Genomic DNA, 144,179 nt, shown 5'->3' on the forward strand with positions numbered 1-144,179 from the left:
CTATTAAGACAAACAAGAAGGATTTCCCCATCACAATTGGTTCTTGTACTATCATAAATATGAAATCTCTAAGGACATTCCCCATAGAGTAGGACCAATATCCTCTTGAGGATTATAATTCAATTCAACTTATGTTTGATCTAATGGTGTTTTCCAAAAAGTTGAAGGGAAATGCTTATATACATGATCTACACATCACAAATCATAGGATAAATTGTGTTGATGACTATGAAGTCCGCATAAGGGACTACTACCACATAATTCTAGATTTTCTAGAGTGCACACTCAACCTTGACATACTTGTAAAGGCATGGGATAGGGATTTAGGAGATCTTTTGGGTCCAATATTAAACAAGGATAAGATCTATGAATGCCCGAGACTTCAACCAAAACATAAATTTTCACTTGGTTGGAAAAAGGTTGTTCAAATGAGAAAAAGAACATACATCACTAAGGAGGATGTGGACATGTCCATGGTTGATTAGTCTTTTTAGCTTCCAATAGTTATAGAAGAGCCACAAAGGGTGTCCCATGTAACATCAAATTAGTCAGGTTGTTAGAGAACACAAGTTGAAATCCCACCTCCACCAGGTATAAAAGACCAACTAGCACCAAAAGATTATATAATTGTAGAAATAGATTGGGGTCATCCCATAAGGGAAGGAGGAAAGCCATTAACTACTATGGGTTGAAACATAATTTTGATTGTATGGACTCAGATGAAACTGAGATCCAACACTTATAGTAGAAAAATTGGGATCTCAAATATTGTGTTACTAAGATTGTGGGTCCCATTGACCCTACCAAAAAAGAAGCATCACTCAAAGTTGTGCTCAAAAAGTAGGTTGAGGATATAGAAGAAATTCATTTAGATTCTTTCATGAGCGTGTGTATACAATGGTGAGAGAATTTCTTCAATTTTTGTAAGGAATACATTCAAGAGGTGGTGGGATTATTACATTCCATTTTTTATAGTGTACAGATAATTTTATTGTGTTGGTCGAAGGGAAAGATAACATTGTTGACTTGATCCATGATTGAGATATGATGAGGAAAAGACTCAAGATCATCAAGAAACAAAGCTTCAAAATGATGCTTCAGCTATGCAATGGAGAAGAGCTTGATAATTTTTATGGATGGATAAGGTCCATGGGTGCTAGAATAGAGGATATTATTGCTATGTTCTCTAAAATCCAAGATATAAGGGAATAAGCTAAATAGGAAGTGCTGAGATTGGGAAAAAAAAAAAAAGAGTGTAAGCTTCGAGATCATTGTGGATGAGATACGAAGATACTTGTATTCAATAAGCATGGTGTGACATCGTTTGAAACTATCTCAAAAGAGGAGGATCTAAAATGTGTAATAAAAAAAGAAGGGAAATTTATAAAGGTTATCATAAAGATATAGGCACTTGAATAAGATGAAAAGAAAGTTAGAAAGATTCAAAAAAGTTCAAGAGTTTCCATAACAAAATGAAGTGTTAGCAATCATGAAAAAATTTAGAACTAGACATCCACAAGTGCTCCCAAACCTAGTCAAAGAAAAACCCATAAAGGGTTTGGAATTTTAAAGACTTTCATATTTGGCCTATATTTTAGATTTTTGTACTCCACTACCTCTGAAAATTTTGGACTCCAACAACTGCTCTAAAAAGGGAACTCTAAGTTTCAAACACATAACCAAATGATGATTTTGTTCATCAATGCATTTTGGTCGATGCTAAATTTAGAGGTCTTGCATGCATAATTTTTAGCCAGATAAGATGACCTGCAGTTAATTACACTATGGCTATGGAAGGATAAGAAATTATATTTTTGGAGGTCATATATTGAGAATTGGAGTTTAAAGGACAACTCAAAGTATGAATTTAGGTGGAGCTCCAACTTCTTCTCTATTTTTTTTTTTAGTTTGCATACCATGTAAGAGCCCGTGCATGAAAATAACTAAATAAGAGTGCAGGCCTAGTTAACTTCAAGATAGGTATTATTTTTGCATAGAATTAGTATAAAGTTCATTGTCTAGCACTTTTTATGCATGATAGAAACCCTAGCCCCAAAATCCATAACTTTGAGGAGGGTTTTCTATATAAACAACATTGTATAATGTACAAACGGTCAATGTTTTATGTAATAAAGTAGACAATTAACACTCTTATTCATTGTGTCATATAGCCTACTTGAATTTGTGTCTTCATGAATTCTATTTATTAATGATGATTGATTTGATTGTTTATTGTATTTGAATAATTCTCAATGTTAGTATAATTGGAGTTCGTCATGCAAAGCCACAAAATACATCTGTTGTGACAAATTGGATAGAGATATTTCTATTAGCATATTCTTAGCAATTTATCTTGTATGTGTGTTTGTACAACTAAAGTAGTTGCACGATTTGATGAGATGTCAAATATCATTTGACCTTATAGAAGATTCATTGACAATTGAATCGGGTAGATTAAGGTTGTGTTGCTCCTAATTTTGTGGGTTTCCCATTGTTTCTCTTGAAGATTTAATTTGTAGAAGTAATATCGTTGTGGCTTATATTTGTTAGGTTATTTTCTTTATATTTATCGATACCCTACTCCTATTTTCAATTTATTTATTGAATTCTGGTTAAATTAAGAAATCATATTTAGTTATACCTTAGAATTAAATTCATTAAAAATTACAAAATTACAAAAGTATTGCTTTACATGTTATTTCTATAGTTTTGTAGGAGTTTAGATTATATCAAATACGAACCAACAAAGGCCTCCTTGTGAACAATCACATCAATTTTCAATTGATGTGTCTAGGTGGTTAAAAAATAGCCTACCAAAACCTTGGGGTTGATATCAATTATATTTTCAAGATAGAGAGTCATTAGAATTTTTGTCATTGTTGCCATGCAAAAATGATGCCCAACAAACACCAAATTTTCTAAGATGTTCAAGAGGATTTGTACCCCTACTAGTAAAATTCTTTTTTGAATTTTTGACAAGTTATATACACCTTTGTCATTTTTTTAAAAGGAGATGAAGCATGGGATAAAATTTTGTGGATTAATATAGGAGATTGTATACCGATTATTACAAGTAAGAAGTAATAAGAATAGTATGATAAGGGGAAATAAGGAGAGTTGCATTTTGGGTCAGTAACTCATTTTGTTAGTTTTAATTACTTAGTCATATTTTTTCTAAGTGTTTTCATTAACATCAAAGGGGGCATGATAATGATGATGTTTAATAGGTTCATATAGAAGTTTTGATGATATCATCATTTGTGTGTGATCATTTCTAGAAACCAAGTGATCTATAAGTAACAAATTAGTTAAATTGGTGATAGGAATATTGATCAAAGAGCTATGAACTAGGGAAAGATAGACAACTAAAGAAATTTGGAGGTATGATGATTACATTGATGAATTACGAGAAATGACTTACATGATACATCTATAATAGGTACTTGAAGGTGATTGTGAAATAATATCTATCGAGCATGTACATGAAGAAAAGATTCTTAAGTTTTATATGTGGTAGATTGAAGATTAGAAAACTAATATATTTTACTTGGAAAGATTTGGTTGAAATGGTACAATTTATGATTACAATTGATACAGTGAGTGGATAGTTGTGAAGAACCTAAAATGAAGGCACAAAGTTTGAGGAATTAGTTATCTCTGATTAGATTTGAATTGATTTTGAGGTCAACTTGTGGAAACATATTTATGGTTTCTCGTCACCTTAAGAACAAGTTAAAGGTGGTTTTAGATCGATGTATGATGAGATTTGATGTTATGATATGCAAAGTTTGTAAAGTAAAATTGCAGTAGAGTGTGTTTACATTGATCTAGAGTAGAGAATTGATCATAAGCATAAAGGTTTTGTCATGAAATAGGTCCAACTTTCATATCAAGCAATATTTTTTTATTCTAATAGGTTGACAAGAAAAACCCTCTAACAATGTCGCTCTTAATAGGGTGCATGTAGGATCCTAACAAGTATGAAGAAGAAATATTTTAACCAAGTGACTCTCAAAAGGAGTTCTAAAACCCTTAAAAAATCTTATTTGTAAAGCTTCTAAGAAATCTTAACACTCTTAATTGGATGAAACCCTAACCTGGTGGGTGTAAAAACTCATAATAGGTAACTTGATTACTAGAGTAATGAAGATTTGTGAGTGACAATTTCTACCATAGTTTTTCCCACTAACCAAGGGTTTCCACATGAAAAATACTTGTGTCAAATATTACATGTATAAGTATTTGAATTTCTTTGCTATTAATTGGTTATTTCATTTTCATGTTTATATTAACCAAGATGGTGGTGAAATTGTTTAAATCTGTAAACTCCCCCTAGTTGTATTTTTTTGTGTATTTCTCTTTTCTTATTTTTTTTGTTTTTTCATTCAATTTATTTTCATTGTTTTTACTGTGCATATATTATTGGTGATTTTTATAATCCTTTTTGCATATATTTATTTAATTCATTTTTATTCATTTTTTGGGTTCTATGCATTTGTTTGTATAGTTATTTTGTTTCTCCCACCTTCTTAATTGTTCACTATTTCCTCTGGTAGACTTTTATAGTCCTTTTTATTATGTTATTTTTTCCTCTCTCTCTCTCTCTCTCTCTCTCTCTCTCTCTCTCTCTCTCTCTCTCTCTCTCTCTCTCATATTGTGATCCAAAATGTTGATGCTAAAATATACACACAATTGAATACATAAATGAATATCTTATTTGTATATGGTTACCTTCCTTTCTTCTAGCCCTGATAACTTGCATGCAACACCGCAATTATTGTTGCAAACATGGAACGTCGAATCACATGTCCTCCTATCTATGAGACTTCATGTTTTACATGTCAATGGTTACCATTGGGAACCACCATTTTACTAAATTTTCATAGGCGAACTAAATTTAGTGATGATGTAGGTGCATCATTTCACGTGGACTAAATTTAGCAACTTTATATTAGTGCACATTATTTCTTGTGGTCCAAATTTCCCTCAAATAAATTTAATGAAAGATGAGAAGTGTATATTTATTATTTATTTTTAATGTGTTTGAATTATTTTGAATTATTGTTCTTAATGGTTAGCTGCTTTAGTTTGTAAATGATAGATTTTCATTTGAAAGTTGAATTTTTTAAGAGAATTATTTATTTTTTAAGGTTTTGAGCTTTTAAATTAATTTTCAAGTATGTGATTATGATCTTTACATCTTTTATGGCATGTGTTATCATTGCATTTGTGATCTTGAGCTTCATTTAGGACCCTAAATGTATTATTGAATCCTAAATTCTAAAGTTCAATTTAATTCTAGGCTTAAGTCAACTTACATTGAACTAGTTCCTATATGTTGACTCAAGTGCAAAACATCTAACAGTTGGTTTTCATGAGAACCTCTATAAAACAACATTCTCCTCATTTGAACCCTAATCATAAAGTGACATTATGAATTTGTGATCTCTTGCATACTTGTGATCCTTGAGGTCCCTTGCTATAACTATTATCATCTTACTATTACCACTGGCATCTTTCTATACTCATTATTTTGTACCAATCAACCACACTACATTCCTTTATATGTCTTTTAGTGTTTGTGCTTGATAATTTGAGAGCAACTCATCTATATATAATTTCTTAAAGGATGGGAGAATAATATAATCAAGTGTTTCTTGATTGTATATAGGCATTTCTTTGTTTACTTTTATTGGTGTGTGTTCATGACAAACTTATCCATTGATATGATGTTGATTAGTTTTGTATATCTAGAGTTTGTGATTGGGCTTGAGACTAGTTCTACAAATAGTTAGTCAGTTTTCATCATCATCAATGACAACTCATTTATCTCTCTTATTAATCCTAAATAAGTTCTTGACATTATGTAATATTAGTGTTTATAAAATATAAAAATATCTTTCTTAGCCTACTACGAATAATTTCATCTAATTTTGTGGGATGTATAGGTTTGGAATTCTCTATATGACCAAGAAGAAGAAATATGGAGTCTAAAGTTGATAGGTGTCTTAACTTTTTTGTGCTATATAAGCATATGCATAAAATAAAACTATTTATACTAAAAACCTAGATTGTAATGATAAAATAAATGAATTAGTTTTTTTCCTTTAACAATTGGCCTACTAAAAATCTAGAAAGAAAAAAAATGGAATGAATAAGTTGTCTTAGATCTTTTATATTATTTTTAAGTGAAAATTACTCTTACAAGTTATGATTAGTTATCAATATTATCATTTAATACACATATTGAATATATGTTGGCTTTTTTTTTATTGATTTTGTTTGTCCAATGATTCAAAGTTGATTCATTTTCTATTTATTACTTATTATTTAATTTACTCTATAAGTTTTCTAACAAAATGAAGTTGTTTAGAAAATAATATTTGCAAAATCAAGGCTAATATAATTAATATAATGAAATAGAATTCTAATATATGCTACATTTGTATTTTAAATAACCAATTTACTCTCCCAAAAATAAACTAATCTAATATGGACAACAAATCTAGCTATAATGTCCACACTATGATATGGAAGACCCAAAAAGTGAAGAGAAGTTAGTATGGGAATATTATCCCAATGACTAATTATTGCCTCATATTTTCTTCCAACTAAGAATTCTCCTTTGTTGATGGAGAAAATAAATGAAAGGGTTTACAAAGTGGTGCAATATGTTGAGAATTATTTTTTCAAATTATTGCAAATCAAGATAATTGGATGTTCAGCAGCCTACTAGTTATATGATAAATTATGGACAAAGATATGAGTAATAGATATAGTGGTTAAACTAAACTTTTAAGTTGATCAAAATTTAGAAACAATTGAATCTAAGGAATTTTACAAAGCAAAAAGATCAACATAATTTTTTTTTAAAATTAATAATAAAGTGAGATTGATAATTAAGAGATATGGCTAAAATTATAACATAATAACAATGTTGACCTTATGGTCAAACTATTTGTCTATTAGTGACTTTTAACACATAGTCAATTGGCTTCATTACTACTAAGCTCTACAGTTGCTACTGATCTTACCTTTCTTTTAGTAGTATTAACCACGTGTTTCAATTTCTACTGAGCTAAAAAGACAAATTATAATTCATGTCAAGCTTCATAATATCTACCAAGCATCTGAGACAGATTACAGTGCTTGTCAAGTTCTACAATACATACCAAGCTTCAGAGGCAATGTACAGTGTAAGTCGAGTGTAGCAGAGTCTACCGAGATTCCCAGTAGAAGTGATGAAGATTGTAGTGTTAACCGAACTCTTTAGTGTTAACCAAGTATATCAGTGTCTATCGAGCTTTCAGTGTTAACAAAGTGAACCCAGTGTTGATCGAGCCATGTTGTGTCAACCAAGTGATTCAGTATCTACCAAATTTCTCAGTGTTCACCAAGTCACACAGTGCTGACCAAATTCCTACTACTCAAAATGATCAGTATGGACCAAGCTTCAACGTCAACTGAGTGCTAGAGTTTTTTGAGTGTCGATAGTATTTTTCGAGTGTTAGAACATCATCAAGTTATCTTCAGAACTTGAGTTGTAGCAATTGGCCAACTTTGTGAATTATTGTAAATTTGGTAGTGTAGTCAACTCTTGAATGTACCTAAGTAGATTGGTATATTGTAACATGTATTAAATCATATCCAAAGAAGTACATGTGATGTATTACAAGAAGATGAGAGAAAATTGAAGAAGGCTACAAGTAGTATACGGTATAGCAGAGACTTATCTATCACATCAAGGTAATCCTTGCAATTCAATGAATCTCAACCTACAAATCAAAATTGCAGATCAGAGATAAGCCACTAATTCATCCTAATAGGTGCATCAGTCAAATCTTCTAACAAGGTGGACTCAACAGTCTTTTGATAAATCTCCTATATGAGTGCATACTTCATTTTATGTTTGTAAAATCCTTTCACAAGGTGGACTAATAGTCATTATTGCTCCTAACATGGTAGATTGCTAGAACTGATTAATTGTAAGCTTACAGGCCAACTTTATACCACAGTACTAAAGCTTGTGGGTATTATCCCCACCCTAGTTTTACTTTCTATTTGGAAGGTTTTTGGGTCACCATATCTTGTGTCAAAAGTGTTATGAATGTTTTATTTCTTTCATTCTTTCATGCATGCAATTAGATTAGAATAATATATGAAGGATTAATTGGTGAAGTAAGTTAAAAGTTTTATTGGTTCCTGATTCACCCCTCCCCTCCCAGTAACCTAGCCTACCTTATATTTCCAACAATTGGTATCAGAGCTTTTGGTTCTCACATCAGAAGTCTAATAGCTTGAGAAAAGATTAGAGGAAATAGAGGTATATAGGATAGAAAAGGTTATTGAGAATGAGAAGTTGGATCTAGAATTGGCCATTGGACAACTCAAGAAAGAAAAGGAGAATCTCTCTCAATCCGTTCAAAGAAGAAAGGAACTAGTAGTACAATTGAATGACAATATCTATATTGATGAAAGGATTGAAGACTTATGCCAAAAGAAAAGTTTAGATGAAGTTGATGTAGCAATCAAATACCTACTTGAGAAGAATCTCAATCTTCAAGAAGAAGTCAGAAAGCTAAAAGGAGAGAAAGAAATCCAATCAGTCAAGATGTGTGAAAACTTGGAACAAATGGACAAAGTCAAAGAAGAGAAGAGATTGCTTATTGAAAAGTTAGAAGAAAAGGACAATGAAATCCATCAACTATCCCTTCAGCAAGAAGATTTCATTGATCAACTAAATGATGCAAATGAGGAACTTGTGAACCAAAGATCAGAGAATGAAAGACTGCAAAATGATCTAAACATTGAAAAGCAAACAAATGAGGGGATGATGAAATCTGAAGAAAGTATGAATGAATTGAATGAGAAAAATAAGTATAGACACAAAGGTAAAGCTCGATTAGGATACATAGAAGAAGATGAATCATCTCAGCAAGGAGCTCAAAATAATCAAAGACCTACTTGCAATTGTTGTAGTAAGATAGGTCATACATCAAATAAGTGTTGGAGCAATGGTAAATCAAAGTTCAGTGGAAAGTGCTACAATTGCAACAAGCTAGGACATAGAGAAAATGAATGTAAAGAGAAATCTAAATTTGCACAAAAGTATTTCAACTGTAACAAACAAGGACATAAATCTTCAAAATGATAGACCAAGAAATTGAACTCAGCAAATAAAATTATAAAAGCAATATTTCGTTGGGATTACAATGCATACTATAGATGTCACTACTGTGGTGAGTATGGGCACATTGGAGAAAGTTATATTAGACATCACATGAGAAAGAGAGACACTACAAAGAGATCTTTTGTTTGTATATAACTTGGACATCTTGCCAAGAACTGTATGAATAGATGAAGAGTTGAAGACGAAAAGAAAGAAAAATTTGATAATATTAGAAGACAAATGAGGTAGCAATGGGTACAGAAATCTCAAGAGAATGCAAGCCAAAGTCCTAAAATTGTTGAAACCCAAGTCAATGAGTTGGGTGACTCAACTATTTCAACTTAGACATCCATGGCGATTACTAGAACTGAGATTCGGAAGAAGACATCCAACACCAGTTCTAGTCAGCAAGCAGAAGATCCATATCAACATTCAAGATGCACAAGGATCATCAAGTGAAGGTGGAAATTGAAGACCTTATCAAGCAAGGTCGATTTGCAAGACCTTATCAAGCAAGGTTAGGATACACTAGACTTATCAAGTTCTAGATGCAGATGCCAAGTTTGTAGTGCTTGCCCCTAGTTCACATTTTTTGTTATCATTGCCAAACTCTTTTAGGCCAGTTTTATGCTTATGATTAGTGGCATTGTTTTGAGATTATTAGACATTGTTTTACATTCAGTTGATTATATGTTGAGATTACTTGATACTCCATACTTCATGTATGTATGATGATTATTATAGTGTTTTCAGTTATTGATGATGATTAGTTAGATGGATTATATGTGTTTTCTTATGGATACTTACCCCATATTGCATGTGTATGGTGTGCGTGTGTGTTTTCTTTATGTATGGCATTTTTGATGTGGTTAAGAGAGTCATAGCCACCTGCTAGTTGGGATCTACACGATGCACCACTTCCCACCATTGCCTGTTTAGCTTAGAATATTGTGTTTGTACATGTGTGGAATTTATGCAGGTTGCAGATACCAAGTGTATATGAGCAATGTTAGTATGCTAATAGAAACCAAATTTAAATAAATCTTCTACAAACTAAAAAAAATTCATAAACTTCAAGATAGACTAAGATGAACTCTCAATTGAGAATATGAGCCATTAATGGACTCTCTCAATGAGAAGCTCTCTTGTTGAGTGGCTTTGTCTAAATAGATAGGATGTATGCTCAAGCTTATGCTTCAAAAAGGGCTTCAAATGGAGTTGGAATTTGGGTGTGAGTGTATGGTTTTGATGTAAAATGGCTTCTTAAAATGGCATTATGACTTTACTTCATGGATTGTGTTATTTTGCAAAGGGGAAGGATCCAATTTATAGGCAAGAGGCTTGAGGGATTGAGGGCTAAGATGCAAGGATGGGAAAAAGCTCATGGAGGGCTCAGATTGCATGAGAGGAGAGCACATGGATTGTGCTTCCTTACAGCCAATCAAGGAGTGACACATGTCACAGGGTGAGAGGATGGAGGAAAGGGGAAGGATGAGTCAACAAAGGAGGCTCAAGGGATAAAATCTTCATAAAGACCCTCATAATGGCTTGTAAGAGCAATAAAAGGGCTTGGAAGAGTCATTTATGGCCTAGTGGACTTCATAAAGTTTTATGGTTGGGATATTTTGAAGGAGATGAGAGGAATTTTGACTTGGGCTTGATTAGGAAGGTTTTAAGCTTGCTTAGGATTGTGCAAATGATTAGAGGATGGATTAGGATGGTTTAGGATTAGCTTAGGGATAGGCAAGTGGATGGCATTTAATGAGGGTGGGTGAAGGAGGAGATATTTGTTAACTTTGGCTTGGGTTAGTAAGTTTTAACCCATGTTTAGGGAATGTGACAAGGTTAGGAGGGGATTAGGATTAGGTTTAAAGACATCTTCTAGAAGAGTCTAGACTTTGGATGAGGATAAAGACTTTCTAGAATAGTCTAGAATTTCCTAGGATGAGAATGAAGACTTTCTAGAAGAGTCTAGAACTTCTTAGGATGAGGATAAATTAGATTTTTAGGAAATAAATAAAGTTTTATTTATTTCAAGGGTTTGGGTTGAGGAGATATTTATTAAAACTTTTTTAATAAACATGAGGATTAATATTAAATCTTAATTAAATATTTTGAGTTGGGATTAGGGGTAGGAAATGATGGGATTAGCCTTTAATCAAAATTAAAGAAGGATTAGAAGATTTTGGAAGAGGTTAGTGGTCTTAAGGAAATTGGCCAAGTTTTGGGCAAAAAATAAATTTTTTATTTATTTTGGGTTTTTTGGTCAATTTATTAATTAAATAATTAATAAATAAGGAAATAATGTTTAAATAAGATTTAAACATTTTTGGGAGGGATTCCTTAATTAAATATTTTTAATTAAGATAAAGAGATTTAATGGCATAAAAATAAATAAATTAATTAATAAATGATGATGTCATCAGGAATTTTTTAGAAAATAAAAATACTTTATTTTCTAAAGGTGTTTAGGTGTCTACACCAAGTATCGACTTCCCTGAATTGCCAGGATGAGCGTAGCCTATCGCATTATCTCAATGGTAAGAGAGGGGAGATAAACTCTTAAGTCCAAATCCTAAACCCTTAAGCCATTTGTCCTAATTGACAATTAGGACAAGTATCTAAGTCGTGTACCCTCTGAATGCGTCGGATGACATTAATTTGTGATTATAACCCTTTAGTTTGATTTTTGTATCTGTTTTTCTTTGATGAGTTTTTGTATGTTGCTTTATGAGTCCTTGGTGTATTTTCTATTAATTAAGTCTAATTAAAAGATTAAATTAATGATTTAATTTAATAAAAAATTATTATGATATTTTAGTATTTAATTATATTTAATTAATTGAGAAATTAATTAAAGAAAAAGAATTTAAAAATTGAAGATAAAAGTTATAGTATAAATTTGGAATGTGATAATATTTATTTAATTTAATAATAATATATTTAGAGTTCATTTTTAAATAAATACTAAATATTATCATTATTTAAGTTAATAAATATTTTGAAAGTGAAGTCAAGTGAAAATTAAATAAAGCTATTTAATAATTCAATTTAACGTTCATGGAAAAGATTAAAAAAAGATAAAGGAAGATTAATAAAAGTAATTTAGAGTTGAAGTCAGGTGAGCACGAAGTTCTCCTGAGTGAATGCACAATTAGTGCCCCGATTTAAGGAGAGAACTCTTTATCACAATGGGAGGTGTTCAATTTCAAAAGAGAGGGAATTTGGATGCGAATTTTGGGAGCAAAATTTGGAAGGGAATTTTTGGGGAACCTCACAAAGAGAAGTTCTTGGATAGGAGCGAATTCTCTCGCAAAAATTTTGGGCATTGCGATCTTAGCATCAGAACTAGGTAGGTTCTTGACTTTTGTTCACCTAGTTAGAATTTAGTTATTTAGATAATCCTATCTTCTTTGTGCTTGTAGAGATTGTCTTCTCAAATTTTGTTGCATGAATCTTGCCACCCTTCATTCTGAATCTTTTGCTATTCGATTTCATCTGTAAATCCAAATTGAAAAACTATTTAGAAAACCTCATTCAACAATTGAAAGAAATTAGAATTAAATCGAAATTTGGGTTTGAATTAAAAAGGAATTGAGAAATTTAAATTTGGAAAGGGTTTGATTTTGGAAATGAAAATCCTAGATTGAAAATTCGAATGATTCAACTTATTTTTCCTATCAGATTAAAATTGCAATCATTTATAAAAATATTTATTTATTTAAATTTTTAATGTTCTTAGGAGGGGGAAATTGTTTAAAACATTTTTTATAAAATTAAATGTATTTAAAAGATATATATATATATATATATATATATATATATATATATATATATATATATATATATATATATATATATATATATATATATATATAATTTTTTTTTAAAAAATTATGGGGATGGGGTTACCACACCCCCACCGCCCACTTTATGATTGTGGTTGCAGCTACTATAAGCAGACCGTGAGCCTGCCAATGGCAGACCGCGACTGCGAATGCAGACCGTAGCTGCCTTTGACAACCCACAGGCCTGTTAAAGTAGACCGCGTACTTATATTATGGGATGCTTTTTTTAAAAAAAATATTTTCATTATAATTTTATTAAATATTAATTATATTAAAATTTTAAATTATTAAAATTTAATTATATTAAATTTTTAAAATTATTAAATTTTAATTATATTAAATTTTTAAATGATTAAATTTAAATTATTAGTTTTAAATCATATTGAATTTATATTATTATTTATTAATAATTTTATCATTAAATTATATTAAAGTTTAATAATTAAATAAATTATTAATAAATGTAATATAGATTTTTTATTGATTAATAATTAATTTAATTAAAATTTAATATAATTAAGATTAATTAATAATGAGATGTAATTAATGATGTTGTAAATTTAATTGCGGTTGGTAAAAATTAATAATATCAATTTTAATAAAATTGTAATTATTTTATTTGAAATCAATAATGGTTACCTTTATAACCTAGATAAATAAATGATTACCCTAAGATTATTCTTTCAGGAGATTGACTTTTATCATGAGGGTAACTTTATATATTTGAGTCGAATAAATGAATGGATTATTTAAAGGAATAAATTGAGAATCTTATACACCTAAAATGAACATTGAAATGCAAATTGAAACTTAAGTTTTATTGATCTATTGAATTGTGTACTTTCAAATCAAACCAACTATGAGACTATGATGTTTTCTATATATTGTTTATGTTTTGGGGTGTTGGGGTTGACCTAGTTTTGACCAGTTTTAGGATGTTACTAGAGGCTCGGGGGTTATGTGATTGTGATGTTATGCTGATTTGATCTCGATCTTTTTATCCCAACCATGGTAATGTGATTAAGTATGCTCTATGGCATGTTTGTATTTACTATTTGTTATTGGTTTCCAGTCTTCTTGTGTGAAGTCGAGGTGTATGTTTATGAGATACCTGACTTAACCATTTTTTAGTCCTCAATCAGTTATACTTGGATTACTTTCCAGTTGCCTTGATGGGACTAAAGTGTTTGCTTGTTCTTAATGATGTCATTTTGTGACATGTTTGACTTGACCATTTTGGAGTCTTTGATCAGTATTATTGGGATGCTTTAAGTTGCTCATAGAGAACTATTGTGATTATTATGATTATCTTTTGATGCTTTTCAGTCGCTTGTATAGAGCTGAGGTGATTTTTATATGATTCTTTGATTTGTGATTTTATTGAGCCTAGGGTAGGTAATCTACATGTAGTGTCGGGAAGTGGCTTGCAATGGGGGCTGGGGACCCTAAGTGGTCCTAGGGGTAACCCATTGTAAGTTGTTTTAATAAGTTAAAACATTACACTAAATGGGGATTAAAATGAACCTAATAAGATAATTGTATGCTCTCACCCATGCCTTGAGTGCTAGTACAAACTAGGATGGGAGTAGAAAGAACACTCGGTTGTGACTTTGCATTTCATAGTATGCCTTGTCAGTATGAAAGGATACTAGTGGCCGCATGGGGATCACTAGGGACCATGGATTCCTAAGAAACTACCAAGGTAACTCCTACGTGATTCATGCAATAACACTTGCCCGCTTACATAGTAGGTTTCCTATGTGTCTTGTGTGCCTCTAGGATTAGATGTCATTATTTATTAGAACCTTTGAGTTAGGGTACTTTTAGGGTTTCCTGGACCTAGAGATTATTTTGATGTTTGGATTGATATCCTATTTGGGACTTGAGACTATCTCCTTAGCGCGGTGGGAGTGGGCCATTTAGGTTTCACGCGGTCGGGTGGTAGTGCTTTTTCACTCTTACCATTGAGATCCATCCATAGTCACCCTAGTTGAAGCTTCTTGGGATGCTTGTTTATCATGTTTAGATGATGTTATTTACTGACACATTTCCTTATATTGATGATTAGCATGTGATAGGTGATGTTATCTACTTTCTAGGATCATCTTATGCTTTATTCTTGTATGTTAGATTTCTTTATGCATATGTTGTAGCATCTTTTAGTAGTAATGTCCCTATTATGATAGTACCGACGATCTGATCGGTTGCTTAGGATGTTATGCACAGAGGATGGCTAGGGCCCACAATGGTTTAATGATGCTATTGACAGTTGAGAGGAACCACACACTTAGTTAATTGTGTTTTATGATGGATAGTTGTATTTCATGTTGGATGTTTATATCTTTTATGATGGATGGATGTATCATGTATGGTGGATGGTTTCATTTATTTTATTGTACTTGTATCATGGATCTGAGGAGGATGTTGTAATTATATTTCTTCATATGTATATTCTTTTAGCCTTTCATACCCTGTGACATGTACAGTGGATGATTGAGCATTCTGAATTAATTTACCAAGAGGCATTTGGAACAAATGTATATGATGGACATTGGACTTTATACTTATTCTTTCATGTGGATGTGGTAGTTGTTAGACTTAGTATTAGATTAAATTTATATGTAATTCAACCTCATGGGATCCTTAAGAAATGTAACCTATTATGTATGCTTTTAGTTGATTGTATGTTATTGCTTCTGCTACTATGTGTTTGATGTGTATGTTATTCTTTCTGACTTCAAAAAAAAAATGTTATCAAACTTAGTAAAACTTTAGGTTAATTCTTTTGGATCCCTTGGTGGGGCGTTACATTTGGTATGAGAGCCTGAGTTTTTACATTGGGAGCTCTAGGTATATAGGAACGCCACTAGTGTTAACTAGTTGAACAAAAACAAAATTTTTAAAATATTTATGTACCTATATCAAATTGAAACTTGAACTAGTTGAACTGAAATAGAACTTAAACTCTTAGTTGTATATTTTTCATACTTCAACACTTATACTTCAAAACTGAAACTGTACTTAAACCTAAATATAGGAAAATTGAAAATTGAAACTTATTTTGTTTTCAGAACATGTATCTTTCATCTATGCTTAATTAGTATGCCTTTGATTGTCTTTATGAGCATTATGTTGTTCTTGTTTAGAGAGTTTAGGGGATCTATTTCAGTATTTGTTAAAAGAATGAATGTTGGATCAATATGGTTTTCGATTTAATATTAAACTAGAATCATATTGCTGTAAGTGTGTTGTAGTGTTCTTAGTAGAGTCATATCCTCCTATAGGGGAAAAGGGTCTAATGGGACCCGCATAGTGAGTTCTTTAGTGTGGGATTTGGATGTAGTGCCTACCCCTAGTTCACATTTTTGTTATCATTGTTAGACTCTTTTAGGCTAGTTTTATGCTTATGATTAGTGGCATTGTTTTGAGATTATTAGACATTGTTTTACATTCAGTTGATTATATGTTGAGATTACTTGATACTCCTTACTTCATGTATGTATGATGATTATTACAATGTTTTTAGTTATTGATGATGATTAGTTAGATGGATTATATGTGTTTTCTTATGGATACTTACCCCATACTTCATTTGTATGGTATGCGTGTTTGTTTTCTTTATGTATGGCATTTCTAATTTGGTTAACGAAGGGATTCATAGTCACCTGCTAGTCGGGATCTACACAATGCACCACTTCCTGCCATTTCCTGTTCAACTTAGAATATTGTGTCTGTACATGTGTGGAATTTATGCAGGTTACAGGTACCAAGTATCGACTTCCTTGAATTGCCAGGATGAGCGTACCTTATCGCATTATCTCAATGGTAAGAGAGGGAAGATAAATTCTTAAGTCCAAATCCTAAACCCTTAAGCCATTTGTCCTAATTGAATTTATATTATTATTTATTAATAATTTTATTATTAAAGTATATTAAAGTTTAATAATTAAATAAATTATTAGTAAATGTAATATAGATTTTTATTGATTACTAATTTTTTTAAATTTAATTAAGATTAATTAATAATGAGATGTAATTAATGATGGTGTAAATTTAATTGCGATTGGTAAAAATTAATAATATCAATTTTAATAAAATTGCAATTATTTTATTTGAAATCAATAATGGTTACCTTTATAACCTAGATAAATAAATGATTACCCTCAGATTATTCTTTTAGGAGTTTGACTCTTATCATGAGGGTAACTTTATATATTTGAGTCAAATAAATGAATGGGTTATTTCGAGGAATAAACTAAGAATCTTATACACTTGAAACGAACATTGAAATGCAAATTGAAACTTAAGCTTTATTGATCTACTCAACTCTGTACTTTCAAATCAAACCAACTATGAGACTGTTGTTTTCTATGTATTGTTTATGTTTTGGGGTGTTGGGGTTGACCTAGTTTTGACCAATTTTAGGATGTTACCAGAGGTTCAAGGGTTATGTGATTGTGATGTCATGTTGATTTGATCTCGATCTTTTTATCCGAGCCATGGTAATGTGATTAAGTATGCTCTATGACATTTTTGTATTTACTGTTTGTTATTGTTTTCTAGTATTCTTGTGTGAAGTTGAGGTGTATGTTTATGAGATACCTACTTAACCATTTTTGAGTCCTCGATTAGTTATACTTGGATTACTTTCCAGTTGCCTTGATGGGACTGAAGTGTTTTCTTGTTCTTGATGATGTCATGTTGTGACATGTTTGACTTGACCATTTTGGAGGCTTTGATTAGTATTATTGGGATGCTTTCAGTTGCTCGTGGAGAACTATTGTGATTATTATGATTATCTTTTGATGCTTTTCAGTCACTTGTATAGGGTTGAGGTGATTTTTATATGATTCTTTGATTTGTGATTTTATTGAGCCTAGGGTAGGTAATATACTTGTAGTGTCAGGAAGTGGCTTGCAATGGGAGTCGGGGACCATAAGTGGTCCTAGGGGTAACCCATTGTAAGTTGTTTTAATAAGTGAAAACATTACACTACATAGGGATTAAAATGAACCTAATAAGATAATTTTATGGTCTCACCTATGCCTTGAGTGCTAGTATAGACTAGGATGGGAGTAGAGAGAATGCTTGGTTGTGACCATGCATTCTATTGTATGCCTTGTTAGCACGAGAGGATACTAGTGGCCACATGAGGATCACTAGGGACCCTAGAGTCCTAAGAAAATGCCAGGGTAACTCCTACGTGATTCATGCGATGACACTTGCATGCTTACATAGTAGTTTCCTACGTGTCTTGTATGCCTCTGGGAGTAGATGCCATTCTTTATTAGAACCTTTGAGTTAGAATACGTTTAAGATTTCTTGGACCTAGAGAGTATTTTGATGTTTGGATTGATATCATGTTTGGGACTTGAGACTATCTCCTCAGTGTTGTAGGAGCGGGCTATTTAGGTTTCACGTGTTCAGGTGGTAGTGCTTTTTCACTCTTACCATTGAGATCCGTCTATAGTCACCATGGCTAAAGCTTCTTGGGATGCTTGTTTATCATGTTTAGATGATGTTATTTACTGACGCATTTTCTTATATTGATGATTAGCATGTGATAGGTGATGTTATCTACTTTCTAGGATCATCTTATGCTTTATTCTAGTATGTTAGATTTCCTTATGCATATGTTGTAGCATGTTTTAGTAGTGATGTCCCTATTATGATAGTACTGAAAATTTGATTGGTTTCTTGGGATGTTACGTACAGGGGATGGCTAGGGCCCACAATGGTTTAATGATGCTATTCATGGTTGGGAGGAACCACACAATTAGTTGTGTTTTATGATGGATAGTTGTATTTCATGTTGGATGTTTATATCTTTTATGATGGATGGATGTATCATGTATGGTGGATGGTTTCATTTATTTTATTGTACTTGTATCATGGATTTGAGGAGGATGTTGTAATTATATTCTTCATATGTATTTTTATTTTAGCCTTTCATACCCTGTGACATGTACAATGGATGATTGAATGTTTCGAATTAATTTGCCAAGATGCATTTGGAACAAATGTATATTATGGACATTGGACTTTATACTTATTCTTTCATGTGGATGTGGTAGTTGTTAGACTTAGTATTAGATTAAATTTATATGTAATTCAACCTCATGGGATCCTTAAGAAATGTAGCCTATTATGTATGCTTTTAGTTGATTGTATGTTATTGCTTCTGCTACTATGTGTTTGATGTGTCTGTTATTCTTTCTGACTTCAAAAAAAAAATTTTTTTATCAAACTTAGCAAAACTTTAGGTTAATTCTTTTGGATCCCTTGGTAGGGCATTAAAAATTTGGTGACTCTACCGAGTATCAAGTTTAGGCCGATTGATGGAGACCTTACCGAGTTGAAGATGTCTTCCAAGCATTTAAGTTCAAACTGAGTGGAGGATAGTCTTTCACCAAGTGAATGTTTGTAAAAAGCATTTATGGTGATCGTAAAGACTAGTTTTCATTAAAAGAAGGAGATCAAATGTATTATTCACCATAAATTATTAGAGCATTAGAGCGAAGAGCAATTTTAGAGCCCCCAAGCAATTTAAGAAGTTGTTGTTGAACATTTCTCCCATGTTCAAAACCCTACCGAGTGATGGCATCTTAGAGTAGCATGATTAAGAAAGGTTCTAAGATGCTGGTTCATGGAGTTGATTGCAAGGCTCTTGCATTCAAATTGAGTCCAAAAATTGCAGAGGCACTAACTATGTGTGGATGGTGTTATGAAACCTAAGGATAAACATTTAGAGACAAAGGGTTTGACATATATTTTACATATGCCAAGGAACTTCCACGTGAAGTGGATCATATTCATCTTGAGCTATGTTCATGACATGCAGTTATGGTTGGATCACCCTATTTTAATAACAAAGGAGATGATACACATGATTACTGGATTTCCCATGTTGAACAAAGCAAAAACTACAAAACACCTAGGTTAGGTTGAATTGGCAAAAAGGACTCTTGTGGAGTGGCATGGAAGAGTCATGAAACTAAGTGGAGTGACTGACATGGAATTGAATTCTGGCATCCATGTGATAGCGCATAAAATCTACAACTCAAATCGGTTGAACAACGTGTCATGTGAAGTAGTTGACCTAGCGTACAAGGTGGTAAAGAATAAGTTACCCTTTGACCTTGCCAAGTTATTGCTAAACCAATTGAGCAAGAACATGGACAACATTCAAGTCTCAAAGAATAATCCATGTAAGTTTGGTTCTTTTTTGACATGTTTATTCTTCTATGTTCAAAAGTTTTTCCCTTCAAAAGGAACTATAGTATGGAAGAAAGATACACCTATATTATATTAAATCAATGAATTTATAACAGAGATGGGAGAAAAATTTGATAGTATTATGTATAATTACTTTGAAACCTTCAAAAAAAAAAATGCGGAGAAAATATAGGATACCAAGGAAATTGGTAGAAGATTATGACCAGGGCTTTTTTTTTTTTTGGTTAACTATGACAAGGTCTACATCCAAGAAGTCAAGCCTAGAGCGGCATGGGTTAAATCTCTAGAATATGAGGTTAACATAGATGACACCAAGGATATCATTGAGGCTCTACTGAATGAACCAGTAGATCCCAAGGCTCCATACATTGAAACCTATGAGGAAGATAAGGCCAGAATTGAACTTGAGATTAAGTTACCCCAAGTAGTAAACAGAGGAAGAAAGAGGATAGAAAAAATGATGAAGAATTCCAAATCATCTAGCTCCCCTCTCATGCTAATACTCTTAGAGTGTAAAGGAGATGATATAGAAGAAGAAGAAGAGGATGAGGTAGAGGAAGCAAAACTTGAAGCAGAGGAACCTCCTAACAAGAAAGGGAAGGTAATTATTACAAAACCTGCCAAGTCTTCCCTTGTTGTCTTAACAAGGAGATCCACCAAATTAAGGAAGAAACTAAAGTTGGGTGATGAGGATGAAGAAGAGAAAATCATATTTCAAAAGATTTCTCCTACTTTTGAAGAAAAATTGAAAATATTAGAACGATGAGGCATGGCATCCTTCAAATCACTCAAGTATGACACTAGGACTACAGTAGTGAAGAAGTAGATTGAAGATGCCCTAGTGGAAAAGATGGCAAAATGGAAATATTCCCTTGATGAACCGGTAAAACAAGTCCCTGAAAACATCCTAAAGGTGGTTACACTAGTATGGGAAAATGCTCTTAATGTTGCAATGGACATTAGAGAATAGACCTTGAGACAACTCATGCCAAATATGTCTGACAACTAAGTGAGGGAATCATTAAAGGAAAATGATCAGAAGCTTACTCCTAAGTTCAATGCATTTCTGATCTTATCTAAGGACATAGAGTGAAGTCCAACACTATAGCTTGGAAAAACATCTATGGATTGCACAAACTAGTGATTTTGTTGCGCAAATTGATGATAAGGATAGTGAAGAAAATGTGGAAAAAGAAAATGAAGATGTAGAAATAGATGATGATGAAATAGATAATATTGATGATGCTAATGAAGATGAAGATCAAGAAGCTACAAGAAGTCTACCTGAAATTCAAAGCATTCAAGAAACTAATGCAGAGAAGATAGTAGTTAAGGTGATAGCATCTCTACCTCACTCTTCAAGAAAATCCTTACTGCAGTCTTGCTCTAAAAAGGCTTCTACTGAGTTGGTTGTGGTTAATTCTACAACACCTAGCACTCAACCAAGCTCTCGAGCAGCATTATTGAGCAGTTCAAAGAATGAAGTGTCCAACACTTCATCTACTAAGGAACAGGCTCAAATCATGGCAGCGTCAAACTCTATCAACCAACATCAAGGTATTCCTGTTGTTAGTATTATTTCTTCTATTCCTACATTTATTTTTGTTTCTACTATTTCAATTATTGTTTCCACCATAGCTAGTGCAATGACAGTTGAGACTTAATCTCAATCGAGCACTAAAGTTTTGAATAATGGAAAAGAAATTGTTTCATCTACTAGTCCTAAGGATAAGGGTAAAGAGGTTGATACCTCTAAGGGTGAGATTAATCTAGACGAAGACATTGTAATACCATATTGGAATCTTTTTAATCTAACTCTTGATCAGATGGATACCCTTGGAGAACTTTGGAAGAAGAGGGCTAAGCAACAAAAGCTTAGAGAAGAGAGGAAAAAGAATAATCAATTCCTTGAGGACATAAAGAGCATATTTGTTGATGCTCTAAGCATTGAAGTTGATGAGAATCAGCCCATTATGGATTAGTTACTTGAAATTGTCCACAAATATAATAAAGACTTAAATGGACAAGAAAAATTTTTGTGGAGAGTAAAGAGAAAATTTGAGGATAAAGTTTTGGAGCAAGTAGCACAGAAGATTGTTATCAATCAAGTAGAGTTATCTACTATTCTTGCTACACTGGAAACATAAGTAAATAATTTTGTTTCTTTGTTTGTTAATTTGAGTGACACATTTATCTTTACAAAGGAGATAAAGGATAAATTATCCAAGATAGATGAGGATACGAAGGCAAGTGTACATCAACTATCACTTGATCCCAACTATAGTTCTACGAAGTTTACAAAGATCAGATACTTAAGAGATCTACAAGAAGATTTGTTAAGGGAAGAAGATAGAATAAATGCTACACTTGTAGATATTCAAGGCATGATCCTTCCCAACATGGATGCACTACAAAAACATATTACACATGCAAAGGCATTGGTTTATTACAATAACTTCTCCATTGTAGACCACATGATGGAACTTTCAATAGAAGTTCAGATAGCCTTGCATGCATCCAAGGTATTGCAAGAGAATTGGAACAAAACCATGGAAATCATTTTGGAGGTACACATTGATTTCTTGTCACATTTTGGAATTAACTTATAAATTTATTTTTTGCACCTTTGGCATTTATGTCAAAAAAGGAGAGAAGATAAATTTATTGGAAAAGGGGAGAAGATTATATTATACTCCAAATATATGTATGGAGGAGAGATATATGTATGGGGGAGTAGTAATAAGAAAGGTAACTCATCTACATATAGCAGAAAATAAGTTTACAAAAATAATTTTGGAAAATAAAAAAAATAGAGTAAGTGGTTATCATGCTACAACAGTAGACAGCATTCAAACCAAAGTTAAGGACACAAATTGTTGATGAAGGGAGTTTTGAATTGTAATTTTGAAAATTCAAATTTTTGATATGTTAAGTGTTTTTGTCACTAATGCCAAAGGAGGAGATTTTTGATCTTATGGTCAAATCATTTGTCTATTAATGACTTTTATAAATTAGTCAATTGGTTTTATTGCTATCGAGCTTATCATTCTTTTAGCAGTATTAACCAAGTATTTTTGTTGCTACCGAGCTAGACATTCAAATTGTAGTTCATACCAAGCATTTGAGACATATTATAGTACTTGTCAAGATCTACAATGCATACCGAGATTTAAAGGAAATGTACAGTGTAAACTAAGTGTAGCAGAGTCTACCAAGATTCCTAGTAGAATTGATGAAGATCGTAGTGTTCATCAAGCTTTGTAGTGTTAACCAAGTATTTAGTGGCTACTAAGCTTGCAGTGTTAATGAAGTGAATCTAGTGTTGACCAAGCCATGCAGTGTCAATCGAGTGATTCAATATCTATCGAGTTTCTTAGTGTTCACCAAGTCACACAATGCTAATTGAGTTCTAGCTACTCAAATTGATTAGTATGGAATGAGCTTCAATGTCAACCAAGTGCCAGATTTTTTTGAGTGTTGATAGTGTTTTTTGAGTGTTAGAACATCACCAAGTTGTCTTTAGAACTCAAATTGTAGCAATTGGTCGACTTTGTGAATTATGGTAAATTTGGTAGTGTAGCCGACTCCTGAAGGTAATTAAGTGGATTGGTATATATGTAATGTATTATACCATATCCAAAGAAGTATATAATGTATTAACAAGTAGATGAGAGTGAATTGAAGAAGGCTACAAGTAGTATATGGTATGATAGAGACTTATCTATCACATCAAGGTGATCATTACAATTCAAGGAATCTCAACCAACAAATCAAAGTTGCAGATCAAAGATCAACCACTGATTCATCCTAGCAGATGTATTAGTCAAATCCTCTAACAAGGAGCACTTAACAGTCTTTTGATAAATCTCCTAACTGAGTGCATACTTCATTATATGTTTGTAAAATCCTTTTACAAGGTGGACTAATAGTCCTTATTGCTCCTAAAAGGGAAGATGACCATAAGTGATCAATTATAAACCTTAATGGGCCAACATTATACTACGGTACTAAAGATTGTGGGTATTATCCCCACCCTAGTTTTACTTTCTATTTGGAAGGTTTCTGGATCACCATATCTTGTGTCAAAAGTGTTATGAATGTTTTATTGTTTTCATTCTCACATGCATGCAATTAGATTGGAATAATATATGAAGGATTAATTGGTGAAGTAAGTTAAAAGTTTTATTGGTTCCTAATTCACCCCTCCCCTCTTATTTTCCTAGCATGCCTTATATTTCCAACAAGCACATCTAATTGAAACTAGCAAAACAAATAAAAAATAAGAATATCACAATGATTCTAACAATAGAAAATTGTTAAATATGTGTATTATTTATCTACATTTACAAATAAACATCCATCCAACCCCTCAAATACTAATTTGTACACCAATGTTGGTACATTTGTGCATGATTAGTGGGACATTTGTACATAGGTACTTGTTGTCACAAAATTTTGCACCCTTATCCAAAGTTTTTACCTAAGGAAAACCTTGTGAAATATGGAAACAACCTCCAAGCTGTGGGACTTGAATTGTGAAGTTGAGTCTCTAAACAAGGCCGACTTCCTTTACTATCAGGATGCACCTAGCTACACTTGTAGAAGAAAAGGGAGAAAGAATGCATGAAAGAAAATATACCTACACTAACCTAAGGGGGTGATACACCAAAATAGAGTGTTTGACCTTATCTATGCCCATAAATGCATAGTTAACCAGTTATAATCTCAAAGAATATAGATTTAGACTTTGCTTAACTCAACAACCACATGTAGATTAGACAACAAAAGAATACTATAGGAAGAGTCTTCACTTAATATCATTCAAATGTCAAAAGTAGATACAATCATGCAAGTTGCAGAATATAGACAAAAACATTAACCAGAGGCAAAGAAATCTTGCACAGTGTGTTAATCACTAAAAGAGATTTGGTAGAGGATTACAATGGCTCAGAGGCATGAGAAATTATAGTAGTACGCATAGGGTCAATGCTAAAGAATTATAGGAAGATCCACCCTTACAAAGATTACAACATCTGCCTTTATAGCTCAGACATAACTGAGATATTTCTAATTGAAGTTACTCCACAACTACTGCCATAAATACTTAGAGAACAATTAGGATGATCCAAACAATATATTTGATTTGGTACACTTGAAAAGGCATGAAAATCATGGAAGCCATGAATGGAAAAAACCCTGAAGTGATGGAAACGATGTCAATCAATGTGAAAACTCCTAAAACAGATTATCAAACAATGGGAAAAGTGCCCATTGCATCATATAAAACTAGCATTAACTTGGAGTGGTGGGGATCGATTAGAAAGATCAAATTGTGCAAGAGAACCCAATTTCCCCTCATCTTTGGCTTACAAATCAACAAGGTCAATCAGTTCAACTGGGTCCTGCAACCGAGATGAGCCATGTGGACCAATAACATTATTTCCTTTTGCCACCTCGCAAGGTCTTCGTAAGTCTAACTATCCATTGGCCAACCAACCACGCCACCTTCCTAACTCAACCACGAAGGCTTCTAAAACTGGTAACTTAACCACCATGACTGTAATGTTACCACCTAGGACTGCAAGCACATGTGTCCTTTTGGCACCTGCCTGCATCATCTAAAATCCCCCCAACTTCACAAAGTGGGGAAGCGTCAAATGTAGATCCTCCCACATCCGATGGAAAAAAATAGAACTGGCCCATCGACTACATAGTCAACATTTCAACCAATGAAATGTATCCAAACTACCAACATGTGCCAACGTGTTCTAACAACTGCTTGGTTGTTCTGACAAATTTAACTTTGTAGCCCTGATAGGAAAAGGGGCCACAAAATCCATGTGGCAGCAAAGCACTTGCCTACATTCGCAAAAAACCTTACATCTTGATCAAGCAGGAAAGCGCCCACCATCGATCATCTTCGATTTGACGGTGGATGAAACAAAACGATCCTACTAACAACCTATGCCAATACCTTAGCCAATCAAGAGCCTTCGTATGCCAACTTGACTGACAAGTTACCTTGCCTGTGGCCCACAAGGAAATAGGACCCACATGCCACATGGTAATGAGGCACTTGCCCACTTTATTTAAAGGTTGTTCATTTTGAGGAAGCGAGAAAGCGCCTATCGTGGATCTATGCAAGATTTGACGGTTCAAAAAGTTGCAAGAGCCCAAATGTAAACTTAGGAGAATATAGAAATACATGAGGTTTTAGTTCATTTACTTCGTATTTCCATTGGCATTTAAATATTTTTAAAAATGAAAGTGACTGTTTAACATTTAAATTCAAATGTGGCAATTTGGTGGGAAGGCAAATTTGGCCAACAATACTTATAATTTTGAGTGCATGATTATCAAAGCATCTTTAAGTAGGTATTGTATAACACTTTGAAATAACCAAATTGTAGGGGGGCTCCTAATCAACTAGCCCCCCACCCTTTCTTTAGAATAGTAATCTATCAAGGGTGAGTTTTTATTTAATAGGTGACCCCTACTATTCTAAAGGGTAAAGTTGGGCACCCAATTATATATGGAGCACTCAAGAATGGCAGGAAAATAGATTCTGGACTAAAATAGGTGAGCATATTACATATGTAATCTAATTGACTATGGTATTGTCCCCAGATAACTATAACTATAGCCCTTTCACTTCTCTATCATAGTTCCTTTAGTCAACAAAACCAAGTCAGTAATGAGTGCTTAAAACTTTTAAATCTTTCAATAGAAATCTACAATGAGTTTCATTATTACCCAAAAATATTTTTCAAATAACTAAGTTGCATACAAACACATCCATAGACAAATAATCAAACCTCAATATATAAATATATAAATAATCAAAACCAGATATATAATTGTAACTCTACAAATGCAAAAACTTAATTATAACCACTATTGGTATTAGTGCAATTCCCATGTATTCCTTATTTTTACATCAAAAGTGGTTTCTTATTTGGAGGCGGGGAACTAAAATTAGAATGCAATGATGGAAAATTATGTAGATAGCATGACAGTGATTGAAGAAAATGTGAAGCATCGATCAATTTTTTCCTTTTCATCATTCATAGTGCATGACATAGACTGACTATGAACTTAGCTCATTAAACAATAAACAACAACAAAATTGGGTGTGAAAAAGTCAAGGTGGAAAGAGGAGTAGGAAGATGTAGGTTTATGAAAGTCGTGGCATAGGAAAATTGAATGTGAACAAACTCGATGACACAACATGGGGGAGGGGGAAAGGGAAGGGAAAAATGGAAGGATGAGATCAAAGGAGAAAGAGAGGTGTAAACATGACATTCAATTTTCACCTTTTCACCTTGAAATGTGAAGCTTCTAAGGAGTATAGTGTTATGAGTTTTGTTGTGACTGCTTATACCCGTACATTGCCAAGGGTCAGAAATGAGCTTTGGATGTGTCAAAGGACAAAGTAGAGGAGGAGGATCAAGAACAGGGAGTCTACTAAACACTCACGAGAGGGAAAACAAGCTCATCATTTAACTCTTCGCTTCTTGCTTTTACTTCAGAAGTGTCTCATAGCTAGAGGATTAAAATGAAATATTTTTCGTATAAAATAAGCATCACATATATAACTATAACATTAAGTCCATAAACAAAAACAATCAACAAACAAGAATTAGAAGACAAAGACATCAACCCTTTAATCCTCAAACTCTGCCAAATACATTACAAGCTATTAAGAATCTACTATTTTTGAGAGCATGATGGGGCTTTTCAACCAGAATAGTAAATGTAAGAAGGTTGGGCATATTAATTACCCTTTTCCTAGCAAAAATAAATCATTGGTCTTGTTTGTGTTTGTTAATTGCAAAATATCCATGATTGTATTGCTTTTGAGTACTCCTATTTTTTTTTCTTTGCAAGATGGACAAATCTAGGAGACATTTCTCAAGCTCTTTTCTAATTGTTTTTTGTGTGTAAATGTGGCATATTGGATGAGTCTCAAGAGTTTTATTGGCAAAAACAAAATAAACAGTAGGTAGGGAAACTAAATAATAGTGATATGAGATTTTTACCTAATATGTTTCATTTTAAATGATGAACTTTTAAATTTAATCATTTCAAGCTTTTTGACATTAGAGTTTTAGATTTTAGTTATTATTATACTATATTGTATACTTATAGTTTTACTTATTATCGAGTATTGATGTTCTTAATATTTTTTTTTTTCGTTCAAAATTTTAGAAAAAAAATTAAGAATTAGGCTTTTAATTTTTAAACTATGATATATGATAGCTATATATTTTATATTTTTTATATTTTTTATTATTTTACAATTTTTTTAAAATAATTATATTATAAATATATTATAACTAATAAATTATGTGATAGAAATTTTATATTTTTTGATAATAAATTTGTTTATTTTATCTTCATTTTCGTCTCTATTTTTTTCTCTATCTCTACTTACCTTTACTCTCTATATATGTCATTCACTGGCACTCTCGTGTGTGTGTGTGTGTGTGTGTGTGTGTGTGTGTGTGAGAGAGAGAGAGAGAGAGAGAGAGAGAGAGAGAGAGAGAGAGAGAGTTCATATTCATTTTATAACTACTACTTACAAAAAAAAAAGTTCTCTCTTACATTAATAGACTTGCACCTCCTTCAAACCATTTTCAAAAAAAATATCCCCTTTCACATATCTTCAATTAATTGTAAAGAGAGGTTAAAACATCATAGGAGCATGCAAGATGATTGGACAATCAACTATTCATATGATAAGTACATTGAAGATTTTCATTATAATTGACAAAAACCTGCATCAAATTAGTATACATTCATCACACTCACATAATTGAATAGTGGACCATTGTCGAAAGATAGGATCTTGGCAAAGAATTTTCACTAATTCATGAAATTCACTTCTCATGATTGGAACTCCATATTAGATAATTTGAACTCATGTGAGTGTTCAAACATAGTCAAAAGATTTCCATTAAAACTTCCATTGAAGAAAGACACTAGCACATACAAATCTAATGAAATCCCTGAAAATTTTAACTCCCCAGATGACTTACCCTCATTTCTACGTCAAATCCCTAAACATTCTCATGTAGACACATAGAAACAACAAATAGATGAACAACAATTGACCAAAATTAGCATAAAAATTGATCAAGATCATCCTTTGTAAAATAATACGACTAATTAGATGAATCTTTGCCTCCTCTCTCGTCAAATATCTTATACTAATGTTGACATTGGATCACATCAATATCTCTGAAATAAATGATGATAAATTTATATTGAGAGATATAAATATAAGGAAGATAAATGTAGAAAAAGATATAGATAGAAGGAAATATAGAGAGTAGTACAAGGAAGATACAAAGAGAAATAGATATACATATACAAAGTAGTAGAGATGGAGTGAATGAGAAAGGAGGGAGCAAATGACATCAAATAAATAGAGATATAAAGAGATGGAGACACATAGAGAGTGAGAGAAATGGGTAGAGAGGTAGATAAAGCTAGAGAGATGGATAGAAAAAGATCCAGAGATATAACTAGAGATAGAAGGAGAGAAAGAACTAGAGAAGTAAATAAATCTACATAAAGATAAAGTCAAATAAAAGTATACAGAGTAATTAATTTTAAAAAAAAATCATTATTTTCAATCTATATAATTTTTTTCATAATTGTTCAATATATCTTCAACATATTGCATACAAAGGTGAGATTCCTTGCCCTTCCAAACTCATTCCTCATTCCAATATATCAACGCCATTAAGGCCCCATTTGGTTGCTGGCATAGGAATAGAAAATTAGAATAGAAAAATGGAATGGGAATGGAAATGAGGAATGGGAATATAAATAGGCAATTCCAATCATGTTTGGTGCACTTGGAATTCGACTGGGAATATGTTAATCTATTGTTTGGTTGTACAAAAATAGAATAGGAATAAGGTTAAGTTTTGTATTTTTAAAAACATTTTTCCTAAAAAAAATTTAATTTATTATTTTTTTAGTTAATTCATTTTCATTTTCATTTTTTTAAACAAATAGATATAATTTTAAAAAATGTTATTAAAAAAAAATTAACAAAAAAATTTCAAAAAGTAAAAGTAAAAAAAAAAAAAATTTTTTTAAAAAGAAAAATTTTAAAAAAATATATTTTTTTTAATGGAAAATCAGAATGGGAATGGAAATGGCCTATTCCAATAACAAATATTTTTTAGCATAGACATATGCTCATTTGAGGGGCAAAATTGGAATATGTCTTCCTATACCCAATTTCGATTGAGCTTACCAAACAGCGAATATAAAACATATTCTAATTTCGTTTTCCTATTCCACTCATATTCCAGCAACCAAACGGAGCCTAAAGAAAGCACGAAGAAGGGCACTTTTAAAACAAATTTCCTAGTTCTTACTCACCCAATTTAGACGACGTTGAAACAACGTGACAATTATGGGTGCACAAGAAGAGCGACGGGCCCACTCGTCATCTCACACAAATGCCAGGTCATCCTCCACATGTCCAAGTTGGGCCGCTGGGCCCCACCCCCAGACTAGGGATAGACTCCTTCAGAATTCTCTAAATTTAGCGGCATAATCCCCAGTGCACTAAATTTAGTGACGATGTAGATAGCATTATTTCATGGGGACTAGATTAAGCGACATTATTTATTTTTTTCGGTGGGCGTTATTTCCTGTGGACTAAATTGGCAGCTTACCAGTCGTCTGAAGTAAACCACGTGACCGTCGCTTACCACCGCACAAATAGAAGGTATCTTTAGAGGAATCTCAGCTAGATTCCATGTGGGTGGGGACATGACACCTGTCATCATACGTCATCAGAGGTTTCCTTCCTCGTGGTGGGTAATTGCGTGTCACGTACGCAGTTGTATGCTGACAAGGCAAACCCATGAGGCATCATCTATGTTACAAATGGCCACATGCATTCATATTATTTTTTTGCCCATGCATGTGGATGACAATTTCAAGGTAATGAATGCCACGCATAATTTTTCCAAGATCTTTGTTAGCTTGGTGTGTGGGGCACGTCTTGACCGCTGACATATATAATTTGAATTTTGAGAGAACAATAGTATAGCTTTTAACTTGTTATTACTCGGTTATTTTTAATAAGTTAGAATTAGAAAAGTTATTTTTAAGAAGTTAGAATTGGAAAAGTTTAAGAAAGGGAAAATACTTGCCTAAATGTGTCGAATATTAGTTAATAGATAAATGTGCCCGAAATGTAAATATGGACCTTGAAGAAGGCATTCCTTCTTAATTCATCATATATGAATAAAGATTCACTTTCTTTATTACAATATCATATTACATTGAGGGTCATGCCCATTTACAAAGCTCCTTCATTGCTAATATTCTTTAGAGTAAAAGATGCAAATATTTTAACCAAAACTACTCAAAATGTATTTTTTCTTATATTGAATTAGTTGTTAAGTGTTCTTTGATTTGGGGGATTAATAGAGGAATGAAATCAAATATGATGAGCTTGCAACTTTTTAAGTCAATGCATTGATTCGCATGTTGATGAGTATCCATTTACTTATCCATGATTTTGACAAGTTATGGTGATTATTATTCGAGAAGTTGGATGGTAACAATCTATTTTTAGTATACAGTATTTTTTATCAATTTGATGACAACATTCTTTTTCATTTCCATTTAACTCATCTTAAATTTACATCACATATAAATACAAAAATAATAGACTTGTATTTGATATTTTTTTACAAGATTGTTATGATAGAGTACAAAGATTTGGTGGAACAATGTAGTCCTCTAGAGCACATGAAATGTATCTACAATTACAAGAAAAACATGTGTACGACCTAATAATTCACTTAAGTTATTTTAAGAGGGATTAATTCAATACACATTTTTGCTTCATGTGTCTATAGATCGGTAGCAAAACAAAGAAACTAGAAATTGTAGTTCAAGTTGAAAGAAACTATGAATAATCTAGAAAAGTAAAAGGATAAAGAACAATAAGTTAGCCTCTTGATAATTGCTCGATTTAGAGTAGTTTATTTTTAGCTAGGTATTCTGGCCCTATACGTCTGAGTGATTTTTAGAGCATTTGCCAAACAATATTTTACTTGAATTCAATTGCCTTGTCATGGCTCCTTTGAATGATAGATCAACTAAAGGAAACTCTTATGCCTAAATTTGATCTTAGATTATGGTTGTAATAAGTGATTAGAATTATCATGCTTTATGCTTGAGGCCTTATCAAGACGATCAAGATAACTCCAACCTCTTTGCCTTGTTATTCTATTTTAAGTTCCCTTAGTGACTTTTTAAGATTAAAAAGGTCCTTTGTATGTAGAATAGTTTTTTATATTTGAGATTGTGGTACACATCCAAAATCATAACGCTACAAATCATAATTGATTCCTCAATGAATTTTGATTGGACACCATATGTTGCATAAATTATAATGTTCCTTAGAACTAGATCTTTATATGAGTCCTTGAAGTTAACATAGCCTAAGAATCAAGTGTGTGTAGTTAGTATATATAACTATTTTTTATTGTACATTTTTTTGGAGTCCATAAAGATACATTTGATCTTGTGTGCTATGGCTTGCGATGAATCAAATTGGTAGATAACCAAATATAAATGAATGATAAAATGCATGAAGTCTTTAGCATTATCAAGTTGTATTTTAAATTATTAAGATCCATGTCACACCTCCATTTCATTTGCAAAGAGTTCTTAGAGCATGCTACTTTATGTATTACTAGTGTGAGTATAATAGTTAGATTTTAAATTTAAAGTACATTGTAGTTCTCAACATATTATTTATATTCATCTTTGTCAAATACTAGAAATGTTCGAGCATGTCATGTTAGTGACTTTATTGTCCCATCATTTGTTTCCTATTACCCATGGATATTAGTACATTTTGTTTACTCTTAAACTCTAAGAGATCAATGTGATGTTTTCTTCTATGCATTGATTGAATAGAGATAGAGAGAAATGTTTCCATTTAGTGTAAATTCAAATGGGTTTGTCTTTGAAATCATGTTGTAAGGGCTTTATTAATGTAGCTATAACAACTACATGCAGGGTATAGGTTGAGTGTTGTCAATATAAATCCCTTTTGAGCTTGTAGTTCCATAGATTTTGATAGTGAGAATTGTGACGACTTATTAATTTTGACCAAAAATGGATTATCATTTCCAAACTTTTATTAGTTCCTTTTATGCACTTTTATATTATACTCTAGAGAATGTTCTCATTACTTATGTAGATTAAACGATTAATGGATGTCATGTTATCCAAGACATAACTAACCTACAATTCCTTCAATAATAGATTAAATTACATTGTAGGATTTTAGGAATTTCTATATATTTATGACATCTTTTCATGGAAAGTTGCGGTTCTCACTTGTATACGATCAATTTCATTTATTTTATCTATGATAAATTGAAAAATAATTTGACAAGTACATCATTTTCATTTTGAAGCCATCCACCTAATCATCATATCTTGACTATATTGGGAAAATGGGTGTTGTACACCGTGCATAATAATGTGTATTATTCTAATATATTTTTTGTTATGCAAATGTTGTCTAGGAGCACCTAGATGGACATGCAACATGTCAAGATTCTTGAGAATATTCTTGGGATCATTGATGAGTTCTGTTGTAAAAGTATAATATTATTTGATGTAACTAAAATTAGCTTCAATGCAACCCCTAGGTGATAGTAGTATTTGTAATGTAAGAGTTGTCATCATCAAATAACCTAAAATCATGGTCATTTTATTCACAAAGCTCCAATTCTTCGATGGATTTTTGTCAACTAAAGATGCTACACACATACAAGTCTACGAGATAAGAAGAAAAAGTTCATCCAAATAGATTTTTTTTCTGCTTTTATGTGCAAAAATGCCTAAATTAGGCACTTAAAAACCCCTATGCCATGATTTGTGAAGGAACACCAATTTAAATTGAGAACTTGGTCACACTTTGTAGTTGAAAATCAACTTGGTATTTTGCATGTCTCCTGAAGATGCTCTATAAAATGCCAAAACTTCAATTACTTTTAAGAGGGTCCCATGCACCCACTTGTATTGACATCACTAAAAATCTAATGAGTTTGATATTTATTTTTTAAGAATGTGAATTATACCCTATCAATATAAATATCCAAAAATAATATTCTTCAATGTGTTTGGATACCTTTGAATTACTATTTTGAATAATGGAAATCGAGTATTTTAATAAATGTTATTATTTGAAATTAAAGACGTGACTAATGAGCACATAACTTATTTGTCTCTATCTACACTCTTTCTTAAGGATTAATCTTCGTTCTCATCTTATTCATTTCTCACCTTAAACTAGATTTGGAGTTTATAAGTGATTTGAATCCACTCTAGACTTGTTAAAATGACCCATATCCTTCAAAAAATAAAAATAAAAATAGTTTGAGGACTAATTGAACCTATTTTTATGACTATTATGTGTCAACCAAAGTCAGGAAACCATTTAATTTTTGACTATTGGTGTTATATTTAATGGTGATACTCCATTTCAATTTAGCTTATTAGGATACATCTAGTCTCCTTAGATTATAGAGTTGTCATCTACGACTTGTGCTCATCATGGATATCTTATCAAAATATTTACATTGGGCAAGCATTTAGGACATTTGTGCAAGTTTGAGTGTTGTCCTTTATCTTTTATCTAATTATTAGATCAAATATTCCTACATGTGGTTTGACAAAAATGAAGCAATTATCCCACCACATGCAAATGAGTAGTGCGCACTAATTCTAATATAGAAATAAACAAAAAAATATTTGAATGAGAATTAAAACTAGAACTTTCAAAATTAGTGGAGATTGCATTTGTAGGCACAAATCAAGCCAACACATTACATCATATTCATACTTGTGAGATTAAATCCATAAGTATGAAACTATTATAAAACAACAACCTTTTCATTCCCTAATTCTAAAACTTAAATCTCACTCACTACTATTACTCCATTACTAATAAACCAATAAGTAAAATCTATTCAACTTTTCTAACAAATATATTTTAATAATTATATATTTTTCCAAAATATCATTACCTTAGATTTCAAATTTGATGTTTTTTATTTATTTATTTGTAAGAGGAAAAGTTGAATGGTTCTAAACAAACCTACAAGGATCAAGTCTCATTAGGTGCAAGGTCAATCACGATCTTACTTTGTACAAATGCGTCAAAATGGATACTTCTCAAGAGTTGACAGTTAGTTGACAAATGTGTTGAAATTGATACTTCTCAATATTCAAGTCTTAGCCTAAAGAACCAATTGATAAGTAGGAGATATTTTTTCTACAAGTCAAATTGTGATATTATAAAAAGTAACCATGCAATTTTTGAGTCAAACTCATTAACCCATATTTCATGAATAGTGGTTACAAACACCTATCTCTCATGAGAGTGAAGGGAACACTTAGCACTCATTAAATGTTGGTGATGCTGACATAGGTGAAGCACTGTGACTTCCTAAGAGGTCCCACATCCCAGTACTACTCCAGCTTAAGCACAATTAACTACAAAGTTTCCTCCATGGATAAACTCATTTTACTTGCAACTCAATTTGCAAAACCTTAATTAAGTGTTGTGCCCCAAAGAATCTACTTAAAGAGTAAGTAGTAACCATAACCTTCATCATTCACAAGAATGTTCATTAGGAATCTACTTAAAGAGTAAGTAATATTGATAACAGTATCACCATCAAAGCAAAGGAAAGTTTCTTTTATAGTATACGATACAAACCATTTATTTTTACACCTACATATGATGACACTTACCTCGTATTACATATGATAGGTACCTTTGCACTAAAAACGTTGTACATACAAATTCTTTATATATTTATATGTAAACTCAAAAACAAATGACTCATATCATAGACTATAAAAAAACCTTTCCTTTTCTTCTACCCAAGCCAGGACACAAAACACCCACTCTTTTTCCTTTTTCTTTCTCTTGCCGCCAAATGTAAGGGTAGGAATACCTAAACCACTCTCTTTGTTGGCGTGCCGCCAAATGTAGAGGCAAGATTATCTAAATTCTTTGTAAAAAGCTGCCGAATAAGACATGAGTTAGGAATATCTTTACAAATGACGCGCCGCTATTTTTAACCAACGGATGGAATCTGCACTTTTCACGTTTGAAAATCAGAAAATTAGAGCCACTTTAGTATATTTAAACCATTCGCGGGTTCCACAATGTTTTTTGTGTGTGGGGCCTACTTAAAACAAAACAATACAAAAGATTCTCACGTGCCAATTCTAAGGGAATCTCATGCGTGCTACTAAATTAACACATCCTTGTAAGTAATGAAATGGAGTAGGATAATTTTGAGTTCATTGCAATGGGACACAAATAATTCGTGGGTCTTTATTGGGATGTTAAGAGCCCAAGCTTGTTTAAAATGGTGGAACTTCTGATTTGGACATGTTAAGAGTTTTCACTTTGTGAATGTGTTTGTCATGCTCCTCTTGTACAGGTGTATATTGTTCATTGAGTACAAGGATGTTTGATGATAATGTGAAAGTAACATCAATTTTAGACCTCATTATTTCTCAAACACAAAGGGTGGTCATTTAAAAATGTACAAATAAGAATTATTGAAGTGTCACACCTTTAAAGATTAGAGTGTAAAGTTTGAAGGGTTTAAGATATGTGAATTATTAGTTTATATTGGAATAATTTTCACATCTGTTTTGTGTGGATGATTTTTTAAGTGTAAGTTGTTGATAAGTATTGATGTCTATCTATTCTTTATAAATTATTGATAAGTATGATGTCTATTCATTCTTGTATGTATATTTTGTTTACATAGATACTATTGTATGTGATATTTATTCATCAAGCTTCTTTTATCTTAACACGTTATTTGCCTAAACATATTAAACTATATTGTATAGTTTGAAAGACTTAAAATATGTCAATTATTTTCTTACATTTAGATTTTTTTAAAGATGAATTTTGTGTCTATAATTCTTTTTAAGTATAAGTTATTGATAAATATTAGTATAAGTATAATTTTTGTGTCTATAATTCTGTAGAAGGGTAATGTCACTACTTATCTGGAGTGCCTTTATGGTTGTAAACCACATGTTACTGAGGCGTTCTTCAAAAACTGGATTGAAGATAGGGTTTCCTTGCATGGAGTGACGATGCATTTGACTGAAGATTTAATTGATGAGGTGACAGGTTTGCCTAAGGAAGACATAAAGTTCAGTAAGGAAACAAGTATTTCAAATGTTGTGTTCAAGAAATTTCTGAAAATAGACGAGGAGGAAAAGAAGCTGGAGAAGAATGGCGACTTTTATGAATTGGGTCAAATTAAGGTTATTTAGCAAGATGCGCTCTCTTGCATCCGTGAGTATTTTATTTTAGATGGTAGAGCCAAGCGTGTTCATAAATTTCATTTTGTGTTCCTAAATCACTTTAGGCACAAGGATAGGCTCTCATTTCCTTTTTATCTAAGATTTTCTTTACTCCTAAGTTTGCAAGCTCATAGAAAAAAGAGTCTCGCTCGATATTACATGAAGGGTTAATTTTACTAATTGAGGATTACTGTAAAAACAAGGCTATTGTGTCTTCCCCTCCCTCTGAAAAAAAAAGAAGGGCTCTATTAGCGAAACCTACTCTAGGAAGAGTAAGGGTGAGGAAGGGGTTAGTGGGAAAAGGAGGAGTCTAGAGCATGATACCCCTCAGAAAAATGTGGAAGAGATTACTGAGTTTGATAACTCAGATAAAAATGATGAGAAAGATATGGAGGAGGAGAATACTGATGTGGGAGATTTCAATTCCAATTTGGAAGGCTACCCGGATAGTAAGGGAGAGACTAGTAAGGATGAGGCAAATGAAAGCAATGATAAAAATACTGGGTTGGGAAATGTTGGTGAAGAGGAAATTAATCAGAGTGAGCATTCCCAGGGAGTAAGGGATGAAAAAGAATTAATGATGAAGGAAAAGGAGGACCTTACTAACAAGGATGTTATGAATTGAAGGACGATGCTAGGAAAGAAAAGAATGAGTCTACTGGTAAGGAAGATATGAGGAAGAAGATTGAGTCTACTGGTAGGGATACTATGCTTTCCTTCCTGCATAGTGCAAAGCTCAAAGTTGATACCTCTCTACAAGCCGACTCCTGGATGTATAATGAATTAATGCAGTTGAAAAGAAAAGTGGGAAAGATGCAGAAGGACCAAGAAATTGGCAGCACTAAGATCACTCAGATGGAAGTTCGGGTGGGTAATATACCAAATAAACTAAAGGAATATGAACACAAGCTTCGATTATTGATCAAAGAGAGTGGCAATAAGATGGAGCAGGTTACTTCAATCATTTGTGCTACATCTGCAAGCCTAGGGAAGAGAACAAATGAAGAAAGCATGTCTCCAGGTGGACCAAGTAAAAGAACCAAACAGAGCGCATGGAAAAAGGCAGCTGAGCTAACTAGTGGATCCACTACTGATACCATCCAAAGCACTACAGAGGTAGGCAAAGAGGTGTTGAAAATGATTAAAGAGATGCAATAATTGTTACTTGTGTCCCTGGTTTATGGTCTCTATTTTGGTTGTGGTATTGGTAACTGGTTGTTGGTCTTAGTTTATTTATTGGTTTTTGTTCATTGTTAAAACTAGGTTCTAGGTCCTTGTAAAACCTAGTTTCATTTTATGGTCTTTTTTGTGGTTTTAGGTCCTTGTAAAATCTAATTTTGTAACTGTTAAACTGTAGGTTTTAGGTCCTTGTAAAATTTGGTAGTGCTTCATGGTTTTTCTTTTTCTTTTCTGTTAAGGGTTTTGGGTCCCCTTCAAAACCTATTTTTACCTTAATCTAAAACTATTAGGTCTATTTATTTTTGTACATATATCATGCTTACATTATATTATTGAATGTGACATTTATTTTCAAGGTCTCCTTTCTCTTAACCCAAATCTAACCTAGACATATGAGATGATTATTTTGAACATGATCTAAAAAAGCACAATCTCAAATTAGTTATTTTATGTCTAAGATGGAAAATTTTATAGACAAATAAATTCAAACATTTATACTTCTTATAATAAAACAAAATAAAAAACTTTAATGAACCATAAGAACATCTTTTGAAATAAACAAAAATATCTCCAACAAAAATAAAAGTAAATAAGGCCTTTAAACTAAATGATGCTTAAGTTTAGGTTTATAAAGACAAAACATACTAGTACATTTTTCTTGGAAAAAGTGGTCATTTAATTTATGAAAAATATCATATTATTCAAAGAAACTCTTAGGAAAGAATGAATTATATTTAATTGGAGTACATTATAACATGCATACTACCATCTTTGAGATACAAGTAAAAAGTACTCTAATGCAACCAAATTATAATGCTTGTCCTCCACTGTAATTTAAGCAAGATAAATATAAACATAAAAATATTTTTATTTTTGTAAAAATATTTTTTTGCTGATGTGCACCATTTACAACACACGAAGATGTTGAAATGTCTAAGAAATGCTCAAATATCTTGCAATAAAACAAGCTACATACTTGAAGATTTATGGGTCCAAGCCTAAGACAAAGGAAGATTATAAGGAAGTATTCCAGTCCCTGAAAGAAAAGTGGTCTTCCACACTACTATTGAAATGGTTGGGAAGCAATTAAGTTTTTTGTCTTATATTTTTTAACTATTTTTTTTATTAAGAGCCAAGATGGCTTAGAACTTTTACTCGCCCTGTGAGGCATAGACACTATGTTTTTATGATTATGTTGCAAGACTCTACTTTTAGTATTCTTGATATTGTGCACTTTTTGTTTTTTGTTTTTGATAGAGACAAACTAAGGCTTGTTGTTTGTGTGTTGAAAAGGTTCTAGTGCTTTTAATACACTAGTGTTGTTACATGGGTCAACACCCTCTTGCTACTTTTAATGATAAAAAACAAACTACAAGGCAAAACAATAAAGAACTTGTTAAAATATTATAGATCTTGTAGCTCCAACATAACCTCTAGATGATATTAATATTTACAATCTATGAGTTCTCATCCTCAAATCATGACTCACACATGAAATATCTTCACTTTGTGAATATTTTATCGTATTACTTATTTGTTTGGCACGATCATTTAGACTATTTGGTCGTATACATGTGTATGTTGTTCATGTAGTACATATAAGTTTAACAAAAGTGTAAAAGTAATATCTTGATTGACCTATTTCTAAAATACAAAGGATGGATTGAGTGATTGGTTAAAAATATAAAAATGAGAATTGATTGAAGTGTAAAAATTTTGAGACTAGATTGTAAAGTTCAAAGGGCATAAGATATGTCAAGTATTTACTTATATATGGATGTTTTTGAGATGTATATTGTGTGGATGATTTTTTAAGTATAAGTTATTGATAAGTGTTGAGGTCTATTTATACTTAATAAATTATTGATGGGTATGATGTCTATTCATTATTGTATCGTATTTTGTTTACATAGACACTATTATGTGGAACATTTATTAAAAGCTTATTTTATCTTAACATATTACTTGTCTAAACATATGAGGCTAGGTTGTAGAGTTTGAAGGGTTAAAAATGTGTCAATTATTTGCTACATTCAAATGTTTTTAAAATTAATATTATGTCAATAATTTTTTTAAGTGCAATTGACTAATAACTATGAGGTTTATTTAATCCTTAACATGTATTGGGTTTATATGTACATTATTGAATGTGAAATTTATTTACTAGGTTTTTTTTTTCTCTTAACCCACCACTAATCTAAATGTATGAGATGATAATTTTGAGCCTCCTCTAATACCATAATTTCAAATTAATAGCTTTATTGGCAACTCTACAACTTCTCATCCAACCCTAAATTTGAACTCTAACTTGGCTTCTATGGTTGGGGAGGGTAGGCCACTATTCTATCTATTTATATCTTCTCCTGGTGTTGACTTCTAATTAGTAGGTGGACTTTGAGGCTTTTGGGCCCATTTGTTCCATTAGTGGGGTTGACTCTGCTCACTCTAATACTGTTGTCAATTTTTTTAAAGATGACTTGGTCTTTTTGGGCGCTTCTTCCAAGACTATTGAGGCTCTAAAGGACTAGACAAAGGTTGTGTCAGCTAGTAGCAGTGATGATTGGAAGGAGGTCTTGGTGGGCAAGGTAGGTCTTTCTTCCTAGCTTGATGAACCAAAATTATGTCATTCTTCATATGGATGAGAGATTTTCCTCTTGGATGGTGTGATGGATAGTATATTGTCATCCCTTCAACTATATCTTGTAGGGCATTTAATCACCTTCAGACCGTTGATCGACGTCATCAAAAAGTGGTGTTCTTGAAAGGAAGTGTATGTGTCTTGCCTATGCCCAATGGGTTATTTCTTTTCAAATTCATTGTGTTAGAAGATTTAGCTCTGGTCTTCTCAGGTTATTGGTCTTATGGGAACCATAGCCCAGCTATTGTTAAATGAATCCTAGTTTTGATCCTACCATTGAACTTTGTAGGTTTTCTCCAATTTAGGTAAGATCAATAGGAATTATATTGGGATTTTGGGATGAGAAAGTGTTTAGGTGGATAGGAAACTCCTCTGGGTATTATGTGTCTACTAATACTATTAGTTTATAGAAATTCAGGCTCATTTATGCTAGATTTTGTGTTAATGTGGCGATTAGCAAAGCCTTACCCAACTTTTTTACTCTTAACACTAAATGGGGGAAGAATTCTCAAGATATTGTTAATGATAATGTTGGGTTACATTGCCAAAAATGTTTTCAATTTAGCCATGTGATCACGGAGTGCAAAGTCCCTTAGCCAAAAGATGAAGAGAAGAGGGTTCCTCAAGGATTGTGAAGGAGAATATTATGGAGGGTGGTTCCTTGTCTTCACCTCCTGCAAAGTCTCTAGTTGTGGTGAGTAGAGATCCCAATGTCCATGTGAACTTCAAATGCAAGGAGGATGGTCCAGAAAAAAATGAATCTAATGATAATTTTATTGGTGGCTATCATTTTATACAAGGCCTAAACGACTTGTAGAAAACCCCATACAATGCTCTCAAAGCTGGAGTTTTGATGGAAGAGAACACCCTAGAAGAGGATGAGATTCAAGGTACATGGTGTGCTCTTATGGAGGTACAAGGCAAAGATAGCAATAGGACTACTATAGTCACCATAGAAGATTTAGATGTTCGAAAGAGGTTGTGTTAAGGTAATAGCTCTTAACCTTCCACCCCTAGAATGGGGTTGTTATAGATTGTGTTGCTAGCTTCACCCCTTAGGGAGAAAACCAATGTGATGGTGGTGGTATTGTGGGGAGCCTCTGAGCCCCCTCCTCCCTGATAGGAAGCGATAATGTAGAATAGTAGATGCCAAAGACGAGAACAAGAGGATGTAAGATAGTGGATGTTGGGAATGAGGTTAAAAGAGAAGAGCCTCAAGTAGAAGCATGAGTACAAATCATATTGCAAGGGAGATTTCCAATGGTAGATAATTGACTTTAGACAACTCTATTAAAGGTAAGAAATGAAGTTCCTCTTCCAGAACATGAGAGGGTTAAATAGCCCTCAAATATAGTATGCTCTTGAACAACTAATATTTTCTATAAATATTGATGCTATGTTGATTCAAGAAGTCAAAATTTATTCCACTACTTTTTCCATGATTGTGGTAAAGATTTTGCTCGTTGTTGGATATAGTTAAAGAAAGGCAGATGAAGCTTCTAGGGGTGTTACTACTTTTTGGAACCCTAGTGTTATATCAAGGAGGTTTTTTATTATGAACATACACTTCCTATCTATTGAACATACTTATGGGGCTCACTATTTGTACCTCTTTAACATTTATGCTCCCAATACAAGAGCAGGAAGACTGGTGATCTAGAATGAAACTCCAACTTCATGAAAACTAATAGGGAAATGTTGCATATGTGTATGGGGGACTCTAAATCCCCACTCTATCCTCTAAAAAATAGTGTAGAGTAGTTTACTTTACATATAGCATGCAAGATTTGACTGATTTTATCACTAGGAATGACCTTCAAGAAGTGAACCTTCAGGGAACCCCTTTACCTGGTCAAAGAATAGGAAAGGTTGGGATATTATCTAGGTTAAAGTGGATAAAATTCTTGTCTAATTTGACTAGAAGCAACTATTAATCTCTACTTTCTCAACTCTTCCTTGGACTATTTGTGATCATCCCCTAATTCTATTCAACTGGATGGATCATCTTTCTTGTGGTCCTAGGCCTTTTTTCTATATAATGTGGCATTATCGCCTATAATTTGGAGAATGTATCTCTGAATGATGGAATAAATTTATAGAGAACTGATATCTACAAATTGGCCAAGAAATTGGAAAATTTTAGAAGGAATACAATAAATTAGATAAAGTGGTCTTTTGGTGATATTTTTAAGAAAAAAAGGGAACTTGAGGCAAAAAAAAAATAGCTTTAGCATATGATGGATAATGGTGACAATACTGTTGAAACTCTTAGAGAGGAAGAAGAGTGTCGTAAAAACATGGAGGAAATTAATGCTAGAGAAGAGGTGTACTAGAATCAATAGTCTAGGATCTAGTGGCTTACAGAGGGTGAGAGGAATACCTCCTTCTTTCACCATTCTACCTCCAAGTACAAGAAAAGGAATACCATCCCATTTATTGAACATAATAACAACAACACTATAGGTGAACATGGGGCTATAGGGATATGGGTTGTGCAATTTTTTCTTGAGACCTATGCTAGATCTAATAGGAGGATTAATCTAGAGATAAGGGACTAACTCTCATTCATTTTTTACCAAGTGTTTTGAATGATGAAGACAATGATAGTATAGCTATCCCAGTCATTGAGGAAGAGGTTAGGAAGGTGATGTTCTCCACGAAATCTTTTGAGGCCCTATGCCTAGACAGTTTCCCCTTGGCCTTCTTCTAGCACTTTTGGGAAACCGTCAAGGTAGATTTGACCAGACCTACCAAAGATTTCTTCTAGAACAGTAAGTTGCTGAGAAAGTTAACAAAAACTTGTAGTGTTCATGTCTCCAAGGTGTCTGATCCTAAGGCTCTAACTAACTTTAGATTGGTTAGTTATTCTAACACTACTTATAAAGTCTTTTCTAAAGTCCTTGTTAATAGAATAAGACTCTTCCTTGGTAACTTTATTAGAACTCACCAGAACGGATTTATCCTAGGCATATTTTTTTTGGATATTGTAATAACTAATCATGAAGTTATACATTCTATGGAAAAAAGTAGAAACCCAAGTATGACCTTGAATCTAGATATATAAGGCTTGTGATCAAGTTGATTGGTCCTTCTTGTATGAGGTTTCGGACATAATTGGATTCAATGAAAAACTTATTGGAATGACTAGGGCAATGGTTAAACTTTCCAACTTTTGTGTCCTTGTGAATGGTACCCCATCAGGATCGTTTGGTGTAGCTCATGGGTTGAGATAGGGAGATCCCTTATCTCCTTATTTATTCATAATGGTGGCAGAGGTTTCAAGTAGGTCCTTCACAAATTAACCAAAAAAAGGAATTTAAGGGAGTGAAAGAGGCTACCTCCTTGTCCCCAGAGGTCATACAAAAATTTGTTGATGATACTTTCCTCTTTGGCTACTCCTCAGTTGTTGAAATAAGAGTTTGATGTAGGCTTTTAGATGATTATGTTATCATATCTGGGTAATAGATAAAATATAGCAAGAGAAAGATGTACTTCTTTAACATTAATCCTCATCTACAAACTCAAATTGCTAATATTATGGGATGTCATTTTTTTGTTCTTTTGGATACTTAATTTGGCATTCCCCTCATGTTGAAGGAAGTTCTATATTAATTTTTGAATAGTATTATAGATAGAATGCAAAAAAAGATTGCAAGATGGAAGGGAAAGGTATTACGTAGCATGGGTAAACTCTAGTTATTGGTTTCTTATCTTTAGGGAATACATGTGCACTTTCTCTCCTTATTCAAGATCTCTCATGGTATAACAGATAAACTTGAAAAAATATAGAGAATTTTTCTTTGGACTGACAATGAGGAAAGAAATAGAATAAGTCTGGTGAACTAGGATTTTGTGTGCAAACCAAAGCAAAAAGGAGGGTTGGGAGTCAGAAAGATTTTTTTATCTTAACAAATCTCTAATGATCAAAATGAGTTGGCATCTAGCACTTCACCAATCTAGTTAGGGAGACATAATGAGGCCAAATATCTCAATAACACTCCCTTTTTTTATTTCCTTTTGGATAATGATTGGTCATCCAACTCTAAGATCTGGAACAATATAGTTAAAAATAAAAAACCCTCTCTAAGAGGGACTTTGATGGCTAGTTGCAAGAGGGAATGTAGTCAAATTATCGAAGGATAACTAGCTTGGAGGAAAGCCACTAGCTATGAGTAAGTTTTTCCAGTTGAAATATTAGTTTAAGTTAAACTAAGAGAAAGAGTTAGTGACTATATAACTAAAGACAAAAAATGGAAAAAGATACCGAAGGATGGGATACCTAGCAATATCAGATCCCTAGTGGTTGAACTAATGGAAACCATGGAGACTAATAGAATAATAAAATTCTTGGAAGAAGAAAAATTCATATGGGAGAGAACTACAACTTGGAAAATTCTCAATTAAATTTGATTACCTCATTCATTTCAAAACTAACCAAGCACCCTAGTACTAGAGGAATGTTTGGAATCACTAGTCGCTCTTTGAATCAATTTCTTATGGTGGAAAACTATCCGTGGGAAGATTCTAACCTTAGACAATTTGAAGAAAAGAGATTTTCAAACCCCTAATAGGTGTTATCTTTGTAAAGATGAGGAGGAAAGTATTCTTCATATCTTGCTTGTTTGTTCTTCACCATGGATATCTAGTCTAGAATATTCCAAAAGTTTCCTTAGGAATGGGTTCTCATGGGTGATTTACAACAAATTATTATAAACTAGGAATGCCTTTTTATTAATTCATTGATCAAATTGTTATGGAAAATGATCCCCACACCCCAAAACATTTGTTGGGGTACATGGAAAGAAAGGAACAAACAAAATTTTAAGGAGGAGGAGAGATCGGTGGAAGTGATTACCAAGATCATTTTCAACCTCTTAAAGGAAAAAATTAATTGTAGCAAATGGAGGACTTCACCTAATCCCCCTACCATTAGTGACCATAAATTGGATTTGAACTAGAACCTTCCAGAGGCATTCAAGATTTACAACACTCTTATAGCTACTATAAGAAGGAATACTAGATAGCCATCTCCGTCCCCAGCCAATGTTGAAGTTAAATTTTGATGGGGTGGATAGATGTGGCTAGGCTATTGGTGGAGAAGTGGTTAGAGACTTAGCTGGTCACCAACTGATGATTTTTGTGGGGAATTTTGGTAACACTTCTAACAACATGGAATAGGTTGTGTCATTATACTAGGGATTAAGATTTGTTGTTAGTCTAGGGTGGAAACACCTACACATTGAGGGTAACTCAAATATAATTGTGGAAATTGTCAAAGGGAATATGAAACCATGTTGGCCCATCTCTAGCATCATTAGAGACATATGGTCCCTTCTAACTGGTATGGGGAATTATAGGTTACAACACATCAATAGGGAGTGAAATATCATGGTAGACTCTTTGGCTAGCTTGGAGGTGGATGGCCTCTTTACCTATGGAAGTTCAATACATCATGGAGAGGGAAAAATTAGCATACAAAGAATGTGATGGATGATTTCCATGTGACATTTCATTATTGGGCACTTATAGCGGTGGTCCCCTTTAAGGGAGATATCAATTTGAGCTTGAATTTATATCAAAACATGGAAACGTACTTGGAACTTTTATTTCAAAGTCATTATGGAAATTAATGGGAATACTATGGAAAGGGTTATTATAAATTGTGTTAGAAGAAGATCAAATGAAAATATTTATTACCTTTACACTCCCTTGGCTTGAATTAAAGAGCACATTTTTTGAAGGAAAGTTAATTGTATGATTGATTGTAGGAAAGGATGTACACATGTGTTACCACATCAATGATGGGATAGATAATTCTCTACCACTTTGAGTTATAATTATGACATTTAAAACCATTCTTTTTATTGTAATTTTAAGCTTCCTATGTGGTCTTTTTTACTAAGTCTATATCACTAGTATAAGGGTTTAACCAAAATTCTTAATTTGGAGTTATCAGAGTATTCTAGTTAGGGATCTGAAATGGGTGGTGATATGGTAAGAACTGATCCATCCAAAATTAAGGACTCTATGAGAAAGCCATGTACTTGGATGCTATTAAAAGGAGGCCTAGTTCAATTCATGGAAGCCATGTTGAGACATGATGACAACTACTCTACCCAAATTTTTAACTCTTGGATAGACAAAACGGTTAGCATCAATGGTATGTCTTTCCAATTTAACGAGAAGATTATTGCTATGGCTACAAGGTTGTCTATGGAAGGAAGGAAATGGTAGAACACCACTAAAGTTTATGATGAGACAAGCCTCAAAATATTTTTTAAGGTGGATGAAGAACTTGTAATGTTCAGAAGTGGGTTTAACCATGAGGATCTCCTAGGGCCTTGGGATAAGGTATGTCTTACTCTGGAAGGAAGATTTGGTATCTGTTATTTTTACCATTTTCCTCTTTCAAACCATTTTAGGCACCATGATGAAGTTTCTATTCCTTTTTTTCTTCTACATGATTCTTAAGCCGTGATAATGGAGGTTAGGGATAGGAGGAAGAAGGGTAACAAGTATACCATCCTCCACCAAGGGCTTATCCTTTGTCTCTATAATTTCCACCTTGCCCTTTGTCCGCCCTAGAAAATTGCTCTAGTCGATAACCAAGGCTTGCAGAATTCACCCAAAAATGGGGGTAGGCGTTGCTCTATAGCACCACTCCTCAGTCATCCCCATCATCCACTCCTTCTAGACATTCCAAAAAATAAAAGAAAAATTCAGATGGCTCCCATGATACTACTAAAAATCCTAAAAATGGAACACTGTTGAAAAATATTTGGTTGACACTGAAGAAGCAAATGAATGTGGTCATAGGAGGTTGGGTAGATTGGCCAAGACTCATGCAAGAGAAAAACAAATGGATAATGGGCAGATGGGTACTAGTGAGGATGAGTCAGGGTCAGGAGCTAGTGAGAAGAAGAAGCCAACAAGAAAGGAGAAGGTGGTTAGGAATAATTATGTTGTTAAGGAGGAGGATGAGAATAATGAGGAGACATAGGGGGAGACCTCAAACTTAGAGGTGGATAAAGACAAAAAGATGAAGGAGGATAGTCATGACTCCATTCATGTGTCTGGTAGTTTCATGATGAATACCTTTGACTTCACCTCCACTGCCCATCCCCCTACCCATACTACCAAAGATACCTCCTTAATGACTTCCACCTCTGTTGTAAGGACTGAGAAGAAAGAAAAAGATAGGGTTTATGCTAACCCTAATGTGATGTAGGTTCATGAGATGGTGATACCTAAAGGGAATTATGTTGGCTTCTAGAAGATGAGTGGGACGATGAGAGATACCAAGAGGGAGATTGAAGCTCTGAAGGTCCAATTCACTTCTCTAGATGATAGCTTCGAGACACTTTCTAGGTTTGTTGTCAAAGTGACTCATGGCTACCATGCTCTAGTTGGTTCACCAAAATCAATAGGATGAGGGTCTTGGCTTGGGGAACTCAAGAAATTTTTATGATTTTCTAGTTGATGATTGGGCCAAAGTCTTGCTAAAAAAAAGGAAAGGAGAAGGTTAGAGTTTAAGACTTTGTTGATTTTTTTTAAAACCATTATGTTGTGGTTATGTTGAATTTTTCTAGCTAGGTAATCTTGTTAGAAATAGACAATACTGAGAGGGGGGGAATCAGTATTCTACAAAATTTTTCCCACAGCTGAATATTGTTAATTACTTTATAACATGCACATGAAAGTGAACCAACAATGTTGAATAGTAAAAAAATGCATACAAAAAGAGAACCCATAACACTATATTTTGTTAACTAGGGAAACCCTGGCCAAGGGAAAACCCCGATGGGGATGGTACCCACAAAATTATCCACTAAAGAAAAGCATCATGTTAAGGATGTTGACCCTGTTAGGAGTCTATGAAGTACATATAGATTCTTGGTCCTTGTTAGAGGACTAGGCCTTGTTAAAAGCCTCAACCCTGTTAGGAGTAGCTTTAACCCTGTTAGGAGTTGGAATTACAAAATGTATGCAAGATAAGGCCATTGCCCAAACATGAAATTATACAATGTAGTTCTTATATACAAAAGAGACAGATACAAAAACCTCTTTACAATTAACTGTTGTACTTTGCAATCTTCTGATCATACATCAAATCTCATATGACATATACCTCACATAAACTTCACATAAGTTTGTATATCATATTCAACATATTCACATATTGCTTACATTACCACACAACTTCACATAATTCGCTCTTTTACTTATACCTTTACTTTTTACAAAACTTTCCTTGTCGTCCTTCAAGCATTCACATGCTTGTTATAATACTAAATCAATTCTTGATAACATAGGGTTAACATCTAGGATGTCATTCCTAATTAGTTAAGCAATTATTTTGTAACCAAAATAATTCCTTAACCTTTAATTCACCTTTTACTATTGTGCTATGTTATGTTTTGTTACTATCTTTACTGATAAAACTAATATATATGATGTCATACTAACCATACCATATTGCACACTTAGCCACATCATTAGGAGTCAGGACACTTTGTACTACATGTCCTTAACTATGCATTTGCCAAATAGTAGTTTGTCATCTATACTTAGCAAAACTGCCTCAATACTATTGCCAGTAAAACTATCTAACACTAAAACAATTTTTTGCATCCAACTGTGAGGCCTTTATTTGTATATTATGCCTTCTCATCTGAGATATATGTTTTCATAAATGACAACTCCAACTTCTCCTACTTAGCCATATTGCTAACAACTCTTTGGAGTAGCCAATGGTGACCCTTATAAACTTCAATAACTTTTTAAGTAGATATAATAAGCTTTCTTTAAGTAGGCATAGTTGGTATGTGCTTATTTTTGTTATTTGGATGAACAATACTCTCTAGCTAGTGATTTTTCTACTATGTTAGATGTGAACTTGTTTTGGTTGTACAAGTTCTGAGGGATTGTAGTTTTTATATTAAGGGATGAGGTTGTAAATGTGTTGATAGTTTAGATTCTAGTTATCTATTGTGAATGGTTTATCCACCTTTTTGTTCTACAGGGCCAACCCCCTTGTTTTAGGCTACTTTAATATTAAAAACATAATCTCAAATTACATCTTTTATGACTAAGATGGAAAATCTTATGGATAGATAAAGCCAAACATTTATAATAAATTAAAAGGCTTTGATGCACCATGAGAACACCTTAATGGATAGTCACTAATATCTCAAGCAAAAATAATAGTAAATAAGGTTCTTAAGAAAAGAATGATCCTTAATTTTAGGCTTATAAAGACATGACACGCTAATACATTTTCTTAGAAAATGTGGTCATATAATTTATGAAATTTTGGTATTATTCAAGGAGTCTCATATGAAAGAATGAAGCAAATTTATTTGGAATACTCTATAACATGTATCCAACAATTTGAAGACACGTAAAAAAGACTCTATAGCATGTATGCAACTGAATTATAATACTTGTCCTCCACCATAATTTAAGCAAAACATATACAAACACTAATAACAAATTATTGTTATACAATTATTAATTTATTGTTGTACAACATTTACAACAACAATCAAGAACAACAAAAAATCAAAATGTGCAAGAAATGCCCAAAATTCTTGCAACAAAACAACCTACAAGCCAAACATTGAAGAATTTGTTAAAATATCCTAAAATTGTAGCTTCAATGCAACCTCTAGATGATATTAATCTTTATAATTTAAGGTCTTTCATCCTCACGTCACTTAAAACTTATGGGAATTCCACCCACAAGATCTATTTCTTTTATGACTTTTCATCCAATAAAGAGGCCACACACATACATTTCTATGAAATAAAAAGAAAAGAACTCAAGATGATCCCAAATGAAAGAAGTTTTTCTTTTATATTCAGCATGCCTAAATTGGGCACCCAAAGATCCTCATACCATGTTTTGTGAAGCAAAACCATTCTAAATTGAGAAGTTAGTCCCACTTTCTAATTGATGATCAAACTTGGTTATTTGCCCATTTCTTGAAGATTCTCTATAAAATGCCAAATCAACTCCAATTAACTTGAAGACAATCCCACGCTATGCTTGTATTAACATCAATAAATATAATAAAATTTATAGTTGTTTATGCAAAGAACATTAATTGTCCTTAATGATATAAATATTAAACAAATATTTTTTCAACGTGTCTTGTTACCTATAACTTATTATATTGGACAATGGCAACTTAGTATATTCATAAATCTCATTAGAGACATGACAAGTGAGCACATAACATACACCTTATTAGTACTTGTTGGTAGGCTAAGTACTATTGTGATACTTTTTGAATTTTATGTTTTAACTAGTGATTAAAACATTTGGTTTTCACGAGTTAGAATTAATCATTTTGAAATTTTCTTATCAAACTAATACATTGTGCATAACATAGATGCAAGATTTTTAACTTTACAATTTTTAGAAAATATTTTTCTAAGATTTAACTAGGTGAATTCATTTAGCTCTTATATTGGCTGGATTTGATGGATCACAAAACTAATACTTTTTAAGAGTTGTTTTTTATTAAGCTAAATATGATTAATTAATGTTTAATATTTTTTTGAATGTAAGTGCGTTGTTTAGATTTTTATATTGTAATATTGTATTTTTTATAATATAATTTGTGTCATTCAATTAAAAACATTATATAATCATTTAAGAAATATTATTATTTTCATATTATAATTTACTTGTAATATAATAGTAGCATATGATATATATGCCATAGAACATATATATTACTAATTATATTTATAAATAAAATTTAAATTAATATCATTATAGAAAATTATAAATATATAATGTTTCTATTAATTAAAATATTTTGCATACTATAATAAATTTATTAAATTAAAACTAGATTTATATAAAAACTAAAGACAAATACTAAAGCATTATGTGGCACTTATTTTTTCCATTTAAAATTTTAATTTTAAATCTTTATGACTCTAAAGCCAAGAAACCATTAAAAAAATTGGCTTCTAGTGTTGTATTAATGGTGATGCTCCATTCCAATTTAGATTATTGGGACACATATAGTCTATATACATTATAGAGTTGTCATCTACAACTTAATTACAATGCAAATATGTTATTGAAATATTTATATTGAACTTTCTTTGTAAAAAGCTGCGGAATAACACGTGAAGCAGGACTCCCTTTACAAATGAGGCGCCGCTATTTTTAATGTAGAAAGATGCACTCGTGTCATTTGGGAGGACTGTATTCTTACACGTGTGAATAAATGACTTAGCTTTTAAGTAATGATATGTAACCCAAGTAACTCGTGGGCTCTTTAGGGGTCACTATAGCCTCATCTTAATTGGGATGTTAACAGCCCAAGCTTCTTTAAAATGGGGAACTTTTTATTTGGACATGGAAAAGAGTCTTTATTTTGTAAATAATTGTTTTTCTATGTCCTTTTATATTAGTGGAGAGGAGTTATCATATGGTGCTTTTCAAAATATCATATAGAAATTTTAAATTACTCTTTTACTTGTCAAGTTTCTTATTTAAAAATAAAATTTCAAGTTCATATGATTCGTGTCACATCAGCATGCTTTCTTGTGATAAGATCTATAAGTAGATTCCTAAGTTATGTTTGATGGTACATTCATGTGGCACTATGTGAATGGTTGTTTTTTGAAGTTTTGATGCATCTTTTTTTTTTTCTTCTTTTTTGATGGAGTTCAGCGTTTTTCGTCTAGCCTCTTTGGTTAAGAACCAAGGACCGAGGGGTACATCCATTCTGCCAAATTCGTCTGGGGCACGATCCCGGCCTCATCCCTTTTTTATGCATCTTTTTAAAGAAATACATTGACGGGACATTTTTGGTACACTATTATAGGTCTATTTTGTTCACCTATATCACCTTCTATAACCTCTAATAGACCTCTGCCATGTATTGGCTCATCTTCCCTATTTGATTTTGTGCATATATCTACTGTTCATATAGTACAAATATGTTTAATGAAAGTGTAAAATTAACATCAATTTTAGATCTTAATATTTATGAAACACAAAGCATGATCATTGTGTGATTGATTAAAAATGTAAAAATAAGAATAGATTGTAGAGTTTGAAGGTATGTCAATGAGTCTCTTATATTTGGATTTTTTTGAGATATATATTATATGATGTCTATTTATTCTCTTTTAAATTGTTGGTGAGTTTGATGTCTATTCATTCTTGTACATTATTTTGTTTATATAAACATTATTGTGTGTGACATTTATTTATTAAGTTACTTTTATCTTAAATCTTCACTTTCCTAAATATATGAGACTAGGTTGTAGAGGTTTCAAACTATGTCAATTATTTGCTTATATTTGGATGTTTTAAAGATGTATATTGTATCGATGATTTTTTAAGTGTAAGTTATTGATAAGTATGATGTCTATATATTCTATATAAATTATTGATAAGTTTGATGTCTATTCATTCATGTCAGCGTATGTTTTTTAGCTTGACACTATTGTTTGTGGCATTTATTCACCAAGCTTCTTTTATCTTAATACATTACTTGCCTAAACATATGAAATTACTTTGAAGGCTTTAAAATATATCAAATATTTTCTTACATTTCTAGATGTTTTAAACATTTATTACTTTAGTCATGTCAATTCTAAGGCTAGATTATTATGGAAGTTTATATGCAATTGAATGTTTGCACTTGACATGACATTTTATCTAACATGTTTAATACTTATTAAATAAATTAAAATTTCAACCAATAGTTCTATGATTTTTAATCTAATTGATAAATGTTAAAAATGGTCACATTAGGTGTAAAATTTTAATTACATAATCATTTATGATTCTTATACATGTTAGTAAATGTCTTGGCTTTTAAGTAACAAAATGTAGTGGGATAATATTTTTTGATTTAGTAAAATGTAACACAAGTAGATCCTGGTCTCTTTAGGTACCATGTTTGGGGAAAGGGTTCTTATGGTTTGGTCTTTATTGAGATGTTAACAACTCAAGCTTGTTTAAGATGGTGGGAATTTTGATTTGGGCATGAGAAACAATGATATCAAGTATCACATTTTTGGGTGAAGGGCCTTCACTTTGCAAATATTACATCTTAGTTATTTGATTGTCATCTTCTTTTAGGGTCCGTTTGGTTCCTGGAAGATGATAGGAATTGGATTTTTCAAAATCTAGATTTGAAATTTTTTGCGTTTGTTTCAAAATTGGCAAAATGGAATTAGCATACCAAACTTCCAATTTTGCCTCAAAAACCAGGTTTTCCAACTTCCTACTAGCAAGTAGGAATTGAAATTCAAAACCTAGTTATGTTTTTTAAGGAGTGTAAAAATAATAGAATGGACTATTTTTTGAAATTTGCCTTCAACTCCAAGCTTAAGTATAAAAATATGTCTTTACACGCATCTTCCGAGTGAAACAAACAGTTCAAGTAAAATCCCCAAAATCGGAATAAAGATTTACAAAACCTTGATTTGGCTAAACCAAGGTTTGTAGATATCTAGGTTTTTAAAATTCCATGAACCAAACGGACCCTTATACTATTTGGTCTCGTACTTATATATATCATTAACTTATTAGGTGTATGTTTAATGAAACTATAAAAGTCACATTATTTTTAGATCTTAATGTCTATGTCTAAATCCCAAAGACAATCATTTAGTGAATTGTTAAAACATGTAAGAATAAGATTACATTCAAGTATAAAAAAATTGAGACTTAAACCATAGGGTTTTAATGGTTTAATATATGTCAATTATTCATTTATGTTTGGATGTGTTTTAAAATGTATTTATGTGGATTTTTTTTAAGTGTAAGTTACGACAATCATGATGTCTATTTATTCTCTTGTGAATTCTTGATAAGTTTGATTTCTATTCATTTTTGTACATTATTTTGTTTATTGTGTGTGACATTTATTTGCTAAAATTATTTTATGATAAATCATCACTTGCCTAAATATATGAGACTAGGTTGTAGAGTTTTCGAACATGTCAATTATTCGCTTGTATTTGAATGTTTTAAAGATATATATTGTGTCAGTGATTTTTTAAGTGTAAGTTATTGATAAATATGATGTCTACCCATTCTTGTATGTGTATTTTGTTTACACAGACATTATTGTATGTGACATTTATTTGCCACGCTTCATTTATATTAACACATTACTTGCCTAAACATATAAGAGTAGATTGCAAAGTTTGAAGGGTTTAAAATGTTAACTATTTTCCTAGATTTAGATTCTTTTAAGATGAATATTGTATTGATATGTTTTTAAGAGTAAGTTTTATGAGGTCTAGTTATTTTTTTATTGACTCCCTGGATATGAGATTAGTAAGATCTATCAACATAATGAGATGTACATTGGTATTTTGGATAAATCTATTGAAAAATTTTAGGTCATATATATGATTATGAAGTGATAGCATTAAGTTTTCTAACTAGTTATATAAAGTGAAATGGTTGAATAATGTCAATAGTTAGAAAGTATTGTTTACCATTAAAAGGTGCAATAACCATTTTACAAGGATAAATAAGCGTAAATTGAGTTCATTTATCTCTTTACTTTTTTTATGTTCACGTATGAGTTCCAAAAAGATATTTATGGTGATTTTTAGTGAGACGTGAGTTGTGAGCGAGAGAAATGTGAAAGTCTTCACCAACTCTAATCAAAAAAGCATAAGGTATTTCTTTGGTTTGTGACAGGATTTTTGTGCAGTTCTTGAATTGAATTATGGCACAAGTTGTGGATAGCGATATTTTGGTTTATACCATGGAGATTCAAGACTCATATCCAAATTACATCTAATGAAACCAATCAAGAATGATAATATGGGAGGCCTATCTTCCATACCTCTTAGGATTTTATTTGTTGAAGATATGTCACCATATATTTACTGCAGATTTGGTGAACTTGGAGTGGATGCCATTAATAATGTTTTTAAGGATGACCACAAGCATTTGAAGATGAAGAGTTTAGCAAATGTAGTTCATATGCCTAATTATTTTTGTTAAGAATTGATTTGATATGTATTGAGTCATGTTCACAATCAATTTATATGGTTGGGCGAACTACACAAGATTCAGAAAGGAGATCATTCTCAAAGTTATAGGATTATGTACTATGAGTTGTTGGACATACAATAGGGAAAGTAAACTCTGAGTGGGGGGGGGGGGGGGGGGTGGGGGCGGGTGAAATAGTCCTTCAAAACTTTAACCATAAAATCATTCACCACACATACATGTCACAATTTGCATGTAAAATGAAATACCAAACTAAACATGTTCATCCATAGTATGAAATCAAATAAACATTTTATATATATATATATATATATATATATATATATATATATATATATATATATATATATATATATATATATATATATATATATATATATATATATATATATATATATGACATAAGATATTTGGTTAACTAGAAACCCTCCAATGAGAAGGTAAAATTGGGGTGGGGATTACACTAAAAAATCTTCACTACTGTAGTTGTAAAGTGTATCTAATGAAGGTTACAATGTTTAATCATAAACAATGATCTACCCTATAAAAGGTCTCCCATGTTAAAGGCTTACAAGATTGTTATATCTTACCTTGTTAAAGGATTTCAACACCCTGTTAAGAGCGTGTTTGATTAAAGGACTTAAACTTACAATGAAGTAAGCACCATGTTAAAGGATTTATAGCAACCTGTTAGGACTACTCTGTTAAGAGATTTAACTAATTCACCTATTAGAATGTCTTAGCAATGATCCTATGGTTAGCACTCTGCTGCTAGATAACAAATCACCTCTTTGCATATATCTTTGATCCTCTCTGATCAGATGTATCACTTCTATCCTTTAACTTCTTTCCTATGTTCTCCTCTAACTGATTCTACAATTCATATCTCAATTTGCAACTCCTTGGCCACCATGAATGCTCTATTTGCACATGCAAACTTCTCTCTTCACACATACAATGTTTTAGGATTTTCCTTCCTTAAGAAGACCTAGGTGACTTAGGATTACGTATGAATTAGCAATTTTGATTCATCCATTTTTCTACATAATCCATCCTTTTAACTAATTGGTTGCATGTACTGCATAGGGATCCTCAATATAGATTCATTCTTATCATCTAGAATTGCAAAATAATCCTTAAATTGGATAAAAAATGGTTTACATAGAAGTTTGTGCCCTTACAAACAACTATGTCCAAAATTATTTTACTCGACACTTAAAGTCTTTGATGCTTGGCATCCACTGTATCTTCAATGTTGTAACTCCACCTCTAAATGACTCGGCATCCATTGGCCACTTGGCATTTGAATCACTTAGCATCAACTATCTGCTCAGCACTTGAGTGACTCAGCACTTACTATTTGCTTGGCACATACTGTATATCTTGCTCGGCATACACTATCTGACAACTAATGCTTGACATACATTACTTGTTCAAGATGAACTAAGTTCTATTTGATAAATGACTTAAGTGTATTGTCACTCATATGTCATAACCAATCTAAGATTAATAATCTCCCCCTTTACACGAGTGGAAAAACCACTTGGTCATGTATAAATAACCTTAACTTATGAGCATAACTCAAATAATCTCTATTCACTACTTGGCTTACATTCAAATTTTCAAAACTTCAAAATTTTGCAAAACTTGTGACTTATCAGTCATACCTCAAAATTTTATAACTCCCCCTAAGTTGATTGTTCTTTTCTAAATCTAAATACTCCTGCTAAGTAAATTTGTTGTACTATTGTGTTGGCTCTGTTTGCCCTATTTCTGTACTGACTCCCCCTTTTTTTGGTACTTATTTATTCTCCCCTTTTGTCTTTTTCAAAATGCATTCTCCCCCTTTTTGATACTTTATGTCATGGGTGGTACACGAAAATTTTGTTTGTCCAAAAATGATTTATGGACCTCCATTATAAGCTTTAGTGTTGCATCCCAATTTTCACACACTACCTCTAGAGATTTGATTTGAATAACTAACTCAGAAACAAGGTTAACTAGGCCTTCATGAGTAGAAAGATTTGGATATTTCTTCATCAATCTTTCTACAAAGGCTAGTTCCTTGTGCAATACCTTAATGTGAGGGGTCAACATGGACTAGATGCTGATCAGTGTAGCTCGACTGTTGGCATCTTAAGCTTGGAATGTTGCTAACTAGGAGATTGTTATAGGATTTTACCTGTTGACTTCAAATCTCCCTCCAGATGGTCAATGTGTCTCTATACTTCTTGTGTGAACAAAGTCACATCACACAACTTGGTGTAAAGAGAGAAAATGTTCTCCAACACCTTCACACCAACAATTTTGGTTGCTAACTCAACTTGACTAAGTGCAATGGCATTAGATATCTTTTCAGTTACCTTGGCTTGAAATTTATTCTCAAACCATTCTAGTAATTTTCATTTTGTGTCTAGGTCTTCATCATTTACCTTCTCCACTATGTTTTCCAACTACTCAATGATTGGCTTTGCTTCATCAGGTGCAGGTAGGCTGAATGCATCAAGAAATATGTCCTTGATGTCATGTAGTGCTTTTTTCTACCTATGCTCCCTTCTAAGTAGTTCTTGGTGTTTCTTTGTGGCTAGAGCATCCTACAATATGTTCATTTGCTCTATGGTGATTGATGCAAGATCAAACTTTGGAAGTTCAATCACCTCATCTAGGTTGATAGTACCATAAGATGTAACCTCATCAACCTTAGATGTACTAGGACTAGGCCTTGATGACTGCAATGGTGTAGCTTCTACACTCATCCTACAAAGTGCTTGACTAGGAATAAGAGTAGCAAAATCTAGTAGGGTAATCAGTGTCTAAATTGCTATTTGTTCCTTTGGTTTTGTAGTCAAGACTAAATCTTCAATCTTATCCTTCTCCTTTTCTATGTTCTTTGTTTCACCTTGTGCTTGTGTTGTAGATGCAGGACTAGCTTTCTGACTTGTTTAGACTAGTGTCCTATCTTTCTCAACTATTGAAACTAATTGTACTAAAACATTTTGCATCAGTGTGTTGACATGTGATGACATTGTGTCCTTCCTTTGATATACTACAGTAGGCATTATAGATTGCATTTTTGTAGATTGAGGGGGAATAATGGATAATTCTTGAATTTTCTCCCTTGTAGATGCCAATTTTTCCTTCTCACCACACTCACCAATACATAATGGTTGCATATTTTTTTCTTGGTGGTGGTATCAATCAATATTTTCTTCATATCCTCCTCTATTAAGGGATTGATGTTCTGAGTGGTGTTGTCATAGAAATCCTTGATCTTTACTATTTATTCTTGTTGATATGCTTTGTCCACATGAGGGGGATTGGCACTCAACATATGTACCTCTGGTACATTCTGATATTGTTATTGCTCTTCCTTAGCTATAGCCTTTGTATCTACTTCTTTCTTATTGTCTTCCTCATGTTCTTCCCTTACAGATTCATCCTTTGTTATCTCAACTATCTCTTGTTCTACTTTGTCTACACCTACTTTCATAGGTGCTTGCTTAATATCTTGTTTTGCCTGCAACCCATAGATAACTTTCCATATCTGGGTGCATTGTTTGAAAACTTCCTCAATGTTGCTCTATAAAATGTTGAAAGCTCTATCTTTTGGAGCAAATATCCCCTTAAACCTATTAATGGCCTTAGTCATAGATGACTTATCTAATTCTAGCATTACTCTAGCAAGAGTAGTCTCCCTAGTATTCCTTTCAGTATTTAAATTGAATTGCCATCTTTGCTCAACTTTGTCATATAGACTTTAGGTAGAGATTTGGCAAAATCATTAGGGGTATTCTTGAAAGTGGCCATCATTTTGTACATAGATTCTTCAACCTTATTCATTTCTACTTTACCAAGTTTATCGAACTCAACATGTGTGAACCTTGATAAATCAACATTGTTTTTTATATCATCACACAAGTTTTCCAAATCAAAAGAGGGACTACGGCTTACCACTTGAAATTGACTATTTTCATCTAACACAGTCCTCTCCTCATCTGATTCAACTGGAGCTATATATTTCCTCCATTGCCTCTTCTTAGGATCATCATCCTTGGTAGTTGTTCTAGCTCTCTTGCCTTTAGGCTTCTCAACTTCTTGAGTCTTCTTAGCAATAGCTCTTGTGCAAGCCCTTGTGATAGGAACTATAGGATTTTTTTGTGAAGGTTTCATGACTTTCTTGGATTTTCTTATTGTTTTCTTCTTTGCTTTTCTCTTTTTGTTTTCTATAGCAATAGGTTCTTTATTGGCTTCTTCTCCCTTGACACCTTCATCAAATTCTACTTCTTCTTCTACTTGGTCCTCGCTTTGATCTTGTGTGAGAGCAAGTGGTACTTGGGTAGATGTACCTCCTTCATCATCTTCATTATCCTCTTCTTCTTCATCTCCTTCAGCCTCTTCACCAAATTGTTCCTTGGGCTTTTTCACAATTTTGTTATTTTTCCTCATCATAGAAGTTGTCTTCAAGTCCATTGTGATTTTAGACTTGGCTACATCATAGTTTCCAAATGCAGTAGCCTTCTTAACTACTTCCTCTACTAGTAAAGCGGTGATGGCTATAGATGCCTCATCCACATTAATTTCATAAGGTAATGGCCTGAGCCATCTATGTTGAAAAAAAATTGATACAAGTATGATAAATGTGTTTCAATCATTGTTTTGTCACTAATGTCAAACCTGCTAATTGCTAGGAAGACAACTACTTATATGATTTAAGTACTATCACTTATTTGATTGATGAAGAGGATTTGAAAAAAATGTAACAACAAAACCTAGAGGAAAGGTTGAGTTATGATATGCAAAGGAGTACAAGAATCAATTAAGATAGGGATAACATAATGTATTGATAATTTACTTAAGGTTACAAAGGCTAGTTACACTAAGTAAGTATAGAAGAACAAGTTAAACAAAGTTTGACTACCAAGCTTGATCGAGTGGATAGTAGGTGCCAAGCAAAATCAGTGCAAGCCGAGTAGAAAATTAGTTGGAGCCAAGTAAAAGTCTATTCTAGTGTATGCCAAGAAAAATAGTGGATGCCAAGTAAATTTTAGTTGATGTCGAGCACCAGTAAACTTTAGTTTGTGTCAAGTGATTATATAGAGGATGTTGAGCAATGTAGTATGTGCTAAGTATCAGAAGCAATTTAATGCCGAGCTACTACATTATTTGAAAGATCATGAATTCGATGGATCTAAGCCAACAATTTTATTTTCTTAGATTTTGTGAACCAGGTAGAAGATAAGGTTGATGAGTTGGTGGCATAGAATTCAAGATAAACTATTTTGAGGAAAATTCAAAGAGGATCGAAGGAGAATTTTTAAGAAGAAATATGGAATGTGGGGTAGATTCATTGTATCCTACCTAATCTTTCCTAACCCTAAATTGGATGATGAAGAATGAGTGACAAAAGATCTTAATTTCCTATTTATAGGAATGGTTGGTAATGAAGTACGGTTGTCATGTGCAAGAACCTAACAAAGAGGAGTCAAGGGTTTTACTTCATCAACTGAACTAGAGAAGAGTCTACATTGGCATTTAAGCTAGAAGGCTTAAGGGTATGAATGCTTGAAGGGTGAACAAGCTATCAAAGCTTAAATGTGTGAAGGCCAAGTAGAATAGAAGACTGACACAGAGATCTATAATCTACAAATGGAGTTGTAAGTTGTTATCAGATCAAGCCTTATTGTTACTCTCTAATAATTGTATCAGTCTAGGGTAAATCCTTTGGATTAAGGTTGGCCTAACAATCATTTGTAAATCCTTTAATCGGGTGACATTCCAAGTGAATGGTATAAATTCCTCTAACAAGGCTCAATCCTAACAAGGTGATTGAAATCCTTTAATAGGGTCGCATTTAATAGTGTGTCTTGTAACTTTTAACAGGATTGGCCTTTCATAGGGCATCACTTCAGAAGAGTGGAAAATAATAGCATGTTACTAGTGGTCTTTCCCAAATAGGGTTTCCACATAAATCATTGTGTCAAATGTGTTGTTGAATCTTTTATGTTTCATGTTTACATTTCTACAAATTGATTTGATAGTAACCTACAAAGTTTTAAGTGATTGCATAATCTTTTGGATGCATGCATGATGATAAATGTTTTATGGGTTCATTAAGTTGTGAAAGTTTTATTTATACATCTAGACCTTAGATAACTGATTCACAACCCCCTCCCCCCCTCTCAGTTATTCTAAAGAATTCCAAAAATTGGTATCATAGCCATCTACTTAAGAGGACTATTTTGAAGGTACTAGAAGCACAAAGATCAAGATGTCAAAAAGAGATGTACTCAAGCTTAATAGAGATAATTTTTTTGCATGGAAAAGTTTGATGAAGCTACACCTTAGAGGATTTGGAGATCATGCACAATCTACCATTACTATTGAGCATGTCGATGCTACTGGAGCCCTAACTGCCAAAGATAAGAAAAAGAAGAAAGAAAACAATCAGACAATGTTGGAGATTGCCTTTGCCCTAAGCTATGTTGAGTTTGATGATATCAAAGGTCTTGATAGTGCAAAGAAAATGTGGGATGCTTTACACACCATCTATGGATGAGACACAAATGTTCAAAGAGCCAAAGTTGAAAGTCTCAGAGGTAAGTTTGATGTTATGAGAATGGAAGAAGGTGATAATATTGCTCAATATGTTGCAAGGATAAAAGAAGTTGTTAATGCAATAAGAGGAGCTACTCGCACAATAGATGATGATATTGTACTAAGGAAAGTTAAAAGAACACTACGACCCATATATGCTATTAGAGTTTTTGCAATTCAAGAATTGAGATGTATACTAGGGAATAATCTATCACTGGAAGGTCTAGTAGGTAGGCTCGCTACTTTTGAGCTATCTAACTTTGATAATTACAAACCTGAAAATGTTGAATTTACTTTAAAAGCTAAGTTGTCATTGAAGGAAACTAATGAGAATAAGAAGAAGAAATAGATAAAGTATGTGTCTAGTGACAATGATACAAATGAGGAATGTAGAACTTGAAGCACTAATGGCAAGAAGATTCCACAGAGGTAAAGGAAAGTTCAAAGGTAAATTACCTATCATTTGTTTCAATTGCAATGAGGTTGGTCATATTGTTGCTAGATGTACAAAAAAAAAGAATTACAGAGGTGGTGACAAGTACAAAAGTAATAGAGATGATGATAACAAGGATTGCAAAGATAAAGGAAAGAAGTCTTGCTACATTGCTGAAGAGAAAAAAAAAGATGAATCTGATGAACATGATGATGAAGTGGTGTATGTTGCAATGAAGGACGAGTTTGATGAACATGAGGCAACTATACTTGTGACTTGTGTGAGCAAAAATGGTAGAACACTATGACCCATATATGCTATTAGAGTTTCTGCAATTCAAGAATTGAGACGTATACCAGGGAATAATCTATCACTGGAAGGTCTAGTAGGTAGGCTCGCTACTTTTGAGCTATCTAACTTTGATAATTACAAACCTAAAAATGTTGAATTTGCTTTCAAAGCTAAGTTGTCATTGAAGGAACCTAATGAGAAATAGAAGAAGAAAAAGATAAAGTATTTGTCTAGTGACAATGATACAGATGAGGAATATAGAACAATTTGAAGCACTACTGGCAAGAAGATTCCACAAATGAAAAGAAAAGTTCAAAGGTAAATTACCTATCATTTTTTTCAATTGCAATGAGGTTGGTCATATTGTTTCTAGATGTACAAAAAAGAAGAATTATAGAGGTGGTGACAAGTGCAAAAGTAGAAGAGATGATGACAACAAGGATTGCAAAGATAAAGGAAAGAAGTCTTGCTACATTGCTGAAGACGAAACAAAAGATGAATTTGATGAACATGATGATGAAGTGGTGTATGTTGCAATGAAGGACGAGTCTAATGAAGATGAGACAACTATACTTGTTACTTATGTGAACAAAAATGGTAGATGGATAATTGACAGTGGGTCTTCACATCATATGATTGGAGACAAAAGTAAGTTCATTACCTTAAATTGTTATGATGGAAATAGTGTAAGATTTGGTAATGATGCACCATTTTTGATAAAAGGAAAAGGTTCTATCAAACTCGTAGATAAGATTTTATGTGACAGTGCTTACTATGTTAAAGGACTTAATTATAATCTCTTGAGTATGTCACAACTGAATAATTCAAGATGTAAGGTTCAGTTTGAAAACAAGATTGCTAAGATATATGATACTGAAGGAAAACTAATTGGAAAGGGAGATCAGACTAGGAGTAATCTATTTTATCTTGACATAGAGGATGCTACTTGTCTAATTGTAAAATTTGATGATGTGTGGCTATGGCACAAAAGGTTATGTCATGTTAATTTTTATAAATTGGTTAGTATTAGTAACATGAAGAAAGTTAGAGGTTTTCCTAAGTTGAAGAAACTTGACAATACAATGTGCAAACAATGTCAGTTAGGAAAAATGGAAAAGTCAAGTTTTAAGAGTAAAACTCATACCTATAAAGGAATACTAGAGATTATTCATACGGAGTTGTGTAGACCAATTAAAGTGCAAAGCTACAAAGGAGATAAGTACATTATGTTGTTTATTGATGATTATTCTAGAATGATGACAGTTATGTTTCTGAAATAGAAATATGATGCTTTCCAAATTTTTAAGTGGTACTTAGAAAGAGTTGAGAAGGAAACGGGTAAAAGTCTAGAGTGTTTGAGATCTAATAGAGGAGGAGAATTTACATCATATGAGTTTGAGATGTTCTGTAATGACAAAGGAATCAAAAGATAGACATTTTCCCTGTGAACCCCTTCACAAAACTAAATAGCTGAAAGGAGGAGCAAGTCTATAATGGACTATGCTCTGACACTCATGATGGAGAAAAATGTTGCTTTGAAATACTAGAGAGAAGCTCTAAGTATAGTTTTGAATACCTTGAATTGTGTGCATGTCAAAAAAGGTACTCATTCAACACCTTTTGAATTATGGTATGGATACTCACCCAATGTAAAATATTTTGAGGTATTTGGAAGCAAATGTTATATTCCCAAAAACTTCAAGATTGGTAAACTAGATGCAAAAAGTGAAGAAGGTATATTCCTAGGATATTCCACAAGAAGTAAAGTTTATAGATGTTTAAATACTAATAGTAACAAAGTTGTGGAAAGTACAAATGTAAATTTTGATGAATATACAGAAGTATATGAGGCTGAGCCTATGAAAGAACTAGAAGAATATAAATAATTTGTATACTTTTATGAAGGAATTTATGTTGAAGAAGATGCTACAAATCAAGCTACAAACCAATAGCAAGTTTCGGTGACTGTCAAGTCACATACTATCAATGTCGAGTTACATTCAAGAACTGAGCTACATTCAGATGTCGAGTCACAGAATGAAGTTGAAGCACATTTTGATTCTGAGATTAATGTACATGAAAGAGATGTAGAGCTACCTGATAGAGATGTACATAGTGACTCTAAAGCTGATAGACCAAATGAAGAAAGTAGAGTTGAACCAAGAAAATATGTAAAAAGACATCATCTTGCTACAGAAATCATTGCAGATAAAGATGCTAGACCAATGAAAAGAAACATATTGAGAAATGATACATGTTTACTGAGCATGAAAGAACCTAAATCAGTGAGAGGTGCCTTAAAAGATGTGGATTACAATAAAGCCATGGAAGAAGAAATTGAAAAAATTGAGAAAAACAAAACATGGACTCTAGTTCCTAGACCAGAAGAAAAAAATGTGATTGGCACCAAGTGGGTATTCAAAAACACGCTAGATGAAAATGATGAAGTCATAAGAAATAAGACAAGATTAGTCTGCAAAGGATATGCACAAAAAGAAGGAATTGACTACAGAGAAACATTTTCTCCTATTGCAAGATTGCAAGGAGTAAGAACTTTACTTGCTTATTCTGCATACAAAAGTTTCAAAGTTTATCAAATGGATGTTAAATCTACATTTTTGAATGGCATATTAGAGGAGGAAGTTTACATAGAATAGCCATAAGGATTTTTTGATGTTAACAATAAGAACATGGTATGTAGATTACACAAAGCTCTATATGGTTTAAAACAAGCACCAAGAGCATGGTATGAGAGACTTCATAATTATCTTGTGAAGATTGGATTTGAAAGGACAGATGATAACAACAATCTATACATGAAGACATAAAAAGGCAAAGGTATTTTGTTATCTAAAATTTTTGTTGATGATATCATATTTGGAGGTCAAGATGCTTTATGTAAGACTTTTGCAAATGAAATGAAGCAAGAATTTGAGATGTCTATGTTTGGAGAGATCAAATTATTTGTGAGTTTGCAAGTATATCAGATGAAATATGGTATATACATTACTTAGTCAAAATATGTTAAGGAAATATTGAATTTTTTTGGATTGGGAGATTCTAAACCAATAAGTAAATGTATGGTGACAGGACACAAATTATCAAAGGATGATGATTTTGTTGAGGTGAATCAAACATTATATAGGTCTATGATTGGAAAATTGCAATATGTAGTACATGGCAGACCTGACATTGCATTATCTATAGGGATAGTTGCAAGATTCTTTGCTAATCTCATGGAGAATCATTTGATGGCTGTGAAGAGAATAATGAGATATCTAAAAGGAATAAAGGAGTATGGTCTATACTATAAGAAAAATGAGAAATTTGAATTAAGAGCCTATACTGATGTTGATTGGGCTGGAAACATTGATGATAGAAAGAGCACTAGTGGAGGTGCATTTTTCTTAGGAAAAAGGTTGATTACATGGACCAGCAAGAAACAAAACTACACCTCACAATCTACTGCTGAAGCTAACCATGTTAGTGCTACTGTAAATTGTACAAACGTTGTATGGATCAAACAACTACTCAAAGGTATGAAGGAAGAGATCACAGAACCTATAACACTTTATTGTGATAATACAAGTGCTATAAACATATTAAAGAATCCTGTGATGCACACAAAGACTAAGCACATTGCAATCAAGTATCATTACTTGAGAGAATTAGTTCAAGATAAAGAGGTGAAGATAAAATATGTTAACACAAAGAGAAAATTGCTAATATCTTCACAAAAGCATTACCTAAGGATGTTCATGAGTATCTAAGAGGTAAACTAGGGGTGATACCCCTATCAAAGCCTATCTAAATAACAAAAGGAGTGCCCTGCATCAAAAAAGTTGATTGCCATATGTTACAAATTGATGCAATGGATCTTACTTTAGGAGCTATCTAAAGTAATCAAAGTGTTGAAACTACAAATTAGTCACAAGAAAAGTGACAAAGGAAGAAACTAAAGAAGCTTATTTCTGTATCTTAAGATGACAAGTCTTTGTTATTGTTATCAAAGAGGGAGAAATAGATGCATTAAACTGATCCTAGAGGGAGATAGTTATTGATCAAGAGATATACCAGAGATTGAAGATTTGACAAAGAGAGAGAAATCCTAACATCTACCTAGTAAGAGGGAGATATAAGAAGTAATTCAAAGGGAGTCATAAGGATGACACAAAGGAGTTTTGTAACCTATTTAGAAGATGGAAGTTTTTGATAGAGGGAGAGATTTCAATACAAGGAATTATTTTATTTTTGGTATTTTGTTGGTGTTTCTATTTTAACCTAGTCAGTTTGGTTGATCAGTTTGGTTTGCCATCAATACCAAAGAGGGAGATTGTTGAAAATAGATTGATACAAGTATGATAAATGTGTTTCAATCATTTATTTGTCACTGATGTTAAACTTATTAATTGCTAGGAAGACAACCACTTATATGATTTAAGTACTATCACTTATTTGATTGATGAAGAGGATTTGATCAAAAGATGTAACAATAGCACCTAGAGGAAAGGTTCAGTTATGATATGCAAAGGAGTACAAGAATCAATTAAGATAGTGATAACATGATGTATTGATAAATTACTAAAGGTTACAAAGCCTGGTTATACTAACTAAGTATAAAAGAAAAAGTTAAACAAAGTTTGGCTGCCAAGCTTGACTGAGTGGATAGTAGGTACTGAGAAAAGTCAGTGCAAGTCGAGTAGAAAATCAGTTGGAGCCAAGTAAAAGTCTATTCTAGTGTATGCTGAGTAAATTTTAGTTGATGTCAAGCACCAGTAAACTTTAGTTTGTGTCAAGTGATTTTATAGAGGATGTTGAGCAACACAGTATGTCATGAGCATCAGATGCAAGTTAATGTCGAGCTACTTCATTATTTGAAAGATCATGAATTTGATGGATTTGAGCTAACAAGTTTGTTTTCTTGGATTGTGTGAACTAGGCAGAAGATAAGGTTCATGAGCTAGTGGCACAGAATTCAAGGTAAACTATTTTGAGGCAAATTCAAAGAGGATTGAAGGAGAAGTTTCTAGAAGAGATATGGAATGTGGGGTAGATTCATTGTCTCCTACCTAATCTGTCCTAACCCTAAATTGGATGATGAAGAATGAGTGGAAAAAAATCTTAATTTCTTATTTATAGGAATGGTTGGTCATGAAGCAAGGTTGTCATGTGCAAGAACCTAAGGAAGAGAAGGAGTCAAGGGTATTGCTTCATCAAGTGACCTAGAGAAGAGTCAGCATTGGCATGTTAAGCAAGAAGGCTTAAGGGTATGAATGCTTGAAGGGTGAACAAGCTATCAGAGCTTAAATGTCTGAAGGCCAAGAAAAATGGAGGACTAACATAGAGATTTTCTGGAGTTGTAAGTTGTTAGCCTTACTATTACTCTCTAATAAGTGTATTAGTCGAGGGTAAATCTTTTGGATTAAGGATAACCTAATAGTCCTTTGTAAATCCTTTAATTAGGTGACATTCCAAGTGAATGGTCTAAAGTCCTCTAACAAGGCTCACTCCTAATTTGGTCATTGAAATACTTTAACATGGTCACATTTAACAGTGTGTATTTTAACCTTTAACAGGATTGGCCTTTCATAGGGCATCACTTCAGAAGAGTGAAAAAGAGTAGCATGTTACTAGAGGTTTTTCCCAAATTGGATTTCCATGTAAATCATTTTGTCAAAAGTGTTGCTAAATATTTTATGTTTCATGTTTACATTTCTGCAAATTGATTTGATAGTAACCTACAAATTTTTAAGTGATTGCATAATCTTTTGGATACATGCATGATGATAAATGTTTTATGGGTTCATTAAGCTGTGAAAAGTTTTATTTATACGTCTAGACCTTGGATAATTGATTCACCCCCCCCCCCCCCCCCGCCCCCCCCTCTCAGTTATTGTAAAGAATTCCAACAATCTAACCCTTGGAACGATAGCTTGAACATAAATGAAATCAACATTAACTAGAAAAAAAACATCATGGTAATGTTTCTCTATTAATGAAACTAGTATTCTCACTACTTAGTCTTTAGTTCATTGACTTCTTAAAGTCTTCAAAATAACTTGTCATTAAAATCTCAAAATTATCTCCAAGTTTCTCTATGTATTCTCCAATTTGCACTACAATAGACTTGTTGGTCTTCCAAGCAACTTTTCCAAATGAGGGAAAAGTGTTCTGCACATAGAAAAATGTACAAACAAGTATTGAACCAAATTTGTATTGTGCATCTTTGTCTTTCTTATGGCTCCCAAGTTTTCTGATAACTATTGGAGTTGTAATTTGGCAAGGTCATAAGAATGGTCCTTCTTTACTATCTTATAGCCTAAATCCATAGCTATACATGGTACAGTGTTCAATCTGCTAGATTGAAGAACTTATGTGCAATTACTCTAACTAGAAATGCAATTAGGGGGTTAGTGATTGTATCTATGTTCATCCTTCTCTTGTTCCATTTTGCCCCTATATTCTTCTCAATTGCCTCTTTTGTATTACTTCTCATAGTCTTTTTTCTATCTAGGGTAGGATACCCTGTTACTCTTTGAATAATTCTCTTTATGATCTTGATAGGGTAATCTTCTAACCATATAGAATTGTCATGTATTCTACTGAGAACTATCTTAATCCACCTTGTCTTGAATACGTTAGGAAAATCTAGGGCACATGTTAACCTTTTTCTCTCTACACTTTTTTTCCCTCTTTCATCTCTTCATTTTCACATAATTTTCCATATAAGTCTTTGATTTTCGTGTCTCATATACTTCCTACCTTACAATTTTAGCAACTCCTTACATTATGTATCATTAAAACTTGTGGTGGTATCATAGATAACACACCATATGGGTCTCCTTTGTATGTAATATCAAGAATTGCCCAAAAATGTGGTTGTTTAATCTCATTACTAATCAACTATTCATTTAAAACTTATTTTCCTTCCTTAACTATAGCAGTAGAAGAGCTAGACGCCATTACAACTATCTAGGGTTTGCATAAATTCAAACAGCATAGCTTGGTACACAATAAATACCTTGAAAAAATGATGTTTGGTGATGAGTAGCAGTTGAATCCAATTTGCAAATGCTTGAATCAATTTCTCCAATTTTCCTTATGCTCTTTGTGCTCTCTTCAATCTTGAATGATTGCAAATGAGTCAAAAAATTACCATATAGGCCTTGAAACTTCACAATAAATGCTTAGTGCTTACATAGCTATAAGCTCCGCTCCAATAGTAATTTTGATTCACTTGGCTTCCATGTAATTCCTACCATACTCGACAACCATAGCAATCTTGGCCAACATTATCACCTTCAATAGCTCAGCATCAACTAAATTTTCACTTAGCAACAACAGTGAAATTTTTCATGCTCGGCAGCAACATGAAAACTTATAGATTTCTTCTAAGTTCTAACCAATACTTTTTATCTTACTTCATGCATATATGATCTTTTCATAACTGAATCCTTGGAACTAATGTATAATTGAACTTTGAAATATCAGTCCCACGCATACCTCTTGATTGCCTAGTTGGGGGTGGTGTGATCACTTGATCCATTGGATGAAGTGATCCCATCTAAACTTGATGTGCTACAATCTTCCTTTTTCTTCCATGTCTTATTTGTCTAAAATTTGACTTCTTCAACATCAACCTTTCCTTTTCCTTTATTGAATTCACTGCTTGGTGCTTTTGACCTTGTTGGACAATTTCTGCTGGTGTGACTAGTCTTCAAACAACTAAATTGATTCAACCATCTACTATAGTCACTTATGAAGTGTGTTCTAATGCCATTCTTAGTAACATGTCCATACTCTTGACAATAGTGACAACTATACCTTTTATTATAATCCTAATTATAGGATCTATCAGTATGGTTTACCTTAGCTTGCTTGTTTGATGACTAGTTAGGCTTGGATCTGCACTCATATTCTCTATGTCCATACTTCTTATAGTTGTAGCAATAACCTTCAAATCTACATGTGCTTTTAGTCTTGGTCTTTCATTCATGTGCCTAATGTCATTGGTTGTTTCACTTATGACAGTTACCCATGAATTTATTCTTAGGGTTTTGATTTGCATTATTGCTCCTACAAACATTTGTTGTATGACCTTTTTTTCCACAATTATGACAAGTAGGTTTGTAGTTTTTACCTTTTTTGCTTCTTTGTTCACCACTTTTAGATGATTCTCTTTCTTTAGTATTGGTGTAACCCAATCCAATTGTATCACTGTTAGATCTAGGAGATCTCATCAGTTTCTCAAAGTACTTGATGGCTTCATTAGGTATGTCAAAACTTTCAACAAATTCTTCTTCTCTTTTTAGATCATTTCTCAATTGTCCATTCTGTAATTTTAGGGTTGTGATCTCAACGTCCTTACCATTCAATTCATGATTGGCAATCATCATTTGATTCATTATTTATAATTGCATGTGATAAATCCTATTTACCTTTGATGTCTTCTCTTCCAGACTATTGGTCAATATCCTTTTGTCATTTTCAATAATAAACTTGTCTTCCTCAGCTTTCTTTTTCTGCTTGGTCACCTCAAATAGCAATACTAATTGGACTTCTTGTTCTATCTAAAGATTTATGACCTCTTCAGTTAGGGTACCATTCTTTTCCATTAGATCTACAACTGCTGCAAAAAAGTCACTTGAGTTTCCATCTACAAACAATTCATTAGTATCTTCCTCTTGGTAATGTGTGTCATTCTCCTCAATAGCTATCCCTTTCCTTCTCTTCAGTGAGTGCTTTAAATCATCTCTTGCTTCATTTAGCTAATGTAGGGAAAGTTGGATTTCAATCTTCTGATTCTCAATAGTCTTTCCGAACTTGTAGACTATCATCTTCAAGATCTTTCCTCAAAGCTGTAAGGCAGGGTGAATTAATCCTTCAAAACTTTAACCATAAAATCATTTACAACACATCCATCTCACAATTTGCATGTAAACTGAAATACCAAACTAAACATGTTCATCCATAGCATGAAATTCAATAAACATTCAACACATATATGACACAAGATATTTGGTTACCTAGAAACCCTCCAATGAAAAGGTAAAACTAGGGTGGGGATGACACCCAAAAATCTACACTACTATAGTTGTAAAGTGTATCTATTGAAGGTGACAATGTTTGATCATAAACTATGATCTACCCTGTGAAAGGTTTGCCATGTTAAAGGATTATAAGATTGTTAGATCTTACCCTGTTAAAGGATTTCAACACCCCATTGGAAGTGTGCCTAATTAAAGGACCTTGTTAAAGGATTTACAACAACCTGTTAGGACTACTCTATTAAGAGATTTAACTGATTCACCTGTTAGAATGTCTCAGCAATGATCCTATGGTTAGCACTCTGCTGCTAGATAACAGATCATCTCTTTGCATGTATCTTTGATCCTCTCTAATCAGATGTATCACTTCTATCCTCTAACTTCTTTCCTATGTTCTCCTCTAACTGATTCTATAATTCATATCTCAATTTGCAACTCCTTAGCCACCAAAAATGCTCTATCTATGTGTCCAAACTTCTCTCTTTGCACATACAATGTTTTAGGGTTTGCCTTCCTTAAGAAGACCTAGGTGACTTAGGATTAGGTATAAATAAATGGTTGTGATTCATCCATTTTTTTGCATAATCCATCCCTTTAACTGATTGGTTGCATGTACTACGTAGGGATCCTCAATATAGATTTGTTCTTATCATCTAGAATTGCAAAACAATCCTTAACTCGGCTAAAAAATGGTTTACATAGAAGTTTGTCTCATTACAAACAACTATGTCCAAAACTATTTTACTTGACACTTGAAGTCTCTAATGCTCAACATCCATTGTATTTGCAATGCTATAACTCAACCACTGAATGACTTGGCATCCATTGATGACTTGGCATCTGAATCACTCAGCATCAACTGTTTGTTTGGCACTTGAGTGACTCGACACTTACTATTTGCTTGGTACATACTATATATCTCACTCGGTATACACTATTTGACAACTTATGCTCGAAATTCATTACTTGTTTGGCATGAATTAATTTCTATTAGATAAATGACTTAAGTGTATTGTTGCTCATATGTCAAAACCAATCTGACATTAACATGAGTGAGACACTTACCCTAAGAATGATTACTGCAAATTTGGTTACCTAGTTAACTAAATCCAAAACTAATTCTTGAACCATGAACATCAATAATATAATCAACAAATAAGTTTGATTCATTAGAGACATAGTTAAAAAATTAATTCATTTGAATAGTGTGCCTAGTGGAATAATTCATGTAGACTTTCTATTGGTGAAGGAGGATACAACATATGACCTATGCGATATGTTGAGGAGCCAATTCATGTGAAATAGGGACAAGATAAAGAGCGAATAGAAGCATTCATTCAATTATGGAGCAATTCTAGTGTGTATATTTTTCTAAATTCAAAATTTATTCCTAGGTAGAGGAGTGGTATAATGGGCAAGAGATAAACGGGTGGTTGCCCAAATAAGTGAGTTTATTAAAAAGTTATGAGATAACATTAACAATTTTATGCAAGGTTACTTTAAATATTTTCAGTCAATTATTCATAAAAGAGAAAGGATCTTAGGTAGTATTGTAAAGGAACTTAAAGATGTTATTCAATTTCTTGTTGATACTGACACTTGTATTTTGCAAGGTGTACAACCAAGAACCTTTTGGCTACCTATTATGGAATATAAGTTAGAGCTAATAGACTGAAGATATATTTATATTATTTTTATCTAAACATTTAGATGATACTACACTTAAGCTTTGCACTTATGAAGAGGTAAGTGCAAAGATTCAGATGGAACTAAAGAAACTAGTGATACAAAGAAAAACAAAGAGAATGATAAATTAGTTGACAGATAAATTTAGAAGTGAAGAGGCTAGTACTTCCATTGCATCTATTGATGAATTAAAATAGGTTATTCCCATTTCTTCTTCAAAGGAAAAGGAGATAAGAACAATAAAACAAAATTACAATAGGAAATGAAAATGTAATGAAGAGAGTGAGCAACAAGATGTAGTGAATGAAGAAGAATATGAAATCTGAATCAGAGAAGGAAGTCAAGTAGTTGAACATGAGTACTAATAAGAAAGAACCTACAATTAAATTCCTTGTCAAATACATAATGGAGATTGGAAGCTTAGGTGGTGTTGCAAGAGATATGGATTTTGTAACGATGAAGACAAGAAGCTAGAAGATGCAATTTATCAATTAATTAATGCAATATGGAGAGAATCACAAAAAATGGATAGAGAGATTTTTAAGAGATCACTTATGCAACTAACTCCTAATTTGGATCTTAAGGAAGTAAGGATAATGGTTGGTGCTCATCTAGACGAGATTTAAAGATTAATGAGACTTTGGGGACATAGAAGAAAATAATTTAGCAGGAAATAGAACAAGAACCAAAGTAGATAGAAGCTACTACTGAACAAAAGAAAGTTGAAGAGTTAGTTGTTGTGCAAGTTGATGACATAGCTACACCTAACTAGGTAATTGGTAAATTTATGTTTGGTATACCTAAGCAAGTTTATGTCATAGAAAAGAAGGATGTTGGACAAACTATTGGTGATGAAGTAATAATTGAAGACATTCCTAATGAAGAAAGAGTCATGGTGAAATGAAACTAGATCTAGGAGTAATGAGTGAAAGGATGAAGAGAAAATATATAATTGAGCTTAGTCTAGAGGAAGAAGAAGAGACTTAAACTATCATTGACATTACCATGATGGGCAAGGAGTTACTAAAGTTTTCTAAAAAGATAAAGATGAAGGTACCAAGGGACATGATAAGAGAAAAGAAGAAGAAGCCTAGATTATTGAAAGAAGGTAGAGCCATTTTATTCTAGATGTAGAGTGTAACACTAATGCTACAATGACTAATCAGATAGGAAAATTTATAAATGATATTGTAGGTTGAATTCCTGAGTTGGAGAAAATAACAATGAAGTTGGTAGAGAAAAACTATGAAAAAAAGAGAGAATTGTCAAATTGATGGAGACAATTTCTAGAGATAAGAAGATACTTGGACAACTATCAAATTAGGTAAAACTCACATTAAAGGAATTTGGTAAGTTATTGACAAAAAGATCAATTTTTTTTAATTTTATAGAGGATTTGGAGAAAAGTTTAGATGATGCACAAAAGGATCTTGATGTTTTACTTGAGAAATTTGATCTCTTTGCAAGCTCCTTAGCAAAATATAGTGAAAGAGTGAAAATGATCACGTACAAGGAAAAGTATCTATAGGTAGAACAAGAGAAGAGAGTGATTACTTTATTGGAATTGTAGTCCTATTTAGCCCCTCTAGTAGAGGTGATGTAGTAGAATGTCAAGAATACAAAACTTCTACTTGGTTTACTTGACATGAGCACTTTGGAATCTATGGAGGAGTAAGCAATAGACCTACATGGGAAGACCATTTCTATGAATTTCTTGAACAAGTAATGGGAGATGCCACTAGAGTCAACAAAGACAAATTAAAAATAGATATTTTAAAAAATTTAAGTATGAAATGATATTTACTTATAAATATTTGATTTTTTGCAACCTTTGTCATTGTTGACAAAAGGTGGAGAATAAGGGTATGTGAAAAATAAGTATAGTGTTAAGGAGAGTCATTTAATTGTTGTCAATCAGGATTGCGACTATAGCGAGATATGAAATCTAGCTATCCTTCTAAAATAATGGAAAATCTCTCAGGTGGTGGGTTGTCCTAAAATGAGAGAAGAATCTCTAGAAGCTAGGCTAGTTCCTAAGTTGTGATCACCTAATCCTAAATTATACTTGAGATAAGGGTAATAAATGAACGAATGAATAATGAAAACTAATCTAAATGAGGTGATATGCCAATGGTTTTGAATGTAACTTTAACCAATTCAGCACGAATCATGAAAAGACAATTGATTCACAATACTCAGACAAACATGTAACCACAAAAGTGTTTCTATGCAAGGACCGAGATCTTCTGCTTTGAAAGCGATACCTAGGTTTCACCAATTTTCTACAAGAAGACAATAATCACAAACATAGACCTACAATCACATGTATCACAATTCAAATGTACAACAAGGAATGTAACTAAAATGAAGGCGAACACAACATTAAAGTAGGAAATTCACAAGATTGCACAAGAATCTATGAGAAGGAACCACTGTATCTATATAATCAATACTAAAAAAATATCTGTCACAAGTGCTCTTACAATCAACTCAAAATCTGCTATGCACAAAAATTTGAATCTGAAAGAAGATCCCTCATAATGAGGTGAAAGTACAATATATAGAAAAATGATACTAACTCAGATTTCAAGTTCATGCCTAAAAAAAATCGCCCAAAAATGATGAAAGTTATGAAGAAGCCTTTGAAAACTACTCTCAACCACTTGCCCAACTGATGGATAACTCAAAAACTGCCTCTAGCTCCTCAAAATCATGCACAAAAACCCAAACTTGGATGCATTAAGTAACCCACAAATATAGCATGTAAAACTGCTCCTAATTATGCAATATATGCATAAAATAAGCTCTCAATCTGAATTGCATGCATAAATGATCATAACTACTCCATAAACTACTTAAAATATCATCAAATAACCCACAAATATGCATGAGAAACTGTAACTGTACTTGGCCTCCATAAATAGCTCCATATCCAAGTGTTAACTGAACGTCCTCCTTGTTCCACTAAAAGCTCCTTGCTTTTAGGCATTAAATATCTAAAACTCTTATAATCCCCTTTAAATAATTAATAAAATCAATGCTTTTATAATTACAACCAATTGACTTATTAATTTTACAATAAAAGCTCTTTTTATTATATTTAGTATTATTAATATATATTTTATCATTTTTTTACGTTTACTTTTACAAACATGTTAGTAATATTAAATATAATAGAGGGAATGTATATATATATATATATTTCTTATATCTTTATTAATATTAATATGTTATTTTTGTCAATTTCAAAACATATTAGTATTAATAAGAATAGAAGAAAATACTAAATTATAAAATTTTATTAGTTTTATATGTAGAAAATGAAATAATGTCACAATATCATTCATTTGATACAAATAAAGCTAATAAAATTAGAGTCTCAATAAAAAACACATGACTCATGCATTGTGGCATGGACCCAAAATTTGATTTCAATATAGCAAAGGGTTTTTTTTTTTTTTTTTAAATGTCAAAGGAAAAAAAGAAGAAGGCATTTGTTTTGCTTGCACTTTGTTCATTCATGCATAAGGAAGGATGAAGGTTTTTTTTTCTCCAAACCCTAGCCACATGAAGACTGGTCTGTGATCTTTAGCTTTGCTGTGATGTTTTTATCTGCTACATGGCCATAGATTCTACTCCTCTTGGTGCAATTTTTGCTTTGCTGTGACTAGCCAGCTCCATTATGTTGTCGTTGGGCATGATTTTGGGTTTTTTGATGTCATTTTTCGTGTTATACACCAGTTTATTGAGCTATCCTGCTAGTATAGACGCCATATTCTTGAGAGCTCACGGGTTTTGATTTTGGGCATTTTGGATAGCGATTAACTTGCAGATTTGGGCATATTTCTCTTGAGATATCATGGGTTTTTGTTAGTTTGAGCATTTGATATGCATTTGTTGGGGGCTTCTTTCATAGCCGTGTTGGTCATCATTTCTTGCTGTGTGTTGGATATAATGTAGATTCTGAGCATCATTCATTGTTGGGTGCCATTTTCACTAGTATGAGCTTTTTCTTTTGCTAGCCGTAAGCCTTAGAGACCCTACTATTTTCATAGGTTGTTATGAATATGAAACAATATTGAGATAATACCAATAAATCTGCATATGGGTTTGCATATTTTCTATGATTTTTTTTCCATTTGGTAATAGATTCAATGTTGTATATGAACTTCCTTTACTGTTATCTATTGGTTGTGATCTATGAAAACCCTTATTTCATGGGTTTATAAATATGGAAGGATATGAAATAATACTCTCAAATCTTCATATGGGCTTGTATATTTTCTATGGATTTGCAAAAGAGCATTTCTTTACCTTAAACATGCTATGAGGACTCCATTCAATGGCTTTCTTTTTGAGGGTTTTATTTCTACTTGTTGTTGTTACTAAAAATCAAGGATAAATCTAAAGTACACTGTGACAGTGATTCTGCTATTGCTAAAGCTAATCACAGATCCTTCTGCTGGTGTTTAAGAGGGAATGCTAGGTTGTAACTAGATTTTACCATAGATGGCTCTTTAATGAAAATATGGGGAATTTATAATACTCCTATGATATTACTTTAAGTATAATATTGGAATCTAATCTCACTTTTTGATCAAGAACCAATCCTTCTGAGACTGAAGCCATCATACTTCTTATTATCATATTGACCATTAGCTTTATTGTAGCATTATTACCCACATTATCAATGTAAAACCATAGTTCTCCCATTAAGTTGAAAGAATAAATTACTTGCCTTAGTTGGTTTCTTTGAACCTAAAATAGTAACTTTGACAGTTACACTTACAACTTTAGAAGCGTTTTTACTAACTATAGAGACACCCATATGCAATGCTTTTCTTTTTTCACAAACAACTTCTATCTAAAGGCTTATAAGAAACAACTATTTTTATATAAAGCACATATTAAAAATAGTTATAAAATGAGCTCCCTAGAGAGTGTAAAATCCACTACATATGAACCCAATTGTGCTCCCAGGTTCAACAAATATGAAAAAAATGATGTCTTATTAATGCAACATTAACTTGTGATGATCCATATTTTGCACTAATATTGATAAGTGATTCATATTTACTTGCTACTCTATCCCAAAAGGTCTTATCACATCCAACCTTAATAAGGTTATGCATTATAAGAGAACCTTTAATTCCAAGATCTAGAAAAACTTTTTCTATATTTATCTGTTGTTGTCATCCTTTTAGCATAATATTGCCTCATACTAGTTATGGATAAAACAAAAATTGTAATTTCTATTTCTATTCCTATTTATCATGTTTTAACCTTTGTATGTTGATGTGCATTCTAGCATGCAACATTTGTTTCATCCATTAGCACTTTACCACTATGTATGTCTTGTAGGCTACAATGACTGATAAGGTTCTTGTTATATCACAACTTAAACTCCTTTCCAATCTTTGGTAATGATTGGAGATACTTCTAAATGCCTGTTCCCTGTGTGTGATCCTTAATTGTATTCCTTCAATTTTTGTTCCTATATTTTCATAATAAAATGAGTTTGGGTAATTATTATGAAAGAAATCTAGATTTTACATTGAAACACTGGAATCAAATAATGATATGCATTGGGTTTAATATTTTGATGACAATCCTGTTACAAGCACACATCAAACTTGACCAAGGATGTTATCACATGGTATAAGTACTAGCCCCCTTGACTTTTACTATTGCCCCTGTATGTTTCACACAACCCATTCTTCCATATGATTAGTTCTTCTACAACTTTTCCAACCACATTCCTATTCCCCATAGCTGTAATCACTTAATCCCCAGTTTGCTCAACAGTATGCATTAATGATTTTCTTGATATTGATGCCCCTGTTTATGCACATTATATTTTTTTGTAGTCGATTTCTCTCTTTTCTTGTTGATTTGAGACTCATAATTTGTTTTGACTGATCCTATGACTGATTACATCTTTAATTCTTCTTATATGTTGAAATACACTTGCAAAGATCCTTGAACTTCCTTTAGCCTAAGACTCAAACTTTATATGTCCTCCATGATTTGACCAGAAGGTCCCATACCTATATTTTATGTATGCCCCCTCAACAGTCTCCTCTCATCCTTTTCCTTTGCCACTATATGATTCAACCAAAAGGTTTCACACTTGTAGTGTATGTGTGTCCCTTCAATGATCTCCTCAAATCTTTGGTCTTCACCCCTCCTTAATTTGACTAGAAAGTTTCATGCTTGTAACTTATGCATGGCCTTTTAATGATCTCTTCAATGTCTTCAATCAGCTACATTGGTTTAACCAGAAGGTCCCATACCTGAAACTTATGTATGCCCCCTCAACAGTCTCCCCAATATCTTCTGTCTTTGCCCAAACAAACTCAAATAAAAGACTTCATGCATGTAACTTATTCATGATCCTTCAATAGCCTCAAGTCTTCATATCTATATCTGCACATGGAAAAAACTCATTAGTAAAAACATGTTTTATCTTCTTCGAATTTTTCTTGCCTTCTTTCCTTTTAACATAGTTATTTGAATAACCAAATTGTAGAAATAACAGAGTATAGATGATAGGAAATTTTTCCATTGCTCAGTTCATATGAACTGACCAATTTCTTCATTCATTTCATTTTTTTATAGGTTTACTCCCAGACGAAGATGCGAGATCAGCCCTTCAGCATTCAGCATAACAAACCTTCTATTCAAGCAATGGATGCCTTTCCTCTTATCTCCTTTTCAGTACTTTTATGTTTGTACAATGTGTTTAATTCAAATATTTATGTTAGGAGCTGAGAATGCTTGTAATATCTGAATGCATTGTATTCAAGTACTGTGTAAACATGAACACTTTGTAAAACAGTTTTGAATATTTAAATAAAAATACTATTTTGGTACATGTATTCTGAAAAAGGTGATCAATTCTCTTGTTTATTGATTCCTGTACTTTGAATTCTGCATTCTTTTCATTCTACACTGTATATTCTCAACAACTAAACACACTTAGTTAGCAGATAAAACATATTTAGTTTAGCGTAAAACATAACAATTTAAGAGGTATGTTAAATTGGTAATAGTAATAAGGGGTTATTTTCTTCTCTAATTTATCCTAAGAAAAATTAGGGGAAGTATTGATATATTTCCTATATTCACATTGAGTTTTTCATCAATGCCGAAGTGGGAGGTTGTTTGCATTATGATGGATTTGGTGAAGGGGTCAAAGTTATTTGAGTGCTTTTTTGTCATTTATGAAAAAAAAAATCACAGACAATGTTTAGATTAATCAATAAGGATAGTGGGTTATCAATAAGAAGAAAACTAGATCAGTAAGCAAGACAATAACTAGGTATAGAAACAGGTGTATAGGAAAAATACTATCTTGGTGGCAATTATGAAAATTTTTAATTAGGTAGAGGGGTCATAACTATAGTATGTATATGACCAATAGAGACTATGATTATGACCACAACTCAGTCATGTGATAGGTGAGCAAGCTTTGCAGTTACAAAAGGGTTGCAAAGTAAATAACTTATGTTCTTGAGCTATCAGTGATCAATATGTATGATTTGATGAGTTTAATTGTTATGGTAATGTGTCTTAATTGATAAGGATGTGTTGATGTGGAATTCATATTATCAAAGTGAGCGTGAAGAAAGGATTCTAGATGATGTTTGAGAAGGTCAAACACATTTTCACTATTCTTGATAAAATCACATGTAAAACCTATTATGGATGGAGGTGGTGAAGCAAAATGTACTATGACTTCAAAATATATAAATTGGCATATGGTGTTTGTGCAAAAAAAATGAAAATTGACTGTTTAGTGAAGATTAAGTGACAAAAAGTTGTGTATCTATATGGAGCTACTCTTCATGAGAAATTTGTTGAATTTTTTGTTGTGAGATGAATTTGAGAAGTGTATTTTATGTTTTCTTGGGTTGTGATCAAGGTTTTGAGTAGAGGTAGAGCATGGAGTAGTATTAGAGAGAAGAGAGTGTATTAGATATCATAGGCAAGGAGTTGATGAAGGGTACTCCCTTTAATACCAAAAACCCAAAATAGAAATAGAGAAACAACAACAATTTGTAAGAACATAAAATGATCTTCTTATTATCTCCAAAAGTATGGAATTGCAACTTTTAGAAATATGATATGAAAAGCCACATGGGTATTTTCCCAACAATATTCAATAAGACAGAGCCATGAATCACTACCCATAACTGTCATATACAATCCTATGAGCCTTCCTTATATAGGTAATTTTTCATTGCCTGCAAAGGTTCTAAGCTTTAGCCTAAACCACTTTTTAGGAATTGAAGCTTTAGATCTATAATGCTTGACCATGAAAGTGTTCATCAGTTGAGGTTTGACCTTGTTTCAGAGCCTATAATGTCTTTGAATTTGAGTTTAAAATTACGTACAAAAACTCTTCAATAACTTCACCAATACATATGATGTGGTAATGAATATCAACTTTAGGCTGATATATCTAGATGAATCTCCACCTATGAAATCAAAAAAATCTAATCTCATAAGAAAACCTTACTAGAAGTAGTAATTTTTTACAACTCTGCACTAAACCAACCCTTATAAAAAAAGAGAGAAATCAAATTTTTTGGGTGATGCAAGATTCCCCTTACACTCAAGATGCTCTTGCATCAGGAGTGCTACTTTCTGATCATGCAAGTTTCGCCCTAACAGTTGCAGCAAGGGAAATCCTTTGATAGGGTTTCCTTTAATAGTTATTTTGATGTGGATCCTTTAGCAAGGTGGACTCTTAGAAAGAGTTCTAAATCATCTACTAACTTGGTAGATCCTAATAGATCTCTTTGTGCTCCTAATAGTGTACTAGTCACTCCTAATAGGGTGAGCCCTCAAAAAGGGTATATGTAGCTCTAAACATGGAAAACCTTTTCATTGTAGTGAAGAACTTATGGGTTTCATCCCACTATGGTTTTCTCCCTCTAACTGATGGTTTCCATGAGAAAAATCAATGTGTTATATATGTATTGCATGTGTGGGTTTTTGATGTTCTTCATTTCTATTTTATTCTTGCAATTATATGTTATGTATTTTGGAAGTTGTTGTTAAGGTTAATTGTGTTAGTGGTTTAATTAGTAGGCTATGTATTCACACTGATGCACCCCCTTCTCTCGGCGCTAAATACTGATAGTAATCAATGGTGTTCTTTCAAATATCTATTACATATTGAATGCCATCTATGAAAACCCCATGTGTACCCTTTTTCCTTCTAATGAAAAGGTTGTTAGATGGTTATGGCTATAGTATGAGTATTGTCTTATTATTTGTACAAATATATTGGTTTAAAAGGGTATTATGCAAGTTTTTGGGTTCTAACATTCTAGTAATAGAAATATAGTTCAATTTGATGGGAATCACTCTTTGATAAGAAATAAAACTAGTAGTAATGAATCATGTCTTTTATAGAGTCTATGATAAGAACATTGTCTAATGAAGAGAAGGATAGATACAATTTATGAACAAGGGTATACAAAATAATTTACTTGTTCTCCCTTGAGTGACATAAAGTAAGAAGTGGTAGGTTAATTAATTAAAAGACAATCAATCAATCATTTCACCTAGAATTCAAAATAATAGTATCAATGAGAATTATCAACAAATTTATAATAATTAGTGAGATCATTATATTCTAAATAAAAACATTACCTCAATTGATTTAATTAAATCACAATGAACATTATATAAGATGAGAACAAATTAAGAACACATATTTGGTTTGGTGGCTAGCTTGAATAAAAGACCTTCTCATTTAAAGACAAGATATTGGAAATAAATGAATTCAAAACAAAAAGACTTCAATTCAAAGCTAACAAAGCTTCATGATAATCGATCATTTAGTTTTTAAAAAGTTATGAATTAACAACCTTGAGAGAATGCATTGTCATACCAAGGGTGGTTAAAAGACTCGTAAAGGGATCTGGTTTCATATTTAAGAAAGGTGATTTATTTTGCAAATAAAATATGGTTGAAAACTATAAATATTTGTGTTCTGTTAGCATGTAAAATTTTAGCTAACTTTCAAACATTAGATCTAACTAGAAAAGAAAGAACAAACATGCAGTAAAAGAGGAAAACTAGAACAAAAATGAGAACAATAAACTCTTTCTTATTGATTTACATATGAATAGAACTACAATATATAGGCTTCCTCAAAGAAAAAAGTAGAGGAAAAATGGAATAAAACTGAAAAAACTGAAATATTCCTTAGTTAGTTTATAAACTAAGCAAGTCCAAGTTTATCCATAAATGAAGGATAAAACAAGTTGTTAAAAACAACAATCTTTGAAGATAGGAATAATAAAACAAATCTTGCTAGTTTTATTACACTAACACCCCACCCCCACCCCCCTCCCCACCTCCCTCCCCCCTCGCCCCTCTCTTAAGCATTACTAAGGAGATAAAAAGCATAAAGAAGGAAATGAGGAAATAGAGAAAACCCAGTAGGAATAACCCCCCCCCCCCCCCCCCCCCCCCTCAAAATATGTATTAGAAAAAACATCTTTTGAGACACATGGAAAGTGTGGATGACTATTGAATGATAATTGTCATAGTGATGAATAAAGAACCTGCTTTGAAACCAAGATGAAAATTAGAAATCTATGTGAATGCCCCCAATGACACTACTCAAACAATGAGAACATGGCAAACAAGGAAAAACATATGTCAATGGAAGATACATAAGACAATAATCTGCATAGGAGCCCTTGAAGAATGAATAGATGGAAAATAAAGGCAAAACATCTATTAATCAAGGATACAAATGACACATGAATCTGTATAAGTGACCAAAATGACACTACTCAACCATGCAAGAACAAATTGCTACTTGAAAATACATATGCCAATTGCCTACAAAACTGATCAACTATGGAATCAAAGAAGCATCAACATGAACAATAGAAAATCCCTCCAAAATATTGAAATGAAAGGCATAAAAGGTCCACTAAAATGGTGTGTCACTAAGAAGAAGATGAAGGCAAGACCCATGCAAAAAAAGCATGATCTTGGTCTATGAGTGATGGACCAATAGAATATAGTTCAACCTCTGTTACCATTACTATTCCATGCAAGTCTTTACTTCTGAGATGAAGAGGAATCTTTGGCTTCCATTTAAAATAGAAATATAGTATCAAACTATCAAAGGCTGAAAATTCTATTCTTTAAAAGCTCTAAATTTCTTCAATACCTGCAACAAATAATTTATTCTCCTTTCTACCAACCATGAGCTCTGATACCATATAAAATTGTGTGCTTTGTTAGCATGTAAATTTTTAGCTAACTTTCAAACATTAGATCTAGCTAGAAAAGAAAGAAAAAACATGGGAAAAATAGAACAAGAATGAGAACAATAAACTCTGGTAACATGTAAAAAAATTGCTCCATTAGGATGTAAAATTTTAGTTAAATTTCAAACATTAGATTTAACTAGAAAAGAAAGAACAAACATCCAGTAAAAGAGGAAAAAATAGAACAAGAATGAGAACAATAAACTCTTTCTTATTGATTTACATATGAATAGAACTACAATATATAGACTCCCTCAAAGAAAAAAGTATATAGACTCCCTCAAAGAAAAAAGTAGAGGAAAAATGGAATAAAACTAAGAAAATAGAAATATTCCTTAGTTATCTTATAAACTAAGCAAGTGCAAGTTTATTTTTAAATCAAGGATAAAACAAGTTGTAAAAACTAACTATCCTTGATGGTAGAAGGAAAATAAATCTTGCTAGTTTTATTACTCTAACAAAAACTAATAGAAACTAATTCTTTGTAAGAGAGAAAGAAAACCCCTTCATACAACACAAGAATGAATTCGGTTTGATTTTGAAATTGGTCAATATTATCAATTTGTATAGCTACATACCATTTACTAAGAAGATTGTAAATGTCATGTTATTATTTTTATTTTGAATGGGAATCATTTTTTAAAATATTCTAAAATAAAATTATTTCCAAAATGCTTTGTGTCATAATCCGATCCATGCTAAGAGAGGTGATGCATAATAGGGAAGCGATATGTAATGTTTGATCAAAATAATTTAAAAGTTCTTAAATAAGAATTGATTTTTATGATGAAATATTTTTAGCACAAAGAGGGAGCCTATATTATAGGTTCACAATTAAAGATATGAGGTTTCCATAATCTATCTGAATTTGTTAGAACATTTCTTGATTTGATTGTCTGGTATTTTTTTATCCTCAAAGTTTCACATCACACTGCTTGATCCATCATATTTTTTCCTTGCTTTCTCTGTTGCATTATAATGATGGATCATGTAGTGTGATAAAAAATATTGATGATAAAAAATACCATACAGTTAAATCCATAAATATTATCTAACATATTCACAATTGTGTTAACAACAAAAAATAATCTTTATAGAAGTTGGTGTTTATATAGCAAAAGACCACTCTTAAACATTAAACATTAAAGAAAAGTTTAAGCTTGAAAAAAAAAAGTCAATATTGACTATTTAACTCTTTTAGTCTAAGAATGAAGCCTTAGTCTGTGATGTTTAAGTTGCATGATAGCGAACAATACCAATTGAAAGGATTGAGTAAAAATGAAGAAAGTCTTTGACAAAAAAATGAAGTGAATTGACATTGTTGATTCATATTCACACACATGAAGGAACTTAATTAATTATGAGAATGCAATTTTTGTAAAGGCGGTGGCTGCTGAAAACTCTTTCGGTGAAGATTAAAAATGGGAACCGTAAGATTTTAGTCTAATTTTGTTACAAGGAATTATCATATTTTATATTTATGTTTGATAAATACTTCTTATGTATCATATGTTTGTAGTGAATATGCATAATGAGAATGAAATGATTAAGTCCTATCTAAGTTTATTTATAATTGGTACTTTTGCAAATGAATTAGAATGTTTTGTGTTGTTGAGAAAATTGCTTGTTGTAATCTAGAACAAAGAAAGTATTACTTGTTCAAATTATTGATTATTAACAGGAAACGATGTTGATTAGATATAGATTTGAAAGTGTTGATATTTGTTTTTGATAAGGTAAACAGGTTTTAAGGGGTCCTGAAACCCATAAGTTTAACAACAAGAAAGGCTGAAAATAAGCGAAAAAACGCCCAGCAAAAACATAAGCCTTACGGCTGAAAATAAGCCCAAAGGCCCAGCCCGAAACAACTGCCCACTAAAAAGGCTAGAGAACCAACCAGAAAAACAGAGACCAGACAAAAAGCCAAAGCCAGGAGAAACAAAAACCAAAGGACAGAGACCCAACCTAGCAGAGTACTTCTCCATCTCAAGCATGGTCTGGGCAGCTTCGGCGCACACTTGTTGCTCTTCTGCCTTATGATCCTGGGCGTTCGTCAAATCCTGCTCCATAGTGTTGTCCTTGGCTTTATCCACATCCAGCCTATCTTTGTCTCTGTTCTGTTTATCATCTTCCTCCATCGGGTTCCTGTCTTTGAGATTTTCCAAGAGAGAGAGGATGTTGTCGTTGATCGAAGCGAGGAGGGAGATCATTTGACTTGCCAGGTTGTGATTGTAGTTCTCAATATTTTTTACTCTCCTCTCCATCAGAGTCTCCCAGCTGTTCCGGTCGCCTTGTCTTTCTGCACCTGTCTTGCTCTTGATTTTTTCCATTTGGGAAACCCTATCTCTGACATCCTCAAGCTCATGGAAAATCCATTTAATTGATCTGAAGTTGTCGATCATGCTATTGCGGGCATTGTTCAATAGATTCATGCACGTTTCTCTTGCATTATCAAAAATAGCCACCATAGCCGGGTCAATTAGCTCATTGAGTCTAGGCTTCTCGAGGTCGTCCACCAGGAGTTGGGGGTTCATCGCCTCTCTGTAGATTCCCATAGTGGCCGTTCTCACATTGAAGTTCCTCCAAGCCTTCCTTCTGTTATTAACTTGCACTTCCCCCTCAATCTGTCCAGAGTTGTCATTTTCCTCCAAAGGAGGCTGACGATGTATAGGGGAGAGGGGAATGGGCAGAGAATCCTTTCCCTGACTACTGGAGCGCTCCATGCTCCCTCCCTCCCTCTTCTATCTTTTTCTCAGTTTCTCCTCATCTAGCTCCTCCTTCGAAACCTTGTCAGAATCATCAGTATCCATTTCCTCCTCCACCTCAACAGAGCCAGTTTTAGCTGGGGTATGACCTCTAGGGCTCTTTCTGCTGGGTAATTTGATAGAGGGGTAATCCTTCTTATGGCTTTTAGTCTTCTTACCTGAATGCTCAAAAATCTCATCAGAGCTGATGCTCTCGACATCGTCAAAATCTAATGAAAAATTGGAGCTGCTCTTGTCAACATCCGCCCCCTGGATAGGGTTTTTGCTAATGGTTTGAGCGTGGAAATGCTCATGAATCAGAAGCAGAAGACCCTCATGCAGAGCCGGGTTGACGATAGCTTTCTTTTTAAAACTAGAAATGGCCTTGTTCATCGAGTTAAAAAGATAATACGGGAAGGAGATCTTACTACCATGGCAAAAATGATTCAGAATCACAAAATGGTGAGTCCTAACCCTATCAAACCTGGGGTCTAGGGTTATATATTCAATGACAGCGTAGAGAACATACCTCCAGAGATTCTTTATAGTATCCATTACAAAAAATGTCTCTTTCTTGCCCAGCTTGTTCAGCTCTTCAGTGTTTTTCACAAAATCCTTGATTGCATTAGAAGACATCTTCTTGTCTCTGAAGAATTTATGCCCCTCCATCGGAATCCCCGTGACTTCAGCAACCACATCCTCAGTAATTTGAAAGTAGACCCCGTTCACCTTAACCTTACCATTATTCCATGAATTCACCATGCTGTTAGTGATCTCAGGATCCGAGCCATGAAGTTTCTCAAAGAAATTAGTAACCCCACCCTTTTCCAGCTCTCTCCAAACTTTGGCCTTGTTCTTCCACTTCTGAACTTCCCCCACCGGCTCCTTTCTGCTCCTCTCACCCGTCATGTTTACCTGATCAACTTCCACAATTCTCATGAACTCTGAACTGTGCAAGTTATTTGCATTCGAAAAAATGGTGATGTTTCTTTTATGATACCCGTGAATATACCCCTTTCTAAAAATAATGGTATCGTCCTTTCGAACGTGTCGAAATGTCAGAGGAAACCCCTTTTGTTGGTGAAAATCACGATGCCAATAATGGCACTTACCATTTATTAAGCAATCTTTATTATCCATAATTGCATTGGATTTGAGTCGTCCTTCCCAAGATTTTATCTTGGTCGATGAGCAACTTTGCCTCTGTCGGAAAATCTTTTTCGGCATGCCAAGTCAGATTATTGGTGGCGTTAACCCCTTTATTAGCAAACCAATCAGCGACTGGGTTTGCCTCTCTGTAAACATGAGTGACGTGGACCTTATCGAACTTTGTTGTCACTAACATAATATATTAAAAAAAACATTTTCTATAGAAACTTTGGTTGTCAAAGGTTTTTAAAGAAGATATGTGCAAGAGGATTTGATAATGTGGTATTATATTCTAGGTGGACTCTAATTTGTATATTATCTATAAATAGATTAACCCTCTAGTTGATACTATTCTTAATTATTTTGAGAGAACTCGGGTGCTTCTATCAAGATTTTATGTGAGGCAAATTGTATTGGCTATGTAAGACATAACCTTGGCTAAGTGTAGCCTTAATATGATGCATTCTATATGAGGAATCAATATTGCTAAGTGAGGAACAATAAAAATGATGCAAAAAGTGGGTTTTCACCTTGAGGGCCTTTCCACTATAAAGAATATGTGACAATATGTGCATATGTTTTGTTGTCTACATTATCTTATGATTTTGATACATGTACATCTAATGATACCAAATTTATCATACAATTTTTATTGGTTTACAGTCAAAAGTTGACCTTAGCTTATAGTTGACTCATTCGCCCCTTACCTCATTGATCCTTCTATTCCAAAAAGTGGTATCAGAGCCAAGTTCCTAGTGATAGGTCTAACAACCTTAGGAAAGTCTTAGTGATGTAACACATTTCAGATATAACACAAAAAGGTTTATCTGATTCAAAATTCTTTTGTTAGATGGATATAATTATTTAGTGGTAAAATAGAAGCACTTTAAATAAGATGTAGACTTCCACTTTACTTGGTCACTAAGCCATTCAATTGCAATGTGAAAGGGAAAGAGGGGAATTTCCAAACATGATTCCACTTCTAACTTAAATTAGATTAGCTAGGACCTAAAAGAGGAAGGGTGCTAATACTAAATCTAAAGGGGGAATACAATATAAGGAAATGTGCTCTTTGGTTGCTTGATAGGATAATGTGAGAATGAACTAATTACTTAGGAAATGTAAATCTAGATGCCATATGAATACAATTAGCCCAATTAAGATAAAAATCTAGGATAAATATATGAAATAAAATGAAATATGAAAAATTCACCTTGAAATGCATGGAGGAAGATGTATTTTCACTCAAGAACTTTCATCTCTGAATCTTTTCTAACCTTTCGACCACAAATCTCAAAATAAAATGATGAATGGAACAAATTAGACTGGAAGACTAGGTCAACTTGGAAAGATGTCCTATAACCAAGTTGACATAGTCCACGACTCCAAAATTGAGGACTCCATAAACCTTGAGAACTGTAGGTTCAACATTTGTAATCTTTTTCACTCCCAACCTGCAAATCAACATAGAAAAGAAAGCTTTGGGGTTTGGGTTTGATGAGGGCTTGCCTTGGTCAAGCCCTAAGTTAAGGAATCATCCGTAAATGATAAAAGTACATGTAAGTGACTGTAAAGAGTAAGATAAATGCTAGGATTCACCTTGCCCATATGTATGTAATGTAGTTGTAATTTAGGTTTTCAATTAGGAATGTAGAGTATCTCCAATCTTTGCAAAAAATCTACCATAATTCTATCATGGTGTCATGGATATGAATAAGCATCAATCAAGAAGAATATGAAAGATTCAATATGGATCTCCTCCCTTGATGACCAACAATACACTACATATTGAAGAGAAAATGGATGACAAAGGATTCTTTAATGCTAGATAGAAATCTCCTTGCTTAAAAATGGCTTGAACTCCTTGAATGCAAAAGGAAAAAATCTTCACTAGAGAGAAAGATTTTGAGTGCATGAATGATCTTGAGATGAGAACTGAATGAGATATGAAATTAAGCCTCCAAATCACCTTTTATATGAGTTTTCAGGCGGGAAAACAATATAGGCCAACTAGATAACAATCATAAACTAATTAAACCCCCAAGGAATTTTGGGCCCCGAGATCCGAAACTACTAGGGACTAGGTTGACCTCGGTTGATCTAGTCTAGGACTATGTCAACATGGGAGGGCTAGGTTGACCTGGGTTGATCTGGTCTAGGAGGATAGGTCCTCAATGCTACAGAAAGCTAGGGCAGATGCTAGAAGGAGAGGGTCAAAATATGGTAGAGAGAAGAGGAAAAGATGAACAAGCATAGGCATATCCATGGTATGAAGAAGGAATCATGAAGAGGAGGGATCTAAAAGATCTTGAAAGGAAAGTGTGTCCATTAAGACAGTACAATGATTATGATTTTTGTGCGATAAACATGCAAACTTATTTTTTATCTATAGTTATTGATATGTGGGATTTTATTATTAATAAGCATTATAGTAACGAAGATAAAAGAAAAAGGGAAGTTATTTTAAATTATTTTTCTAGAGATGTATTTATCAAGGTAATGCATTGCAATTCCTCTCAATAAATTTAGAACTATTTATCATTATAATAATAGGATAGATTAAAGTAAATCAATGATAATCTAGAAGTCTTAATGTTTGTAATTCTAAAAGATCTAATGAATAAGAATGGGTGTTCTCATTCATGGTTATTGATCAAAATAATGTAGACTTGAAAAGTGAGCATGTAAAATATTTAGAATATTAGTCCCCTCTTTAAATGTTTGGCATGAAGAAGAAAGAATTAAAAATGGTGTCCTAAGAGAGAAGTTAGAAATGAAACATTATGAATGTCATAACCCTAAAGTTGAAATAGTTAAGATGAGAAATTAATTTACAAGTTTTGGAAGTAATAGTAAACTAATTAGATAAGTGAGCTATTCTACTTCTAACTTGTTAGGAAGTTGCAATAATACTAAAGAATAATCATCTTCAATATCTAATGTTAAGGATGTAAATTTTAAAGATCACATGAAGAGAAGAAAATATTTCTCACATGTTTTATATAGAGAAGGCCAAATTAACTCAAATAAGAGTTCGATAGATAATAGTAATGTTGACATAATTGTCTCAAAGTTAGAAGTCTAACCAGTAGAATGACATATGGACTCACTTATGAAAATGTTGCCATTGATCTCAAGTCACAAGAAGGAACAAAAACTGGTAGGGAGCAATGATTAGCAAGGCACATCAATCTTGTGTGTGACTCAAGTTCACAAGGGTGATCAGATAAAGGTGAAGGACAAGCCCTGTAGAGGCAATGAGAAAGGTTATACAATTAGACAAAGCTATACTAAGTGAAGAGAGAATGTGGAGAGGGTTTTCAAGAAAAAAGACAGATAGGGTGACCAATGATCAATGAGGATGGAGTACCTGAGTTGGCAAGGAAAGCATGCAGCAAGATACCTCAGACTATCGCTTCACAAAGTAGGTAGTGGTGCACTCCTCATTGCACTTAATGGTGATGGAGTTGTTACATCAAGAAATAGTTATAAGAATTCAAATTTGATTTCTTTCCAATAATTCAAGCCATTGAGAACACATGAACCCCTTGACTCTTATACAAACACACTACATTTGACATTAAGAGAGACACACGATGACAATGAGAAGCCAAGTTAGAAGTAGGATTGAGAATTTAAAATTATAATTACCATATTAGGGTTCCAAATAAAAATAGGAGACTTTAAAAGGTAATAGAATCTAAAGATAAAAGGTTAGATTATTGATTAATTAGCTAGAGAACCAAGAGAGACAAGCTAAGTGTAATCGTAGAGTGTGAAGAGAGGTGAAAGATTATAGTCGTTGGTAAGGAGTTAGCATATATGTTGAGGAAAGCCAATGAGTCAGAATAATACAAGAGTGATCCTATGTAAGAGTAAATGAAGTCAAGTACACAAGTGACCGTGTCTAAACTTGTCGAGCTAAGAGAAGAAAGAGCATAGTCCTAGATGGGTCAAAAGAGATGCAAAGGGATCTATATCCAAGCTAAGTGAAGTATCTATCTTAGTATATCATTCTTTGTTGTTTATTAATCTTTACAACAGTAAATCTCATTGAGGGTGCATCCTAATAGGTTCTTTGTACTAAATCCCCTAATAGGGTGATAGATTAACTTGTGTTTCAAAGTCCTTTTACCATGCTTCTCCTACTAGAGAAATACTTTGATAGGTCTTATCTAAATCCCTTAATTGGGTGGCATCTAATAATGTATTTCTAACCTTTTAAGAGAGATAAGCTCTTGACCGAGCACACTTTAAAAGAGTGAAAGTTTTGTGAGGATGGACTCACACACCATGGTTTTTACCCTAATTGGGACTCCATGCGATAAATATTGTGGTATGTGTTTCTATTGATGTGTTCATTATTGTTTCCTGACTCTGACTAGTCAAGTTATGGCTAGCACAGACCTGTAGACTAGCATAGAGTAGAGGGGTGTGTGCACCAAGATGGTATGCAAAACAGGGGTATAAGTGGACACTTTTTTGAAATCAGGTAAACCTAATCTTGGAAGACCCATTTCATGCACATAAAATGATAAAATATGTAAAACACAAAAATTGTAGTACTCTAAATATAGTTTCTGAACTACTAAGTTTTTTTTAAATGGATAAGATTAAAAGGGTCAAACTTTGCACACACAAAAAATTATTCCTATTTTTTGTTGAAAAACATAACATAGTTGTTTTCGTGCACTTAATAAAATATATAGTTATATTTGATATTTTGAAAACCCTTTGGTAGGATGATAGGTAAGAGTGAGATATAAAAGTTATGTATTCTTTCATAATTTTCTAAAAAGCAATTTTTTTTCTATGATTTTTTTAAGTGACTCCATCCTAAAATTCTAGTACCTCTTCATGTGTTGGGCATAACTTGCATCAAAATAATCTAAAATCAACACTTTTTTAAAAAAAAGTATATAGAATCAAGTGCAGAATAATAATATGTAATTTATTTTCCATTTGGTTAAGCAGATAAAAAATTATTTAAAAAATGCTAGACATGTGTCTAAGAGGACTATCAAGACATTCATATAGAAAAATGAATTTCACAATGCTGAGCTTGTCCAAAAATTAAAAAACTATATGGTTAGAAAGGTAAGAAAATGTGTAAGATTGTGGTGGTAATTTTAGAGATACCCACTTCACCATTTTCAAACCTGATGAAGTCAAAAATGAGAATTAGTATTATAAGATGAAAAAATGTCTAAAGCAATGAAAAATAGTGGGAAAACATCAACCCAAACCTTTGGGTAGTTAAACAAGCCTATTACCAAGCCTAAACATGATTGTACTTTTGTGTTAACAAAAAATGATCATGTTATGTCTAGTATGACTATACTAGACATAAAGCGATCACTTTATGTCTATCTAAAAATATAGTCAATTGCTCAAGGGCCTAATAGGCTTAATTAGGCCCAATTAATGAAGAAACTACCTAGGAAAACATGTGTATTACCAAAGACTACCAAAATTCCACCACAAAGAAAGTGTGGTGGAGGGATGATGCATAGTGGGTTTTATACAAAGATTTAAATGCCAATTTTATCAAGGAAAGTCTAGCTTCTGGATCATACAAAGATTTAAATGCCCCTTTTGACCAATATGAATAATTATAATATGTTTATAGGGGTCCTAAGACATATGTTGTCATGAAATGTGTTGAAAGGGGTTGTAGCTTATCCTATGACCCCTTTCAACCCATAAGAACAATTATAATATGTCCCTAGGGGTCCTAGGATCCCTAGGGACATATGTTGTCATAAAATATGTTGAAAGGGGTCATAGATTATCACGTGACCTTTTTCGACCCATGCAAACAATTATAATATGTCCCTATCTTGTTATGAAATATGTCAAAAGGGCTCATATGTTATCCTTCAACCACTTTCAACCCATATGAACAAATATAATAGGTCCTTAGGGGTCCTAGGACCCTTAGGGACACATTTTGTAATGAAATGTGTCAAAAGGGGTCATAGCTTATCCTATGACCCCTTTTGACCCATATGAACTATTATAATAGGTCCCTAGGGGTCCTAGGACCCCTAGGGACATATGTTGTCATGAAATGTGTTGAAAGGGGCCATAGGTTATCCTACAACCCGTTTCAACCCAGATGAACAATTATAATATGTTCCTAAGGGTCCTAGAACCCCTAAGGACATATGTTGTCATGAAATGTGTCAACAAAATACATCCAAAAAAACTGAATGTTTTTAAAATTTGCCCATCAATGCAAATTATATCCATTCATGCATGTTTATGGTCTATGTGTGTCCCAAAGCTTAAATGTGTGTTCAAGAAGAATGTATGGTTAATGAAGTAAATTTTGTGTCACGGTCTTTAGTTGTTGCAATAGCATCATAAGTCATCTTCAACACAATATGATCACTAGACAGGTATGTATTTTACTTCTATGATGGGATGTTTTCTTTCTTGTTTTATGAAGTTGGGTGATCCTTGGAATCCATATTGCATGTATTACAACATGTATTAGGTATCATGTGTTAAGTGCAACCAAGGTGAATGTTAACTAGGTCTTTCAAGGATCAACAACCTTGTGAATCATCATAAAATCCCTTAAAATATTATTTCTAAGTACATGTGCACTGAAGACCTTATGTCACTAATTGAGCTACTAGTAGATGGTGAGTATTCATCATCATCATGTCTAAAATCTAGGCTCACATGCATATCATGTGTTAAGTGAAACCAAGGTGAATGCTAACTAGGCCTTCTCTGTCTCAACAATATTAGGAATCATCAGAGCTAGTCAATATTCCATTGCCACCAGATTTGGAGGGCATAGAAATGAAGCCATCATTATCCTATTCCATAAACTTAATTTCATATGTTGTAATAATTTTATCTTGTAGACATAAGCTTTTTAAAATTGTAACAAATGTTTGTATAAGTATTAGGGTTTAAGTATGTAGTAATTACTCTATATGTTAATGGGGTATACAGTTTAACCATTAGTGTCAGTTTGTTGTAAATATTGTTGTTTTTGTGAAATAAATATTTCTTTTGGATTTCTAATGAAGCTTCTATACAACCATTGAATCATAATTCATAAAATTCTTTAGAATGGAAAGATCAAGAACGCGAATAGACTGACCTAGAGATGGACAAAGGTATCAAGTCAAGATACAAATAACATTTTTTAATCAAAGTTTGGATTGATATGGTCTCTAATAACTAGAAAGCTTTAAATTTTTTCATCCCTCTTATAAGGTCTATAGAGCTTATCACTCAACTCCATATTTCTATTTTCATGTAGCTACTATAAAAAGAAGGATTTGAGCAATACGCAAAACAAATCCACGAAGCCCTCGAATACCTACATGTAGAAAACTTGTCATAGAGAAGAAAAAGACAATAGGAGGCAAGGGTTTTCTCTGAAAAGTATGCAAATGTATTCTCAGATAAAGAAAAGATACAAGATACTTACAAATGATCAATCCTTATAGTAGGAGATCGAAACCCGAAAAGAGTAACCTAAAAGGTAAATTCTATTTAATAATTACTAAATAATTATTAAATGAGAATCCAAAAGTGCATAAAGAAAAATCTTAAGAAGGGAGAAAAGGTAATTTAATTAATGAAATTAAATTAACCTTTTTCTCTAACACCCCCCCTTAAGATGAGCAACAATATAGAAAAAAGAAAGGAAACTACAATGTAATGCTGAAAGAAAAAATGGGTCTCAGCAACAAGGCTCGATAAGATACCCAATCACAACCAAATCTCTATGAAATGGAGAAATAGAAAAAATCTAGTGGTAAAAACTCTACTCCAAAAAGAGATAGCTGAAAACCTAGTGAAGGACTGTAGAAGCCTCCAACTAGATAATTGTTCTAGAAAATAAGAACAAAGAGAGATCATGAAGAAACATCATTAAAGCATGAAGAAGTCACAAACTCTATCAAAAAGAAACTGTCAATCTATAGAACCTCCTCTGAAATAGAACCTAACTAGGTAGAGAAGACTATAATCTACATCAAATCAGGAGGCACACAAAGGAAAACAACTGAACTTGAAGATACTAATGGCATGAAACACTAAATCTTGAAGACCTGATCAATCAAACCAAGGAAGCATGAAAAACAATCGAAGAACCCTCCTCAGTGCAGACAAGGGTGAGGTGATAGGCAACTAAAAAATTGGGCCAATAACTCCTGCAAAATAGAAAGAACTAAGAACATCGAGAGTGAGGAAGAGGTCAGATACCTATAAAGACATGTGTCATTGACACATCATGGGGTTAATATTGGGGAAGGGACACTCACTTGACAAAGTAAGAGGGCGCTAAAAGGCAAAAAACTATCTCCCCATGACACTTTATAATGTAGTGCGAGTACAATAAGTCACAATGATGAAAAAGATCCTGAAATGTAAGGAGTGACACTTTATCTCAATGTATTTGCATAAAAATGCTTATAAATGATACCAACAATGATTAGAAAGGGCAAAGAGTTGTTACAATAGATAGTGCAACCCAAAAGAAGAAATCCTATGCCATGAAAATGATGCCCAAACCTAAAACACCCAAGATATCCACCATAGTGAAATAAAGCTAAAACCATAATAGAAAGAGCTTGGAGCTAACCAACATTTTTGGAAAGAGTACTAAATGAGCTTTCCAAAAATATAACATTTTTGAAAAACAAAGTTGGGATGCTCAAGATATGCCCTTCGGAGTGAAAAATATAATGCCCAACTTTGACTGCCCAAATAAGCAACCAAACTACATCAAAACTAAAAAAAACTATGCCATTGTCTCTGTCTTGGAACTAGCTTTCTGGCATTTTTTTTGGATTGAAAAAAGACCTTTGTACGCTTAAGATACGATAAAAAAATGGTCAAGGCCTTTGGAAATGCAAGGAAAAAAATATTATTATTATTTTTAAAATAAATATTTTTTTTTTACAAAAACAACCACCGCTCAAAGTGGTGGTGGTGGGGTGGAGGGTCAAAGCTGTTGCAACAGAGCCATTAAGCGATGACTGCTAGTGGAGACCGTAGTGGTAACTGCAGTGGAGCCATAGTGGTTATGTAATTGCAGTAGGTCTAAAATCCACTTTTTTCATTTTTTTGCAATTTTTTTTCAAAATCCACCTTGGAGTGCATGCAAGAGGTCGTACGACCTTATAGCAAAAAAAAAGCTTCTCAGATCAACGTTGTCCAAAATGGACAACTTTATATGAAAAAAGGGGTTTTGATGCCTTCTAAATCCATCCATGAGGTGTGTTTGGCCTCAAGCTACTCCAAAAATAAGAGACCCCCTACTTTCACAAAAAAATACCTGAAAAACTCTAGATCTGATCTGTCAAACCCACATTCTCATTTTTCTCCAAATACCAAACAAGCTATAGTAGATCTGGGTTTGATACCATGAAGGATTTAAGAAATACACAAAACAAATCCACAAGGCCCTCAAATACCTACATGTAGAAAACATATCACAGAGAAGAAAAAGACAAGAGAAGGCAAGGGTTTACTCTAAAAAATATGCAAATGTATTCTCAAATAAAGAAAAGATACAAGATACTTACAAACAATCTATCCTTATAGTAGGAGATCGAAACCTAAAAAGAGTAACCTAAAAGGTACAGAGGGTAACCTAAAAGGTAAATGCTATTTAATAATTACTAATAATTATTACATGAGAATGCAAAAGTGCATAAAGGAAAATCTAGATATTTTAGAAGAATAGTATTAGATCCACTTAGGGCACACTTGATGGCTATAATGTGTCAAAAGGGGCCATAAGGGGTCCTAGATGCTTGAAAGGGACATTAGCTCACCCCTTATGACCCCATATGACCCCTTGGAATACATTACACCCATAAAGTGATCCTTAAGGGTTATTAGATTCCCTTAGGGAACACTTGATAGATTTAATACTATTCTTCTACCAAATCTAGATTTCAACTCTTTTGTGGATCTACAGGCTCAATCACATGCCTAAAGGATTGGTTAAGAGAAAACTATGATTGTATATCAATTGACAACAAAATGTTCACTTGAGGAGAAAATATTACAGTGATCAAGAAGAAAACTAGCTATGGAGAATCTAGTTATGAATTTTGTTAAGAATGAAACTATTAACCAATTACTTAGGATTAAGAGACAAAGCTCACCTAGTTAATGAAAAAGAGTGGAAAGTGCTTCTTAGACCCATGATAGAAATTACAGATAAGGACCTAAGGAGCTAGAAAGGGGAAAGCAACAAAGGAAAGAAGTATGATATGCATGTGAGCTTATGTATGATGATGATGATGATGATGAATACTCACCATCTACTAGTAGCTCAAGTAGTGACAAAAGGTCTTCAATGAACATGCACTCAAAAACAAAATTTTCAAATAGAGAAGTGACAAGTGTTCTGGAAATATCCATAGAGAAATGTGAACTCTCTCTCTCTCTCTCTCTCTCTCTCTCTCTCTCTCTCTCTCTCTCTCTCTCACACACACACACACACACACACACACACACATCTCATCCACCCTCCTCTCTCTATATATCTGACCCTCATCTCTAATGGTTCTTCATAACCTTATGGGGTTATGGAGAACTAGAAGCATTGCTTCTAGTTCTTATTAGCGCAATCACCTTTGGTTAAGCGCAACACAATTGCCTTTGGATCAAAGTTCTAATTTTTAAAAAAAATTTCTTGGCTCATTAATGATCCAAGGCCCATTTTAAATTTGATCAAAAGTACACATAATGTAATCACTTTATGTGTAATTTTGGCTTCTTTTTTTTCATGGTGTCCACTTTTTTTCACATGATCTTGGTGCATATGCCCAAAGCATAAAAATTAAAGTTGAAACTATTCAAATATACTAATTCAACCCGCAAAACACACCCCACCCCCCCCCCCCCCGACACTATATCAACTTGTGGTTATACCAACAAGTAAAATATTTACTTTTCAGCCTAATTCATTCGTTGTTGTATATCTTTTCTTTTGTAAATAGTTTTGTCATAAAGTTGATAATTCCATAGTGGATTTAAAATGAATTCCTCTCTAGGTTTTTTTTTTCTTTCCTTCAATGACCATATCATTATGTGGTCCCTTTTCACAATCTCCAAGACATCCTTATTTTGGACATTAGGTTTTAAAGTTCTCTAACATTATTAATAAGGTATTCATGTTGGAAATCTACTAGGGAAGGTGTGATACTGAGAGGGAGGGTGAATCAGGATCTATAAAACTTCTTTCACTTCAACATGAGACATATTTAATATCACCACACAAAAATATTATTTAAAAAACTTCTCATATCAATAAAACCATGCACATAATAATATCAAAACTACCTTCTAACTATAAAATCATAAACACACAACATACAAATTTGGTTATGTAGAAACCCACCAAGGGGAAGGTAAAACTACGATGGGGATGACACCCACAAAGTTTTCACTACTACAACAATAAAGTTGTGTATGTTAAGGCTACAATTATTTGATCACTTTTGATGATCTACGTTGTGAGGGGTCTACCTTGCTAAAGACTAAAATAACTACTAGGTTCTACCTTGGTTAAATGATTTTTACATCACAATGAAGTGAGTACTTTGTTAGGAGATTTACATAAGCATGTTAAACTTGCTTTGTTAAGAGATTTAAACCCTAAAATACCTGTTAGAATGTTTTGTACTTGATCCTTTGGTTAGAACTTTAATTCTTGATAAGGTATCTCCTTTATGCAATAAAATATCACCTAGCTATGATAGATCTCCTTTGTCTTTGCACAAAACTTGTAGTGCCTCCCGTGTTTGAATTTTGTACCTTGTTATATTTTGGTTTTGAAAGATACTTTGATACTCATGTTCAAGGACATTCGAGATGACCTAATGGTCATATACTTTAATTTGATTTACCATTATCATAGATGTTAGATGATATGTTGTTCAGTTTGATCATATGTGGATGATGATGCTTATTAATGTGACATGATGCTTTATGATGATATTTGGTTATTTTGTATTTAGACATATACTTTATTTATGATTATATGATGGACTTATTGGATTATGGATATTTTGATTTTTTGCTAGGACTATTTACTTCATTCTTGCTTTTAGATGTTTTATGATGCAGTGAGTGACTTAAATAGATGATTTTAATGTGATTAAATAAATATTTATTTAATGTGATTTAATGTATTTATCGCTTTGGCTATATTATATTATGTAATTTCACTTGATCATGTTGTTCAATGTGCAAGATTTATATCCTCGACAATGGCACATGGAGTTAGTGATTCAACTATTCTTACCTAACCAATGTCATCCTTGTATGGTTGGCGTATCCTATTTATTAATAAATACAGACTCATTTCTATTATGTGATTAGATCAGTGAGCATTTTAGTGCATTTAGGGGTTCACATTTTTTGTGAAAGTTATTTTGGAATATTTTGATTTAATATTTTTTGGGAATTTATATTTGATTTAATTATTTGAATTCCCAGTAGCTTTGCCATAGTTGAATTCCATTTAATTGGAATTGCCTGAAGTTTGTCTGGGTTGAAAAAGGTGGTTTAAGTGGGTCAATTAATTTCCTAAATATTATATTCCACTTTTAAAAGTGAATATATATCCCAAAAGGGGATTATTTCCTCACTTCTCACTTTTGAATTAGAAATTTTGAGAGCAAAATCAGAATGTTCTTCACGAGGAATTACTGTTTGATTCATCGCAGGAGCTATGAGCATGGGATCATCGTGAGGTTGGTCTCATTGGATCTGGCTAGAGGAGAATTTGATTTGCTGAGCTTTTGGGTGACCTCTGCAAAGTGATTATTTTATTGTGTGCACTCCTGATTTGCCCCTTTTGGCTACCAGGTAGGGCTCTCCCATTTTTATGTTTCAGCTCTATTTTAGAGTTTTTTTTTGGATAGAGAACTAGTGTTCCCCTTCATTCCTCTATGTTGGCTCTAACCAATTGGGTGAGTATGAGCATTTGATTACTTTTTGACTTGAGGGTTTGGGGTATCATACCGTTATGCTAGTAGTTTTTGCATACAAACTCTGAACCTAAATTTTATTTGATATTTGTGGCTTTTGTACCCAAAGGCATAATGGGTTTTAATTTTGAGATTTTTGACTTTTTTGGTCTTTTCCTCGATTTGTGTGTCACCTAGCTTTCTGAAGTTTTCTTAGCACTGTATTTGGTCATGGATTCAGATCATTCGTAGGGATATATCTCTTACCCTTTATGTACTTTGATTGCATTAGGATTTGTGCCAAATCCTAACTCCCAGATATAGGCCAATTGAGTGATTTGTTTACTTGTGTCTTTATATTTCTCATCCACCCCTTGTTATTTCTAATCATCGTGCAAATGATGTGCCCACACACAAGCACATGAGTGTGCACTTTTCAAGTTCTTGTGGGAACCAAGCTCTTGGTTGCTTGTCAGTTGAGTTATGTTCATTGTGGTTGGGTTGGGAAATTGCATTGCCTACAAGAACTCATCTTGTGATGAGCATGGGTATGTAGGGTAGGTCAGTGGAGGGACTTCTCTCATAACCCTAGGTCATGTTCCCAATGAGTTTTATGTGAATAAGTTTATAATTAAGTGATAATTAATTAAATTCATGGGTACTTAACTAAGATAAGAAAATAGATTGTCCACATGGCCCATCTAAGGACACAACACGTTGGCCTCTCGAGGGAGTACTGAGGGGAATGGTTTGTAATGATGTTGAGCTCAGGAGTCCCAAGTAACATAGTCTCCACTAGACTCCCTACATAGTAGACCCATAGAGTGTCTGACCAAGACCTATTGTATTGCATTGTCTCATGATCTTGGTTTCAGTCCTTTGTACTACTGGCATGAGTGTTAGCCATGGATGACTATTTTGTGTGTGTGAGGTCAAGTTACTATCTCCATCAACATGATGAGAGTTTTCCTATGAGTTCCACATGGTTGGGAGGTGTAGCTACCTTTACCACTTCTGCAGATGAGTGTATAGAGTTGGCCTTTCTCCATGCTTAGTTTTGGAACTAGATCCTCACATGGTTCTTTGTTTCTTCTAGAGTATGTTTCCATGTGATTTATGCTATTTATGTTTATATAGATAGTTGATTTATGCTCATGTATGTTATTGAGATGTTATTTTTTCACATGATCACTAGATGCTATGGTTTAGGTGTTTTGATAGTTGATTCATCCTTTCTAGCATGCTTAGTTGTTTTACATTCATTCAAGTTCTTGAGCCTCAATATTTACGAATCCGGTACTCCCTGATGTGGAGGAATTATTCTACTTTACACTACTTTTTTTTTCCATGTGTTTTTGTTGAACCTCAATCAGCGAGGAGATTTGTTGCATGAGAAATGTATTCTCTCATGCGAGAAAAACTTCTCTCTCGTTGAGCATGGTGAAAACTTGTACGAGATGGTGTTTCCTTGCATGAGGCTAGGAAAATGTTCACATCAGATTCTACCTTACTGGTAGAGTTTTGTCGAGCCCCTCATTGCATTCTCTTGTGTGAGAGGGAATTCTCTCGTGCACAATGGGGTACTTCCTCACATGAGCCTATAGGTTTTCATTCCCTTGCATGAAAAAAGGGGGTATTTCTTCCTGCTTCTAGAAAGTGTGATTTGGTGTTTTGAGTACCCTTTAAGGTTTTGACATACTAGAGTGTCTAGGTTTCGTAATTGTTAAACTTTCATAGTTGGTTGATCACATCGGTAGGTAGTGATGCTTGGAGATTAGTGGATGTATCGATCATTTGGTTTGGTTAAGTCTTCCATTTCAATCTTTTGATCGACTACATGTTGATGTGTTTGATTCCACACTTTTTCTTTAAAAAAAAAATGTGTTGGCTTATATCTATCCTTGTTCCAAGGATCTCCGGGCGGGGCTTTACATCTGGTATCAAAGCCCATGTTACAATGTTGGGATCACTATGTTATGCTCCCACTATGATATTGTTTTGATTATGTATTATGGTATCTTATTTTAGATTATGATTGTGATATTTATGATTGCTATGTATTTCTCTTACCCTTATCTTGTTTCTCCTTTAGTGATGCCTCATGCATGTAGACCTAGTGGTCAGGGTAACAATTGACAGAATAACAATGAAGAAGAACACCATGAGGAAGAACATCAGGGAGTTGGGGGAGGACAAGGTGATAACAATCAAGGTGATGTCATGGTATTGTTGCCTTTTTATAGGAGATTATAGCACAGTTGGGACCTCGAGTTAAGGAAAATTGACAAGACTGTGGCCAGCAAGACGAATCTCACCATGGAGACTCCCACATATCAGAACATGGAGGTGTGGAAGAGTGTGGGCATGAACATGTGTATTCTCGCACACCACCTAGTGGTAGAGATAATTGTAGGAGAGGTCATGGTCGGGATGATGAAGATTCCATTTGAATGGACATGATGAGGGACCTTCAAAGGTCTAAACCACCATTTTTTGATCGCCTAGGAGGAGGTCTCAAGTTTGAGACATGGTTACTAGATATGGGGCGTTACTTCTCCTTACATCCATGTGAAAGCAACGTAAAGGCACATTGTGTCATTGCACAGCTGAGAGAACATGGGTTAGTGTGGTGGGATATGGAGAGTGAAAAGCTTTAGATCAATATAGTGGAGCTCACCTAGGAGATCTTTGAGGAGAGGGTAAAGGAGAAATTCCTATCTCCACAATACTGAGAGGCTCATGCTAATGAGTTCTATGATCTCAAAAAGGGGAATATGACAATGGATCAATATGAAAGGTAGTTCATTGGGCTGAGATAGTACTACAGCTACGATTATGATGAGGTACCCCTCACACAAAATTTTGTCAGGGGTCTTAAAGACTCTATCATTGGGATGTCTATCTTCATCAACCTAGGACACTTGCACTCACCATTGAGAAGGAAAGAATTATCAAGAGCAATGTGGTTAGGGGGCTCAATGTTAGATCAGGCTCTTAGACCCACAATACATGATCCACAGGATAGAGTGTACCACCCCCTCAAACACAGGTCATAGGACAGGGTCAAGCCCAGTCAACACCCTCACAAAGTGGTCACAGTTGTTAGGAGCAATGATGCCAACATTATCTGCAGAAGGTTGGATAGAGTTTAGGTACCATAGGAGGAAAGGGGCATGACCAGAGTCAAGGTTAGTAGTCCCAGCAGAGCCATCCATCTTAGGGTGATCAACAAAACTCTAGTAGACAGAGTGCACTATATTCTAGAGCTCCCTAGGGTGGGCATGGATCTGGTCCTAGTTTTGGAGGAGCATGGGTTTTTCTTCTGGTCATCTTGGTGATAGAGTAGTGGAGTGTCCTATAAAGACATCTTTAGGACTTAGTAGAGGTGCGGCCATGTCTGAACCTATTGTGGGTGATGCAGGAAGATCCCATAGAGGTTTTGTGGTGGTTGAAAATTGTCAAGCTGAGCACTAGGGTACTATAGTCGAGGTCATAGGTATGTTGGATGGTAATTCTTTTATCATATTAATAGATTTAGGTGCATAAGATTCTTATATTTCACCATCCCTTATTCAACAATATGGGCTAGTGGATTCACGATAGGTTGATAGGTGGCGAGTTGAGTTAGTTATAGTTTCCAAGGTGACTATAGATTCCATACTCAGTGGTTGTGTGTTGGACTTGGTCACCTTCACCACCATAATTGACCTTTGCACCCTATCCTTAGGGTCGTATGACATCATGTTGTGTATGGATTGGTTAGCTTCCCATCAAGAAAATCTACACTACCGACGTAAGTTGGTACAATGTGTGGATGACATAGGTGGGCAGGTGGAACTTGTAGGGGTATAGAGGCCAGTCTCACTTTAGATTATTTTAGCTAAGCAACTGAAGTGGAGTGTGTGACATGGATGTCAGATGTTTGCGATCTCTATTAGTAACCTTGAAGAGGTTGAGAGCCATGAGGTGATGCTAGACAATCACCCACTCATTTGTGAGTATGTTGACATATCCCCTGATGAGATAGTAGGAATGTCACCAAAATGTGACATTGACTTCCTTATTGATCTCATTCGAGGAGAAAAGTCTATTTCACAAGCTCCTTACCATATGACTACTTAGGAGTTGAGTGAGCTCATATTACAATTGGAGGAATTGTTGGCTAAAGGCCATATTCATCCTAGTGTATCCCCATGGGGTGCACCAATCATTATTGTGAAAAAAAAAGATGGATCATTGCGGTTGTGCATTGACTACCAACAATTCAATAAGGTGACGGTGAAGAACTAGTATCCTTTCCTGAGAATAGATGAATTGTTTGAATAAGGATATTATCAACTTTGGATTCATGAGCCTAAAATTCATTAGACAACTTTTTGTACATGTTATGGTCATTATGAGTTTATGATTGTACCCTTTGGATTAACCAATGCGCCATCAGTGTTTATGAGTTTGATGAATGAAGTATTTTACATGTACCTTGATTGGTGTGTCCTTATTTTCTTGGATGACATATTGATCTACTCTAAGACTATTAAGGGGCATGGGGTCCATTTACACCATGTGTTGCAGTGCTTATGAGACCATTAGTTGTATAGAAACCTGGGTAAATGTAGATTCTTCCAGTCTAAGGTGAAGTATTTGGGGCATATCATCACAAGTGATGGTATTGCAGTAGACCCAGAGAAAATCTGAGCTATCATGGATTGGTCAATGCCTGCTAATGTTTCTAAGGTTCATAGCTTCATGGGAGTGATAGGTTGCTACCATCAATTCATGAAGGACTTCTCATGAGGGGCTTATCCTATCACTTCTGTACAGAGGTGTTGGTTAACAATTTGTCTCCCTTAATTCATTGGTTTATACCTTGATTCTTTAATGCCCAATGGCTAGTGGAGAACAAAGAAGTTGAAAATTGAGTGGATCAATGTAGTAATCTATCAAAGATCCCTGAATTGAAGGGTACACCTCCCTTTAGGTGCAAGATTTGCAATGATTTTTTTTTTTTAGGTTTTCGGGGATATGCTCTTAACCAGAGAGCAGCAGAGGTCAATAACCAGATTGTTCAACACTTCAAACAACCTAGGAAATTTTAGAAATAGGGACAAACTCATTAAATGCAATCTATTCTTACTTAAATACAAGGATGGAAACATGCAAGACTAGCTATGATAACAAGAGAGTAGAAGGAATGGAAGAATGGGAAATTCCTAGATTGTTGAGTTAGCTGATATTTGACAATACCTGGATTGTTCCCTTTTAGCTACTTCATTAATCAAATTTTGGTCCTCTCATACAATGAACTAAACTATACATACAAACTACAGTGTATAACACAAAGAAAAGAATAATACTTATGCTAAAGAAGGTAAAGCTTACAATCCACTGACATAAATAAATAAAACCAAGTTTACTTGCAATTATTGAATTTTCAACAAAAATAAATTCATTCCAAATATTATACAGTAACTAAATGAACAACAAAATTAAAAGTAGACTCAAAGTCACACATAGTAGTCCTAGCTATAGGGGTTTTCCCACAAATAATTTTGTTGATCTCTTTTACTTCTCAAAAGGTTACATATATAGGCCTCTTAAAAATGGCCAGTTACATTAGATGATTGCAATGTAGAGCATCTCTAAAAGGAATAACTAAAAATAGGACATGATTGAATCATTGTCTATTATAGAGACCAACCTTACTAAGAGAATGCCATAAATGGCTGCAAAAAGAGAGAGAAGAGAGGGAATAATAGATGCCTAAAAGAATGTCAGAGCATCATGCCTTTTTAGAAGTAATTGCCTTATTTTTATAAGTCTTCATTGCATCTATTACTTTGTCTAGCTCCTCAACACTTGGAATGATGATATTTGTCAGCTCAAATCATCTAGTAGTCATGCATCTCTGTCAACTCATCCACTCTGGTAGCCTTCAATTGGAACTTCTCTGATGTGCACCTTAAGATTGAATCAGTTGATGAAAGATCCTAGATTTTTGACATTTGGAAATTAAGTGGATCGGCAGCTTCATCAACAAATGCCAAGAACTTGGTCTTCATACTCTCAATATCTACTAATATGCCATTGGCAAGCACATAAGACTCTATGTGCAATACTTTCAAGTATTCAAAGAACTTCTCTATGACCTTCTGCACCAGGTCATACACATCCTTAATCTCATTCATAGATCTTGTAGAGCTTTCCACTATAAATTCTAAAGATTTCTTTCCAATGAAAAAATGACTCTTTACCCATTTTAAGGATCCCATGGGAGATAACAACGTTGATCTTCATATTGACCACTTCTTGAATAGTGGCAATTTCTCTGTTAGTCTATCTATTGTGTTTTGCATGGTAATTTGATGACTAGAAGTTTCCCCCCTTAACTTGTGAGCATCTAATGGTAATTTCCCAAATTCTCAATGAGTGGGGGACCTTGTGCCTTCATTTGATTAAGCCATGCTTGGCCAATTTGCCTGAAATTCCCTTCTTGCTACAACTTTAGAAGTATTTTCTTGTTCTCCTCTGCAAACGGGTCAAACTAGCTTGTTGAGGTACTCCCAAGTGCAGACCTGATATATTCGATCAATTCTTTATTTGAGGCCTTGAGCACATCTTTCCCCAATCTCAAATCTTCTAGCTTGTCCTCAATCTTCTCATTAGTATACTTCCATATGTTTATGATGGAGTCATGAACAAGAATACCAAGATCCATAGTTCTGATCTGGAAGTCATTTGCGGTAAGCTCATGGAACTTCCTCTCTTTTTGAGGCTCTGCTATCTCCACCAACATGTGTCTAGTAGAAGGATTAGTAGCCAATGTTGTAATTGATTTCTACTTCTTTGTCTTCTTGGAGGGTGGCTGAGAAGAAGTTTCCTATGTGATAAGATCCTTTGATGGGGTGGCTTCTTCATACCTTTGCTTCTTTTGATCAATGGTCTTCTCCAACAATGACTCATTTGAGAGGACATTGATTGTAGACTACAAGGTAGTAGGATCAAACAAATTCCTAGGGACTAGGGGAGTTTGCTTGCTCTGAGAAGTAGCGAGGAAGGCAATAAATTTGGTTACCAAGAGGGCCAAAGTATCCCCTTGCTATGATGGATCTCATCCATCCATGGGGTTAGTGTTGTAGACACCTAAATTTGATTACACTATTTTAGTAATCCTATTTAGTTATCTCTAAAGGCATCATTAATTAAATTCTTATTTAATTAATCCCTTGCCATCCCTAGTTGATTAATTTAATTAATCATCTATAGTCCTAATTGATAAATCAAATAATCTATTATTTATCAATTAAATCCTTTTCTCCTATCTAATTCCAAAAATCCCCATTTATTAAATAAATCTATTTGATAAATGAAATCCTCAAATTCAAAAACCCCTAACCTATCTCTAATCCTCCATTTAGCCTAATCCACCCCATCCACCCATACTAACCAAGCTTAGCCACTAACTCACCCACCCTCATTAATGCCATCCACTTGCACATCTCTAACATCCCTAATCTAATCCTAAACCCAAGCCTAATCCACCCCCTAATGTTGTCACATTCCTTAAACAAGTTTAAGACTTTCCTAATTCAAACCAAAGTCTCCCCTCAAAAAACCCAACCACTAAGTCATGAGTGCTCTTACAAAACATAAAAGACTCTTACAAGCCCACTCATGACTCTTACATCCATCTTACACACTCTTCCCTCTTCCACACTCATTCCTCTTACATCCCTCTTACATACTCAACCCCACTCATCATGCCTTTAACCAACCCTTTACCCTACCCTCTCACACTCATCCTCCTTGTGACAAGTGTCACCTTCCCATTGGTGCTAAAAAAGCACAATCCATGTGCTCTCCTTTGAGTGCATCCTAGCCCTCCTTAAGCCTTCATCCATCCTTGCATCTAAGCCCTCCATCCCTCTACCCCTTAGCCTATAAATTGAATCCCATTCCAAGCCATTTCATCAACAATCTTTGAGCTAAAGTTACCATGCTATTTTGAGAACCAAAGCCATCAACCATACCCTTATAATGCCAAATTGAGAGCTCACAAAGCTACCAATTTTCCATTACCCATCTCCATTGAAGCAGCTTTTGAGCATCTTGAGCATACATCCACAACAAAAGGACACATCTACAGAATCAAGAAAGCATGGAGTGCTTTTTCTTGTGAGGTTTGCACTTCTTGTTTTCTTCCTTTGTCTAAGCATATATGTGAATTTAGTTTTTGGTTTGTGAATGTTTACTTTATTTGTTAATGTTCTTTGCATACTGATTCTTGTTCTACAAGTGTCACCATCTAGATTGATGACTTGAATATGGGAGATAAGCTTGGCCCCAGATTTCTCCTACTCTTTCTCCTTCTCTTTGTCATTGTCCCCTTCCTTCTCACCGAATTTTTAAGTATCTAAAAGAGAGCCACCTCCACAAGTAGTAGTGATTGGAACATTCTTGTCTGGGGGTCGATCTCTGCCTTGGCCTATAGATTGAGTTGGGCCTATAGATGTTGAAGTAGCAATCATAATGGTAGTCACTGCAGTTGATTGGGAAGCTCCAGAAGATACTCTAGTGGTAGAACTAATTCTTCCCATTCTCTTCGTCCTTTCTCAAGTCCACTCTACCCACTTGTCTATCCTATTGATAATTTCATGCATCAGGACCTCCATGGTGTCGATGATAGAGCCTGCAAGCAGGGTAGACACAATGGGAGTGCTTTTGATCTACTTGTAGGATAAGGGATGCATTTAGGAGCCATCATCTGCAAGATCAGAAATATCAATAGAGTCATTATATAATTTAACTTCCTTAATTATCAACTAAGACCAAAAAAATTCTCTGGTTTGATACTGATTAAGACATCTAACCCAAAAATCTTCAATGTCTGGAACATGTCTATAGGTGTATCCTAGCTTCAGATGATCTCTCACAAAGTTTATTGGGTCATGCTGAGGCATGAGTACCTCATAATCAATCAATTTGATCTTACTTTCAAAATTCTTGACTAGATTCCAAGCATTGGATCTAGAGGTACATGAATAGGGTCCAACCACTATGGGACATGAAATCATGCTATCTTCTTAACATTTTAACACAAGGTGTTCACTTCAAGGATTTTCTGACACAATTCGACAAGAACAACCTTGTCTTCTAGGTACCTTGGAAGTCTTTTGGAAAATATATCAAAAGAACCTATCCATAGATAGGAGAAGCTTAGAAATTGGATGAAAGAGCATCCAAAGTAGCTTATGGCCAAAATTGCTCATGGTGAAAATCTTCTCTTAGGCCATCCCTGCAATTCTCAGCACAATTGCATTGTGAAAGTGTCGTTGACTGTTACATACTACTCATAGCTCCTCTGTAGTTGAAGGTGTAGGTAGAACTCGTACACCTTTGTATTTTCATTATAGTCTTCAATTCTTGGAAGACCCAACCATAGGTGATACGTAGCCAAGGTGTAGATTAAATATGAAGACATGTAAAACTTCTTGAATCCCCTAGCTGAATTCAACCATGAGGCAAGCTCATCGCATATTATTTCAGCCCAGTCAATTTGCAAACCTTCAGCACAAATGGCTTGCACTAGGAAGAAGTGGTGCTCAATAAATTCTAGAATTTTCTCTTTTTCTTTTAATCTGAGTAGTAGTGCTAGGATGTCAACAATCTCCCTTTTTAGATTGGTTCCAAAAAGGGTTTTGGGCATCTTTCTCTTTTTCAATCGAGGAGTTTGGAACCAAGTCCTTTACATATCCTCCCTTCTCAAGGTCTTCTTCTTGTTGAACACACCAATATCACAATATTCCTCCTTTATGAGCACACCAAATGTAGACTGCATTAAAGCCTTCTTAATTGAAAGGAGGATAGACTAGTTAGGAAGCATAATTTTCTTTGTCTCCGGGTTATATCTCTCTATGCACTCCCTTACTAGCTCTAGAGCTTGTACGACCATGGAAAAACCAAAAACTTCCACCAATATGATTTCTTTCAACTTCTAAGTAATTGGGTGGATAAGCTGAGAGTTAAGTCTTCTGTGAAGATCACCTAAATCATAAAACTCGAATGATGTATCTGTTAAATATTTTAATTCACTCTCCAAGTGTATAAGCTTATCATAACCTCCAGCTTTGATTGCCATTTTATATGATTTCAAAGGATGCAATTTTTGATAAATATCCATTTTAAAATATGTGAGGAAACAAATTTCAAGAAAATATGATGAAATAGATGTAGAAATCTGAATGTTGGTTCCATACGAATGAAATTAACTTCAGCCAATGATCACAATGGTAGGATTTGCATTAAATTTCATAATCAATGACTATTTAAACTTTCCATTTTCATGCACATAAAAGATCATAACCCCAAAAGCCTTGTTACTTTACTTAAAGTAAATTATTTTCATTAAAAGCCACTTACTAAATCAAGGGCTTTAGTTTAGCAGAAAGTACCTATTTCCCTTTAGAATCCAGAATGAAGATATGTTTAACAACTTCAAATGTGGAAGGGAGAGTGCGCAATCAACTTTTCTGTAGGCCCAATTTTCCTTTGATTTGGAATAATAGTGTAGGGGATGATCTTTTAATAGTTGATCACTGCATTCTTTCATTCTCCACCCTAAGCACTTAACACTTGATTTTCTTTATGTCAGGGTCGCACCTTCATAGCTTACTTTGTTGGAAGCATCTTTTGAGCATCTCTGAAGAATATTTTTATATTAAATTAACTTGGCTTTCCATTTTCAAAGCCTTTGGAGAAGTGGGCTTTTACATTACCTAAGGATGGAAAACCCTTCTAAAGGAACCATTTTCCAGAGCAAAGAGAACTCTACAATATTTTCCTTTTAATTTTGATCTGATGGCCATGAGGTGAGATCTCGAATATGGATCATTCATTATGGGCTCAAAATAGTTCCTTTTAACATAATGCTCATTTTTCTTGTACATAAAGACTTGAATTCAAGCATCAACCAAGTTGGCCTTAGAAGAAGAACATGATAGCTACGCTTCCATTAGTGAGCAGTTGGAAACTTGCAAACTTGTCTTTCTTCATAAAAATGGATTTTACCTTTAAAACTTGATTTGAGACCTTAGCTTTGACCTATACTTTCCTAGATCTTTTAATCATGAGACGATCAAGTATACACCTTGTTGATACCTTCACGACTTAATTCCTCTGATACATGCTTGATGAACTTTGCCAAAGGTGGAAAACCAACTCGATTGTTTAGAATCTAAAAGAAATGGGAATGTTGGAGCATGATAGAAGATACGGAAACAAGAATAACTTACTTCTCATCTAGAAGATACTCAAAACACATACCATCCCAACCTAAATCAGCTAGCCCCCAAATGCATTTGAATAACAAGAAACCTGCGTGGAGGAATAGGTAAAGGAAAAGCAAAGGGGGCCTAGAAAACATAGAAAGTGAGAGCCTCAAAAATGATGAGAAGTAAGTTACAAAAAGGCTACTTTAGACAAGAAATTTTGGACAGAAATCCAATTAATACCAACAAACATAACTTGTCAAGGGAGAAACTGAAAGTTGGTAACCAGAGGAAAGGGAAGAAGTATGTTTGGTCAGACTAGTGTGAGTCAGCATTTGAGGCTTTGAAAAAGTGATTGACCAATGCGCCAATCCTTATTGTGCCTAGTCCTATAGGTGATTTTATGGTGTGCATAGATGCTTCATTGGAGGGTGTGGGTGCAGTGTTGATGCAGAATGGTCGTGTGATTGCATGAGTCTAAAAAGCTCAAGGACCATGAGCTTAACTACCCTACTCATGATTTGGATCTTGCGGCAGTTGTGTATGCACTTTTATGCTAGAGACATTTCCTTTTAGGAGACATGTTTGAGCTGCATAGCGATCATCGTAACTTGCAATATATCTTTACTTAGTTAGACCTAAATGGACAATAACATCAGTGGATGGATTTCCTATGTGAATATGATTTTGATATTCACTGCATCAAAGGGAAGTACAAAATTTTCATAGATTCCTTGAGTAGGAGGCAACATGAGATATCAGTTTTGCCATTAAGAGTGGATTTATGAGGTCGTATCTTGGAGGCTTTGCCTAGTGGCACATGGTATCAAGAGGCGAGGGTGGAGATTGAGTTTGGAGATACCCTTGAGGGGAGGCTTATAGGTTATTTGTTAAATTTTGGTGGACTGCTATGACACTTGGGGTGCATTTATGTGCCAACGTCTAGTGATCTTTGTACCTTGATTTTGTTGAAAAAACATTGTGCACCATATTCTACACATCTCAACATAAGGAAGATGCATGCCAACCTTAGACAACTGTACTTTTGAGTAGGGATCAGATGTAATGTTGTTGATTTTTTTGCTCAATGCCTTGAGTGCTAGAGAGTGAAGGCAGAGCATCCGCATCTAGTAGGCCTTTTCCAGCTACATACTATTCCAAAATAGAAGTGGGATACTATATCCATTGACTTTATCATAGGGTTTCCTATGCCATCACAATGATATGATTGTATCATGGTGATAGTGGACAAGTTGTCCAAGGTAGCACATTTTTTACCCATGCATGCATCCTGCACAACTTCTTTTGTAGCACATGTTTTCTTAGAAGATATTGTTCAATTGCATGGAATCCCTCAACAAATTCTATCGAATAGAGATCCAATGTTTACTTCATCATTATTGACATCTCTCTAGCATGATTTGGGTGTGCAACTCAATGTTAGTTCAATTTACCACCTAGACACCGATGGTCAGATAGAGAGAGTGAACTAGATTCTAGAAGATATGCTTCACATGTATGTGATGGACAAGTAGGTGAAGTGGGAGGACTATTTGTACCTTGCTGAGTTTTCTTATAATAATGGGTACCATAGTTCTCTTAGCTTGTCACATTTTCAAGCCTTGTACGGTAGACCATGTCGTACCCCTTTGAGTTGGGATCATTTAGATGATCGAGTGATTTTAAGTCCAGATACGCTTCAAGATATGGAGTAGTAGGTGATTCATATTAGAGAGCATTTGGTTACTGCTTAGGACATGTAGAAGAAATATGTAGATACCTATAGATTAGCTTGTCACTTTTCAGTTGGTGACTAAGTGTTTTTGAGAGTGCATTCGCAGAAGCGCTCTATCCATTATGGGAAAGGCTCTAAGCTAGTGCCATGTTTTTTCAAACCATTTGAGATCCTCAAGAGGATCAGTCCTATTTCTTATTGAGTAGCATTTCTACCTAGCCTATCATGCATCCATGATGTTTTTCATGTTACTATTTCGAGGCAGTATATTCCTGATGTGACCCATGTACTTGATTGGGATGCTTTGCAGGTGGAGGACACAAAACTTTGTTTGGAGACCATCTATGTCCTTTAGCATTAGAGGCTAACCCTCAGAGGATGAAACATAGAGAAGATAAGGGTCCAATGGGACTTGAGCAATGAGACTTCTGCTACTTGGGAAGATGTTACATGGTTGAGACATTTGTACCTTTATTTATTTGCAGGCTTCCAAGAGTAAGCCTATGCCTAGTGGGGGAGGATATAGTGCCTCTCGTGTTTGCATTAGAACTATACCTTTTTATATTTTGGTTTCGAGAGATTCTTTGATACTCATGTTTGAGGACATTCAAGATGACCTGATGGTTAGATAATTTATTTTGATTTACCAGTATCATAGATGTTAGATGCTATGTTGTTCAATTTGATCATATATGCGTGATGATGCTTATTGATGTGACATGATGCTTTATGAAGATATTTGGTTATTTTGTATTCAAACATATACTATGTTTATGATTATATGATGTACTTATTGGATTCTGGATACTTTGATTTTTTGTTCAGGCTATTTACTTCATTCTTTCTTTGAAATGTTTTATGATGCAGTGAGTGATTTAAATAGATGATTTTAATGTGATTAAATAAATGGTTATTTAATGTGATTTAATGCATTTATTGCTTTGGCTATATTATATTATGCAATTACAGTTGATCAAGTTGTTCAGTGTGCAGGATTTATATCCCCAACAGTAGCACATGGAGTTAGTGATTCAGTTGTTCTTACCTAACCAATGTCGTCCCTATATGTTTGACGTATCCTATTGAATTTATTAATAAAACCCTCCAGTGATTTAATAAATTTGGACTCATTTGCATAATTTGATTAGACCAGTGAGCGTGCCTATGCATTTAGAGGTTCACATTTGTCAAGAAAGTTATTTTAGAATATTGTGATTTAATAGTTTTTGAGAATTTATATTGGATTTAATTATTTTAATTCCTGACAACTTTGCCATAGTTGAATTCCATTTAATTGGAATTTCTTGATTTTGTCTAGGTTGAAAAGGTGGTTTAAGTGGGTCAATTAATTTCCTAAATATTATATTCCATTTTTAAAAGTGAATATATATCCCAAAAGGGGATTATTTCCTCACTTCTCACTTTTGAATTAGAAAGTTTGAGAGCAAAATCCAAATCCTCTTCAGCAAGAATTATTGTTTGATTCATTGTAGGAGCTACAGGTGTAGGATCGTTGTGAGGTTGGTCTCAGCTCAGGGAAAATTTGGTTTGTCGATATTTTTGGGCAACCTCCACAGAGTGATTATTTTATTGCATGCATTCTTTATTTGCCCCTTTTGGCTACTAGGGAGGGCTCTCCCATTTTTATGTTTCAGCTCCATTTTAGAGTTTATTATGGATAGGAATTTGCTAGAAGGCAGAGAACTAGTGTTCTCCTCTATTCCTATATGCTAGCTCTAACAAGTTGGGCAGGTATGAGCATTTGATTTTTTTTTACTTGAGAGTTTGGGGTTTCATGCCATTATGTTGGTATTTTTTGTATATGTACTTTGAACCTAGGTTTTATTTGATATTTGTTTCTTTTGTACCCAAAGGCATAATGGGTTTTAATTTTAAGGTTTTTCACTTTTTTGGTTCTCACCTTAATTTGTGTGTTGCCATGCTTTCTCAAGTTTTCTTGGCACTATAGTTGGTCATGGATCCAAATTATTCATAGGGATATCTTTCTGAGCCTTGATGTACTTTTATTTCATTGGGATTCATGCCAAATCTTCACTCTCAAATATAGACTAGTTGAGTGATTTGTTTACTTGTATCTTTATGTTTCTCATCCAACCCTTGTTATTTATGATAATCTTGTAGTTGGTTTTCCCACACACAAGCATGTGACTGTGTACTTGTGAGACCCAATCTCCTAATTATTTTTTAGTTAAGGTATGTTCATTGTGGTTGGGTTGGAAAACTACATTGCCTACGGGAACTCATCATGTGATGAGCATAGGTATGTAGGGTAGGTCGGTGGAGGGGCTTCTCTCGTAACCCTGGGTCGTATTCTTGGTGAGGTATACATGAAGAAGTTTCTAATTAAGTGATAGTTAAAATAAATTCATGGGTAATTAACTAAGATAAGAAACTACATTGTTTGCATGACTCATTCGAGGACACAACATGTTGGCCTCCTAAGGGAGTACCGAGGGGAATGATTTGTAACAATGTTGAGCTTGGGAGTCCCAAGAAACCTACTCTCCACTAGAATCCCTACATAGTAGACCCATAGAGTGTCTGACCAGGACCTGTTGCATTGCACTGTCTCATGATCTTGGTTTCAGTCCTCTATACTGTTGGCGTGAGTGTTAGCCATGGATGATTGCTTTGTATGTGAGGTTTGGTCACTATCTCCATTAGTACGATGGGAGTGGGCCTATGGGTTCCACATGGTTGGGAGGCATAATTACCTTTACTATTACTAGGGGTTGACATACAGAGTTGGCCTTTCTCCATGTTCAATTCTAGAGCTAGATGCTCATATGGTTCTTCGTTTCTTTCAAAGTATGTTTCCATGTGATTTATGCTATATAAGTTTATAGAGATAGTTGATTTATGCTCATGTATGTTATTACAATGTTTTTTTTCTGCATGATCACTAGATGTTATGGTTTAGGTGTTTTGATGGCTAATTCATCCTTTCTAGCATGCTTAGTTGTTTTACATTCATTTAAGTGTTGGAGCCTCAATATTTGTGGATCCAGTACTCCCTGGTGTGGAGGAATTATTCTACTTTACAACGCTTATCTTGGTTTTCCATGTGTTATTCTCAAACCTCGCGTCAGAGAGGAGATTCCTCATGTGAGAATACATTCTCTCACCTGAGAAAACCTTCTTTCACACAGAGCATAGTGAAAGCTCGCATGAGATGGTATTTCCTCACGTGAGGCTAGGTAGATGCTTGCACGAACTTCTACCTTACTGGTAGAGTTTTGACAAGCCTCTCGTTGTGTTCTCTCACGTGAGAGGACATTATCTCACACGTAACAGGGTACTTCCTCACGCGAGGAAGTACTCTCTCGCACGAGCCTGCACAGTTGTATTCCCTCGCACAAAAAATAGGGTGTATTTCCACTTGCTTCTAGAAAGGTTGATTTGGTGTTTTGAGTACCCTTTAAGGTTTTACACTTTTCTAGGTTTTGATAGACTAGGGAGTCTAGGTTTCATAATTGTTAAACTTTCATAGTCGATTGATCATGTCGGTAGGTAGTAATGCTTGGAGATTGTTGGATGTATGGATCATTTGGTTGGTTAAGTCTTCCATTGTGATATTTTGATTAATTACATGTTTATGTGTTTAATTCCATGCTTGTTCTTTAAAAAAAAATTGTATTGGCTTTTATCTATCCTTGTTTCAAGGATCTCCCGGTGGGGCATTACAAAACTCTTCATAGCACTACTCAGTCTCTACACTTTGATTTACCTCCAAATCTTTGTTATTCACTTATTCACACACAAACATCTCATCCACACTGAATTAGGTCATAGACCCTCCTTAAATAGATAATTGGGTGAACCTTCTAGATCCAAAATAAAAAATCTAGAATCAATCCTTATGATGTTTGGTCCTTCCATTTTTTTGATTGTTTGATTTCTACGCCTAGGGATGAATGATCTCCCTTTTAACATTTAATCACCTCCTTGATTACCTTCCTGATCTTCAAAATATGCTTCCAACTCAATAAAAATAGTTAACATAGGACTCAGTATCATTCCAAACAAAAATGTAAAACTATTTTACTCGGCACTTACATCACACTAGTGCTCGACATATATTGTTTCTTCATGTTGCACCTTAGCCTTGACTATGCTCAACATGAACTAAATAACTTGGCCTCTATAACGCTCGACATCCATTATTAACTTTGACTAACTCGACATTCACTATGATCTCTGATAAGTATCTGATAAGCTTGGCAATCACTGACTCATTTAGCAGTAATTATTTCTTGACACATTACTCAGAATGTGTATAAGTCTTCCTTCAATTTATCATCCTATATAGGATGACTTGATCACAGTGATGACTGAATAACCCTGCCTTATGAATGACTAAGCGTTTGAAACTAATAGAAAATGTGGCTTAGGGATCAACAATCTTCCCCTTTGAAATTAGTGGCAAAAACACTTTTTCACGAACTTTCAAATATAAAATTGAAATACAATTACTCCCCCTTAGAATATAATCCATTCCTTCTCTCAGTTTACACAATACATGTTCTGACTGTGCACTCAATATATACATGATCAAACTTCAAAACTTCAAAATTGTTCTATGCTGTTGTCATTTTTTTATGTGCTCTTCTCATTTCCCCTTAGTTTGCTTCACATTTAATTTCCCTTACTTCACATTTTTCCCCTTTTTTTTGTCACTTATGGTTGTCCGGGAGAGGATGTCACACCAAAATAATCCAAAAAGGGTTTGTGAAGATGGAAAACACAAACTAAAAGTATTGCCCCAATTAGTCTGAATGGATTCAATAGATTGAATCTTTAATTCCAATTTCATAACAAGATCCACCAAACTATCAAAAAATGACAAATTTGAATCTACATGGACTAATTCTTTTGCATCCTTCAAATGCAACTGCATAACCTCAAGGTTAGGTGTCATCATGGCTTGAATTGAGATTGAATTTTCTCTTATTCTCTATATTAAGCAATTAGTTATGTGAGCCTTGTCAGTTGAAAATTGATCTTGGATAGATGTGCAACACTTGAACTTGCATTTGATGACAATCTATTTGCACTATACTCTAAGTCAGCTTCTAATTGATCCATTCTTTGTCTTATGTCCTTTGTATAGGTGGAGCTATCACACAATTTCTTAAACATAACATTTACATTATTTGAAACTTGCTCCAAATTGGTCACACAAGTTTGGATAGCTCTACCTGTCTAACAACAATTTTAGCTACAACATTTTCAATTACTTTCTTTTCAAATTTCTTCTCAGACCATTGCATCAATTTCTCATTTGCGTCAATGTCAGGATCATTTATTTTCTCTACAATTTTAATCAATTTCTCAACAATAAGGAGCATTCTCATCTAAATTATTAATTAAAAAAGAATAAATAAATATATCTTGTATGTCATAAAGCACATGTTTTTGTGCTTTATTTTTTTGGTGCTCTTTGCTCAACTCTCCTTTTTTGCCTTGCATGCAAACAACTCACTCAAATTTAAATTGTTTCTTTTGTTAGTGTTGCCTTGTCCCAATTCGGTATGAAGATATCTTCATTGAGCATAATAGGCTTATCTTGAAATGAACTTGGGGACTAGACTTTCTTTTGTTTAATCCTTTTGATAGGAGTGTTGGAGCTCAACTTAGATATTTCCATGGTCTATGTGGAGAGCTTTAGATGCGGTCTCTGAAAAACTACTTGTGTGTCCTCGATCATTGCAAGCTCACTAGTGGAACTTGGTTGTGTTTTCTCCTTCTCTCCCTCATTTAGAGGTCCTAAGACATTTTTCCTCTCACTTCTAGTAGTAGATTTCTCTACCTGATAGTTTTTCTCTTCTTCTTTATCTTTCTCCTTATGTGTTGGCCTACGTTGTTTCTTGACAACTATAACATTATGTGTCTCATCTAACACTTGTACATTAGTTTCAATAGTAACTTGAGATGTATCAATTAGACTTACTATTACTTGTTGAGCTTGTTGTTGATCACCAATCCTTAGATATACCTTGATTTGCACAATCATTGGATTAGTTTCCATTAATATTTCCTTAGTAGATTTAGGAGATTTATCCTCTTTTTATTGCTCAAAAAACACAATCTTTTCTCATTCTTGAGTGTCAATAATCACATTGGGCACTATATTATCTAGTGTCTCGTCCTCAATGGTGGCTACCTCAGACTACATCACACTCTTCTGTTCCATCTTTTCAACTATCTAAACTAGTTGCTCAACATCATTATAGATATCTTCTTTATTTTCTATCTCCACTTCTCTTGCATCTTTCTATTGTACATCTGCAGGCGTTAGTCCAAAAAAATTCTTCCATACTAGCTTACTTTCTTGAATAACCTCTTTAGTTTTATTCCTCAAAAATCTATATACCCTTGTCTTCAGAGAAAATTTCTTTGTATATGGCTATTGGCATATGTTGTTTTCCTAAATCATGCCTAATTTGGGTTAATGTAGCCTCTCTCATTTGTCTTTTGGTGGTCAACACCCATTTCAATTTTGCATCTTTTACTATACAATTCTTTAGGAAATTCTTTACCTAAGTCAATTGGTGTATATTTAAAATTCACCATCATATCTATAAATGTTTATTCTACTTTCTCTTTATCATTCTTCTCTAAGGTTTCATACTTAATATGTTTAAAACTAACTAATCCTATTGAACTCCTTACATTTTCACATACTTTATCAATGTCTTGAGTCTCTTTCCTCAACATAATCTGAAATTGACTCAAGTCATTTGACTCAATCCTCTCAGCCTCATCATCCTCATCCTCATCTAGTTTGACAACCAACTTTCTCCTTGGCTTCTTCTTCTATTGGCCTTGTTCAACACCTTTAACATCTAATATCCTCTTCTTAGGACTTTTGCCTTGTAATCTTTGCTAGCCCTTTCCTTACTAGCTTGACAGCTATAGAACTTGCTACCTTGGATCTCTTCCTAGTGACTCTTTGCGGTGTGGTAGTGGGTTGTGTTTCCACTTTCTTCAAGTTCTTCTTCACCTTAGGTTCAAGTATAACAACTTATTTTCCTTTGGTTTCCTTAGGCTCAACAACAACAAGTTCTTTTCCTTTTCCTCCATCTTCTTCACCATCACCTTCATCACTGTTATGATCTTCTCCTTTACCTTTAGTAATCTACATTGGTGTTTCTCCAAGCTTACCTTCCAAGTCTTAGATCATCTTCTTTCTCTTTTTGTCCATCTTAGGAACCTTAGTTTTCATCATCATCTTGATGTTTTTAGTCTCATATGTGTCAAATGGCTCAACATTCTTATCAATCTCCTATGCTAATAGCATTGTGATGGTGGTTGACACTTCATCAATATTTACTTCATAATGCATAGGCTTTATCCATGCCACCCTAAGTATAATAACCTATAGATATGTATAATCTATATCAACAAGAAAATATACGTGATTAGGTATACTATATCTATTCTTCATCTTCCTCTTGAAGTCGTTAAAATAACCATCCATTATGATCTCAAAATTCTCACCTATCTAATTAATCAATTCATTTATCTACTCGGTCACTAGTCGGGACTTATCCCAAACAACATCTCCTATTGTAGGAAATAAATTCTACACATAAAAAAATATACATAAAATGAGAGAACCAAACTTACACGATGTATTCTTCACTTTCCTTATAGCTCCAAGGTTCTCTACAAGCTGTATCAATTGTAACTTGGCCAAATCATAGATGTGGTCCTTCTTGAGCAATTTGTAACCCATGTCAACAACTATACATGACATGCTGTTCAGTCAACTTGACTGGTAAAACTTGTGAGTAGTCACACAAACTAAAAATTCAATCAATGGATCCTCGATCATGTTAATTGACATACCTTAGCCATTCTACTTTGCATTTATGAGGTTTTCAATCACATTCCTTGCTTGACAATGAACTATCTTCACTCGGTCCAAAATAGGGTAACCAGTCACATGATAAATGATGTACTTTGTGATCTTGACTGGCCCATTCTCTAACCATAACTTTGTGTCACATATCCTACTCAACACAATCTTAATCCATTCAACTTTAAACACTTTTGGAAATTCTAGGGCACAAGTTAACCCTTTCTTAGCCACAATCTTGTTTTCATCTTTCAACATCCCATTTTCACACAGCTTGTCATAGGCATTTCTTAGCTCAAAATCACCTCTCTCCAATCTTACACTTATGACACGATCTAACATTGTGAACCATAATCACTTGGGTTGGAATCACATACAATGCTCTTGAAGAATCTTCAATTAATGTAATGTCAAGATATTCCCTAAACTAAGGTAGAGAGCATGCATCATTATGAATAATTTGTGCATTTTTATCCTTCAATGTCCCCCTCTCACTCGCAAATGTAGATGATGCCATTCTTGCAATCTAGGGTTTTAAAATCAAACAACTTCACAACTTCATAACTCGGCTCAAATAACTTTGCACAACTTACACATTAACCTGAAAGCACATACTAGAATCTATTCATACTTCACACAAATCCCTCTGCAAATCACCTTAATTCTTCACTCTAAGAATTTGATAACCTATTGAGTCAAAATGAACTTCAAAATCAACTATATAGCTTCAAACAATAAAATTTGGCTTCCATTAAAGCTCTGTATGATATTAGTTACACACTTGGTGCACAATAGTTGTCTCGACTTACACAAAAAAATTTGGCACACACAAATCCTTTAACATTGCTCGGTCAGTACTGAAACTCAGTTTATACAGGTATACAAAAATGGCACTTGGTCTCTACCAAATTTTCAACTCAAATATTAATATCTATCCTTATGCATCTTCAATCCTATTGATTTGGACTTTCATGCATGCAGTATTAAGAACTAATGTACAATATAGAAATTTGAGACATAGTTCCATGAATACCTTATAATTTAGTTTGAGGTGGGGGAATCACCTAAACCATTGGATTTGGTGATCACAACTTCTCCATTTGAACTATTGCCTTCATCTTACTTCTTTCTCTATATTTGATTCATTTTACTCCTTACTTCTTTAGTATTTACCTTTGCCTTTCCATTGTTTATCTCAACGTTTGGTGTTGATGCTCGGTTCATACAGTCCTTTCTTAGATGACCAACCCTTTGACAATTAAAACATACTAGTCCAAAATTCCTCTAGTTACCAAATCTTCCTCTGAGATGTATCTTAGCACAATTTATTGCAATGGGTCCATACTTTCCACAATATTGACAGTTTATCCAAGTATTGTAATCCCAATTTATGGTATTACCTTGCTTAGGTGCTTTGGCTTGACCTTTAGGTGTCCAATTTTTCCTTGCCTTAGATCTGCAATCTTGTGATTTGTTTCCATACTTCTAACATGTATAACAATAACCCTCAAATCTAGAAGTAGTTTGTGCTTTATTGATCTTTGATCTACAACCATGTGCTTGATGACCTTGTTTGTTGCAATTAAAGCAATGGACATTGAATTTAGATTTAGAGTTTGACTTACCATTCTTGCTTCTGCAAATGTTTATTGTGTGCCCTAGTTTTCCATAATGATAGCATGTAGGCTTCTTATTCTTTGGCTTTGTATTCACATTCCTTTGTTCTCCTTTCTTTGATGATTCTCCTTTCTCAACACTTGATAAGAACTTGGCATAGCCTAGTCCAAATGTACAATGAGGTCACATTGGTACATTCATCTATTCATTCAAAAATCTCATAGCCTCTTTAGGTTTGTTAACCTCTCAATAAATTCCTTTTCAGCTTTCAACTAATTTTTTAGTGTGTCATTCTTAGATCTTAGATTTGCAATCTTCAATTCCTTTCTTGCAATCTCATGATTTCTACTTAGCAACTGATTGAGCGTATCAAACTAATTATGTGTTAGCTTATGTACCTCTTTGATTATTTCATCAAGTCTTGTAATCAACTATCTCTTATCTCCATCAGCTATTACCTTGTCATCTTCAGCCTTTGCTTTGTCTCCCTTAGCCTTTTTCTTTTGTTTGGTCACTTCACATAGCCCTACTACTTGCATTTCATGTTCTCTTTTCAATGCTCTGACTTCTTCATTTATGGTATTGTTCCTTTCCAACAGATCTACAATTGCTACATCAAATTCATTGGAACTTCCTTCATCAAATAGTTCTTCAATAGTTTCTTCTTGGTATTGGGTGTCATTTTGTTGAATAACCATCTCATTCCTTCTCTTTAAGGATTTCCTTATTGTTTCCTTTCCAACTTTCACTTATTCATATGAAAGTTGAACATCAATCTTTTGGTTCTCCATGATATTTTCCAATTTGTAGGCTTCCATATTTAAGATCTTTTACTCCCAAGTGGTTAGATTTCTAACAAGCATACACTGCTTTGATACCAATTGTTGGAAATATAATAGGGAAATTGTGATACTGAGAGGGTGGGGGGTCAATTGGGATTTATAAAACTTCTTTAAGAGCAATTCCCTACCATTTAGCCTTGCCACCTAGCCTGTCATGCATCCATGATGTGTTTCATGTTTCAATGTGAAGGAAGTATATTTATGATGAGTCTCACATTATAGATTAGGATGTCTTGTAGGTGGAGTTAGGTGGGAAATTAGCACTGGATCCCATTCGTATTTTGGGCCGACAGACCCTAGCATTTGGAGGCAAAGAGATGGACCAGGTTAGATTCCAGTGGGATTGTTATGATGAAGTCACAAATTCATGGGAGGACGTAGCATAAATGAGATCATAGTACCCATACCTCTTTGATGAACTCCAGGAGGATGTTCATGCCTAGAGGGGGGGATGTGAGGCCTCACCCTAGCCCATCATACCATAACCTAGAAGTTTATTTATATTTAAGACACTTTATATTTTGAGACCTAGTTATATGGTAGATTTATTTTGGACTGTTAATTAGACTATTTGATGCTATGGGACACTATTTTTATGGTGATTACTTACAATATTAGAACGTATTGATGGTGCTTGATGATTATTTACATTCATCTACTTGGTTTGGTTATTTTATTAAGGAGTATGGAATTATGTTTGAATGCAAAGGTTAGATGGATTGTATATTTGAAAATCATGCAATGTTGCAAATGGTCATATCATGTTTAGTTTGATTATGCTTGTATAATATATGCACAGTGGTTTAGAAATGGAAAATTGTTATTTGAGATTCGATTGAGAAATGCTTTATGTTTTGATTCAATTATGAATATAGAATTGATTTTGGGTTTATATATGTATATGATTTATTTATCTTGGACTACTGATATATGGTTTGAGTGTGCAGGAAATAACCATGGTAAAATAGAGAACCAAGACTATACCTTTGTGTTAACTAAGAATGCCAAGATTAGGTCTAATGAAGAGATCTTAACCTTGTTGTTAAGTATTTTACTTTGTGAATGTAATGTGAATGAGTGTGTTAGATTAGATTCATTTTGTGAAAATTGATTTTTACTCATAAAAAGTGTATATTTTATAGTGTCACTTGGCACTTGTTATGTGCTTAAGTGGATAGTCAGATTGAGATATTAGCAAGAGACACCCAACCTTAATTTTAACCAATTAGAAATGTTAAAGTAATATCCTATTGCATAATATTGTCATATGAAGGCTCTAATTAGAATAAATTAGGACTTCAAGTTTAGGGTGATGTTAGAGGGCCTTATAAGAGTCCTATAGTGTTCTTTTAGTGAAATTAAGTTACCTACATGTTAGTACTATAGGTTAGGGCTTTAATTTTAACTTTACTTAAGTTCAAATCACTTTTCTAACCCTTCTAAAATCCCATTTTTCAAGTATTGTGAAAATGGAAGAAGTCTTACCCAACTTCCCACCTTATCTTTAGTTAGTTGGAGTTCTAAGCAAGTAGGGAAGTTTAGGTGGAGTTAAAGTGATTTCTCTCTTTCATGATGGAGAAAAAGTAGGAGTTTAGTTTCCTATTTGAGGGGAATATGAAAAGAGAGTTGTTGTTCATCCACTCTCTAGTTTTAGAGATTTTATGGTTTGGAGATTGAAGCAAGGAAGGATAGATGGCTCTTCTCAAATTGTTCATTTTCCATACCTTGGAGAAAGGTTGGATCTTTTTCCATGTTTGAGGAATTATGTATTGTACTATTTTTCTTGTATAAATGTTGTGTAAATTTTGTTACAGATGCATATGTGTATTTTTTATTGTCCATTTTGTGTTGTTGGATGTGGATGAATTTCTATTGCCTTATTTTTACTTTAATATTGAGAGTACGATGTTTATGGGTGTAGAAGGAAATCACTCACCCTTGGGAGGGAAGCAGTGGCCTTCAGGTGAGGGGGTTAGTTGGGCCTTCCCCTGAGTCCAAAGTCTCTTCCCTAGAAGGAAGAGTGACAAGCATGAAGTATGGGTTTCATGTGCCAATACATTGTTTCACACTTTGGGGGTGATAATGGGAGAATTTCTATGAGAGATAGCTTTTGTTTTGCATACCTTGTGAAACTAAAATTTGATTTTTTTGTATTTGGCTTCTCCTCTCAGTTTAGTCACACCTTCACCCTTCTTATTGGTTGCTACGGTAATGTGTTGCGTAAGCTCAAAATGGTTGTTAAATGTTGTATACTATAATTGTTGTATTTGTGTTTTTGCTTTATTGTTACTTGGTTGGTCTTGGTTCTACAAGTTTAGTGGGTGGTCTCCTAGAGGCCTAGGTTGGGAGGTGAGCTCTCCATGGTCTTCATTGTTGTTTTGATTAAGTAAAAAAAAGTTTTGAAGGACCTAAAACCTTTTACATAGTATCAAATAGAATAAGCTAAGAAAGCCAATGAGAAACTATGCATCATCACCAAAAAACAAAACAAACTAAGACAAGAAGCCTTAATACAACAAATAGGAAAATAAAACAAAAAGACAACACTAGGACAACTACAAGGTCTTCAGCAAATCAACAACCTGATCTACAAGGATATTCATGTTCACAACATAGGCCTTTAGCTCATCATTTTCTTTGTCTTCCATAATCTCTGTCTTCTTTGAATTAGCCCCAGTGCATTTACTGGGGCCTTGATCCTCTTTCATGTCCTTAAGACCTTGAATTCTCCCCTATTCCAGTTTTTCTAGTAGAGTTTTAATGTTATCCAATACAGTCTTCAAGATGGAGCAACTTTGGTCTGCAAGTTTTTTAACCACATTCTTCGTGTTGTCAACTTTGTTTCCCATGACATCCATTTTTTTCTACATATCTTTCATCATTTTTTCCATAGCTATGTTCTTTGCTTCTAGAGGTGGGATTCTCTTCATTAAATTCTTGACTTCTTCCACATTTCCAATAACATCAGAGAGTTTATCTAGATATTGACCAAGAGTCCTCTCAATTGTGGCAGTCCTTCTTAGCTAATCAAAATCCCTCCTAATATCCTGCATCTGTTCTTTTATACTACTGATATCCCTTTTCATCACACCCAAAGTTTCCAAGGATTCCCTTTATATACTCATGTCATCATAGTCCTTGCTCTAATTCAAGTTTTCCTCATCCATATCCCTAGTGTCTCTTTCGGTATTTTCCTCCTTGATGCCTATGTTGTCAGCCTTCCCTTGAGATAGCACTTTCTTACCTTTCAACTCCTCCTTTTTTATTAGAGGTTCATCATCTGAGGGAATGTTCATAACTTTGTTTGTCTTCGTCACCTTGGTTTTGGTAACAATACCAGTTTTGCCTTTGGTTTTCTTCCCTATAACCTCCTTAAGATCCTCATCAAATTTCATCTCCATCTCATAATCCACCTCCTTACTCTTCCTTTTCTTAGCAGATGAACTCCTAGGAGAAAATTTTTTCCTCTTCTTGTCAACCATCTCATCTTCTTCCTCCTCCATTTCCTCTTCATAGACCTCATCTTGGTCACTCCCCTCTATATCACATTCTAGGGTTTTTTTTAATAATATGGGGTCTATCCACCTTTTTGGCTTTAAGAAGATTCATGATCAACACAATCAAACCCTCATGGGAAGCATGATCCCCCTCAAGGTCATTTTGGATAGCTAAAATGGTATTATCCAACAATCGCCTTAGGTAGAAAGGGAAATTAATTCTAACCCTATGCCTAAAATGATTTACCAGCATAAAGTGGTGCCCAAAAATTTTGTAAAACGACCATCAAGGGTTAGGTATTCAATTACAACAAACATAATAAACCTCCATCGTCTGGAAATGGAATGAGGGCTAAAATAGGAGTTGCCAATTTTGACCAACCTATTTCTACAAGTTTCAAGATAGATTTGTGTTAAAGAAAAAGCTTGGAAGATTGCATAGTATGTTGATGTTTTTTCTAGATGAAGTAGAATGATTCCTTGCAAAGCTCTTGTATTGTAAAAGATCATATGATTGATCCTTATTTTTGTAATCGTGATTACATGAAATATTTTCAAAATAAATTGTAATATTAGAAGTAAAATTCAATCTTCTATATGCATATTCCTCTAAATGATTTCTTGAAAAAGGCTCAAAAGTATTAAAAGTTTATCTCTTTGTATTCAAATGATAATTTAAAATGTGTCTGAATGAATTCTTTAAATGTTTAAGAAATTTGATAGCATGTATTGTGTGTGTGTGTGTGTGTGTGTGTGTGTGTGTGTGTGTCTTGTTCAAATATTGGGCATGACAGGGGTGAATCAAGATCTATAAAACTTATTTCACTTCAACATGAAACATATTTGATATCACCACACAAAACTATTATTTAAATATCCATCTAATATCAATGAAACTGTTCACAAAATAATATCAGAACTACCTTCTAACTATAAACTCATAAACACATAACACATCACACACAAATTTGGTTTGTAGGAACTTTCCAAGGTGAAGGTAAAAATTTGGTGGGGATGACACCCACAAAATATTCATTGCTGCAACAATAAAGTTATATTTGATAAGGCTACAATGATTTGATCACTTCTGATGATCTACCCTATGAGGAGTCTACCCTATTAAAGGTTGAAAGAACTACTAGGTTCTACCTTGGTTAAAGGATTTTTACATCACAATGAAGTGTGTACTCTGTTAGGAGATTTACACGAGCCTATTAAAGCTACTCCGTCAAGAGATTTAAACCCTAAAATACCTATTAGAATGTTCAATAACTCATCCTTCGGTTAGCACTTTAATGCTTGATAAGAAATCTCCTCTATGCAATAAAATATCACTTAATTATGATAGATCTCCTCTATCTCTGCTCAAAACTTTTATCCGCACTTCTCGGTCTCTACACTCTAATTCACCTTCAAAACTTCGCTCTTCACTTATTCACGCACATACATGTCATCCATACTAAATTAGGTCATAGACCCTCCTTAAATATATAATTGGGTGAACCTTCTAGATCCAAATCAACAAATTAGAATAAATCCTTTTGTCGTTTGGTCCTATTTTTTTTTATTAGTGGATTGTCAAGCCTAGGGATTAATGATCTCCCTTTGAATGTGTAATCACCTACTTGATTACCTCCTCAATCTTCAAAACATGCTTCCATCTCGATAAAAATGATTAACATAGTATTCAATGTCATTCCAATAAAAAATGTAAAACCGTGTTACTCGACATTTACATCACACTAGTGCCCGACATATATTGTTACTTCATGTTGTCCTTCACCCTTAACTATGTTCAACATGAACTAAATAACTCAGTCTCTATAACACTTAGCATCCACTATTTACTCTGACTAACTTGGCATTCACTATGATCTCTGATAAGTCTTTGATAAACTTGACAATCATTGACTCGCTCGACAAAAACTATTGCTTTGCACATTACTCAAAATATGTACAAGTCTTCATTTCGTTGCTCAATCTATATAGGATGACTCGGTCGTAGTGATGATCGAATAACCCTTTTTGTGTATGACTAAGTGTTTGCCACTAATAGACAACATGGCTTAGAGATCAACAATTCATACAACCAAACATCGAATCTATTTCATAAAAAGGATCCCTTCAATAAAAACATGTTTTCTATCTTGTGCAAAGAGGATTTTTTTCTTGAATTTATGTTTCACAACATAGGCTTGCGACCATCTCTTTCTTATTGTAAAGAATTGTCACAAAATATGGACAACCCCTTTATGAATCATATACTCTTAGGTTGTATGAAGTTTGTAGCCCTTATATTCATTAGCTTCTACTAAGGTCAACCACCAACAAAGTCTTAATTCTTCTCCTTGGAATTTTCTCTATTAGCTTAAGTGGATATGATATTCTAGTTTTGTGTCAAAATTAGCACATTTCTTTTTGTCTTTGGTTCACCAAAGTTGATATTTAGGTGAGACGCTTATGAACACTAGTATTGCTTATTCAAAGTATTGTGTGTATAATAAACTTTCGACCTTTGAACACTTTTAGGACTTGCTCGAGTACGAAGAGTGCTTGACATTGGGTTCACGACCTTTAAATCCCTTCCATCTTGGATCTTTTTTCCTACAAAATTACTCTATTAGAAAATACAACCTCATGACCTTCATCTATTATCAAGTTATGGAACCTTCTAGAGATGCTCTTTTTCACCTTCTAATTTCACTAAAAGATATTGTTATTTCTTTTTCTCAAGATGAGAAAGTCTATGTTTTTACCTCTTCTTATTTTCAAATATGGGCACATGAGAAGAGACAAACTTAGAATTTCAGCATGCCTATGCTTAATACTAGTGAAAGTGTATCTTGCACTATCTTATTCCTTCAAATAGTTTTCCCCAAGATTCGTTGCCACCTTTTTTAGATAAAGGATACACTCTCACAACTAGAGCATTTTCTCTTCTCCTCCATAATAAAAGAATTATAGAAAACTATTGTAGCTACTACAAAAGAACCTAGAAATGTATCATTATAGACAAAATTATCAATCTTCCTATTTGACTCTCTTACCCTCTATCATAACTCAAACCGCCAATTATAGAATGTATACAAATAACTCTCACCATATATAACTCTTAAAATGAGAGATAATCCCTAAGTAATCCTCCCTCAAAAAAAGAATATATACAAATAATTCTCACCATATATAACTCTTAGAATGAGAGATAATCCCTAGGCAATCCTCCCTCAAATGAACCCATATAAGTAGACTAACCCCTACAACTAACCTTGCTCCATATGTTAGGTGTGTGGTTTTTCATACTTTCTAAACTTGTCACAATATTTAGGTTAAATTAGTTGGATCCACCCCAAGGGGCCACGCTTCAATACAAAAGCATCTATCACATATACAACCTCCACAAAATTTTCTAAAATGACACATACAATGATTACTATTCCATTGAAATTTTGACTGACGGCCACAGACGACCGTCAACTTCAACGTCACGTAAAAGAGTCCTACACGTAAGCGAAATACGTATACTTCATTATGACCTCTAATGATTAGTTAATTAAACACGTTTGGGCGAAATAAACCATTCTCACGTGCCACGTCAACAACATTCTAGCGTGCGTGTGGACTAAGTAAAATGCAATTGCATGTTACGTATGGTTGCATGCATCGGCATTAACAAGGCATGACGTGGGACCCGCCATGTAGGGTTTGTACAGGTGGAGGGGTCCACGTGATTGCCGTGGACGAGGGAGAACAGACATGATTTGACAGATGACGTGGCCGCCACGTTGTCCAGGACCCACTGCCAACGAGGAGTGAAAGCGACATATGACTTTTGGAGCTCGAAAGGCCATTGGGTGGCCACACAATTATTTTTACTTGTAAGAAGATGAGATGTTGTTTGGTGGGGTGTCTGAAACTTTTCAATAAGTAGTTATCCTAATGACCAACCCCACCATAGATCCTTGCCATCATTCAAGTAGCGTGGGGGATTCTCATTTTGAAAACTAAGACACCTACACTATCCAAAAGGACCACCACATCAAGACCAAGGGTTTAGGTTGAGGAATAGAACATAATCACATAATACTAAACACATGTAGAGAAGCATATGGATAGAAGTATATAGTTTAACATTTTTTTATTAATAATCTTGTTAATGATAAGCATATTTACAAGTATAAAATGCTAATATTTACTTTTTGTAATCTCGTTGATTGTAAATTTGTACATTTATAAGCACAAAAGAGTAATTTTTTTTCTATTATCAAGGCTTCTTTTGTTGAAGAAAAACTAATATTTACAACACTAGAGTACAGTGCACACACACCATCAATTAACTATAAATATTTTATAAGATAAGAAAGAGTGAGTGTCATTAGAATTGGTAGGTAGAAAGATCCCTCTCATAACCTCTTAAAATCCTACCATGATGTATAACCACTAGATGAGTCACTGCATGCCATAATCTTGAAGCGTATTCCTAACAATCTCCACATCTCAACATAGGAGTTAAAATCATCTAGGAAAGACTTCTTGCCAACATAGGACCAATATTAACTACCCTAGCTTTGAGAACACCTTCTTATCCACAAGGTTAAAAGAAACCAACTCCTTAACATAACAATAAACATGCACATTATTTGCCAAATCCTCAACCTTGATATGAAATATACTTGTATTATTGTGCATGGCGTTAGAAGATCTTATCATCAATTCCATCATGTTGCATAATAGACTGCACAAGAATTAAGGACCTGGTCCAAAGAAAATGAAAGATCTCCTTTGATCATAAGTCTATAGCATGACACTAACTTAGAAGGTCCCTTAAGAAACATCACTACGACTAGCCATGAAACAAAAGCTATGGCTATGCGATAACAAAGTGTGTGCTGAAAAGGTTCTAGTGCTATTAATACACTAGATTTGTTACTTGGGCTAGCACCCTCTTGTTGCTTTTAATGATCTAAAAAGTAAAGTAAAATGTGTTTTGTGAACTTTGGTGGTGACAACAATAATGTCATCATTTAAGCATCACACTGTTTCATGAATCATAATAAGTTTTTATGTAAGCTAGATATTTTTTATTTTCTCATTGATGTTGGTAATAATATAAGGTCGTGACCTTCTTACCATACAAGCAACTAAGTATGTGTTTAGATCATGTATAAACATGCAAGAGGGTGAAAATTCTTGCAATATCCCAAATCTACTATGGGTACAAAACATAGTAAAAAAGTTTTTCCAACCATTTTTTGAACTAAAAGGCATCACACAATGATAATGCAACATACACCATGGGCATTATTGTCATACGTAATTTCACCTAATATTGGCAATGCATGAAAGAAACATCTTGGAAAACATGCAAGGGAGAAGAGAGTGAAAGGAACATGGAGTGGCATGCATTCTTAGGTGACACACTCTATTAAGTGAAAGACAACTAGGAGATGGTTAAGAAACAATAATGGATTGTGGAAATCAAATGACATTAACTAGGAGATGGTTAAGAAACAATAAGAGTGACCCTAAAGGGAAAGACATTCTCATGATCGACACTCCCCTAAGGTACTAGATGCGAAAAGAAAAAGTTGTACCCCCACACAACAATGAACACATTGACAACATACATACATACATACATACATATATATATGTATGCATATATATGTATATATATGTATACATATATACATGTGTATACATATATACATATATATATATATATATATATATATATATATATATATATATATATATGTATACATGTATACATATATATACATATATATATATATACATGTATATATATATATATATACACATGTATATATATATATATATACATGTATACATATATATATATATATATACATGTATACATATATATATATATATATATATATATATATATATATATACATATATGTATATATACATGTATACATGTATACATATATACATATATATATGTATATATGTATACATGTATACATGTATATCTATACATGTATACATGTATACATATATACATATATACATATATACATATATATATATATGTATACATGTATACATATATATATATGTATACATGTATACATACATGTATACATGTATGTATACATGTATACATGTATGTATACATGTATACATACATGTATACATGTATGTATACATGTATACATGTATGTATACATGTATACATATATATATATGTATACATGTATACATATATATATATATGTATACATGTATACATATATATATATGTATATATATATATATATATACATACATATATATATATATATATATATATATATATATATATATATATATATATATATATATGTATGTATGTATATGTATATATGTATATTGTATATATGCATATGTACATATGTTTATGTATATATGTATATATATGTATATATAGATATATGTATATATATATATAGACACACACACACACACACACACACACACACACACACACACACACACATATAATCATTCACTAAACTACACTAAATGAGTTGTGTGTTAGTGATGAAATCGTGTTTCAATCTTATACTTTCTCAAGAATTCATTTGACACAAATATATATTTTTTATTATTCAAAATTTACTTATCATTGGAATTTCTTACATCTCATGCAAGGAAGAGTTCTTATGGATTGCACCCTTCAACCTCATTCTAGTGATAATTTCATGTTTGAATTCTTTCTCCAAATGTAAATATATATTCTAAAATATGTTTTGGCCTAGCTAGATGAATCAAAGTACAAATTAAAGTTGGTGAAAATAAGCATATGACCTACTAAGTTTGGTCTATCTTGAAAATTTCTCTTGTATTTTGATCCATATAGAGTAAATAAGTTAAAATTATAGTATGATGGTTATCCAAATTCTCTTAGGAATCTGATGTATTATGAATTTGAATAAATAAACATTCATTTCACATTGTAAATCATCCCTCAAGCTAGATTGGACTAAGAATTGAGATTCAAATAAATATCATGTTTACATTTAATTTTTATTTTTTCTATTGTTTGGAGTTTTTTCATTGTTGTCTTACTTAGTTTGGCATTCTTATTAGGTTTTCAAACCTTAAAAGTTACATTTTTTTGTCTTAATACTCTTGTGAGGTTGGATGAACTCCACAAGCACTCAATACTTTATTTTGATATTATTTAATAATGTGTTATTTGTTATATTTGTAATCTTCCATTCCTATTAGGTTTATCAAACTTTCACTTGTATCAATTATGTCTAATTATTTGTAGAGGTTTGACATACTCCATAAGCATTCAATATCGTATCAGAGTCTATGCACCACATTTCCAATCTCATCTATCAGAGGGTCCTTTTTATTTATAAGTATCACATTGTTATTAAATATAATAATTTTATATATCATATTTGTTTTGGAGACCCCAAAACTTCATCTCGCCCTTTGCAACATGGGATGAGTTTATCGATGCTACTTTACTTGTCAGTTGTGCTCTTGTGTATTTTATTTTCTTTATTATATTTTTGGTTGTTTATTATAGCACACCAGGTCACCTATTTTCGTGTATTTCTCAAAACTACTACCTCCTACACATTTTCTCTACAAATTTGACAAATAGTCATGACTCTTATTCCAGTGATATTTAATTGAAACTATTATTTTGCAACAAACAATACTTGCTAATCTTAAGGAGAATCATGACAATCATTTAGAGCTTTGGACACAACTACCAAAAGTGCAATCTAATTGGCAAATATAAGTTAAATTTATAATAGGTTTTGAATTACAATGTTTAACATCATTAAGGAAGATCATTGGTTTTGTACTCATAGAGGAAAACAAATCTCTTAGTGTAACTTATTTTTATTTGAATCTATAGTTTTCAACTATATCAGATGATATAATGCTTCTTTATACCAACCCTTAATTGTTACTTTCATCTTTTCACTTATAACTATTTCCACAACAAGTTGTTTATTCTTATATTTAATTGTGCAAATAATTTTTGAATAAGGTAAGTTTAAGTTTATTTTATTTATAAATTTGTAGACATAGATAAGATTTAAAAGAATGCTTGTTGTCTATTTTTATTCTAATAGAATATAAAATTATCTATCAAGATAGATGAATTGGCAAATATATATGAAAATAATTTGTTTGATAGTTATATTATATTAAAATAAAACAAATAATAATCAATCTTTTATAAATCTTATCTATATCTAAAAATTTACAAATAAAATACATTCAATTATTTTTCTTCAAAAAAATATTCTACAAATTAACCTATACAATAAACTTTATATCATGACACAACTCATAGTACATACCATTCTAAACCTATTAAAAAACATAAATATATTTCATTCAAAATAAACAATCAAAAACCAACCCACATACAAAATGTGAAACAATATAGAAACCCAAAAAGCTATGAAAAGATAGTAAGATAGAAGATCATTTGTTGTCTCCATCAAATTAATGATATTGCAAAAGCAAGGAAGAGTGGTGGAGCCATATACTTGCATAATATGAATATCTCCTCTTCATGGACCACGTTTATGTTTTAAAATCCTTAAGAGTAATGGCATTTCCTCGTGGACACCCAAATCCAAATTTTAAACAAAAAGTAAGGGAATAGCAATAGCCAACTAGAGAAAAATTGAAGATAATGATCTCAAATCATGTATATGATATGAAAGTGCATTAAAATATTCAAACATCTTTTAATGGTGTGGAGAGATTGATTTTAATATTCTTATATTAGTGAAGATTAATTTTTTATGTTTGATAGTTAGTAAGCTTTATATCTGAACTTCTATAAACCCCTTGTTAAGGAAAAAATATTCTATATATTATTAAAAAGAATACGATAAGCAAAGTCTTAATACTTGTGGGCATATCCCGTTCTTCCTCTAAGAATATTAAGATATTCTATTCTATGCTTGCCATTTATCCAAGCCCCTTTTTAACTAAAATTTATAAATTATTTATACAATTAAGATTAGAACAGTTGTGATCAAACCTTGTTGATGTGTCAAATATTTGGATATCTTCCTAGTGTGGTATAAGCTTATTAATTTTAATTTTCTCTAACAATTATTAATATGTTTTTAAATTTTTTATTCGAGAAATATTACATATATGAAATGCGCTTTACATGGGTCTTATCATTATGGATGCCATGTGTACCAAACTATATAGGAAAACATAAACAAAACTAACTTTGTTTTTGGTTTTATAAGTGAAAATACAGGCTGGAGGAGGTTTCAGATTCAGAGGATATAGGCCATCCCAAACGAAGGATGAAGGAGAAAGCTTCAAATTTATTTATTTATTTAATGGAGGAGAAGGAAGAGGAGGTGTTGGATTCCTCTCGGTCTAGTTCGGGGGGAGGGATGAAGGAGAAGACAGAGGTGTCACATGTTTCGGCCACCATTGGGTTGGGGTGTGTGGATTTAACTCGGGACCAATTCCTTGATATGGTGGATAGTGTGCCCTCCCCCATTACAATTTGCTCCCTTGTTAAGGTTCCCCCCAGGATAATGCTACCCCCCCGAATGTGTAGGAGGTCACTTTGGAGCAGGCAGACCAGGGATATCTTTAATGGCTAATATTTGCCAATTGGCTAATCTCACTCATCAGGGACCACAAAATTGGCTTTTTTTTTGGCACTTTTGGGATGGCCATGTTGCCTGCACTTTATAAAAATTGTGTCTCATTCTTAGGGTAATCGCCAATAATAATATAGAAGTATATGTATTTTACTGATGACTTCGCTAGTGCAATCTATTTCTTCCACGTGGTAAATTATATATATTCGCCTACAATTTCCAATTCTTATCTTAATTGATGTCATATTAGCCAATATTTGGTAAAAAATTAAGTTAAGTTATAGGTTAAGTATGTAGATTTGACATGCATCTCTATTCCAGAGACTTTTTATGAAACTTCTTATCCTTTCTCACGTTGGCCCAAAAGAGATTTGATGTAGAATATGTGTCTTTACTTTTGGGACTTTCTTTAAAACTCAACATCCTTTAAAAATTTTGGCCCGAAATAGGATTTAGGCCATTGATTTAGGATCCTCCAACGATTATAAACAATAGGGACATTCCCTCCATACCACCATTCAATAATTTTGAGGGAAACCATAAGGACATAAGTGGGATGAATTTAACCTCCAAGTTTGATAATCAATTAGGATCCATTTAATCATAATAATAAAATCATGGTTTCTAGGTATGTGTACTTCTATCCATGATTTTCATTAATAATGTAAGATTTAGTAGGATCTTATAGAATTTTCATACAGTTGAAAAAATTTTGCCAATAATTTTTTTTTTTTCCTACTTAAAAAAATTAATTCGCCAATAGAAATTAATTGTTTTTCCTTCAACTAATGTTTGATTCGCCAAAATTTTATACATTTTTCCAAAGGGAGGTTTCTTAAAGTTATCCCTGAGGCGGACGAAGTTCCTAATGACATATAGGAGGGCAACGTGGACATCAAGAAGACACCCAGGGACAAGGTGTGGCAAGGAATTCATGTGCTGGAAGAAAGGATGCGTCTTTTGACAAAATTCATTGTCAAAGTGACACATGCTGCTACCACCACACTTCACCTGCTCAAAGATATGGAGGGAGATTTGCCTAAGGAGGACACCAAATTACTATTTGACTTCCTTGTAGAAGATTGGGCAAACATCCTCTTGGGGAGGAAAGAGGCCAAGAAGCCTTAATGGTTCTTTCTGGTTTTTTATTTTGTTTATCAGTTGGTTGTTGAACTTGGCTGGGTTTAAGATTGTTATGCCTTTGTTTATATTTTAAAGCAGTTTTTACAGTTTTAATACAGGCAATTCGTATGTTAGGCCTGTGGATACAATTCTAGTTAAGTTTTCAAACTATATGTTTTTGTTTTCTAAGTGGTAGGGGGTAGTTTTGGTTGTTGGTTTTCTGCTAGTAGTTGACCAATTTGACTGTTTAAGGGCCAACCCCTGAGTTTTGGCTTCTTTTAATTCAAAAACATTTACATGTATTATTCATTTTGTAGAGGTTTTAAAACTAATAATTTGTTATACTTAAATTATGAGTCTAAGTTGATATTAATAATCTGTTTAAACGTGGTTAAAGGGGCTCATGTCACCCATTAGTGCATTAGCCTATTAGAAAAACCTTTGATATTAATTTCAAATCCACTAAGATTCAACCTTTTGTTGCCTCATTGTATAATTTGTTTTTACAAAAAAGGATAAGTGTCAATTTACAACTCACCATTTACAATACATATATATGTGTGTTTGTGTGTAAATAAATAAGTTAGATATATATTAATTCTTTTGGGACAAAGATATTGCCATCTTGATCTTACTTTTCCATTTTTAGGACCTACTAATTTTCAAAGAAAACTCAAATGGAAATCAATAAAAGACTAGAATTTGCCATTTAGATAGATTCTGTCTTTTTAGAATCTATGTCTCTTTGATATCAATAATGTGAATATTATAAAGAATATTAAATTCTTTGTACCCATTATTTTTATTAGAGTAATTGGTAATAGAGCTAATTTGTGCATTTAATCAGTTGAGGACCATATCCAACACCTTTACATCTATTGTACCAATATTTTCCTATAGCATAAGAAGAGTTGTAGCCACAAAGCTCACAAAAATCCATCTTACAATCACATATGATGATGATTGCAGTATTTGGTCCCAATCTATTGAAAAAACCATCAAATTTTTTTTTAATGGCAATAGAGGATATCCCTCATTCAATCTACATGACCTAACTCTAAATTGTGACATTTTCATACACTTTCAACATTACTACCAAAATTGGAGTGCTTTTAGCTTCAAAACTAAGCACCAAGAATGACCTATTTTGAGCTCGTGATATTAGATGGATTCTTCTTGAAGAGAAAACTTTATAATATTACAAGTTTCTATTGTAAGCATCTCCTTCCATTGCTTTGCATAGAAAAAAACTATTGCAAGTTATTTTCAAGCATCCAACTTTTCTTTACCATTGAAGGAACCAATTCCACATGCATACTGACATGAACAATAGTGGGCTAAATTATGCAAGAGAACATGGGGAAGCAATTCAAATAGAGATATGGGTGATGAAACACATGCAATGAAGTATAGTGGGGCAAACACAAAGTACAATATTTTTGAGAGTACATAAAAGTTGGTAGAAAAGTGTGGAAGAAATTTATATTATATTTTTTAAATAGAAGTATTAAAAAATATTTATATATTAATATGACTAATTATATAATTAAAAAATGATTACTTTAACAAAAAATAGTTAGTCTATTAAAAAAATGTTAACTAGTGAATGAAAAATAAGATTTTAACATAAATCAAAGAAAACCTAAAAAATGAATTTTGTTAAATTTGAAGTGTAATGAAGTAAATCTAAAAGTAAATTAACATTTTAAATCAATACAATAAACACCAAGTAATTAATTTTAAAGTAAAACAAAAGAATTCTTAACAAATTACAAGTATTTTGATCGATGTTCATTCCTATTTCAAAGCTTCCATTTTGGCACATGGGCAAGGAGGATATTGGGAAAGGTTTTGGTGTCTTGTTTTACATTTGTCAATTGTATTTGCTTGAATGTTTCTAAAGCTTTTTCATCAAATCTGTTTTGTGTATATTTGTACTATCAATGACACTATTGCACCTCCTTTTAGTGAAAGTGCTAGTATAATTCGAAGATAACTATGATGTGTACAATTTATTTGTCAATATGTTGGAAGATAAAAATTTTAAATGAATATGTCAGGTAGTAAAAGTTTTTGTTTCATATTTTGAATCACTTTTGTAAGCCATTTTCATGATTATGACATTGAACCTAATTCATAGATCAAAAGTTTTCAATTATATTACTTAAAACATGCTCACTAGTATCTATGGCATGTGTTTGAAAGAGGTGTCATTCATACATCATTAAGGAGCTTGTTAAGTAGGATATTCTCCATTTGTCAAAGATTTGTTACAGAGATAACAACCTAAAAGTAATATTGGAAATAATTTGGACAGTCGTGTAACATTTCTAGGGTACTAATGCAATGTTGACGTCATTCTCTTGTAAGGATTCAATGTGTAGGGGAATTTGTTCTTTACCATTTCAATATATAAAAAATTTACTAAGGTTTGTCTCTTTAATTAAACTCTAGGGTGCAAATTGACATATTTTATATTTTAATTGACCTATATAACAATTGATTAAAAATAGAAAAAGAAAAGCGAATCCAAATTTTAAAATTGAATTGAGTTCATAGTTCATTTTTTACAAATTAAGTAAACTTACCTTAATAATCATGAATATGACTTAAATACACAAATACAACATAATCAGAAAATTTATAAAATAATAAAATCAAATGATAATAAAATTACTTTTCAACATCGTACAAAAATACACCAATTTATAAATTACTCATTATTTTATAGAAATAAAATATATCTAAAATTTTAAATTCAAATTTTAAAGTACATTATTCATTTTTTTTTTTTAAACACACTAGATATATTGTCATAATCATTAATGTGACTTCAGTACAAACTAGAACCTATTCATAAAGTTTATATAAAAATGACAAAATCAAACAACAATCTAATTATTTATCAATATTGTACAAATATACAATAATTTATAAACTATTATCAATTAAAACACATAATTCAAAATAAATAAATAAAGAATAAATAAGAAAAATACATGAAGAAATAAGACAAATCCAATTATTAAAATTTAAAATCTAATTTCCAATTTCCTTTTTACAAATTATAATAAAATCACTTTTATAATCACAAATATGACTAATAAAAATGACAAAATCAAATGATAGCCAAATAGTTTATCAATACAATAAACAAATACACCACTTTATAAATTACCAATCACATTAAAACAAATAAGCCAAAAAAGGAAAAGAAATATGCGTCCCTCTCAATAAAAGTGAAATGCCCCTATCTACAAGGGGAGCTATGACTAGTTTTGCTTCAAGGGTCGTTTTAAGAAGCCTTGTTGACTTCCTCTCACACCTAACTTCACAATAATGTTAAGAACCAAAGCATAGATCACCCTAGTAACATGGGAATAATGACTACACAAAACTTTGCTTGGAAACAACACATATCTTAACAATGAGACAAAACACCACATACCCATCTAGACCAGGCACAAGACAAGGCCATAAAAACTTCCAACTACCCCACCAAATAAAGAGTTGTAGAGTAATGAGGTACCCCACGTAGCACCCACTCTAAGGGGTCCTGCCCCACATATGACTTGGTCCCAGTGTTGATTGGCATGACAATCACTCAAGAATAACAATTTTTAATGCCAGTTGGCCTCTTTGAGAAAGACCCATTCCATGCTTTTCATCTTCACAAGAATAGCATTTTTTTTTAATGCGTTGGCCTCTTTGACAAACACCCATGTCAAGCTTTTAGCTTTGTGAAGGATGGAGAACAAAACCCATTACTTGCATCTTATTTTATTCTTGCCAAGCATCTCCATTATCTTTTTCTTTATCTTTACTCTTGGTATATTATGTTTAATAATATTTTATATCAAACATTGGGCAATGATTGGGGTAGGTCTAACAATTTACCTAAGAAA

This window comes from Cupressus sempervirens, chromosome 4, assembly GCF_028749045.1.
Source record: "Cupressus sempervirens isolate cs-2001-9-10 chromosome 4, ASM2874904v1, whole genome shotgun sequence".
Classification (NCBI taxonomy): Eukaryota; Viridiplantae; Streptophyta; class Pinopsida; order Cupressales; family Cupressaceae; genus Cupressus; species Cupressus sempervirens.